Below are 144,179 nucleotides of genomic sequence, written 5' to 3'. Positions count from 1 at the left end.
CCATACGGTTTATGTGTGGACAGCAGAGACAACCTCTTTGTGGCTGAAAATCAAACAGGTAAAGTGAAGAAAATCCAATACAGCATGTCACTGTGAACATTTCATTACATGTCAACAAAGTAAACATCACTTATAATTCAATGTAAATAAATATTATCATTTGTAAATATAATGCTATGTTCTTTTACATCAACGATTGTTTATATATACCTATATAAAATGTAACAATACTTTATACACGTACATGTGTATAAATTGTGCTATGTTTATAAAATTTTAGCGACACTAATAACTGAAAGATTGTATTTTATTCATGTAACTCTTTATAAATACTTATTATTTATATATTTTACGTGTAAAGAAAATTGATATGTGTTGAGAAATGAAAAAAAATTGTAATGTATTTATAAAACAAATTCAATGCAAACATTAAAACCTTTGTACTTATTACATTTGTTGACTATAACTAACATAAGGACTTTGACGTTGCAAACATCTCTTATTCTTTAACAGATATTTCTTGAACTATGATAAAACTGATAATTTAATAAATATTGTTGTTTAATAGTAAGGAAATTTCCCTACTTTTGGAAAGAAATGTTTGCATTGTATTGAGTACCAAATTATCAATTTTTAGAATTTATAAATATCAAAAATCACATATAATTTCTTGACACTTACTGAACAGTTGTCACTGAAACTGGATTTTATAAACCACATAATAAAAGATCAGCTTAGTTTTTCTGTTATTTATTGCTAATTTTCTCAAAGATCTTTTTTTTTTAAATTTCAACTTTTGTCAATTTCTTTTAAGGGATATATCTCGAGTACACATAGTTTAAATGTCAGCATTGAAGTTGATATCAAGATACCTTATAGTGTAGTTTGACCCTTGAACTTTGTCCTTGATATCTTAATAACAGTAGGGGTTGCCAACTCATAAGTGTTGCACAGTGATTTAAGCTTAATGTTCTGCAATATGAAAGGATCCCTCTAAAGATATCTAAAAAAAAATCACCGTGCAACGATTAGACAATCTGAAAATATCTAGAGAGGGTTAAGTTTGAACCTGGTTTTTGACCCTGTGACCTCCACTCGGTACTGGTAGTGTACAGTGTACTATAGTTTGATGCATGTAAAGTATATCATTTTCGATTTTTATTGGACAACAGTTCGTATATCAATATACAAACAAAGAAACCAAGATTCTTATTTTATATTTGCATATATTTAAGAGTTATTTCCCTCGATCTGATTGAATTCTTTCATTGATAATTTGTCAAACCTACTTTAATTAAGATCAAACATGGTTGGTCTGCACAGCACAAATTTACTCCTGTGCTTATAAAGTGTCCCATAAACGTGTTGTAAGAAATGCCAACTGATATGCATGGACCATATTGATATCAGGAAAAGGAGTAAAAGCTGATTAATAAAGTTTATAAACGTTTACATTAATCTGTTCTGTAATGAAAAGGTTAAAGGTTTTATCGAAGAAATAATTACATGTACAGAGAAAATTGCATGTATACATATAGGAAGTACATTCTTTAAATTAAATATGTTTCTTAAATATCTAATATATTCTAATGTGTCAAATACTCATGGAAGAAAAATCACGAATGTTCCGAAATAAGCAATGCCAATACACATATAATATATATAGTGCATGTATATGATTAAAACGTATTCAACTGCTACATCTCTCTCTCTCTCTCTCTCTCTCTCTCTCTCTCTCTCTCTCTCTCTCTCTCTCTCTCAATCTCTTTCTCATCTCGGTCAAAGGGAAGAAATCCAAAAATATTTATAGGTTATACGTTATTTGTTTAATGCAGTAAGTAGGCCTATAAAAATAGCTGCAGGTATTTTGCTGTAGAAAAATAAGCATTGAACAAGGTTGTCCGTTCATCTTTAGTTTAATGCTACTTATTTGATTGAGTTTAAAATTCTCATTATATTCCATCTCTAATAATTCTCATCTTTAATAAAAATTAATTTCGTATTGTTGACGTGATATACACCAATTAAATTAACTTAGCTAAGAAGAATTGATGGCTGTAGAAAATATTTAAGGCTTTGATTGAATCAAAATCACGCTATACCATTACCAGTTCAAAAATTAATTTGCTATATACCGGTATTGTATGCTACAACATTAAATGGCCTACTAAAAATTGTTTTCTTTGAATTTGGAAATCTTCTAATTTCAAAATTACAGATGGAAATAAGGCACAACAAAATTACACACATTCTATTCAATGTTGAATCAATTCTTTTTTATGCTTATCAAGTAAATACCATCTTTTCACGTTCATAATTAAGACTTGCAACCGAGTACAAAAAACAGGGCATTTTTACATACTTGTTTCCCCCGGTAAAAGGAGGAGGCGTATCCCAGGTAAAAACGATGAAATTGTGGGTAAGAGTAAAATGAGAGTTCTCATCTTCGCAAATATAAAAACAAACTGATCGAATTCATGACCCATTAATTAAAGCTATATATCAACACAAATAGCACACATAAAGTACATGTCAGGATATCCCTTTAATACAGTAAGATTGTGTTCTGAGTGAGAGAAACTCGTAATTAGTGTAGATGTTACATTATAATTTTTCGTGAACAAGTTTTGAATTACAGAATAAGAGTTCTTTTTTCTCTCTTTTCAGTCGTTCATGTATACCGTGTAGGTTTGTGTTTACCCCCACCCTCTCTCTCTCTCTCTCTCTCTCTCTCTCTCTCTCTTTCTCTCTCTCTCTCAAGAAGAACTTTAAATTTAAAGATTGTATTTTAAACCCATTTGAAGACATTTACCTCTATGCCTCTATATCACGAACAAGTTATCTATCAAAAAAAGGTCATCACATTTGCATTCTTTCTTTCATAAAAACTGTTTACAATATGTGACCCGAAAATGTACGTGTATGCATTGTTGAAAATGTACATGTACATATACTGAACGATACTGTTAATCAATTTATTTAATCAGATTAAATTTTTAATTATAAGATTATAAAACTTTTTTTTTATTAGAGAGAACGTTTCGCATTCCAACTTTAAATATCTAGCATATCAAAATAATATATCTTTTTCGAAAATGCTTTTAATACATTAATAGACTGACTAGCCAGATACATGTGAACTAAGAGAAGTAACTCTTAAAACTTTTAAAGTTTTGAATCGTTCGTTCACTACATGATGACTGCGTCATGCAAATAAATGCACAAAATAATATAGCTAGATTACCTTAGACAAACCGTCAAAATGCGGAAGAAATAATTCATCTTATTCAAAAAGCAGAAGAAAGCGAGCTGAGACTGACCACGAGTGTTGGCCCCGGGGTCCCAAGATAACTCAATCCTCGCTAGCAGATCAAGGCGCCGCTGCACCAAGTGCACGTGTCTTTATATGTATGCATCTATAGTAACCCAGAGCAAGGTAGTAAGATTCGTTTTAAACCTGGGTCCCAGAGACAGTATCTCTGGTAGCATCTTAGATTACTTAAATAAGTTAACAGTTGAAGATAGAGTTGTCCAATTAAGGCGCAACCAATAATATATACCATGTCAATGCACCAGCATATCTTAATGATAATTTTGTATTGAATAACAATATTACAAGAAGTGCAACCAATCAGAATTTTATTTTACCTAAGATAAAGGGTAAAGAGTTTCCATGTTTTTTCTACAATGCTATCAAAGACTGGAATGCATTGCCTTTGGAGGTCAAGGAAATTACATGTAATTCTAAACAAAAAATTAAAGCCGTGAAATCTTCCTTGTCTGCTAACGCAAGAGATACTATATGACTGCTTGTCCAAATTCATTTTTAACTTGGTATTGTTTCTTTTAAGTTATAAAAATAATTTTAAAAAAAACATGTCATTTTTCAAAGCATTATGCTATACAAATGTATTCCTTTTCAGTACCTGTCTAAAGTCCAATTATGTAAATTTGTAGGGCACTTTTGTTGTTATCAACATAACTGTTAAATAAGGACCCCATTGATAATAAGCTTTTGAACATGGCTTTTATGGGCTATCCTTAGGTAATAATTATCACTTGCATGTCATGCACTCTATATAATAACAATATAAAACAAACTGATTCTTATGTACATTGTACTTGCATAGAGCTCTGATGATTATGGGGTTTTTTTTAATTTGATGAATTTTATGTGTGTACATGTAATCATGGCATTGTGATATACATTTGTACTTACCTGAATATAAAGAAAAAAATGAATAGTTTGCACACCCTCTAATGTCTCTATAGGAAGGTGTATGCAAACTCCTATGGTAAATAATGGGCTACTGGTTGAATCTGTTAAACTCCTGTTGGTAAGAAATCATAAAAGACAAATTTTTCCTAATTGCTTACAAGTGAACATTCCTTAGGACTGTCCTGAATCACTTTCCGTCAAAGTATGTCACTGAATTAGATATAACCAAATGAAACTGACATAGAAATGTTTACAACATTAGGGTACGTAAGTCGCACCTACATGTATCTGTAGACGGTGTAAAATAATTATAGTCCCAGTGACGAGATGGGAGAAGCAAACTTTTAGCCAGCAATACAGACTGATTTCTTTATTGCTCCAACTGTGGCCCATTGACATCTGATCATTCAGTTAACGTTTCAGCTAAGATCGTAGACCTGTTCATGAGGGTACTGTTGACTGTCACAACAGTCTTATGGTGTGGGAGGCGACCTTTCAAATGCAAAACAGCGTGAGTAACAAATTAACACATGCTAGGTATGGTAGGAAGGGGCAACCGTCTAGAGGGAAGGAAGGGAGCACAACTCTGTTGAAAAAGTAGTGTAGCATGTTATTAACACTTGTCCATTGTTCGATAGCATAATTTTCTATAAATAAACAAATGGAGTTTATACGGATGTCTCACAGTACAATGTGTATTTGATTGAAAAAAAATATGAGTGATAAGTTTTTTATGCTTCTGATAGATGTCCCACTGAGATGAAGTAGGTTAATTTATGCAATTGTCAAAAAACCCATTGTCATTCTCGCATACATTTTCGGACCAAATACAGACTCATCTTTTGTATCACAATAACTCATTTCTTCAATCCCCATTAGGAAAGGGAAGAAAATTAACAAAGCTATTAGGACTTCACAGGATTTCATCACATAACAAACCAAGTTCATATCCTGGTGAAGTTTTCATTAGCATTTCCGTTTATTTCTTGAAATCTTAAGAATGGAAAATTATGCCTACTATCGAGTTGCAGCAAACTCAGAAATATCTGGAAGCAGGGTACCGATAAATCAATTTTTCATCGTTTAATATTGTTAAGTCCCGACTTACCACCATCCTTAAAAGTTACTACTAAATAGATCCTTGACCATATAAAGCCATTGTTCAGCTATTTATCTTTTAATTAATAACTTTCACATTTTTGAAATAGGAACAGCAATCCAGCTTATTGTGTTGTCGATCAAGTATTTTTTTTAAATTTCAAATTCAAACACTTGCATTAGATGTTACAATTCTAGGTCGAACATTTTACATTGGTAATTAAAATTAATGTTTTTACACCGCTTTAGAAAGACCTTTCAATATTAAAGTATTTTCTTCCCTCCACCCCACACACACAAGATTAGTGAGTTGATTCGCAACTTATCGAAAAGTTTTGACATGCCATGCATTGCATTGCGTATTTGCAGTAACAAGGTCATTCAGCTATCTGAATTCTTAAATTATACCTTATAAAACTTTTAAGGGGCTGGGGGGTGGCTGCCATTTTAGACAATATTGATCTCCTTTAAAAGAAGAGCTCCATTTAAAGGATGGAAAATGATCAAATTTTATATTAAAATATATGAAATTTTTCTTTTCCAAATAGTAGCTGATAGCTTCAGAAATTGCATATAAAATTTTGAAATAAATTTGATGGTTTTATATAATATTATATTTTGACCCCCAGCCTCCTTAAGTAGAGAAAAATTTATTTAAACTCCATATCAATTTGATAACCCTGTGTATAGCGATCGATGTGGACTGGTAAAGGGGTCTTATTGGTATTGTTATTTCTGATTTGGTGTTGAGTTTTTTCTTCTAAATTTGACTCACTGTGCTTACATAACACTCTTTCATTTTATTTTTCATTTTATTTTATTTTATTTTATTTTGGGGGGGGGGGGTTAGTGGATAAAGATTTAACTAAACAAAAAATCGATTCAATGTTTGCTAGAAGGTATAAATCAATTCATTAATGCATTTTGGTTTAAGGAATAAGGAATCATTCTTTTGGTATTATGACGTGATAATGTTGGTCGGGGCGTGATCAAATCCAATAAAGCCCGATAAATTTTATCACGTGCCAACCATAATTATAACCTTTAATATTCAAAGTATAATTTCTTTTTTACTTATTATAATGTTTAGCTATGGTAAGATTAAATATTAAATTATGGATTTGAATTTATATGTTATCATTATACTGTATAATCACACAAACCCCGCTTTTCTCCCCTTACTACATTTTACATCATGTGCGTCATTAGTTAAATGTATTGGTTTATACGTGACAATCCGTATTGTTATCATAAAGGCACTGAAATTCTTACAACATAAATTTAGTAGAATTAATTTTCACTGAACAGCATACCTCCATACGTGAAAGATCTCAGATATTCATCCATATTTTTATTAATTTTTTTGAATCCAAACATCTGTGTTTTAATTAACCAAAACAAAATTCACCCATGTCTTGGTTTTCTCTTTGACACATTAGCCATCTGTGGAGTCTTTTATCTAATTAATTTAACTAATCATATATACCCTCTATGAATTATTTTTTATCCAAAAGCCATTATTTCGTCAGCAGATGTTCTACTTTCAGTGTGTATAACGTGTACATTCTGTGGTCGATACTTCACGACACCAGCTGCTCCCCTAGATCCTATGTACAACGTATTAATTGGTCTTTCCTTAATAATGGGTTTGTTCGTAGAAATTTATATTCTTTCGCCTCAAGAATTGTTTTACTTATTTAAAGCTGCTTGGTCCGATTTTTTTTTATATTACAGTATCAAAATGTTTTCCATACAAACCATTTATCTTATAAAGTTATGGACTTTCTCCTATTTACACCAGCAGAATCAGTCTCCTTTCAAAGTTAGAAATATTCAAAATGCATAAAAATAATTTCTTTTGGGAAAAAAATGCATTACGGGAATGTTTAGAAAAGGAAACCGCTTGGTTTCGTCCCCCGAATGATTGGGGTTATTCGACCCGCATGCTATGCATCGATTGTAAAGAAAGCAGACTTTAAAGCTGACATGAATTCATAAATACGCATTATTTCCCTTTTATCTCCGACTACCGTCATATTAGTTGTCGATTTCTATTGTTCTCCTGATCGCTACACACACCCTATATAAGGCAGAGGGCACTATTCATGCTTCACCGCATTCAGGAATTTCATTCACCCGAACACGTTACCTTGGACGAAAAGACTTGTAAAAACGCGTTTTGAACAAAAATTTTAAATATGACAACCACTGCACTGGCAAGATATATCCAATAAACGACGAAACAAGACAAGATAATTGTAGACCGTTTTCCTGTGTATGTTATAACATCGCACATGCGCAAACGACACACTGTGGCAGATCGAGCAATGTCAATTATCGCATGGATTTTAGAAACGGTGCGATTTTGTAGGAACGCATGGAAACGTTGTTACTTTCTTGGATTAACTATCATTCAGCTACTGTGTTGGATGTAGTGTCGCCGGGGTTTTCAAGAAGATGCAGACGTTATGCACTCTGTATGAACTACACACGTGTTCGATGTGCATGCGAAGTAAGGCAGCACTGTCTGTGCAAAATAATACGGATACTCTGGACATCCTTTCAAGGAATAAATATATTTTGTATTTCATTGATTGTTTTCTTTATTACTACATTTTACTACAATGTGTAGTTTATGCATTTAGAAGTCCGTGCAACGTGAATGCCTCGCTCGGAAAGCAACCGACCGTAACTTTCACAACCGGTATATATACCCCAGTGGCAGTAAAGGAGCGATCAAAACTAATATGGGGAGCAAATGCTTTTATGAATTCATGTCAGCTTTAATTTGTCTGACCATTTCGACCTTTATTTAAAGCGATGTCAAGGTCGTAATACAACCATACCCGTCTCGTCGTCAGGGGTGAAATTTAACATGAGGCGAAATAACGCGGTACCTTTTATGTCGTTTGTTTTGTTAGCAAATGTTGTACGTATTTTTTCTCATCGAAATTTGGCATAATTGACTGGAAAATCTACTGCAATGTCTATTATTATACATAAACTAAGCATAGCCATCGTTTAAAAGCGTGCATTAAATTTGATATATTAAAATTGGACCAAGCAGCTTTAAAATCATTTTATTTTTATATGCATTTTAGTTGTTATTTATACAAAAAGAAATTTTACAAATGTATAAAGAATTGTTATTAAATTGAAAGCTGAAATATGTTTAAAGTATTCAAATGGTGCATGAATTTCCCGAACCCATATTCCTCAAACATAATATTGAAAAACTTGCCAGTGGCTTAAACCTCAATTATATACAAAATTGCAAAAGTTAAGGTATATAAATGAGCAATGCTATAATTGCGAACAAACAGGTAAATGTATTTATAGAACGACATTATAAAAACAATTATTGTAGTTTTATTAGTATTCTTACTATAGTCTGTCCAAAGTTATTGCTCATATCACCGTTTTACGTTTTATTTAACACATACCTGTGAAAGAAATATTATTGAAATCGAAAAAAGGAAAACATCCAAAATATTCTCGGACAAGTTAAATCTGGATATTTTTCATATTTGTGGATGAACATAGTTTGAACACATAAGTATATATGATTATTGCAATAGCAAAATTTCAGGACAGATTATAGGTAACAGTTTTCGAAAATTTACTTACACCGAGTTTCTAGATTACTTAAGTTTCCGGACCAACGGTTATAGTGATGCAGTATGCTAATAGATATCGCATAACAATGAACCAAAATTTTTGTGGATTACTTCAACAAGAAAATTCACAAAGATTGTATTCGACAAATATGAATGAAAGAGTTCAAATACATGTACCTCTAAAGTCAATATTGAACTAGCAATCTGAATGCAGATATATCTTGTTTCCTGCTTCATGTAACTATGTTGTAAGATAATTATTGGTTAGAAGAAGTCACGTGGAGAACATATTCATTCCATACACTGTCAGGATATGTTGATATTTCCGCTTTATTGTTATAAATATTAGGACGTCAGTTTTTGAACTCGTTTAAGACTTATAATATTGCCATCAAAACGTTAGATATTCTTTCAATCTTTATGTGCTACATTAAAACAAAGGCAGTCGATATATATTGCGTAGTATATTTGTTACAAAGTTTGTTCTTCATCTAATATGGTATATATGCATGGCTAGTTAACCCAATTAGGGCGAGAAATCAGCGGAGGTCAACTAAACTACGTAACTTATAAAACCACTTGCATTAATGACAGGAGCTCCTTTTTGGATTAATGTTCCTTTCACTGAAAAAAAACAAAACAAAAAAAACCCTAAGGACTTTATTATACTCTACATATTTAACAATGTCTTTTGGTATTTTTTAAAACATAACTGATTTAAAACAAATTTAGGTTGAATTTTCACAAGACTTATTATTTTCATAACATTCGTATAATGATCAATGGGTTTTTTTCTTAGGGAATTGATTTTTTTTACAGAGTGAACACTACTTATTAGCTTATTTGACAGAAATTTTAGAATAGTATCGGAGCTAATTATTAAGCTAACTAGCATTATTTTTTATATTCTTGGGTATCGATTATTTAGTTAATTCTTATTCAATTTTAAAACAATCTTGTTATTAGATTTTTTTTCTAATTGGACGTTTGATTAAGTGCATGGAACCATAAAATCGAAATGCATTAAAACTGATGTTGAGTGATGGTACCCCAAAACACAAAATTTGGAGATGTATATATGTGAAATGGCTCGTGTTTTATGTATTAGGAGCATGGTCACTATTTCATCTTGAACTCTTTTTAATTTTTTTCTAAATGTCTGGAGAGGTTAATTTGATTTTTCTAATGTTTTACTAACATTAATGTCAGCTTTTTGAGATTTAAGGATTAGGGTTTTCGTCTTGTAAACAGAAAACGAGCCATATTTTTGTAAACGTTATTGATATATTGGTACTTTTAATGTCATTTTATCTTTCTCTTCTTTAAGGATTATTCAGTGTGAATACAATTTAACAGTTTATCATGTTCATTACCGATCATTTTATCTCAGGAAAGGAATACAGTTTACAGTAAAGTATTTGTAAATATACGTGTCGTTATGTTTGTTTACCAATCAAAGAATTCACAGTCGTGTTTACAGCTTATAAATAATTCATCTTCTGCTTTTGGCCAAGTCTCTGAAAGCACTTTGTTAACCATCTTAGACATTGGACAAGGAAAAAAATTTCAAAGTTTACCCCTGTTCACATTTTAATTGATTGAAGTATCAAAATATGCGCAATGTACTACCGTCTTTGTTGCTATGGTTCCTTAAGAATATTGTGGTTGAAATGATAACTTGAAAAGTTTATACATGTAATGTATCGTACAATGTAGTTTAAGGTGCTTTTTTGTAATGGTCTCTACTAATATTATACTTGTACATGTTTGTATGTCATTGGCGCATCCATTGTCTGCATGGGGTTGAGAGCATTTTCATCATTTCTCACAGATATTTGTCCATACTTTTATATTTTATAGAAGGGAGTTAACTATGAGCAGTGTTTATATAAAGCGCTTTGATTTGTATGATTTATTGCTTTATTTGCAAAAGTAATGTACCGGTATGTTTCTTTTTATGCTGTATGTAAGGGATTCCATAAAAGTATGTTGCAAGTTACAATAAAAAGGTAGTTTTGTAAAATCACACAAAGTTGCAGAAAATTTACCAATTCAACAATCTCCCTTCAGCAATCGTTGGATTATATGATGGTTTCTAATTTGTATTTTAATTTATTGCCTTTTTTTAAAATAAATTTTATGGAATAGGTCTCCTGATAAAAAAAAAAACATTGAATTTTAGACATTTTTTTACACAACAATTCGTGGTCATTACTTTTATACTCTGGCAATGTGTCTTGCAAACACGACAAGAAAAATAAAATACTTAAATTTTAGATATTGAATTTCCTCAACGTTTAGAAAACAAAGTTATTTTTTTTATATCTCGTGACTATAAAGCGTATTTTTAACTAATATATAAATATTTTTTTTTTAAAATAAAGAAAATAGATGATTGTTGGTCATGTACAGAGACCGATAGACAAAGATATTAATGACAACTCGGGAGCCAGTCACCATTGTGTAATAATGACACATAAGCTCATCTGGTATTGAAACCTAACCAACAATTTTACTATTACTTGCATGACATTTTTTAGCCATGTCATTCCTTTATGATATCCTTTTATTTTTCCATTGCACGTAGAGCTACATGTATCGTAATAAGATCGTGAACTTTCAGCAAAGCGTAACACCCTAGATCATGCATGACACGTTAAGATTAAAGTTGGCCTAAATTTATAGAAAGAGAGTCAGACAAAAGTTGTTGAGTTCTATGTAGCTAACAATTGAATAATCGATAATGAAATACAACTAGCTTTCGTAAAAAAAAAAATAAACAACTTTCTTGCAATACCCACATTACGGCCTTTCTAAGAACTTACCAAACTGATTGAGCTCTACTTTCTCATACAACAAATTCACGATGCGCGTATTGGCATCAGGTGCGAAATTTACTCAGTTATATGAGGAGAGGTTTTCGTTACCAGATAATGTAATTCCCGCTTTGTAGATTCAGATGCTCCCTCTTTGATAGCGAGAGAAAAAACCTTGAAGATAGGAATTAATGAAATATTGTGGTTAGAATCGTAAGAGCTTAAAAATCAATACGGGAGCATTAATGTAAGTTGAATTTGTCCATTAATTTTCATTAGCAATAACTCAATATGATACTGTAAAATATTTCATATATTTTAGTTAGTATTGTCCTTTTTTGGGAGTTGACTTTAATCAACTCAATTATGCAGTTACTCTGGCAAACCGGAAGTGAAACATTGTTACCTCAGCACAAATCATCACCGCTGACAAGACTTAGATCTTGAAAATAATAGATAAATTCGGTGCCGAACCATTATTTTTCAAGGAAACGAATTTATAAATACCTTGAAAATATATTTTTAATAGTGGAAACAATTTAGATATTTATTCTTACGCCAGAGTTCTAAATAGTCCCGTTCGACCAGACGCTCGTCTATCGCCGTAAATCTCTGACAGGCAGATAGTCTCTCTTGGTAGTCGGAGATTTACGAAGATAGCCGAGCGTCTGGTTGAACGAGACTAGAGTTCAACATTGCTTTGATCCAGACATGTGTACAATTTTTAGAAATCTTTCGATTACTGATACATAGTTTGATGGAATTGATTCTGTCTTTAAATATTACAAAACATCATTCATATGGGGTTTTCTCGAAATTAATCTTGTAGGGAAAGTTCAAAAATTCATATTATAAGAATGTGCGTAATTCAAATACATATTAGAAACTACCTGCCATGTAAAATAACATATCATTGATTTTAAAATTAATATTAATCGATAAAATCAACTTTTGTCAGTACTTCAGAACTTTGATTTTTTTTTCATACTACTGCAGGTATTAGGTTAATTGTGTTTAAGACAAGAAGGTGTTGAAAAATAAAACACATTTTACCTTTTTTACGTATTTTGTTCACTAATTGTCTAGATTTTTTTTAAAATCTTGCTAGCTCTTTAGGCTTTTATTTTTATTTTTATTTTAATCATAAGATGAGTTTTGGAGGCCAGGAGTTCTGATATCTAGGTTTCGTAGGAGTTGTAAACGTCAATATTTTGCTAGTATTTGACTCCCTTGATGAAATTTCAATTTCTAAAACCTTATTGCACATTCATAGGACAACTCGTATCATATCCCAAGATATGATGTGTCTATTCATTAAATCAAAAGAGGAGTTCTGGGATTTTTAGGAGTGAAAAACTTAAATTTTCTGCTACCATTTGACTCCCTGGATGAAATATAAATTTCTTAAACTTTATTACACATTTCTAGAACAGCCCCTATAGTGTATCCCAAGAGATGATGTAGCTACTGCATAAACTATACATTACAAATGAGTTCTTGGAACCATTTTGGGTGTTCTCAATTAAAGTGTACATGGGTGTTCCTAAATATTGTATTTTCCATTACAATATTTCATGTCGAGAGGGGATGCTCCGCTTAGTGGGACCCTTGTTTTGAATATGATATTGATTGCATGTCTTTATATATGAAAAATTAATGGTTCTATATATACATGTACATGTAAAGGTTTTGAATTTGTCAATTGTTTTATCAACATAAAACATAAAACGTCCTGATCATCAGGAAGAAGAGCTCGCGAATTTCTGTCTCTTTCCACTGTGCTTTTTCATTTATATTTACCCTCATAAAGTATAATTAGCGACTTATATCTTTAATATTTTTATTTTTCTTTGTTTTTCATTTCCTATTATTGTTTTCGAAATCAAAAAAAAAAACTGAACGAAGAAAAGTAAGGAACACGAACATTTTTGGAAAAAATAATCAGTGTGTTATTGCTGTTCAATCTAATTTAATTTAAAAATCTTAACACTTAAAAAGTTCCTATGTGAACATAAATCTCATTCTATATCTAAAAAGAAATAATTAATTTCAAAATCCTATTAATTCCGATTTATTTGGTAAAATCCGAAAAATTCACGATTCAGTAAACAATAGCGGTACCAAGTCCGTTCATAACCAAATCATGTGAGGGAACGAACACTTGGAAATGAGTTTCACACCGAAAACACCCTAGAGAATTGCTAATACTATATAATTACACGGAAGGTTAAAAAAGGTATCTAGTACACACAATTCGAAGGCAGTAAAACATCGCATCAAAATAGCTGGTTCATTTCCTCTTACCATCAGGTAAACCTCTTCAGTCTGCCCGAGTTCACTTTCCTTCCTAGGAAAATCAAATTAGCAAGCATGAACAAATCCTACCCTAGACATAAATAAAATTTATTGATATCCCTTGTGGGAGACGAACTCGTCGACTTCGCAGATTCTAAAAGGTTTACATAAGAAATGGCATTAAAATGTTCAAAGTCAATGTGTAAAGTCCTATCCTTAACATTTCTACATTACTTGGGTTCAAAGAAAGTTCAGATCAACATTTAATTAGATGATTTATAGGGACTTAGACACGATTTGACTTAAAACTTTTTTTTTAATGTTTATAATGATAAATATAAAAGTCTATTATGCTATGTCAAAATTTGAATGTCAAATATCAAGTTATAAGCAAGATACAGAGTTCATAATTCTTTGTTTTGTAAACAAAGCTCGAATATTGACATTTTTTACATACGTATAGTATTTGTGTCAGTTTCAATAAAATGTAATCTCTTTTTTTTTTTGATAATAGTATTCATGAAGATATTGAATTAGTTTAAATTGTTTTTTACTTTCCATTTTGTCTATGAAATGGTAGTTCTCTACATTACATTTTTGTAAACAACTATAAAACTCGAGCTTTGTTTACATAACAATCTATTTTTACCTCTGTATCTCGCTTGTAACTTGACTTTAACATGCAATATGTTGGTCAATCATTTTAAATGCAGTAGTAAACTACATTATACATAAAAAAGATTGTTTTTATAACAAATCGTGTCCAAGTCCTTTCAAATCAAAGTACTACATAATCGAGGATGATTTTTTTTAATTATTCACAAATTCCCCTTTCCGTGTATATATGGATTAACGTCTTATTGTTTTAAAAGATCTCGTCTCGAAAACAATGGACTCTCTATCTTTATAAGACCACGTGACGAACACTTAGACTCTATTAATTTATAAAATAAAATGTTGGTTTAGGTTTATCTGTGTGCATACGTATACTTTTTCCTTTTCATTATGCCAAATTTAGAAAACGAAAAAAAAAATGATAAGAATATGTTTATCGTATATTAAAGCAACTATCATGTCATTTATAATAAATACCTATTTTATTTGCGGGGTAAATAAAATTAAGCTGTTTTACATAAAATCAATCGGCAGAGATCATCATTAAATTGGTAATCTAGAATTTATTTTATATTTTATTATTTTTCTTTTCAACATTATCCTTAATTCCGAACAAGTGACATACAATCATCCTTAAGGATATTTGTTCTCCAAAGAAGCATGCAATTTCACTCATTAGTATAGAGAGTTTTATCTCTTGTTAAACCGCGTATATCCCTGATTCCAGAAGGTCCTTGAGACTTCGTTAAAAGGGATAAAACCTTTTAATACAAGATTCTAGTCTCCCTAACGAGCTCCTTTTCATTACATACTCAATGGTAAGAAAGATTCTATCATCTTAAGGGTTATTGTATTTTCCTGGGATGTTACTTTATTCCCACTTACAACTGTTGGAGGAGAGAGAGACACACACACGGAGGGATAAAGAGAGAGCGAGACAAACTACTGTAAATTCCTTATTAAACGCGAGGAATTAATATCCGCGTAAAATCGCGAAAAGCCCGTCTCGCGAATTTTTAAATCTCGCTTTTAATTTTCAGACATATGTAAACTACATAAAACTATGATAAAATTTCGGCATTCGCGATTTTATGTTCTCGCGATTTGATGGAAAACCGTTGAATCGCGGAATTAAGTACTCGCGTAAAATAAGGAATCTACAGTATATTCTTCACTTTTAGAATTTTTGACTCAAAATTCTTTTACCATTTACCATCTTGACATCATTAATATAGACCGTTCATTTTCAAATTCATTAGAAAATTATAAATATAACACAAATAATGTATTTAGTTCGTATGGTTATAGGTTTTGCAGTTTTATACCTGAAAACGGTTTGTGCGTTTGAAAATTCAAGCAAACATTAAATTGAGCAATAATCATTTTCATGTAGATGGTGGAGTGGTTTTAGGAATTGTGTTTGATTTAAGATTGCCAGTGTTGAAGGTTTATATGATAAATATTTGCTTTTAAGAGAGAATTTTGGTGAAACGGTAAATTGTCACGAACGATAGTTTGGAAGTTCTCCCATAAAAATTTGTAATTAATACATCAAGAAAAGGAAACGAATTATGACAACCTTATATCTTGAGATGATTATGCACGCTATTGTGAGAACTCGTCGGAAAGTATCAACAGACACAAAAAATTTAAGTAGTATTGACGAATATATTTCTCTAATATATTTTTTTACGATACTTACTGTGAAAAATAAGGCCAGAAAGAAATTGGATAATAAAACAGGATCTTTGATACACTTCCGTATGCAAAATAGATGGTGATCTTTATAAACCAATCTTATTCGGGGACCTTCAAATACATGTATAAAGAACGAAGATAATTTCCTGGTATACTATAGCACAAAGAGTGTAAGGCAAAAAAAGAAGAAGATGTAATCTTTCTAAAACAAAAAATGGTTTGAGAATAAATACTGCCAAAAAAAAAAATCCCAATTATTTTCGACTAATTAGCATGATTGTAAATGTTCATTTGGCAATTTTGTGTTCATCTGAGAAGTTAAATGTGTATAAACTGTACCGGTGAGATTCGAACACAATGTAGCTAATCAGATAAGGAGTCTCGAGAAAAATTAATCAAATTTCATCATCTTTATAAAACAGAATATGTGCAAAAAAAGAATTTAAATAATAGTAGTTAGTGTCATAATTTTTTTTTTTACTTTTTAATTTCTATATAGTGTACAGCAGTTTGATATCTTCTTTTAATAAATCGATAGCTGATTGTCTGTTACTACAAGATGAAATTCGTGATTTTATGAGTAGTTTGCTGCAATTCAGTTGCATAAGGAAAAAACGATTCATCACGTGAGAAAATAGTCAGTTCGTGATGTAAGTGGGATTTCAGAAAAATCGAAATGTATTGTTGTATCATTGTTACCTTCTTCGTTTTACAGAAAATAATGAAAAAGATAAATGTATCGAGAAAAAGCAAATGCTGTCTTAGCTTCGATATGACGAGAAACATCCCACTAGATTATATTTTATGTATTTTTTAATAAAAAAAATTCTTATCTATAAGAAAACATGATTATTTTAATAATCTCTAAATGCATAGATTACATTTAAATTAATGCTAGACATTAGTAAATAGCTGTAATGAAAATTAAGTTACAATAAATCTACATATTTAAAGATTCCATTTATTAAATTAATTGTTTGAAATTATGGAATGTATAAATTTTGGAGTCTGAAAAAAAAACAACCTTTGATCTCTTTACTCTAATTCATGAAACATAAAGCCACAGTTTCTCGAACTATTGTTCTTTATTATTTTGGGGGATTATGTCAAAAGAAATATCCAGCAACAAATTGTTGGCATAGCAGTGAGGTACATAAAAGCGACGTCTATAGTTTGCAATTGCATGGCCTTTTAAAAAGATTTTGATTTCATTTAAAATACCTTCTACGTTTAGATTTCCGGGGACATTTTCGGGGGAAAGCGATGTTTTTTCTATAAATTGGTGTGCTTACTCCAGTATTTCTAGTCATTCTGCTTACAAAAGAAAAACAGACAGTACAATTGTTAAAATATTCTAGAATCTAAATGTCAGAGGTCCCTCGCCTTTTGGAGTGACGTTCAACTTTTTAAACAAGTTTTCTTTAAAGTTGGGGTTTCTTTCTTTATTTTTGTCGTATGTATTGTCAAACTGTCTTATTTTTGGGAGTTGATTTAAATCAACTTTCCTATGCAGTTACTCTGGCAAACCGAAAGTGAAACAATGTTTGGACCTAAGCACAAATCATCACCGCTGACAAGACTTAGTTCTCGAAAATAATCGATAAATTCGCTGTAATGAATTCTGAAGCACTGTTTTTCAAGGAAACTTATTTATAAATACCGTGAAAATTATCAGATTTTAAATGGTAGGAACAATTTAGATATTTTTTGTAGTGGTATATATTCCTACTATAGAGATAACTATAGTCCCATTCAACCAGACGGCCGGTGGTTTCCATAAATTTTTGAAAAGCAGAGAATCTCTCTTGCTTGTCGGAGATTGACGGAGAGTTCGGTTGAACGAAACTAGAGTCCAGTATTTTTTCAGAAATATTTCGATTACTGATACAAACATGTACCTTAATGGAATTAATAGTATCTTTAAATATTACACGACATGATTCATATGGGTTTTATCGAAATTCTTTTCGGAAAAGTTCGAGTATTCATAATATTTAAAATGTACGAAATTCAAATACATAAATGTATAAGCAGAGACATAAATATTTATGTCTCTGGTATAAGAAACTACTTGCCATGCAAAATAACGTATCGTTGATTCTAAAATAAATAATAATCAATAAAATCAAAAAATCAACTCCCGTCAGTACTTCAGTACTTTGATTCTTTTAATTCACTATCTTTGTAAGAATAAATTCATATATATAAATGTTGTTATCGCTTCTTTGTGATTTTTTTTTCCATTTCTCGTATTAAAAGTGATATAAGTAACCAAATACAACAAAACAAGAAATACTTAGGTACTGTCTATTTCAGACCAAATACTTAGTATTTACCAACCTATAATAAACTTTTTGTCATTTATCTCCACCCCATTTCCATTTATTGGAAGGGTCAAAAATATTATCATGATTTCCATTCCCTTTGACTTTATAACATGTTGTAAACAGTTAACTTGCCGGTTACATAATGAATTACGCTTATTCACGGTAATGAAGTAATGGCATCCTTGGTGATAATGTAAAATTCTATAAATCTACACAATCTACAAAATTATGTACAGTATCTTCAAATAACACATCATTAAAATTGTTCGTTATTAATACTATCTTGTGAATGCGTTTTGTTGATTATTACTAAAGATGTGCCATGGACTTTAGTTTGTTTCAATGTCGTATTAAAGTTATATCGTATTATGGTTAAAATAATCATTCTATTTCGGCTATCTGTTTCTATTTCTAAGTTTTTGCGCTGTGTTCGGTTCCTACAAAAATAAAATGCACAAAATTTACGGAATATGCTACTGCCAAATAAGTAATATTATGGGTTAAAACAGTATAGTTTCTTTTTGTTTACGAGCCATACGGTATCTTTGTTTTAAGATATTCAAAAATAATTTACTTTCACAACAATTTGTAAAAGTATTAATTATTTAACGCAGAATTGATTATATAACGAATTTCATCTATCAACTAACGTAATATAATTTGCTGACAAAAGAATTCATTATCAATAAGCATTCACCAACTTACTGTGTCTCTGGATTATGCATTTAATGTTTCTGAGAAATATTCGGTTTTAGGTAGTCCGAAATTGGTTTAAAATCAATTAGTCATTTTTAAATTGATATGCGCCGGATCCCTAACTAGTTTAGGTAGCAGTTGCCATTAACAACTGCACCAATTTACCTTTATTATTTCTCAAAGAATTCATCAACATTATTTTATTTTTTAAGCACAAATTAGAAAAGAAACTTCTTTTGAAAGCTGGAAACAGAACAGAGGATATATGTACTTTATGTTTTCTTGGATCCTTATATAGAAGCACTGGGGTAGCTTGAGATCAGCAGATAAGCAATGTACATGCATTTTACATATTTGGTAGAAAATTATATCATCTTTTTAGAACTTCTTAAAATGATCAAAAATAATATTTTGGCAAGGTCAAATTATTTAAAATTGATAATCAATACCGGATTCACAATCATCATAAACCGCAATATTATTAATATTTTCTTGATTTTGAAGTATTACACAGTCAAACATCGTTATCATAACTCGATGGGACTGGTTAAAAACTTATACGATATACGAGTATTTGAGATATCAAGAGTAAATTACTTAGTATAAAGTATAAGTTTTTGGGACTTACAAATCACTTTGAAACATAGATTGTACTCAATATATTGGTATTCGAGATACCAAAGTTCAACATGTATTTGACTAAATGAGACTGCGTTTGTGTTACCGATACGTTTTTTAGTAAATATGATGAAAATGATGGCTTTGAAAGACGCAAAATCACAAAATGTACAGGATGAATGTCGACATATATAAAACACAACACATAAAACACGTTTTATAAAAAAATATTAAACATATATACTTAACAAAACGTCTTAGTGTTCATCCTAATGAATAGAATAATTTGAATATAACGAAATATAATATTGTGAAATGTTCCCCATATTTTAACTAATGTGTCATCTCATCAAAACCACAAATGTAATAAGATAAAACTGATTGAAATTAATCATGACGAATCATGACGAATTGCAAAACATTTATTTGGTATTGTTCTGCACATGTTTGATATAACTCTTTGTGGTTAATACTAGTCTTTAGTGATAGAGGCTACAGAAAAAAACTTAACATGGCCAAAATAATCATTGAGAAAATATCCAGAGCAATTTGAATATTGGTTCTTTCGACAGATTGTACCTACTTTAAATTTGCTGTTTCTTTTGTTCTTGACATTGTGTATTATATTGTGTTATCCGAAGGAAACATTATTCTAATGTAATATTTTCCCCTGCTGTAAGTTTACGTTATTGCAGAGAGAGAGAGAGAGAGAGAGAGAGAGAGAGAGAGAGAGAGAGAGAGAGAGAGAGAGAGAGAGAGAGAGAGAGAGAACGACCATCAAAGAAACAAACATTTCAGTCAGATTTTCAATATAATAGAATTGCATTTCAAAGACATTGTAAATGTAAATTACACATAAATTTTGACCCATACTTCAACTCTATTTTGGTTTATTTACCACGATTTATCACTTTCTAACCCGCCACATTGCATTAGTATCCATGAACTCAGAAAAATGTCTGCATCTTGAAAAATTAAATACAGTATGTCGTCGGACTAGCTTACTAACCAAATATTGGAGGCATTTCTTCTCAAGCAATTTGGTACCAAAAATTACACACAACAGATGGATATGTTACGGGATGGGAGAAATAATGACGGACCAGACCGGGATTCGAACCCGGGCCCCCTGAATCTCTATTTAGGGGCTCTACCAACTGAGCTATCTGGTACCGGTATTCGAACCGGTCTGACCGTCACATTCCTCCTCCCTTAAATGATCTTTGCCCTTGAAGATCATTCCAGGTTCTTTCCCTAGCAGGATTTAACCTGTTTATTCCAGAGGTTGTTCACGGCACCAAATGTAACGGGATGAGAGAAAAAATGACGGACCAGACCGGGATTCGAACCCGAGCACCCTGAATCTCTAGTCAGGTGCTCTACCATCTGACACGGGTATTCGAACCAGTCTGATCGTCACAGATTTATGCAATGAGTTGCATATTATAGTACTTTGCAGGTAGAGTATTACATGTAATATAACACAACAACCATTGAAACATTACGTATTTTTAAAAAAAATTTAAGTCTTGTCAATTGTTAAATTAATTTCAAGCAACAGATTTAAATAAAAAAAATCAATTCAATCTGTTCAGTATTGATGAATTACTTTTGAAAAAAGAAGAAAAGATTGCTCCCAGAATACCAACAATGACCTGTGGTTCGTTATGGTTTACAAATTAAAAAAACCTACAATATACGATGAAAAGATGCCTTATAATTTGTGTAATATGACAATCCGTTAATCATATAAGTTATTGCTCTTGAATAAACAATTGCATTTTCCATATACATATGCAACAACATAAAACCGTACAATTAAGTTTGAAATATATTTAACGGGTACATCCATTAATAACAATAATTTTCATAAACATGTTGACGTGAAAAAACATTGTATTACTTGATTGCTGAGAAGGGCCCACTTCAGATTATTATGATGAATGTGATATGCATACAATTTAAATTAAAGTCAGGGACCTGTTCAATATTGATATATATGTATAGAATATTAATCCAATAAATACCAACAAAAAACAACCTCATTATGATTATTTGCTTCCATGCTTTGCTTTCTTACTGAATTTGGTTTATGTAAAAACTATAGAAGAAAATATTACATTGTTTCATTGGAGTTTAAGTGTATGTAAATGTGAAACTAATAGAGTAGTGTATTTCAGAAGTCGTATTTAAAAATGTAGAACTTAGAGTATTTTATTTCAGAAGTAGTGTCAGATTAGTTGCTGCTTGGTATTTAATAGACATAAATATTTGATTCATGTCCATGCTGTCCTGAACTTGTAAATAGGCAAAAATTAGCCCCACAAGAAATAACCACTCAACACGCACAGTGGGAAAAAATTCCAAGCCAATGAGCATCCATAATTAATTAAAGAACTGAACATGTGTTATTTTTACCTTTAAAAGGAGAATGCATACAGTTTAACAAAACTCTTTAATAAAATTGTTTTATCATTTAATGATAAACGAAACTTCTATCATTGAAATAAAAAAAAAAGCATCAACTGATTATTCATACAAACCACATCACTATCATATATGCTCCTTTCACGAGAAATGACGTTTTAGTCATAATGCAGGGGCGTATTTAACTTTGACATAAACATGAATAACAAATTTTTAAAAAAAGAGCTATGATATCTCAAATACAGCGCTCATCATGGCCCTGCAAACCATATTCACAACGAACTCACCTATATTCATTCATTTTGGTTGTTTTCGTTGACTTGCTGGTCTGTGAAGTCTATCGTTACCATTGTCATTTGGTGCTCTGATGCAATGTGCAGTATCTGTTTCTTCTTTAATAATATCATCGACAGGTTGGTTGATTTTCTCGACCCCGGGGGTCAGCATCGTAATCATCATCGTGATCATTACCCTTGACATCATCTTCATCCTGAGCTCCTCTCTATTCATGCTCGTCACCAGCATCATTATTGTACTTCTTTTACGGTATCAGATGCCCGGGGTTATGGATATAATTTCATCATAATAAGTCATCGTCAGATGAATAATGATTTCCTTCACTCCTAGATTCTAGAGCTATTACTGCCTTTGTTCTCTAATCTTTTCTTTACCTTTTTTATTCTTGGATCTGGTGTAGTTTTTTTTTTACTAGTGAGAGTTTGGTCTAAATCATCGCTTTGATCAAGTGTATCTGTAATATGAAGCAGAAGATTCCTGTTCAAAGTACACTTGCACCGTTCACCATTCTCTTTTTGAACAACATATACTGGCATGTGTTGTTTCAGACGATCTTAATTAACAAGATTTTTCCTCTCAACGAGTCACCTGCTTGTTACGTCATCACGCATTTCCTAAGCTCGGTCGCCAACCTCTATGTTATTTTCTCTTACTTTCAAGTCTTATTAATTATTTTGTTTTCCTTTGAGCCTCTTTTGTTGTTTTTGAAGCTAAAGCACAGGCTTTTTGAAGCCTATTTTTCTTTTTTTGAAATATAAGCTATCATAGGTTGATTTGAAATTGTTTGATCAAGCTCAAACGCTATGTCAACGGGTAATCTCAGCTGTCGTCTAAATATAAGGAAACATGATATTTGAATAGTGATTTCCTAAAGTTTCCTGATGCTGACAAAAGTTTGTTAGATAATTACTACTTGATTTACATGAATAATTATAGATGGAAGTCATAAAATAAAACATTATTTACACCTTAATATAATAAGCGTGTGTTGCTTGAAACATGTATCAACACATGTAAAATGTATATATAACACATGCGTATAATATGTGTTCAACACTTAAATTTTAAAACATGTTCTTATGCATGTAATTATGTTTTATAAAAATGTATGTGTTAAATTATTCATATATTTTAAACATATGAATAATTTTCCTAGGTACTGACATTACAAAATTATTTTTAAAATTATTATTCAAAAAAGCGAAGTCAAATTCAAGACAAAAGGCTTTAGAGGTAAAATTATTGCATTTTGTTTTTAGAAAATCAGTTTCAAAACATGTTTACGTTTTTTGCTGAATGTCTATTAAACTCTCTTCAATTGATTTCTACATGTACACATACATGTTATTATTATTACTTTTATTTGCATTTTAAACACGGTTTTCGAAAAAAACTATATGTTCAGAAAACCTAAAAAGCAATGTCATGTACAGACAATCTTACACCATCAATAAAATACTAGAACAGGTAATATAATTATAACATTTGAAACCTCTGAATTTTAAAGGAATGGTTGCTAGTGATACCTTTATAAACAAAAAGGTCAGAACACACATTTCCTTATGTGACTGGAAGGATCTACTTTTTAAACGCATACAGTTAAACACTTAAACACTAAAAAACTTTATGGATATAAAGAATAACGTTTACAAAAAAGCAAAAATTGCCTGACCCTGACACTTCCTTACAAGCGTGTCTTACTGTACACACTGTGCTCGTATACAAAGACACTGCGCCCGACATTCCTTTCCCGATAGGTCAGGCTAATCGTCTGAATGTAACAATTTTCTAACGCAATCTCCAACGCTCATCACCAGACTTTTGTCGAACACACGCAAATGTTGAATATGTCTCGTTAATAACATTTTTTTTTTGGGGGGGGGGGGTTATAGAGTCCATATTACTTAAACTTGATTTAAAAAACCCGAAGAATTAACGTTATAAAGTGTTGTTATTCGAAACACCCAAAAACCATTAAATCTAAACAGTAAAGAGATGATTAGTAGAATTATATTGGCAATACATGCACATACGTACGAGAGTTGTTAGAAAAGTTCGCGGAAAAGTTCGATTGTAAGCGGACTTTTCTCTTGATACATGTACCAGAGAAACTTTCAGATCTAATTTTGACGTATTTTCTAAGGAATCTGTAATATATATATTTCATATGACATCATAATCATAAAAGCTTATGATGGTCATTTTGTGAAAGTTTCATTTAATTGAAGAATTGCTGACCGTTTTAAATATCGCCGAATATGGACAACCAACGCTAGAAAAATGATTCAAAAACGTTCACTTCAATGGACTTTATGCAGCACCGGGCCGTCATTTAATTTTTTGTGTACGCAGAAAACTCTCTGATGAAGATTAAAAGGTTTTAGGATGCTGCTGGTTTTATAAGACGAAGGTTTACAATTGAAATCACAAAGGTTTAAAGATGGAAAAACTGACACCTTGAGCTCTTGCAGCACCCCCAGTCGGATACACCTATGGATTTCGCTTTATTTAAAAGTCGAAAGTGTGTGATCAGAGAATATCGGATCAAATTGACCTACCATTTGTCAAAAAAAGACACAATACAACAACTTGACACATAATGGTATGAACATGGATTTTATAAATGAGTTAATGACATGAAAAGTGTGTGGAATTAAAAGGTGTTTACTTCGAAAGAAAGTAACAGGTTTGACTTTCAGTAGGTTTGACGTCACTTAACCACGTGGAAATATTAATGGTGCATCGTAAATCTAATTCGTGCAAAGTAAAAATTGCTGTATCTTTCGAAAACAACTTCAAAATCATATTATTTTTGGAACTCATTTTTAACTGCTGGTCATATAATTAAACATACGTCATTCTACAATGTACACAAGTAATTTTGCTGTAAGTCACTTTGTCCACGAATTTTTCTAAAAACCCTGGTACGTGATTGAATTTGTAATCAAATATTTCATGAAAAAATTAAATGTACTACGCATGCAATCATTACTGTTAAGCTAATGAAAATGAAAACGCAATAACTTTGATAATATAACTGCCAAAAACTTAAGGATTGGTCAAAACTAATACTTTGACACTAGAAAATTTGATTAGAGTACTAATTTTCTACTTTCAAGAGATAACATTAATATACAGTAGAACTCGTTTAGTACGAACAAGGATTTAGGAAAATCTTGGATATAGCGAAGTTTTTTTAGTCCAAGGTAAAATTCTTATCAAATCTTTGCAAAATGTTACGGTTAACACGAATTCGGATTGAACGAATTTACGGATATAGCGAACTGATTTTTAGTCCAGTAGAGGTGAATGATAACGAAATTTAACACTTTTATAACGATTTCATTTACAGTTTGAAAATTCAGCACAATTATTTAACATGCATTATGCAATAGCTTGGATGAATTTATTTTCACATAAATTCTTCAATTCACAATCCGATAATTGAAGGTATCACAAGAATGGATTTTAAGCCTTAATCAGCAAAGATTGTAGTCTGGTGAAAGAAAACATGTATGTAATGAATTCGCATAGATATCATTACGAATTCAATATAAGGATATAACGAATTACGGATATAACGAAGTAAATTCTTTGGTCCCTAGGACTCTGTTATAACCGGTTTTTACTGTATTATTTTAATCAGTAAAACTCGGTTATAGCGAAGTCCTTTGGACCAATGGAATTAATCCGTAATATCCGTATAACGAATTCCTAATAATACCTATAGCGAATTCGCTAAATACATTTTTTCCTTAACTAGATGATGATAATTGTTATTTGAGGCTTAAAATGAAAATACATTAATGTGATTCTTTTAATACTCGGATTGGGAATTGAAAAATTAATTCAAAAATAAATTCTTTCAAACTAATACGTTTAACAGTAGTGCAAACTTTTTAAACTGTAAAGAAATTTGTTATAGTAGTGTTAAATTTTGTTATTATTCACCTCCGCGGGACTCAAAATCGGTTCGCTATATCCGTAAATTCGTTATATCCGAATTCGTTGTAACCGTAAAATGTTTCAAAAATTTGTTACGAATTTTACTGTTTTACTGGGGACTCAAAATAACTTCGCTTTATCCGAGAATTCGCTATATCCGTCTTCGCACTAGACGAGTTTTACTGTTGCTAGGTTGGTTATTTTATCGAAAGGATAATATGCACTCATCAAATACATTATCTAATTTTCGTTTTGTTTTTTTTTTTGCGAAAATGAGGGCTCTTTAGCAGCGTTAAGGACTACTTATCGAGGAAAATTAAGGGAACAAATTAAACAATCTTTGTATGTCTCTGGCGATCGGATGCCCAATAGGTTCGATATAATTTGTGAAATTTTTAAGACACCCTTAAACAATCATATTCGACGACGACCTCAAGGAACTCCCTCCTAACCCTCTATGCATACTTTTGAATTATATAATTTGTAAAGAGAAGATTTATTTTTTCAGGTGGTTTTTTTTACTTTCTAAAATTCACTAACCAGCCACTCAATATCCTTAAGGAACTGTCAAGTAGGGAAATATCTGCCAAGTTGGGAAATATCGATGTTTTCTGTGAGAAACGCTGTATAGGAATCCTGCAACGTGTAGCAATCGTCACTAGACGCCAATCGCGTGCCAACACAAGGTTGAAATTGTTACGTTAAGGTTAATATTGCTACATGAAAGGGAAGTAATAATCAGAAGACATATAATCGACATTTTTATCTGTCATGGAGGCAAATTTGACGTGGAATGGGACTTTTACGTCGACTCGAACTTTTGCATCCCCATTTGAATGTTACTATGTGCGAGTTATCTTTATTGTCTTATATGGAAGCGTTTTTACTATCTGTATCCTGGGTAAGTGGTTAATACACATTTTTACTTTTTTATGGTATTTGCTTTTTCTCTATGGTTTTTTTAAATTATAAATTGAAGATGCAATAGAAGGGATGTTCATATGATATGAAATTTACCTGACTTTGCTTTGTATTGATATTATACAACCAATTCTAAGTCTTGTTGAGTCTTCTACGATGACTCAATATAGCTCTACAGAAGAATGAAAAGAGAGAAAACCTTTTAAAAGATTGCAGTTACAATCAAACCCGTATTTGTCACACTTCTATTTAATGCATCTATTTTGGTAATTTTTATTTAAGGTACTTCACTACACCAAGGCTTATACTTTTTAAGACACTACGTCACAATATGGCGATTTCAATGTTTTGTTAAACTGTTTTTATCAAACAATCGTCATAGCTCAGTGGTTAAAGTATCAGGCTTGTGAACCGCAGATCATTAGTTCGAATCCGCTTGTGGCTTTTGTTCATGTTTACTGAATGAAGTTTTTTAAAAATATCATTTTTATCCAAAATTACCCATTTTTTCGCCTATTTTACGTATACACTTCTTATCCATCATGCTCTCTATCATAATCAAGTAATTTTCTTCTGATTTGAGAAACTATTTAAAGATGTGGTGAAGTACCTTAAAGGAAACCTTTAGTGACGAGTAACTGTAGTTTATAATATCAAAGTAAACACTAAACATCTCTATCCTTCGATTGGAAGATGCATCTTCTTTTTATTATTATGAAGAATTTGCGTTTTCATCTTTTTTTAGCATACTTTTATAACATTTTACAACTCCAGAATACTTTTTCCAGAAAGTATTTATTTTTTATTATTTGCTTGTAGCCGTGCTGGATTTTGTTATTGTGTTATTGCGGTTTTAGCTTAACCTGATTAATGGAAATAACTGATGTGAGCTTTTCCAATTATATTTGGCCGTGGTCCAATTTCAATTTCTTGCCGATTATTGTTTTCATACTTCCAACATTTTTTTTTTATCTTTAACCTCCAACCTCAAATGGATGGTCATGTCCTATTCAATTGAAAAAGAAAGGACAACAATAAACCTAGTGCCAAATTCATAAAAAAAAGCTAACTTGTCTAAACAAAATATGCTGATTTCAAATTTGAAGTTCATAATGTGGTATAATTGTTTTATTGTTCATACTATGGCCTATGTACTAATAAATGTTTGAACAGAAAAGAACTCTTCTCTTAAAATTTATATTTCAGAACTAAGTTGTTTCATTTTGTAGATTTGCAAGAATTCGCTTTTTTATTTTTTTCTCGATTCACTCTTTCATCTGTTCTTTCATTTTTTAAAAAAAAAATAACAACGAAATTCAGTGGATTAGGGACGATTGTTTTAAAAAATCGCGTTTATTATATCAAACTTCATTACAAAGAAATATAATACAATAACCTTTGATAAAATATAAACGTGCATTTAAATAATACTGTGTTTTGGGCGGGTAGTGAAGGGGTACTATTGGTACCTAATAACCTTGTAACGAAAGTCACAATGACAAAAAAGACACTTCAAAGCTCTTTATACTATAAGCCAAATCATGTGTGCATGACGAAACTGATAAAAAGGGATTAAGGATTTCCGTATTGTCGTGAAATAAAAAATATTATAGATTTTATTTTATCTTTATAAAGATGACCCGGAGTGCCAAAACAAGTGTAAATCCTAAAGGTCAACATGAATTAATGAATTTTAATATATTGTATGTTCAGAATTTCCAAGCCAAGAGTCCAAACATAATGGTATGACAGAGAACCAGTTTTACATAAAAATATATAGGAAATATTTTGTTTAAATAATTCGGCCTACTTTGTAACATAATTATGCGAAATATGAAATAATATTTGAAATTAAAAATTGGCCCCTGGGTCACAAATGATGTTAAAAATATTAGAAAATGTTTGGAACATTCCTTGCAAAGCGTTTGTACTACTGAAGTTGTAATATTTTCAAAACAATCAGTATGATAATGTTCAATATCATCTTTGTTCAAATTGGTCATTTTCAGCGCATTACGGGATCACAAATTATTATTTTTATGTAAAAAGTTTGATATACATGATTTATTAGAAAACCGCCACATGCACTCCATGAAAGGTATTCAATTATTTCCTTCTTTTATTCTTATCAACGCCAGGCTAGATTGCCACCTGGAATTCTGGAATTCTATTTCAAGTTCATTGAAAAACGCAATGGATAATATTTATCACGATTGTATTAATAAGCATTGCATTGCATTTTCAAGACAAATTCAATATATTCCAGCTCCAAATATGGTAAGTGCTTTGAAATTTTGGACATTTCCAGATTAAAAAATTGCAAATAATTAAGGGGAAATCTTTTATGAAAAATATCTTTTAAAAAACAAGGAACATTTCGTTTCCTAAATGATAAGGTCCAAAACCTTAGATAATTCACGCACAATCCGAAATTGTATTTACCTAAGAAGGATGGATGGTCAAAAATTAACCATCGGGTTTTCCTTAAGCTTTAAGGCAGCAATAGTTCAGCTCTAAACTATACTTTAATAATGAAAAATTCTATAAAATTTTGACTTATATTAAGACTTTTTCTTTTGCATGTATTTTGATATAGAGCTCTTCTATTAAAGCAGATCAATACAGACTGAGTCTAAAAATAGCCACGACCATTGAGCTATCTTTAAATCAAATACAGTCTGGGGTGATCAAATCCAATGAAGTCCGAATGGCTTTATAATAGATTTGATCACACCGGACAGTATTTATCACCTCATAATATTCAAAGACTGACACCTTATTACTTATATTCACAAAACTTACAACAAATTCTGGGATCAAATATTTAAATAGTCATCGGTGGTTATAATTGAACTATACATTACAAATTCGATTTGTAGTGTACTCACAAAGACAATAGAACTTATAAATCTAGAACTATAAATCTATATTTTTCATTGCATTTAAAGCTTACAGTACCTTGATTAATAGTACGGAAGTAACAATGAATACCTTTTCATCTACTTAATATTTTAACGCACCTTTTGCGATTTTGTGTGATTTGTTATTGATTTTTTTTTCTTTTTTTACATTTCTTCGACATGATATTTGTTTGAAGTTTTTCATGTCTTGAATTCTTTTCTTATTTCTCCTTCAACCTCGTTCTTCTACTGGCTCCTAATTTCAACCAGATTTAAAATAGATTAGATTAGATTATATCGATAGCATGTTTGGAACTGGTCCAATAAAGAAACATTATTCTGCTCGCACGATAGAGGATCCAAACTGAGATGGAAATGTTTACAGTTAAGCATTAACTTTTCTCATTAGTTGCAAATTCGAATTTTTTCTGTGTAGTAAATGAGAGCTTCCGCATACTTCTTATCAATTAAACTCAACTCAAACATCAACATACCTGCAGAGATCCATCAACTTTCTTCTTCCTTTTTATGATTTGAACATTTTTATTGTGTAATTACACAAGAGGATTTGAAACAAGTTCTTACAGCTTACGTGTTCCCCCTTAAAAAGATAATGCATACAATATACACTTTTTATCAGTTGGAAAACGAAATAAATGACAGTGCAACAAACCATGTTTCGGAGAGTTCTTTAAGGAGGGAAATGCGCAAAACAGAATCAATTGCCAGTCTACAGAATATTACAAACAAGGCATCTTTTGCACATATATCAAGATTTATAGAATATAAAATCCAAAATAAGTAAAATCCACAAGTTTAATTAAGTTGAGTTTATTCCACTCAAAGAATAAATATTAAAAATAACAGTAAGTCGATTCAAAACTTTATATAATATATATGTCAAATATATCAATGTTTTTTTGTTTGTTTGTTTGTTTATTTTGTTTTTTGTTGTTTTTTTGTTTGTTGTTTTGGTCTTTTTTTTTTTTTTCTTTTTTTTTTTTTTTGGTAAAAGGTATGTGTCCGATATCATAAAAATATTATTTCCTGCAACATATATCAATGGACTTCTATTATAAATGATCATATCTACGTGTACATATGGTATGGAAGAAAGTACAGTATAACTGTATTCAAATAGATCCTATAATGCACAAGGCTACAAACACGTGTGTGATAGCAAGAACCAATGGCCTCTCTCATTTTATGGACTTTGGTTTCCTTGAAAGAAAATCGATGTTGATATCTTAATCTAATGAAAAAAAAATTGTTTTATTCTCCATGAAAGCACCTGCTCTCAGGAATTTTTTGGAGAAAGGCTTAGCAGAATTACTTCGTTTAGATAATGGGATGAATTTTGACATCAAAGTGTTTGCATAACAACTTACAAAACTAAATCACGTTCAAACCAATATAGATCAAATGTCCACGTAATCATAATATATTTATTCATTAAACTTTTTAAAATTTCCTTTAATAGCAATATCCAACATAAATCCTCATTAAATTAAAACATTTAATCAACAGAGTTCTAGTCTATCTTTTCAGTGACATGGTAGCATTTTATACCGGTTTACGTTTTAATTTGCCCGGCAATCAAGTATGCAGTGCTAGACCATTGCCGGTAAAGTAAATTTAAAAAAAGAACTTTGCTTTTTCACCTGCTTTGTAGTTATAAGCTTTTCCTTAAAAAAGTGAAAATTCCCTTAGAGAAATTATCTATTTCCTGTTGGATTTCATATTTCAAGAAAGATATTTCACACATTAAGTGACATAGTGCTTGGTTTTTTTTCTTTAGGTAACGGTACATGTTAATCATACAATGTGTGGTATTCATGATTTTGTTGGAAACTGCCTCTTGATCGGGTGCAAATATCCCACCCTAAAACTGGCATAATAAATAAAAAAACAATATAATACATAGTAATAATACATGTATATCATATAAAATCACGTGATAAAAATTCCTGTTTTAAGATTTTTATCAAAGTTTGATTTAACGCAGCGATTTGAATAGTCCTTTACGAACATTTTGATTCTATGCGTACAGAATTTGCATTGTATACAATATATTAGATTGTCCCAATTAATTTAATACTTCATCTTGTATCTTTTTCAGTACAGTGCAGTTTACATTGATGTTGTATTTGTTGGTATAAAAGCACCCGCGTCATAAAATATTTCATTTGCAAATGAAATTAAGAGGAATCAACAAGTATTGTATAATGTTTTATTTTTGCACAACTTGGTATTTATATAATTCAAATAACAAGAGCAAGAATTGAAATATTTATAGACAAAAATTAACGCAATGACTGTCTAAATTAAGTCTATTCTGAACTTGACATTTAAGTATTAAATTCTTATTTTTTTAAGATACAGTCTCATACATGAAACTGCAGCGGTGTATGCATACAAATTGATTAACGCGCGTTAGCGCGTTAAAAAAATTTGTAAGCACACACCGCTCCAGATATGAGACTATATCTTTCAAAAAATAAAGATTTAATGCTTATATTTACATATCTTTAACTTCTTGCCTTGTCTGTAAATATGTGATTTATACCTGAAAAATCTTTTTTTATCCTAAGGGTAAGATCATATGAATGGAAGAGCCACTGTAACAGCCACAAGCGTGAACATTGATTTTCACAAGTGACGTTGGGTTTTACAGTCTTCAACGTTTGTAACGTCATAATAAAACTCGACACTTTAACTTTTACAGTACCCTATGTGTGTTACAGTGTTATAACTGCAGTAGCTTTCCACTCAATCATATGCAAAAAATATGTGGACGGTATATATATTGTGATTAAACAAATGGAATAAGTGTATGTTTAGAAATATCATTAATCAGATAAGCTTGAGTAAGATTTGTCATGATTTTTTTCTATCAAGTATTCTCAGCTGATCTTCATATAGAATCATTAGACTGCAAAAAGAGACAAGAATCGGTTTTTTTTAAATGCGCAGCTTAGAGAAAATTAAGTTCGGGGGGTCTTCCCATGAGAGTTTTACTAATGACACAAAAATTGGTTGACCTGATTGCAAAGTAGATTAACTTAAGTAAGTTTGATAAAAGAGCAGAAGAAATTTCCATATTCTGTTGAGATGAACAAACGAGTACTTTATTTCAAAAAGATTAATTGTGAATAAATCAATACATCATATTCCCGTTAGGAGGGCCAAGACTATTAAGCTCTTGATGGTCTTGGCCATTTTTTGACTGTTTTGATCTCCTTTAGTAGAAGAGCTCTATATAAAAATATAAAAAAAACACATTCAATTTAATACGTTAACAATTTGTATTTTTTCTATATATAATAAAAGTTTATATCAAAATATATCACATTTACAATTTTAAGTAGATGTGATGGTTATTTTGTCGACCGTCTAGCCTCCCTAAGTATGAATAAGTAATTGGTAATTATTGCCTTTTCGCTATCTTGCATAAATATATTTCTTCAAATCCACAACTCATCACAATTATTCTATTTAAAGACTGTTTGAAAATTATGCTCACATCACATCACAATTTGATGAGTATATATACAAATCGTGTTTGAATGGTCTTTATGCTATAGTTCATTCTCCCTCCCTATTTCCGCATGAAAAATAATAATAACGTAGGTTTTACCAATCTGTGAAACCGATACCATTCTTATTTATGTTATTTTATGTTAGCCCTTTATAAATTCATGATGTATTAGTTTTTGTGGTGGGTTTTTTTTTCAATCATGTTTTTTCTTTGATACTTGGAACCAGAGTATCGTTCTTTGTTATACCAAAAGAAAGAGCATTTACCGGTAGACTAGAGATGATTAAAGTCCTTCAAAATCATTTTACGAATATTAAACCCTGTGCTTTAAGACGAAAACATTAAAATTTTGTTTAATGAAGAGGGCTGGATGAACGTCGACCGTTCCCATTTACAGTCTGATAAATGTCTGAAGGTACTTCACTATACTGAGACTTATACTTTTTTAGACACTACTTCACGAGATGACGATTTAAATGTTTTGTTATACTGATTCAGATGTATATCGTAATAGCTCAGTAGTTTAAGTATCAGGCTTATAAAAGATATTTTAAAAAAGTATCAGGCTTGTGAACCGCAGTTCATGAGTTCGAATTCACCTGGGGCTTTAGTTCATGTTTGCTGAATGAAAATTTTGAAAATATCATTTTTTTATCTAAAATTGCACATCAATTTTTCGCCTATTTGACACATATACTTCTTATCCATCATGCTATCTACCATAATCAAGTAATTAACCGGGTTTTCCATCGGAAAAATCCGGTTATTAAAATGGTAAAAATGGAGGGCGGGCGGGCTGGCGGGCGGCTGCCAAAAGGGTATATATATATAGGGTACCCTCATTGTACGATAACTCCACTTACAGTTTTCAACATAGGAAGTTTTTCTTTTGTAGATCAATTGTACATATATCAGAGGTGTGTATATTGCTAAGATTTTGATTTCCGATAATTTATGGAAAAAAATACCAGCTTTTGAACTTAGTCATTTTTTGGGCAAAATATTGCATATAGGGTACTCCATTTCACTGGATACGGGTTGACATGGATTTTGGATACAGTTCACATAAATGAAAACCCGGTTTGCTGTCACATTGACAGCTTTTCACTTGTTTTCTGCTGATTTGAGAAACTATTTCAAGGTGTAGCGAAGTACTTCAACTTGAATACTAGTGAGACACCTTAAGGAAAAGAGCTCTGTATGAAAATATTGAGAAAAAATTGCAAATTTTTAAAAGGAAAATATTATAAATTAATCAAATGATAGTTTAAAGCAATGTTGAAGTTTTAACGTTCATTTTGATATATCTAATGTCGATCTTATTGTTAATTTGTCAACCACCAATGGCTTCGCGTCGGGCAATATTTCGTCCCTCGGGGGCTAATATAATCAATTTTGCCCTCAACACCAGTCAATATTTGTATAGTGTTACGTGTGTAATTAGAAAGAATATACATTTCTAATTGTGTTTGTGCGAAATCAATACGGGGCAAAAATAACTCTGTCTACAGTAGAAGCATTCATGTTAGTACAGAGAGCAAGAAGATGATTGTGTTATTTCTTATAAAAGGGGCATGGTCACGATTTTGGTCAAAACTTATTTGTCCGATTTTAATGTTTACAATGCTTCAGTAAAGCATTTTGAATTCAATTTGAATACAAAATTTAAGTATCATCCGTTGAGTTATAAGCGAGTTACAGAGCTTACAATTCTTTGCTATGTAGACATAGCTTTTGTTTACATTTTGAATGTTGAAGTGAAAATTCCAGTTTTAGACCTAAAATGAATGTGATAATCGTTATGAACTGTTTATTTGTGCTTAAAATAAATAAGAAGATAGACAAAAAAGCTTTAAAAAGATTAGAAATACATTCCTAAAGCATTGTAAATAATAAAAACAGTAAAATTGAATTTGACCAAAATCGTGACAATTTTTGCCCCTTTAAACCCATGTTTGATGAATTGCCTTATATTTTTTTGTTACCCTGCTGTTAAATTGTTATAGAAATCCAGGTATTTCTTAACAAAGTACATTTCTTGCATTCTCATTTATGTTAAAACTTCTGTGCTTTCCTAGTGAGCTTTTAATGAAAGGGGGATAAAAGATCGAGCCATCAGATGAGAGTTATTGAAATTAAGACGCTTATGGCTGATATTTGTTTTAATTGAACTCGTGCAGTCGTCAGGCATCAAAAGGATGAAAGTATCAATAATAGGATTTATTAAGGCGACGAATCTGCATTCCTGTGATCTTTCCTAATGATAATGGAAATTTCGATCTTTGATTAAAAACAGCGGGAGGAAAAAAATTGTTGCTATCCGAGATTAATTCAAATGTAATAAAAAATGGTGAGAGTCTCACAAAAGAATTAGTATAAAGGTTAAATATCTCACGTATACAATTCGCTTATTTGACATTTATACAGTTTATTTATCATAGTATCTTTCATTATAGAATAATTTCCTGTTAATTTGAGTGACGTTTTCCAGGTGTGTTATTCCACCTTGAATTCGATCAAACAAAGGTTTGTTTAAAAAGAGATAATTTAAGCCAATGCAATTCGATCAGTCTTAAATTTGCCCCAATACAAGGAGGCTGAAAGGGGCGAAAATAAAATGGGGCGAATATTTCCCTGTATTCAGTGATACACTGTACAGAATGCATATTTGACTTTCAATGTCAAAGTTCACGATAATAGCAGGGAACGAATTCCAGAATATTTCATTATTTTCATCTCTTTTGACATGAACTTGTCTAAGAAAGTGGACTAACTTAAAACCAGACGGAATGTTTTTTATAAAACAATGAAATCTTTTGCTCCGTTGTCCCTTTATTTGAATATTGGTTATCAATATACTTTAGAAGTCAAATTTGCGGGGGGGGGGGGGGGGGGCGGGGGTAATTAAGCTTAAACTGTTTATTTAAGAGGACTGGGTGGTTTTGGTCATTTTTATGCTATATTTAGAGTAGAGCTCTGTATAAAATGAAGCAATTTTTCAAATTTTGTCTGAAATATAAATTTTTTTACTTAAAGATTATTTATAAGCAAATATTTACATTCCACGTATATTTTGCATGTAAAGCTACTGCAGATATAGCACCATAACACAGAAAGGGTACTAAAAGGTTAATTGACGAGTTTTAATTGTGACGTCACAAACGTCGAACGCTGATAAATACAACGTCACAAGCGAAAATCAAAGATCACGCTTGCGGCTGTTACAGTGGCTCTTCCATTAATTTAAACTTTCCCATAGGATAGAACAGTAATTTTGAGGTATAATTCGCATTTGCATACAAGGCAAGAATGTAAAAAAATGTAAATATAAGCATTAAATCCTTATTTTTTGAAAGATATAGTCTCATAACTGCAACGGTGTGTGCAAACAAATTTTCCTAACGCGCTAACGCGCGTTATTCAATTTGTATGCACACACCGTTGCAGTTATGAGACTATATCTTTCAAAAAATAAGGATTCAATACTTAAGTAAATCATATTGGAAAATTTAAGGAAGATCTGATGGAAAAAGTGCTGATATTCAAACCTTTTTTAGTGGTTGCAGAGACTAAGAAAAAAGGTGCGGGTCTCTTTTCGTCATTAGAGTCAATTACACAAGCCTTATCTTTGGGCATGTAGGTATAATCAATGTCTACGTACTGAGACAGACATCTATTTAATTTTCAAATTAGATTGTTCAAATTAGTGAATCCCTATTGTGACAGAAAAGCATGAACCGGACAAAATAATTATTTCCGGTTTTTTTCGAGTTGCTTCAAGGTCTTCCTCATCATCTCATCTATGATCAACTACAACCCCCCCCCCCCCCCCAACTTCTCTGTCAGTTAAATATAGTTATGATATATCGAATACTATTTTTTAAGTTGTTATTGATTCTGTAATGCTTTTCACACTTGTTATCAAATGAAAAGTCCCTTTGATGTTTCCGATTATCGAGTAACTCTTATTTCTTCTTTCCTTTAATTTCGTTATTTTTTGTAAGAAGCACGGTTGTTTAGAATTAATGAATAAATTATCTCTTGTTAACAATCTTTGCTAGGGTTTGAAAATGACATTAAATATGGAATATTGATTCCGCTTTGATGAATATCTTGTCAAGTCAGATTAAAACTTTGTTATTCCGTTTTTCGCTTTCCGTTTCATGCTGTTTTCCGTTTCGTGCCGTTTTCCGTTTGTGTCGTTTTCCGTCGCTTTTTTTTAAGGTGGCTGTATGATCGTCGCCACTTTTATATATAAAATATATAATATAAGATCTTTATAAAAAAAGTAAACACACTGAATTTGAAAACTAAGATTGATATATTTTTTACCTAATACTAGTTTATTACAACAGCTTAAATGGGGCGTAGACACGATTGAAGATCAAAATTGTAATTCTTATCTTTTATATATGAAATAGTTTACAGGTGGAGATTGAATGATTCACCAAAATGGAATGTTAGAAGTCAAATTATAAGAGAGACACAAGATACAGAGATAAGAATATATTGTTATGTAAACAAAGCTCGTGTCTTATTTTTTGTTTATAAATACATGCAATGTAAACATAGGAACTTCAATTTCTTTGACAAAATGACTCAGAGTAAACAAGATAAACTGATTCAATTTGTTCATTGATGATATATTATTACCAGAAGTACAAATTGCACATTTTTTAACCATTGTTGGTAAAAGTCAATATTATCAATAAAAATTATCCCTCGTCTAGTAAACAAGAAAATTCCAAAAATATATCACTCTGTAAACAACTAGTAATACCTTGAGTATTATATTCTATAAATTATTTCATAAGACCACTAATTGACTTTGATTCGGGAAGGGTTTACATAGGCTTTACCTGTTAAACAATCCATTTGAATTCTGAATAAGATGTGTTTAAACTTATTAAGAAGTAAGAATTGATTTAAACTTTTACTAATCAAACATAATTATGTAAAAAATAACAAGACTCGAGCTTTGTTTACAAAACAAATAATTTCAAATTCTGTATTTTGCTTTGTAACTCAATTTCGACTTTCACTAAACTTTGTCGGCGCAATAAACATGCCCATATTAATCATTCTAAATAATTAGATTTCTGAGTTCGAATCTTGTTAAAGTACCTTTAGCGTACCATATTTTAAAAATTTAGGGTAGATATTATCAGTAATTTATTGACCATCTAGCCTCCAGAACAACTCTTGTTTGCAGTTAGACATCTTATATATTATTAACTTAGTATTAAATCATCTCTCAACGTGATCGATACTATTTCTGTTGGTCTGCAAGGTATCATACTGAAATTGTGAGCATTTTAATAACAAAACCGTTCTTGTGTTACATAATTATCACACACAGATATGAGTCTTTTCTGACGTCACAGACAGGACGAACCGGTCAAACACATGTAAGCCAGTATTCACTTAATAAAAGCATGAATAATAGCTGACTAATAAAAGGTTCCTATGATGAGCAGCAGCGAGGTATCTTACGTATACATATCAATACTGTATATCTACATTTTTCAGTGTCTTCGTCTGTGATAACACTATGAATCAAAACTTACACCATGACAGTTGAGAAGACTTGTCAAAAATGACCTTTTGACCTCGTAGATGCCGTTATTTTTCGCTTTTGCGCATCCTAAATTACTCTGAATATGTTTTTTTTTTCTTCAAACAGTGTTTTACTATACTTAAATAAAAAGAGATTTAAGATTGGTTTTCATACGTACGTTCACAAAGCTGTAAGATTATCTTGTAAAGTTTTCGTGGACTTTTCATTGACTTTCATTACACCTATAACTTTATCAAATTGGCTTCAAACCTAATATTACCACTGATTCAAAGTAAAAAAAAAAAGTGATTAATAGTCATAAATTGGTTAGCAATATACACACATGCATTAAGGTTGAATTACGAATTTTCGAACATAAAACCCCAATATTTGTGTGAACAAATACCTACTGCCTATTAAGAAATTTTCAAACATTGTCTATTTAGGATTGATTCTATCGTTACCGTCCGTGATTCAATTTAAACATAAATGTATTTTATTCAATATTTTAAAGGATTGGGCAACAAGGTAAGCATATGCAAACCATCTCCAAAATACAAAGCCAAGCAATGAACACTTTGCCGGATAATTATGCCAGTGCCAAGGTGGCATTTTCACCCGGTCAAGATGCAGTTTCGGAAAAAACCATATATACCAAATGATAGACCATTGTCTAGAGAGTATATAACCATTTTTGTTTTTAGTGTGTTTCACCAGGTGAGATATTTACCTTTAAAAATTAATACCCCATTGGAAAATGATAATTCCCATAGGAGAATTGATTCTCTTACAGGAAATGACAATCCTATGGGATTTTTTTAAAGTCCTATAGGAATTATATTTCCTATAGGAGAATTGTATTTCCTGTAGGAATTTGGTTCAGACATGTAGTTTTCCTATAGGATATTAAGTTTTCCTATCGTATTTTCATAAATCCTATCGGAGTTGAAATTCTTGTATTCCGATAGGAAATTTAAAATTACCTATAGGAAAATTGTTTTTCCTATATTTTTTAAAGGTAAATATCTCACCTGACAGGTGAGATACAGTGATAACAAAGGTTGTTGTTAACTCTTTAAGCAATGGTCTATCATATGGCATATTTGAATTTTTCGATATATGCAGCTTAAAAGGGTGCAAAAATGCTACCGTGGCATTGACATAATTATCTAAAGATTATAGTAATAGTATTATATGTACAAGGGATACTTGAATTTTATATAATAATCTTGACTTTTTCAATAGATGAATTGTAAGATAATTTGTTAGTTATCATATATGCTTCATACATTCACACCTTCATACAAGTTTCAATCTACCAAAGTTCACCAAAATCAAAGAAGAATTGTGTAATTATTAGGTCACATACCACTATTTTTACCCTGTGCTCATTGACCACGCAAGTAGTCACATTCTAAAAATGTATACATATACTATTTCAAAAATTCCCAGGGGTGCTAAATGGACGAATTTGGTTACAAATCAACCACCCCATTCATACCTGCAGACATATAAACATTATGATGGAGTTTCCCTGGTTAACCTCTACCATTCTATTTGAGGATGTGTATTGGCCTGCCGCTTTTGTATAGTTATGTAATGACCCTAGTGGTTTCAAGTATCTAAGATGCACAACATTCTCTGAATACATGTAATTCAATCATTGATGATGTTATTTAGAAAAAAATCAAAATCAATTTTTTACTTTTTCTGCGTAGATAGGTTCTTCATTAATTTTATCTTCACAATGTATCTTTCATCAAATCTTCTTCATTTTCGTTTTATTAAGAAAATGTTATATAATACGAGACGATTAGTATAGTCTTGCATTAATCCAATGTCATATTACACTCAGGGAAATCTTCTTTCTATTTTTAATTCGTATTTTTGCACGCAATGACAGAAGACGGATTCAAGAATGCTATAATATCAACCGGTAATTTATATACTTCTTTTTTCGTTTAAGAATATTAAGGTTTTATTATAGATTTGCAATCCTCACATCTTTTCTTAAATTTAGTGTTCCAGCTAGGTTAGCACTTTTATATAAAAATTTAATTCTGAAATAACACAGACAAGCTGTCAAATGTCAAACTTCAAAGTCATATTTTTACATGACGCTTGATGGATGGTTTGAAATAATACAATGATTCATCCGGTTGAAAACTACTATTTTTTTTTATTTTAATTTAAAACAAAAATTTTTGAGAGAACATGTGCGTGGATTTCTTTAGACTTTGAAATACGACAACACATACACTATCAATAAACTTCATGGCTCTAGTAGGCCTTTCATCTACCAGGTCAGGAGCCATAAAACTTAAACAAGCTCACTTTTTGATCTCAGTCTCACTGTCATATATATTCCTTTTGTTATAGTGATACCCAGATCAAAGGTCCTGGGAACAGATTTGTACAGTACAGTAAACACGTTTTTATGAGTTGACGCTGATATCGAAGTAATTTTCAGTCCTCGTGACTTTATTGCATGTTGTAAACATGACGGATATAACGAATTACTCTTATACCGAAGCAAATCGCCCGTCCCTTGGACCTCGTTATACAAGCGTCTTTTGTTGTATTTTTCAAAACTGTTTCCAGCTTTGTTACCAATTACCGAAATACATCTAGAAAAGCTTGAACATTTTTTACGAATTTTCTTATTCTAATATTTTTAAAAAGACCATGACGATCTTAATACATTTGTGGTTTATGTGTGTTTTGTTTGTTTGTTTGTTTGTTCGTTCGTTTTGGTATTTCGGTGGTTTCGATGGTTGCCTTCAAACACTAATGATTATTGTTCATTTCACATTTTAAGCTTATGCTTTGATATTGTAGTATCTATTATAGTAACATATTGCAAAAAGGTCGAATACAGAAGAAACCACTACTTTAAATTTTTGGGACTTGTGTGTTTGATTTAACTTTTTTAAGTGTATGATAAAGTATGGAGCTAGAATCAGATGTGTATATATATACTCAGGCTCCGCCGTCACCAAAAGTTTTACACCACTTAACTTATTCTCAACCGAAATCGTTGTAAGAATAGGCACATGACTTTGAGGACAAAGCTCAAACTTGAGGTTGAGTATTGACTTGAGGACAATTGGTGACGGCGGAGCTGATTTCGGTTATTCGAATGCTTAGGCAAGTACAATAATTTTGATCAGTTCAAAGCAGGATGGTGTCTTGTATCTAGCTTTGTCATCCCTAAAATTTTTAAATCCCTCAACACATTCCTGAACTCAAATTCTCTAAAAAGAGTGCACAAATTAGAGGTCACATCTCATAACTGAGGCCGAGTATTGCCTTGAGGATTAAAGTTAATAACGATGGGACCAGGCTATATAAGAGTTATTAAACATTGCTGGGGAGGGAACATTATTTTCACTTTATTTTCAAAAAATTAAGGATCGTCCACACCTTTGGAAAAGGTTTTGCATACAAGCCCAAACTTATAAACTACTTAGCTTATATGACATGGATTTCTAGGATGAAAAATTTAATTTGGAGAAAAAAAACAACTTTAAGACTTACTCCGCTATTCATGACAACAAAAGCCCCTGCAGTATTCGACCAAGCTACACACTTCGCGTTACAGAGATAGACACCGAATTTTGGCGATATAAACTGTTTCATAATGGGTTAAAATCGCCATGTTGTGATCTACTGTCATAAAAAGTAGAAGTCACGGGCTTTCGAGGATCCTGAAATGAGTTTCAATTCACAGTGTCTGCAAGTCTTTGCATGATAAACAAAATGTAAACTTAAACTATATACAATTTATAAAGGATCTATATGTAGCAAACTGTATTCTATAAGTCGAAATAAATCTACATCTATGTGTTTATCAATGATGTCACTACTGATTTTAAAACAAAATGTCTCAATCGTATTAAGATAATTTATGATGTTTTTTTATGAAAATTAGAAATTATTCATTAATTAAGCCAAAATGGCCATATGATTCAATTTGTCTGAAAGTTTATTATTTTTTTTCTTTGTTCTTTAGAATGAGACCTGTTACTGGGATATTCAAAATAGAAAGAAATTTGATCTCACAATTTTGCCCACACGGCCTCAAACGCTTCTACGTATGTTCATTTCAGCGTGATGTAAAATTAGTCATTATTAGCTTGGCTTTGCTATAAGCAAAGTCCTGGCTGTAGGCATGCGAAGTGCTATAGTTTCTTTAAAAATTACGCCTGCAAAAGAATGCAACATACCGAATACTGCGTAGTCCAAGTAGAAGCTTCCTCTATACTGTAGTTTTACAGAGAGCCACGTTTTGTAAAATATCTTGGGTTTTTTTTAATTTTAGGAAGACATCAAGCGAGGATGGGTTTTTTTCTAAATTAATTGCTTGTTTTAAAAACAAGATATGCATTTTGGGCACATATAATACAATGTGCAATGTATGAAATTACGTTCACTATTTTACAAAGCCTCAAAGGGACACGATTTGACTCAAACTTTTCAAATTTTATTTTTCCATTTTCAATGTTTATACTGATAAATTTAGAAGTTTATAATGCTTTGTCAAAATTTGAAAGTCAAATACTAAGTCATAAGCAAGATACAGAGTACATAATTCTTTGTTTTGTAAACAAAGCCCCAATGTTGTCATTTTTACATATGTGTTGTATCGGTGCAAGTTTCAGTCAAATGTATCTTTCTCTTGTTGATAATAGTATTTATGCAGATACTGAATTAGTTTAAATTGATTTTTACAAGTCATTTTGTAAAAGAAATGGTAATTCTCTACATTACATTTTTTGTAAACACTTATAATACTCGAGCTTTGTTTACATAACAACCAATTCTTACCTCTGTATCTCGCTTGTAACTTGACTTAAACATTTAATATTTTGGTCCATCATTTAAAATCCACTAGTAAATCATTTTATACATAAAAAATAAAAATGAAATTTTTGATCTCAAATCGTGTCCAAGTCCCTTTAACAACACAATATGAGCAATGTAACTTTAGTACTTTGATTATACCTGTTATTTGTTTAGCTAACAAGTTGTTTTTTTTTTAAATGTTTATGCAGCTATTTTAACAGAATGCATTTTCATTACTTAAACTTTAGACACAGATATATTTTCATCTCGTAACTTACGTAAACTCTTAAGTAATACTTCAGAGAGAAAAGCTATTGTGAATTATGTTTTAAGACGACATTATGCAACACTTTTAAAGAGTTTTCCCAAATTGAATTAAAATAAAATGTATCGGTATATATAGGCAGCGGAAAGGGCAAAAAAAAAATACATTTTTACAAAATCAATGGTAATTTAAAATCAACAATGCGAAATAATATCATCAATGACCATAAATGCAAAACCAACAGTCTTCTTTGCAATATGAATATACATAGAATCAACCAAAGGTGTCTTCATACAAATCAAACAAACAAAAAGTAAATAGGTAAGTAGGTGCCCATAGGTATTCTTGCCATGAACCCGTTATTACAAATATATCAATGGAGGTTCATTTTTGTCATACACGTACTAACTTAGCGGCATATCACGATATGTTGTTCCAACAAGTACTAGAAAGCTAATTTCGTTTACATGTACATTAAAAATCACAACGATGATTTATTTAGCTCTGGGGATGGTTTCGAACATATTCTTGTTATGCCTGCATTAGATTTTTGTTTCCTTGAATGTCTTATTTCTAATCAGCTTTACAAGACATATGGTTTGGATTTCTACTATAACTAAGGATTAGTTTATTTTTAAAGTAAAAAAGCGGCATTTTGGTGATAATTCAGATTTTAATTTAGAGCTCAATGTATGCGTTGATGGTATTGTTAATGGAGGTGGGGGAATGGTTCAGTGGTGACTTTTATACTGTTCATATGTTTATTATTTTCATCATCATCACCAAAACGTTTATTCCTGGCATCACATTATAGTGTTCCCTGAATTTCACAATATTCTTTTTAGTTTTTACTTAACTTTATGATATACTTACCTTAAGTACATGTACTTAATGCCTGTTTTTGATTCAAGTACATTATCAATTAAGCTGCCTATTTGAAAATTCGGACTGACAGACCGTCAGGACTAACGTTATAATTACTTATGTACAAAACACTTTCTTGTTATAGACAGATCTCCAAAACGTATCATGCAGCCATTATTTTTAAGAAACTATAGATTTGCGCTTCTTGAAGTAAAGTATTTTTTTTTAGTCAATGAACAATTTTATTCTTAAAATCCTGAATAAAGCGGTTATTATAAGAGATACATTCATGGGTTTTGGGTTTTTTTAAAAATTTGCTTTAAATTTTATTTTTGTTTTTGTTTTTTAACGTAGGCCGTAATAAGTTTGTTTTGTTTCTCCATAGGTCTGTCTGTCTGTCTGTCTGTCTGTCTGTCTGTCCGTCTCTCTTTTTTCTTTCTCTCTATCTTTTGATCTTTTTGGTGCAAGATCGATCTATTACATTTGGCTGAGACTTTTAGATATTAGAAGACAAAAAGATAAAGATCTTTATGAATGCACTTTAAGATAGACAATACATTGAATATCGATACTGTGACGTGAGGTTTGACGTCAGGAACGATAAATTTGTACTGGAAATCCTCGAAAGAAGGTTTGGTACAATTATGTAATTAACTAACATCCACTCTAGTTTTCAATCGTCTTCAATAAAACCCCAGGAACTATGAATAAATCAAGAAATATCGATTGCTTTAATTTAAATTTCCCGCCTTTATGAGATATGAACATTGAACTATAATCTTTGGCGTCACACCCTCTATTCCTGTTTGTTTTATCAACATAGTATTACATGTAACAATAGCTAATTATGATATTCGCTTTAAACTAACTAGTTGGGTTTTTTCCCCTTTTTACTAAAAGCACTTTTGATAATCATTACCACAGACATTTGGGACAAGGACCCCTCTTTTATTATTTTAAAGATAAACATGAAAAAAGGTCAACATCCACTTAATATCCTAGCTTGCATATCATTTCAAAGAACCTGTGACGTAATTGACTATGGGGGTTGTTTTTTTTTTTATCATAATATAGGAAAACACGGTTAAAGCGAACACACCTATAATGAATTGACTCTTACAATGAAGTGATTTTCATTCCCCGGGATTTTATTTCTTGTAAACTTGACTTGATACAACGAATTACGCCTATATCGAAGCAAATGGTCCGTTCCTGGCACTTCGTTAGAAGTGTTTTACTGTTATACCAAAAAAAGGGGAAAAGGGGGTGGATATCAATGTTCCAAGTTTTTGTAAGCTTCAAAATTGCTATAGATGTATCGTTAAAGGATTCCAACAACTCCTTTAAGGGAGGTATTTTTCAAATTTTATTTCAATTACACAGCTTGCATCACTTTTTTTTTCTTATTTTCATGATGAAAAAAATATATACTTCTCGATATTTTCTAGCATATGTTCAATATAAATGGAGAGACATAGTTTTTTCATTAAACAATAAAATACCGGTTTTTGAGTTTTCCACACTGATGTGAAAAGATTGTACATTGTACACTGTAATGATGAATTAATATGATGTCAAGAACCTCAAAGTACCATTGTTTACCCTTAACGAGCTATTATTATAAGTATAAACTCTTCGGGCGAATGACTGCCGAGGAATTCTGAGCAATGCCTACATCTACCCCTATGCTATAACAATACGTTTGTAAAAGGTTTATTAACAAGCTTTATTAAAATAATGCCATACAATAATTTCTGATATTTTTCATAAAAAGTCTTTTTTTCCCCTGAAGAAAACTGTCATAATGTTTGTTTAACACCATCAGAAGTCAACGAACTAGCTTCCTTGTCATTAATGCCAAGGGGACCTTGAGGCAACCGAACATAGCCTATCGTATACTTCTCTTAACAGAGCATTCAAAAGATCCAGTTTGTCTACACTAATCTCGATAACAGGAAATCAAATACAGGGATTAGAAGACCTTTCGTGCATCGACTGCTGGTTTTAGAAAAAAAATAATGATGACCTTACCACGTACCGTACAAACCCGATGATGTTTTGTTAATCAGTACATTCTAATAAGATGATTTCGTATAATATCTTCTCTGGTTTTTTTTATACTTCATCATAGTTATACATGTTTCCATAAAAACCTTTTAAGTCAATTCCCCTTTAATTGGACCACAGATTATTAGACACTGCAGGAGATGAAGTCGTATAAATGCATGCCTGTCAGAGTTGTTGATTACATATAATTGCAACAACATATATTGGGGTTTATTTTAATGACACGATTTTCTATAAAATGAAAAAAAACTGAGACGAGTGGTAAAGAGAAAACGAATTGCTTCCGGTGTTAGAAGGACAAGCACTGTGATATATTGAGGGGTTTTTTTATGACCAACTTATTGTGGTTTTGAAAACTAGTAATTTACCTAAGAAATAAAGCTGCTTAATTAGAAGTTCACCTGGATATGACCTTGATTTGTGATTAAATCCTGTGAAGCCTAAAGGAATTCTTCAGAAGATTTGGTCATGTACAAGCCAATTTCATATCGTGGTAAAGTTATATCTACATTTGAGAAAGACAAACCCTTCAGAATCATTAACCTAAACGGGTAATACAATAATGAAACCTTCAAACAATACTTGCGTGCGGTATTCAATGTAACACCTTTTCAAAGTTCATACAAAAATGAATGACTTTGCTGTTCATCATATAAGGAAACATATTTGCAAATTTAAATAAACCATATTAAAAAAAAAAATTATCGTGATGTGGTTTTAATTGAATATTGACGCTTTTAATTTAGATATGTTTTCAATTAAAAGCTACATATTTTAAGCGAATATAAAATGGATTGGGGCAGTTAACTCTTTATAAAGCGTAAACTGTTCCAACCCATTCTATGTAAGTATATATTGTGTAGCTATTGAATCCATTCCTTATAAAAAAAAAATCAATTAATTGTAGATTTAAACGGTCCTTTGACCTTAAAATTTAATTGTACAAAATTCAAACGTAACGCCAGGCGGATTGAATCAATACATTTTTTATGTTAGTCATGCTGTGTCGTGGGCAACATTCTTTATACGGTATACAAAAATGTATTTTCAGTCAATCCAGAAAGCGCATTACAACTAAAATTAAAGTATTCCAAATGCAATCAATAAAGTTGTGATGGGGACGCACTGAGTACGCCTGTTGATTCTATACAAAATATTACAAACAGTTCATCTTAAATCTAATTACAACCAGATATTTATTACTTTGGTGTAAGCAATAACGTTTGATTAACTTGAGCTATTACTTCACAAAATCTGGCTTTTTAAAGGCTGTGTAAACAATTTGAAATCGTTTGTCACGAGGAAAAGTGACAAGTTTGTATAATACTCGAGTATTTATTGTAACGAAATAAGTACTATTAAAACAGTAAAAGGATTTATTTCGTGCTTCATCCAAGGTAGCTACATTGCAAAAGAAAAAAAAATAACTCGCGTTATTATGTTAACTTAAGGATGCACGAGACGTTCCTCAATTTTATATAATTATCCTTGATATTTTATTCTTTATTTATTACTATTTAAACCTGTTAATTCCTAAAAATTCAGGGTACGTTACCAGGCTATTTTTTGAGCTCGAACACTTAGAATTTTCCTTAAAATAGCATGCAATATGCATTTGAATGCTTATAAATAAAGTCATACTATACATTTTCAATTGAACACTTTATATCTACATGTAAGTAAAAAAAGAATCATATAGCATGAAAATATAATTATGAAATTACTAATTGGAAATCTTCACATTGTGGAGAAAGGAAAAAATAGAAAAAAAAATGGAAGATAGGTCTCCTCTTACCTTTATGTACAAAAAGTTCATACAAATAGCTAGGGGAAAAGTCTCCTAAATGTACAATTTATGAATATTTTTAAAAAAAAATTTAAACTACAATAATATTTGACAAAGCCAATGTTGAAAATGGATAAAATGGTGAAATTATAAACACGGAAAAAAATTCATATACACTTCAGCTTACATCTACAGTATGATAATGGTTGGACGTATATAGAACCCAAGTATCAATGAAAAGGCATGAGAAAGGTTGAATGCATTAAGATTACTCAGTCATACCTTTGGTAGAAAAACATTTGTTAAATATATTTGGTTTTTATCAGAATATTGGCATTTAGAAAGTTGTTTTGGGCAACTGTACCAAGGAAAACTCTGAATTGCTTGAAATGGTACAAAAAGAAGCAGCCAGTTTAGTAACATGGCTGAGAGTTAATTCTTCCTTTATAGCTAATGGATTTGATTGGGGAACCATACAACCTTGAAGGATAAACATGAACTTGTTCTGTTTTACAAAATAATTAATGGTTTAGCACCACAATATATGTTAGATTTAATTTATTCATGTTTTTCAACTGATGATCATACATATACATGTCTGTATGCAATTTTTAATGTCTTCCACTTTTTTGCACTACTCCTTATTGCAGTAGCTTTATTCCATCTACAATTAAATTATGGAATAATCTTGATGCAGAAATTAACAATTCATAAATTTTATTCATTTTGAAGCCAAAACTTAAAAACACTTTTAAAAAATATACCCCAAGTTTACAAACACTTCAATTTCGGCAATAGGAAAGAAACTATTTTTGATGTTAATTTTGGAATAAAGCTAGTAATTTAAATGCTCTCTTATTTAATAAGTTTTAATTGATGAGATTCAAAGTTCATAGTATGGTCTAAAACTGGAAGGAAATAAAAGATGTTATTCTCGAATATCTAAGATACACTAAACAAAATGAACATGAATGACATTAGTATTCCTTTTCATATTAACTATATTCTGTATGGTAGTTCTGATTTTTCGTACAATTTTAACTGTAATTTTTGTTTCCTATGTTAACAGTCATTTTAAAGCTTGTAAACGTTTTTTATTACTCTAAAGTTGCACTGTTCAAATAATATAATTCATTATCATATATTTATTTTGTTAGTACTCTTAAGATACTGTTCTTTTTAAATAGGTGGGATCATAAAAACGTCAATTCTTTGAATGTGAATGAAAATATCGGGTTTGTAAATATTGGTGCGAATGCATATGTTAACCAACAAATTGTCTTACAATTAATATATGGTAAAGGTTAACATGATTATTCCATATTTAATTATCCGTTGTCTAATATTCTTCTTTTTTCTTTTTTTATAATTTTCTTATATTCATTAGATATCAATAATGACACTCTGTAAACCAGTAATACTATAGTTTAAAGATAAAATTTATTACACCACCAGCTAATTGACTTTTTATTTTGGGAAGGGTTTAAATTGGTTATGCCGGTTACCAAATCCATTTGAAATTCAATAAATTATGTAAAAACTACTGGTAAAGAAGGTACAGTTTTAATGTAAATTTCTTGTATCATTTCATCAGTTTAAGATTGAACGTTGAAGAATTAAAGGGGCATCGTCACGATTTTGTTAAAAAAACTATTTTTCCGATTTTCATGTTTGCAATGATTTAGTAAAACATTTTTAAAAGGCAATCAAAATTGAAGTATCATCCGTTGAGTTATAAGCTATTTACAGAGCTGACAATTTTTTACTATGCGAACAAAGATTTTGTTTACATTGAATGCTGAAGTAACAATTCCAGTTTTTTAGACCTAAAATGGATGTGTAAAACGTTAGGAACTGTTTGTTTACGCTTAGAAAAAACAAAAAAAATGGACAAGTCAGCTTGAAAAAGATTTTTAATGGCCTATTGAACCTGTGTAAACAAAAAACAGGGCACGAGCCTTGTTTACAGAATGTTGCAAAGAATTGTGAGTCTTGAGTCTTGCTTATAACTCTACGACTGACTCTCAAATTTTATTTGATCATTACAAATGCATTTCCTAAAGCTTTGCAAATAATAAAAACAGAAAAAGAAAATTTGACTAAAATTGTGACCATGCCCGTTTAATAAAAATTCGCAGCATTCAAATAATCTTCAACGTTCAAAGATAGATTTTGAAAAATATTTTCAATATCAAAAATTGAGAGCAGGTTTCAATTTATTTAATCTGTCAATACGAGGATGGACTTTGTTTAATTAATATACAATTCTCCCGCGCTGCGTTCGAACTAGTTCTATTATTTTCAACAGAAAATGTCAATGAGTCATGTAATTTGGGCAAATGTTTTCACAAACGTTTGAAATTAAAGGTGAAAAAAGTACAATAGGCTTTAGAAGATAAACCTTACCATCATTATATTGACTGTTACAGTTAGTGTAAGTTATTGTACCATTACAATCTAGCAGTCTTATTTATATGTTAAGTATGCATTTTCCATTAGGATCCAGCAGTCTTATTTAAATGTATAGTATGTATTTTGCATTTATTATATATATATATATATATATATATATATATATATATATATATATATATATATATATATATATATATATATATATATATATATATATACACACACACACACTACACACGTTAAACCTATGAACGGTATAGTTCGTGATAATAAACAATACAATACCATGGTCTAATGAAATGTTTTGATTACAAATTGTGTTACACAATGTAGATTGCACTTCTTTGATAATAAGCAATAGATTTCTCTTACTAATAAATAACTACAGATGAAAAAAAAACTTTTCAATTTGATGTGAAAAAGGGTCCCCCTGTAGAATCACAATTTATTCAAACAAATTGAATTAAACTACAAAATAACATCACAGGTATACCTCTTAAAAAATAACAATATAATATGCTTATTAATTTTTCATTTCTATTATGATTTATAGGAAATTTAATGGTGTTGACCGCCATTGTTCGGAGCGTCCGATTACGTAGCCTGACTAACTTTTTTCTGGCTAACCTGGCGATTGCCGACTTCAGCGTTGGCGTCTTCTGTGTTCTTCCTACGCTGTCAACATTTCTGTCACAGGCATGGCTTCTAGGAAGAGTAAGTATACTAGAAATGCAATAGCCTTGAAATTCTATCCCACTGTTCTCTCGATTCGCAAACCACTGTACTAATTAGCTTCCATCGAACGTGGGCTTCTTCTGGTTGGGGAATAATGGATATTTGCAAATAAAAAATAACAGACGTGTTATATCGGAAATTACAAACTTGAACACAAAAAAGGAGAAATGAAGAAAGAACGGTTCACATTTCTCTCTGTCAAAACTGTGCCTTCCTTTTGGATGTTGTGAAATTAATGCGATTGAAGTTTTGTTTTTATAATTTGTTAAAGATCAAACTGAAGTAGTCTTCTTCCGTATCAAGTCATACTTGTTTTTCAAAACGTTGCCTTCGTTAAGGTAGCTCAACAAATCTATATTCTTCTTAATGGGTCTATTTTTTAATCAGATTCTCTTTTGTAATTCTATTTCACTGATAGGTCGACTTAAAAAAAAACACTGAGCCAGATAATTATGCCAGTGCCATGGTGGCATTTTTGCACCCGTCTAAGCTGCATACACTGTATATCGAAAAAAATTGAATATCCATATGATGGATCATCGCTAAAAGAGTTAACAATTACCATTGTTATCATTGTATCTCACCTGTCAGGTGAGATATTTACCTTTTAAAAATAAATTCCTACAGGAAAAAAAATTTCCATGGGAAAAACTATTCCTATAGGAAATTTGAAATTTCCTTTCGGAAAACAAAAATTTCTTATAGGAATTTCAATTCCGATAGAAATTGATAAAATCTTATAGGAAATCTTAATTTTCAATATGAAAACTACCTGCCTAAATCAAATTACCATTCCCCTATTAGAAATATAATTCCTGTAGGATTTTAAGGAAATTCTATTGAATTGTCAATATTTCCTGTAGGAGAATTCTTTCTCCTATGGGAATTACCATTCTCCTATTGGTTTAACACCTTGGCACTAGTATAATTATTCGGCACAGTGTTAAAAGCTCTTCATTTTTTACAACTACAGAAATCTTTCTTTGTAGGGGAGGGGCATTTTTATATTTGCAAAAAATAAAATCAATTTTAATCAAAATAAATACTTTCCATATAAGATACAGTTTACAATTATGATCTTGTAGAATGTTTTTGCCTTAAACATTTTCAATGATGATTGGTAATGGGGAACAGTAAAAGCTGAGCTAAACAATTTTTAAATTTTCTTTTTCCATTTTTGAAAAATAATGTTTAGAATGTCTTATTGGGAGTTCTCATATGTTTAACCAATATTCGAGCTAAAAGCTGTCATCTTGCATCGTTATCGCATTCCAAAGCCGTTATCTGCTGGAAGCTGGCATGATTTGTTTTGTTGAAGGCTACTATGTGTAACAAGATTAATAACATTGTTGAGGATCAGAGATATCGGTTTTCCTGAAGAACGACATTATTTATCATTTTTTTCTGTTGCAGGCTATGTGCAAGATTTATTACTTTATGTGGAATCTGAGCTACACCGTATCAATCCTGATTCTGACGGCCATTGCGGTTGAGCGCTATATCGCAATAAGGTTCCCTCTGAAAGCGCGAGGATGTTTCACGTCAAAGCGACTTATCTTGACACAGGTGAGCATCTGGCTGATTGCGGCTGTGTACAGTACACCTTATATTCTCATATTTGACACCATATCCACTGTGAACATGGACGGACAAATTGTAGACTACTGTTTCTATAGAAATAGATGGATTAACATGAAAATATACACGACAGCTAATTTCATAGCGTGGTACAGTATTCCTTTGTTAATAATGACGGCCATTTATTACTGTATTAGTAAGGTGCTATGGAAAACGAGCTCGGCCAACCGGTTTACGTCAACGAAAGGGATGGGCAAGCAGTCGGAGAAGTACGCTTTCACCAGTAGTTCTCAGAGCTCGGGCCTCGGGTCACAACTAATTAAACTCAGAGGGATCAACGAGACGGACTGCGACATCGTGCAGGAAGAGCCACTTTCCCTCAAGAGCAGCCGAGCGTACCCTATGAAAAGAGCAGACGATTGCAGGCCTGCTTATAGCGCGAAGAACCATTTCTTGCGCGTGACGTCATTCATCTCGAGACATGAAAGCACGAATACGTCAAAGTCCGCCCCTGTAGAGCTGTGTCGTCTGGGAAACACGATGAAGGCGGTCAGGAGCCGCCGCAAAGTTATCCGCTTACTTCTTGCGGTGGTGGTGCTATTCGCGCTCTGCGTTCTTCCCCACCACATCCGTTTATTGCTAAAATGGTGGGAAATTAAGTCGGCCCTAGACGCAGGGATTTTTTCGCCCATTTCTTTTTTGATTCTCTATTCGAACAGTGCTTTTAATCCCGTTTTGTATGCGCTTTTTTCAGCCAATTTCAGAAAAAGCTTTAAGGAATTCAGTCCTCTGAGATTTTTGCGTCGGAGGCATCGGCCTATGCTTTTCCAAGAAATGCATTATTCTGTTTAAAACCTGAACAGCATATAGCATTTCTTAAAAAAGTATTAAACCAAGGCCAAGTCATATTTTGAGCTTGTTTATTTGACTTTTAAGAGTGTTTGTTCTTTTAGTAATACCGTGGACTTAAAAGGGAAACACTTTATTATTTTTTTTTATCTATGTCAAAGTGAGAAACAAGATGTCAGTTGATTTTTCTAGGATATTTCTGGACCTCTTTCAATTTCAACAGGATTTTTACGATACCAGGTTTTAAAAAAAACATTCAGAAATACCTTAATTTAATGAGGCTGAATAATTAACAAAGAAGATGGGGGAATAAGATGGCGCAAATGCCCATTCGGTTCAGTAGTGAAATACAATTTTGAATTTATTTTTTCCCAATTAAATCTATTGAAATATATTATATGACGAGTTTGCAAAAGCACAACTTCTAACTATATTCAGTTTTTAATATATTTAACAAAAGATAAGAAAAAAAAATGTTTCCAGAAATTTTTGCGGTATCGAACCCTAGATCTATAAGGTTAGATTATGTCAGGTACTCTAACCACTGAGCCATTTCAGACACAACAAATTAGGCTATTTAAATATTATGTGTGACTTTGCCCACGAATTTACGGACTTGAATTATTTTTTCAAAACGTTCAGTTGTTAGGATACAAAATGATATTTTTAATGTATAGTGGGTCATCTCTCCACGTTTTTGTTAATTGAAATTGGTTTGTTTTGTTTTCCAATAGACCTTATTTAGACTATGAGAAAAATATGGAGCACAGACCCAACTCTATAAAAGAAAATGCCTTGAAGTTCTAAAAATGACAGTATTTGCAGGTTTTGATACGTATACGCCTGTTTGAGTCAACATATTCCAAGTATTGAATATGTTTTTAGGTTAAAAATAAATGATATGTAAAATGTATATTGTTTTAAAAGATTTTTTAAAAAAAATATCAGATTTATTGATATTTTAATTTTTCAGTAGCTTGTCCCACCGTGTATGGGCATTTTACACGCCTTTAGTTATCCACCCATCTTCTTTCAAATTTGAATAATTTTGGACTTGGGATAGCATGAGTTTGATTGTAATGATTGCATTTCTGCAAATAAAGAGTTGTCGAACGTCCTTGGAAGACTAACCACTTTAATTAAAATAAATGAGTTTTTATAAAATTCTGAATGCTCATAAAATATGTTTACAGTTTGTATATATATACATTATATATTTTACATAAGTTATCTTCACGTTACAAAACAAATATGTATATATAAATCTATATTTTGTACATCAATTTTTTTTTAATCTGTAAAGCATATTTTGAATGTTATATATTGTACATCTATGTATGAATTATCTGTGTATTATAAAATTAAAGGAAGATTTTGATTTAAATTTGAGGTGCAATGGATCGATTTCAATGCCAAGAACAAATCGGCTCATATAAAGAAAGAGTTTGCAGCGAGTGGGTAAATCATTTGAAGATTTGGGTGATTAATCTTTTTGAAAATGGTTCTAAAATGGCATTTAACGTTGCGGATGTTTATTGTAATAAAAATTAGTACCCGATATCTTGGGAAAATAACGAAGAAAAGCTTAACATTCTATTTTTGGGAGTTGATTTTAATCAACTCTCCTATGCAGTTACTCAGACAAACCGAAAGTGAAACAGTAATTGGACCTCAGCACAAATCATTGCTGCTTACAAGACTTAGTTCTTGAAAATAATTGATAAATTCGATGTAATGTATGCTAAAGCATTGTTTTTCAAGGAAACTTATTTATGAATACCCTGAAAATAGTCAGATTTTAAATGGTACCAGCAATTTGAATATTTTTTGTAGTCGTATGTATTCCTACGCCGAGTTCAATATAGTCTCGTTCAACTCGACGCTCGGCTGTCTCCGTAAATCCTTGTCGGAGATTAACGGTGTCAGCCGAGCGTTTGGTTGAACGAGACTAGAGTTCAATATTGCTTGGATCCATACAGTTTTCGAGAAATATTTCTATTACTGATACATATTTTGATTGAATTGATTTTATCTTTAAATATTATTTAACATGATTCATATGGGGGTTTCTCGACATTCTTGTCGAAAAAGTCCAAAAATTCATATCATAAAAATGTGCGTAATTCAAATTAGAAACTACATGTACTTGTCATGCAAAATAACATATCATTGATTTTAAAATAAATAAACATCGACAAAATCAACTCCCGTCAGTTCTTCAGTACTTTGATTTTAAAAGTTATTAACTGATTTTAAAATCGTTGAGAGAGAGAGAGAGAGAGAGAGAGAGAGAGAGGTGTAGTACAATGTCTTCTCACAAGCCTTTATTTGAAAATATTTATCTTATGGTAGTATCTAAGACTGTGATAACACTATGAATCGATTTTGTATTGTAGAGTCCAATGAATTCAAATGAAGTATTGTTCGGCGCAAGTGGGGTTTTCACAATTAATTGCTGTAAATGATATGCATATAGTTAAAGAGGAATCATTCTTTGAATATTATGAAATGATTATTTCGGTCGGAGTGAGGTCAAATCTTCCAGAAAGTCCTTCGGGCTTTATTGGATTTGACCACGCCTGACAAAAATTTCAATTCGGCACGTACAACCTCTGCGAAGAAAATTAACGGAAAATTGGTGGACCGACCGACCGACCGACAGACAGATAGACGGACAGCAGCAATGCAATATATGTCCTTCCTTCCATTAAGGGGGACCCATTAACACAACAAATCAAATTTGTAACTTACATTTCATCATTGACGCAAGAAATTGAAGTAACGTCAATAATTCAATATTTCTTCAACTGACACATACAGTGAAAAGCTGTTATATTCCCAGTGGTGTAAATAATAACCGTTTAGATTAAAGTCCAAAGTGAAACTACAAATGCTGAAAATTAAATAGAAATGTTACCATTTTTTGAATATCAACTAGGTTAATAATTACTGTCGGGGGTGTTCAAATCCAATAAAGCCCGAAAGGCTTTGTGGGAGATTTGATTACGCTCCAACCGTAAGGATCACCCCATAATACTCAAAGAAGGCACGAAACAGCAATCGTTTTTCTTAAATTAATTTATATCATCAAGAACCCCCCCCCCAAAAAAAAAAAAACTTAAGGAAATTATTAGTGAAATTGGTAACTGGAAGTTAAAGTCAAGTATAAGTATAAATCCCCCCGGGATTAAGATTTTTACAACGATTTTCTTTTTTCTGGCTTGCAAGAGTTTTTAAGACGAGTCTCTCACCCCCTCCCCCCCCCCCCCCCCACACACACACACTTTTAAAAACGATGCTACTTGCAAACAGAGAAGGATTACTTATTTCTAAAATAGAGCAGTTAATTAAAAATAACGTCAACTCTATATATGGTTTATTTAGGACCAATTCATATAGTTTAATTTAGGATGAAATTAATGTAATTAATCTACCCGTTATCAGAGGGAAAAAAACAATCTTGCATTTACTGTTTTAAACTTGTGGTTTTTTAAGCTAAATACAATATCACAAGATTGTTGTAATCATTTTCAATTAAAAGAGATTATATATTTCGAAGGGAGTATCACAATTAGTTAATTTCATATGAAGGAAAAAAAACCATTCACTGTAATTTGCTATATAGTATATACGTACCTGTTCTAAAAACATGCGTAAACTGAAACAAAGATCATATAACAAAATTTGCCATATTTTCAATTTAATTTTCAACAAATTTTTGACACGTATACTGCACACTCATGACTATAATACAATGTGAAGTGAAATGAACTCTGTCTAGTCAATGTTAAAATGCTATGTACAATTCATTCTAAATCACAACTGGCACTTACATGTACACATGAAAGTCAATGGCATCATCGTGGTGAAAATAGCTGCAGTAATGAAGCCCCCTCCCCGCCATTTTTTTTTGGGGGGGGGGGGGGGGGGTCAAAGAGTACTACATTATAGCAGCTATGGTGAAAATGACACAACTATACATTTACGAATGCGGAGACACACTTGGATAGGGAATGCATTCCTGAGGGGGGAAGTGGGGAGTGGGGGTGTTGCTAAACTATAGAAACTTTCTGAATTCTTGGAGTCTGTGGTTTGTGATTAGCTGTATCAACAGTCTTTATGGCTTGTTCCCCTTCACTGGGCTGCTTTTTGAGACTGAACGGGGGAGGGGATTCACAGGGTGTGGTCACCGCAGAGTCTGGTAAACACTTTTTGTTTTGATTGGGCGTTAGAGGTGACGTCACGGCCGCCTTGCCGTTTTCGTTTAGCCCCACGTGATCTAACTGTAGCAGACGATCAGTGGTGTTGCACGAGGAATCTGCCGCAACGTATCTCACTTCCACCGTGTCTTGTTCCGGGGGAAATGGGCGTCGACGCGTCCGGATCTGTTCCGGACTAAGTCGCCGCCTGTGATATAGGCCGCAGATCACCAGAACGATGCAGAAGAAAGAGGAAATGGACGCTCCAATGGCAATATGGAGAATGTCAAACTTGGAAACAGCCGGACCTGAAACGGACAAGGGGGTTAAAATAATGAAAGAATCTTTGCAAGGTTACTGTATATTTACAAATCTTTAGAAAAGTATCTCAAGTTGCAAGGTGTTTCATAATGTAGGTCTGCTTTCAGAAATATAAAGCACAGTTACATGTAAGTTTGCATCATTCATTTTAAAGTTTTCACAAATAACTTTATTTTTTTCATTGGTCAATTGGGAAAAAAAGGAATGAAAGTAATATGTTTGGCATATACAGGTATATATGTTGTATATTCAAGTATATATTACACATAATGATATAGATTCATTTATGATTTTGAAAAATACTGCAGTGCAATTTGGAAATTAATTTTCACACAAGGGAACAGAGATTAGGATAAATAAGAATTCGAATCAATACGAAAATGGAAACATAGGTAATCACAGATTACAAAGCTCACCGAGACGAGGCATCAACTTTATGAGGCATCACCTTTAAAACCACCTTTATCATATGATATGAAAATCATAGTTATTGATCTTGGATATTCATGGATACTGTTTTGACACAATATCGTATATCATATGTAAAAAAATTGTATGATAATCCTATGTTCATTTCATACATTATTATAAGATACAATGTTTATCAATACAATAATATAAAATATGATATTGCATCCAATGATACTTACAATATATATCATTTAATACAATATAATACTGTAATAAATATTGATGCAATATGATTTTGTAACATATAATATGACATTGTATCGTGTTATACATTATTGTATTTAATCACATAATACAATATCATAATATCTAATATAAATACAATATAGCATTATTTGATACTATATCATATCACATAATACATCACAATATTGTAACATATGATATTATATTGTATAATATAGTATAATTTTGTATTGTATGATATTGTATCATATTTGATACACAATATTGTATCATATGATACAATATAATTTGATAAAACATTGTTTCATATCATATGATACAATATCATCTGATACAGTACGATATTATATAATACAATATCATTTTATACAATATCATATCATATGATACAATATCATATTATACAATATCATATTATATGATATCTTATAACATCATATAATACAATTTCATGTATTATATAACAATATATTATATAAACCAATATCATATTATACAATATTGTATCATACGATATGCTATAATTATAATATACAATATCGTATCATATGATACAATATCATATATTGCAATATAATATGAAACAATATCATTCGATAAAATAATATATTATACAATATCATATTCTACAATATTGTATAATAATATACAATACTATACATAACAATATCATAATACAATATCATATAATAATGTACAAAAAAATTGATACAATATCATATCATATCATATAACTTTTTACAATATAATGTATGATATTACATTGTATCATATAAAACAATAGTGTATCATATCATAGAATACTATATCATAGGAATCATGTTAAATCATTTAACAACAAACACATCTATCAAGCAGGTTTGAGTGAGGTAGGAGAATTTTTAGCATCCTTGATAATGGAGATCAGGCTCTGCATCTGAAGCTACCTCTGCAATTCATTTATATTATAGTTAAATCAATTATGCAAGCTATTATCTATAAAACATGTAACCTGTTCCAAAAAACTAAACCTCATCCAGCATCCGAAACCTATGGCTCAGATTCAGCATTCAAGCCTGTCAGATGCATCAGTATCATGAGATGCATCATCCTTGCAAGTTTGGTGATGTAAGGACCAGTAATAACTAAGATATAATCATCAGAGGGCACCTGCTCTAAAAACTTTAACCAGCTCTTAAAACCTTAACCTCATCCAGCATCCGAAACCTATGGCTCAGATTCAGCATTCATGCCTGTCAGGTGCATCAGTATCGTAAGACGCACCATCCTTGCAAGTTTGGTGAAGTTAGGACCAGAAATAACTAAGATATATTTTTTAGCATCCTTGATAATGGAGATCAGGCTCTGCATCTGAAGCTACCTCTGCCATTCATTTATATTATAGTTAGATCATATATGCAAGTTTGAAATAGTGCTATTACCTACATATATTAAACATGTGACCTGTTCCAAAAAAACTAAACCTCATCCAGCATCCGAAACCTATGGCTCAGATTCAGCATTCAAGCCTGTCAGGTGCATCAGTATCATAAGACACACCATCCATGTAAGTTTGGTAAAGTTAGGACCAGTAATAACTAAGATATGATCATCAGAGGGCACCTGCTCTAAAAACTTTAACCAGCTCTTAAAACCTTAACCTCATCCAGCATCCGAAACCTATGGCTCAGATTCAGCATTCAAGCCTGTCAGGTGCATCAGTATCATAAGACGCACCATCTATGTAAGTTTGGTGAAGTTGGGACCAGTAGTAACTTAGAAATGGCTATCAAAGGGCACCTGCAACAAAAACTTTAACCTGCTCGAAAAACCTAACTTCATCTAGCATCCGAAACCTTCGGCTCAGATTCAGCATTCAAGCCTGTCAGGTGCATCAGTATCATAAGACACACCATCCATGCAAGTTTGGTGAAGTAAGGACCAGTAGTAAGTAAGATATAATCATCAGAGGGCACCTGCTCCAAAAACTTTAACCAGCTCTAAAAACCTTAACCTCATCCAGCATCCGAAACCTATGGCTCAGATTCAGCATTCAAGCCTGTCAGGTGCATCAGTATCATAAGACACACCATCTATGCAAGTTTGGTGAAGTTTGGACCAGTAGTAACTTAGAAATGGCTATCAAAGGGCACCTGCAACAAAAACTTTAACCTGCTCCAAACACCTTAACCTCCTCCAGCATCTGAAATTCATGGCCCAGATTCAGCATCCAAGTCTCTCAAGTCCATTAGTAGGTCCAGATGCATCATTCATGCAAGTTTGGTGAAGATAGGACAAGTAATAAGTTAGATACAGGACCTGCAACAAAAACTTTAACCAGGTCCGGACGCCGACGCCGACGCCGACGCCGAGGGTATAGCATAAGCTCCCCCCGACTTCGTCTCGGTGAGCTAAAAAGGAAAAACAAAATTATGTGTTAGAATTTCATTTTTCAAACTACTAACGATAAAAGATGGTAAACAAAAGTATGATTTCATGATCTGAACAACCATAATTCAAAACGTCTAAGTTTATAATGCTTACAGACATTCAAGACATATATTATGAAACAACCTAAGCATTATTATACATATATCAACAAAAAATATCAACTTATACATGTATGAATCCTCTTCAGCTCTAGAAAAATTTTGAAAAATGGTATTGCCTGTAGCATTTACAGAGTGTTTCCGTGTCAATATCATTGGCATGTAGTGTATATACAGGTACACGTTTCTCCATCTGTTCACATATAGTAAATTGACTAATCAACTTAATTGTTCAAAAAAGCTTCGGAAAGTTTGAGCGTGTTTAATAATATTGTGAGGGTTTTTATTTTGATTAAGTCATTAATATGTCTAAAATTAATCATGCGTAGAGAAAAAGGTTCCCGATAGAAATAAAAAAATATAAACTTTGGTTTTGTGAATCTTATATTAATATAACAATAACTTTGATATGGCAATATTATAAAGTTGTCCGTAAAAAAAATCACACAAAAAGGTTTGAGGTTTACTATATATTCAAATGAATTAAAGCACTCCAAACAAAACTAACTCCATATCAAACATATGGCCCCGGGGCCATAAAAGTTAGACTAGCTCACCTTCATCTCAACCTCACTCGAATTCCACAAAAGGAATAGATAGTGGAAAAGTGAGACTGAGACAATAAAGTGAGTTTGTAGAACTTTTATGGCCCCGGGTCCTGATTTTTAACTATAAACGTGTATATATAACTACATATACTATACGGGGGATCTTTATGATATATAAATATCGTGTAAGAAAACCATGATTAGTATACTAATTTCACTAACGCTTACTCCTAACGAGAAAGGTTACTGATTTTATCGCATATTTTAAAGCAATATGAGCTGAATTTTTCATGTTGATTTTTTTTTCTACTAAAATGTTCTTTTCTACTAAAATGACAAAATATAATGGTTTTTAAATTTCTGTTAGCCATATTTTTGTGAAAAAGGCCGTTAAGAAGCCTCAGTTGGAGCTAAATTGAATTATCGTCTTCCTGTACAAAAATTGATTTGCTATATGTTCCTAAGAAGAGAAATATTTCTTTGAAAATAATTAATGATTTTTTCAAATCTTATTTATCATAAAAGTTTAAGTTATATGCAGACTTATCATACTAGCAGGGTTTTGTAGCAAAATAAAAGTCTAAAAAATACAGCTCATATTGCTTTAAAAACCTACTTGTATATACATACTGTTTTTATCATCTAGGCCAAATCATTGTAAAGATTAACATGAAAAAAAAAATATATTCTTCCATATCAAATGTTGATTAAATTGCTACTTGTATTATATATGAATTAAATTACTAATACAGAAGCTATACGTAATTTACTACAGATGATATGTATTTTTAGATGTTAAGGTTGTCAATCAATATATTGATACATGTATATTGAACACAAGTGTTAAAGAAATGTATATTTTTTCAGTGGATGTAGATAATTCAACAGAAAAGAAGGTAAAATATATGCTTCAATGCACGCAAGCAATAAAGCGATAGTTTTCGTCCCATTTCATTTGAAGTCCAAAAATGAAGTATCAGTGCTTTTATTTTCATAATTTGAAATTAGATAGTACATGGGTGTTGATGGAGGTACTAGTAAAACAGCAGGATCGGTTTCTGATTACTCTTATAATTATCCAATTGTAAGTTATGATAATTGTAAGTTAAAGATTCAAACTAAAGTCTTGTTTAGGTGTCCAGATATTGGTAAAATTCAGCAGCAGTGTGTGTGGGTTTTTTTTTTCTTTCGGTATCGCTTTTGAATGGAAGATGGCAACCATAATGTCAAAAAACGAACTACTAGTACTAGTAACTATTAATGTTGATTGCTATAGAATATTAAGAAGTGTCCATGTGTTTAATTAAGTCTACAGTTAAGATTAATAATTACAAAATATACTATTTTACTTACTTGTTTTCAATGCAACATTATTGGCAATCGATTTCATCACAAAGTGTTTCAAATTCATATTTTTAACTGTTTCATAAGTTTACGTTTTAATCAACTCTCGTAATAGACCAACCAATAAATAAAGCTTTGTTGGCAGCATCTCAAGAAGAAAAAAAAACAGGTCAAATTGTACAAAGTCAGTATAAAGATGTCAGTGTTAGTACGAAAAGAAATAACTAGGAAAGCAATTCAAGGTTAAATATTGGTTTGTAGCAAACAAAAGATCACACTGGGAGATACACGCTCTGCACTAAGACTATACTGGTACCTGCAGCAGATTCCCCGCGCTTAGGGAATGGCGTCGGACCTACAGTAATTAGAAATAGTTACACAATCGCTCAGCCCTCTCTTTAGAGGTTAATTAATATCTTCGCTACTATATTCAAACACCACCTTGTTTTTTTATAATAAGGGGAAAATGGGGGTAAAGCTGTATGTTAATGACCAATTGCATAGATTGCGTTTTAAGAATGAATGTGGCTTATTTTTAAAAAATGTTCAATTTTTTGTAAATGAATTGATTATACTGAAATTGAGAAATCAAATTTTGTCATCCAGTTTAGCATACTTAATAATTTTTTTATTAGTATATTGTGTCTACAAAAATCCTGAGGTATCACTGCTTTAATATAGTTTAAACAAAAATTTGTTATTCGGTTTATTAATACATACTACAAAAGACAAAGTGGTGTGTATATTATAAGAATACCAGAATTTTATTGGTCACATTGCTGAGTCCCATCCTTAACCTATACAATAGTTGCCTTAAATTCCTTACATGCATATGAACCTCATATGATTTGCCTATAATTTTCCTTCATGAACCCTATAATGTGCCTACAATTCTCCTAATTCATGAACCCAAAAATGTACCTATTTTCCTTCATGAACTGCATTATGTGCCTTTAATTTTTTCTTCCTGAACCCCATTATGTGCATATAAATTCTCTTTATTTGAATGAACACCATGATAGGCATTTATTCCTTTCTTGAACTCCTAGAATGCCCAGATCGCCTTCCTTTATTGACATAGTACTTCTTTTATTTTAACATATAATGTGTCTAGTTCTGACTCTGAACGCTGTATTAATATTGTGCCTAGTTTTATTGTCATGAATCCCTTAATAAGCATAAAGCTACTGTCATAAAGGGCTCAGTTCACCATTCTTTACTCCAGTACTTAATGTCGTTAAAGTAATCCGACCTTTGCAAAATTATTTGTCTTTTATTGAATGCTTTTTTACTATTTACGTTATTGCTTTTATTTTAAAACAATACAAATGTGGTTCATTGTCTGAATAAACGACCTTTAATGCATGCAATCCTTTGTTCAATTTTCTTTGCAAATAAACTTGGACTCATTGGAATATAATTGCAGGAATTTAGTAAAATCACATTGAGCAAAAGCTCAAAACGAGGCATATTATTGGAGTTGTGTATGGTAGATTTTCTTAATTGGAAAAATTGGGTTGGCAAACAATAATTTATTCACCCAAAAAAATCAATGTAAAACTACAAATCTGACTTACATAATAATAGCAACTGACCAAAAGTAATAATACATTTGCATCATCCCACATGTAGACTTTGGAAATTTTACTAGGCGTATTATAAAGGAAATATCTGCAGGGTGATATGATTCTATACACACATATAAAGCCATGCAACCATAAGAAATAAACATACAGCAAGGAGAGTAATGTTTCTTTGTGCTATGATACAAAACTGTTATAGCAGGGAATTTATAAAGTAAATCTACAGGGTGTCTCAAAACACTATGCCTTTAAATGTTAAAAAATATAAATATTACTTAATAAATCTGAATTTAGCATAACTTCATAATTGCACATAAATAACATAGAAAGCTGATATCAATGTACTAGAATGATTTAGTCTGGAATATTACTTCTTTAAATTATTTTTGGTGTATATCTAACACATTACATATTAAGTACATGTACTAGTTTTTAAGTATTTTTACAGAAATTTGCTATTTAGATATGTTGTATATAAAATGCATGATGTAAGCAAACATTTAATTTATAAATGACTGTTTTTGATAGTATTTATTTAATTGTAATTTAATGGCTGCATGGATATATATATATGTAGATGAAATTTTTTTTAAAAAACCTAATAATTGCATTAATACATGTACCCTGTCCATTTTCGCATTTCAAACATCAAATTTCCTATTAATTACTTCAGAAAAAAGCCTACTGTATTTCTTACATTTATCAAAGTATATAATATCATACACGAGGCTGAAATTAACACAATGGATATAATTTTGACTATACCTATACACAATGCCTTGGCATACACATATACAAAACATTTACAAAAACATCAAATGAATGTAAACTAATTTCACAAGAGATTTTTTTTTTGGAAGGGGGTGGAAAAATTTGGGGGTGATGCACTGGACACAGATATGTAGATAGGGGGTACTTACATCCCTCCTCTTCGTCAGAGTTATCCCCCCTTCCACAGTTTGGGACCTGGTTACAGGCCAACTCGCTGTGGATGCAGTATTCACTTTTTGAGCAACGGAAGAAATCACAGCTCACTGCAAAAACAGAAAAAAAATTGTTATTACCTGCCTTAATGCTGTATTTTTTTTTTCAGCAATGAAAGCAAAAACTAAAGATTTTCATTGAAATTTAAATGACTCATTTAAGGTTTACTGATCCTCTGGAAAGAGAGGTAACTCAAGTTTGGAATTTTAAAAATAAATAACTAATACATCAATCATCTTTAAAACCTTCATGTCTAAAGGTGCTTTCAAAACATTTTTTTTGCAAGATAAAAGCTAAAAATTCAATTAGAACCATTTTAACAAGAGCTTGGACTTTGGAAAGTAATGTGTCAAACAGCAATGTGACATATATGCCTGTCTGTTTCATTGTAGGCCAATCAACCAAGGTTCTTTGAAATCAACAAGATTTGTCTGGCTTTTGAGCAAAAGCTATGCAACCTATGCATATTTCTCCAGATATCAGCCTCATTTTCAATTTGTTTTCTTGCAAAAAATAGATAGTTATGTCCTTCCCAAAGTCCAAAGTCTTGTTAAAATGGTTCTTATAATAATGATGAACAGACAAAACTCTCTAGAAAAAATCATTATTCACCATTAGAAGTGAAATGAAAGGTTTAAATTTTTGGAATTATTCACCTTGGTTATGGGTGCATTAGTATGATTTTACTGATTAGAAGAAGATTAGTGCAAAAAAGATACCTTAATGCATATTAATTAAATAATGAAAAAAATTGATAAAACTGATACCTCCTTCTTTATGCACCTCAGTCCATGTGATTTTGAATCCTTTGGCCCCAAGAGCTCTGCTTGAAGTTAAAAATCTATCAAAAGATGTAACATTTACATGATCAAAAGATGTAACATTTACATTATCAAAGGATGTAACTTTTACATTAACAAAAAATGTAACATTTACATTATCAAAAGATGTAACATTTACATTATCAAAGGATGTAACATTTACATTATCAAAGGATGTAACATTTACATTATCAAAAGATGTAACATTTACATTTTTTGCAATTTGGTACATTCTACATGTGTCATCTGGTTATTTGCATGTATTGGGCTAGCATTGTGTGTGTATTGGGTGTTCTCCTCATTTAAAAATCAATACACAAATAAATACAGGTTTTAAAAAAAATTGATTTTAATGCAATTGATAAATATAAGCAGCAATGCTATACATATGCATCCAAAATAAGACCTCAATTGGACAATATATACTTTCAGAGTTTGAATTTTTCTCTTTTGGGGGGGGGGGGGGGGGGGGAAGGGTAGTGAAGATATCAAAAACAATGAAGAAATGAAATCTCTTAGTAAAAGAAATTGTATTTAAACCTTAAAACCTAAACATCTTTTAAACCAAAGTTAATATAAGCTCAATATATGCCATCTCAACACCTGTAAAAATAGAAGCCATAAAATAGTTGTAGTTTGATGGATGTTGCTGTTTGTCGATTTCTAGTTAATGACTTTTTGGGGGGAAATAATAGTTGTTTTAAAAACACAATAACACCCATTTCATGGGGCAGATTACAAAGCAATATATCGTACGGAAAATTAATGCAATTTGATAGGAAACATGCAGACTTCACTGTAAAAAAAATTATGGTAAAAATTTAAGAATTCCCAAACATCAAATATTTATAATTCATAGGCATATATTTTAAAAGTTAGAATTCTTTTAGAAAAAAAAAAAAGGGTGATTTATTTTCACATTGCTTCATGCTGCAAAATCTTTCCACCCTGGGATCCCCTGACCTATCCTGGAGGTTCCACCCCTCCCCCCACACACACACAACCACACCCCACCCCATATTACCCCTAATTAATCCCATTTCTTGACCTTTTCATTGTTATAATTAACATTTTATTGATCGAGCACTCACTCTAATTCAAACGTGTCATTGTTTGAGAGGAAGGGTTCCCCATCGAGTTTGCCACATTTCTCCTCAGGGGCCTCCACATACATAGTCGGGTACCGTGCGTTCCCCCGATATAACCGTAATACTGCATTTTGACAACCATAGTTAGACGTGGTCTCTTCTCTTGAAACTGAAAACCACACAAAAAATGTCTTCTTTATTTCTCAAGATTCAATACTGTACATCAGGGTCTCAGATGTCTGTTGATTGATCAATACTATACTGTAGATTCCTTATTTTATGTGCTATTAGTACTAATATCCATGTTCAAATGTTTTGCATCAAATGGCAAGAACATAAAAAATAGTGAATGGTGAATCTTTTAGCATAGTTTCATTTAGCTTACATCTCTCTGAAAAAAAAGCAAGGTTTTAATCTGTTTCATTTAGCTTACATCTCTCTGAAAAAAAGCGAATTTTAGCATAGTTTCATTTAGCTTACATCTCTCTGAAAAAAGCAAGGTTTTAAAATCTGTTTCATTTAGCTTACATCTCTCTGAAAAAAAAGCAATTTTTAGCATAGTTTCATTTAGCTTACATCTCTCTGAAAAAAAAGCAAGGTTTTAAAATCTGTTTCATTTAGCTTACATATCTCTGAAAAAAAAAGCAATTTTTAGCATAGTTTCATTTAGCTTACATATCTCTGAAAAAAAAGCAAGGTTTTAAAATCTGCTAGGCGTGATTCTTGCAAATAAGCACACATATTAATTTTGATATTATCAAACCCCAGCAAAAGCTGTCTTTTCCAGCTACGTTTAAATCTGAAACAATTTTTATTTAACTTTGCAAAAGAATATTGTTTTTAATTAAAGGTCAGTATTTTTTATTTAACCTTTTTGGAATATAGGCTCATATGCAATAAAGATAGACAACTCTCCCTTCTCATCTATTACAGTATTTACTTTCATAAACCCCCTTCATAAACCCATCCTTCAATCTAGTCACTGTAGATTTCTAATTAAACATGATTAATAAATATCTGCATAAAATTGCGATAAGGACATCTTGCAGATTTTATTAAATTCTCGCTTTTATTCTTTTGGATGGATGTAAAGTAAATATTACGTTGATAAAAATTTGGCGATCACGATTTATTTATATATTCTCGTGATTTGATGCAAAGCGGTTGAATCGCTGATTAAGTAATAATCATATAAAATAAGGAATCTACAGTTACTCTATTGAGCCAACACATTGGCGAATCAAAATGTAATATATCAACTCATTACCTGTGCCTTCTGTCTGGAAGGCAAAGAAATAGATGAGGATATCATTGAATGGAGAGCTGGCCTTGATGGTCCAGCGGCAGTAGGTCCTGCTGCTGTACTTCTCCGGGAAGCCAGGGCTGACGATGATTCCCCCGGTACCATAACTGTGCACCCTACCCCCGCAATCTGTCAGTGAAACAAAGTCTTCATCAAATTCATTTTGTAGGACCAGGTATGTGTTATACATTAAGGAGGCTAAATGGTTATGGTGGTTTTTGTAGCATTTTTCTACCTCCAGACAAAGAGGAGCCTGATTAATTTTAGCTATTACATATGATGTGGAATGCAATGTTATGCATAATTCAACAGAAAAAAAAGTGGTGTGTTCTTTTTGGCAAGATGTCATTATGATTATGATGTTGTGAATTATGTAGAACTGTATACAACTCGGCTTCCTTAACTGTGGATATACCATGGCCAAAACAAGACTAACACTTGGCATGTTGCCAAAAAGTAACAGCGAAAAATAATTTCTGATAACAGGCTAAAATTTCAAAATTTTAAAAGTAAAGTAAACTTTATAATTTTTTTTATTGACATTTGTTTTGATTATCCAATAAAAGTCATTTGCAAAAAACTCAATTATCTAGTCTTATTTTATTCAGTTGTCCATGCTGTGACATGTCAGACTGAATTGTAATTCATCTCTCTACGTATAAAGCACTAACTGTAACACTTACCTGTATTAAGTGAATCAGGATGAACAAATTCAAATCGGGCTTCAAACCCTGTGCTATTTTTGGAGTTCCGCCGGGAAATGAATTGAATTTCTAGCTGTTTGTGCGCCAGAATGGGACCCGGAAAACGTCTGCCACAGTGTTTCACTGAGTAGCTGTCCCCGGCTGTTCTACCGGAATGAAAAATTTCTAGAAAATCGTTGTTATCACATCTACAATGGAAAGGATGAAATCACGCATTTGACTCTTTCACAATGACTGAGACTAAAAATAATCCCTTTAACTGTCACAGCAATTACATAAAATTTTCAAAAGATGATCTTAAAGTCTAATTCAATATAAATCAATCTACCGGTATTATTATAATATCAAAATGCTTTCAATTTAAAATGGCAAAAAAATTAATTTCAATTTCTTTGAAACACTGGAGGTTTTTAATTAGTTTATTACCTTTTAAGAAAGGCATGAGGTATGAATGAAGAAAAGAAATATTGCCTTTTTCAAATTTTTCTTTTCTACAAGAATATTTGAGAAAAATAATATTGATGTATATAGATATTTATCACAAAATATAAAATGCACTAAAAACTTTTGAAACCTTTCAAAAGAAATGCGCATTTATGCGCAGCAGTAACATCTCAACGTACCCTAAATCATGATGGATTAACCTAATGTCAGGAATCGAAGCATGTACTTACGCTGTATCTTTCTCCCCAAGGAAGAAGGTATAAAATGAGATGAGAATTCGCTCCCCTGGCTCTGGACGGAATATATATCTACAATGCGTGTTGTCTGGATAGCGGAGTGGGTGATGTGGGGAATTAAAGGTGCCAGACTTGCTAGATTTGCTTGCGTATAAATATGTACACTTCCCTTCCTCTACATTTTCTCCTGGAATTCCGTAGTCTGCAATCCACAAACAAATTCATAAGTTGTAATTTGTTTTACTTTTAATTAGATAAATTTGTGCAGAGAGAGAGAGAGAGAGAGAGAGAGAGAGAGAGAGATGGAAAGGAGAGACAGAAAGAGGGAGAAGAGATGGAGAGAGATTTGTTGATTTACAAATTATCATATTCACTAACTGCTTGACCACTGAGAGCCAATCTATATTTGCTAATCTTAAACGTCTCCATAACTGAAGTCTGCATGCAAATTCAGAGTTCAATTTAGTCTGCATAATAGCTGTATAGGAATAGATGGCTATCAATATGTCATGGAATTGATTTTCTGACTCCAGGGAGGGTCTTTAATTAACCGTGCAAGACAGGAAAAAATGTTTCCATACTGAGATTTGCAGATTCCGGAATTTCTCCATTAGATAGATCTACATTTAAAACAATAAATAACGGCATACATCACTCCCATTCTCAAACAGTCACTTTAAATGGGTTGCCTAATCTGTTTGAGTAAATCGGTCAAACCACGTAGACCTAAAGCCTGTAAGGCTGGGCTGCTTTAAAGATCGAAGCAACAACCCTAGCTGCAAAATTAGGTTGGATACCCAAGCCGTATTGAATGCTGTGTACAATTTAACACTTGTTCAAGCTGTCAGCTACCATATTGTTCAATATTGTAGCTCTATAGTGTTAAGAATGGTAGCTAGCTGCTACAATTTTTAACACAATCAATATACATGAAGTTCAGAGATTATACTCTTACACAACTAAGATTTCACTGAAGATTGACTTGACTCAATCTCGTCACTGCATATTTCTTGGCATTTCATTAATTACAAAATAATGTATTTGTTTGTAGCATTAAAAAGACTTCTCTCAGTTTAAATCCTTGGATTAATAATCTCAAAAACGATTTTTGGTTCCATCGATCAAGTTTGAGCAATAAGCTGCTGAACTCCTAAACAGTAGATTGCTATTTAAACTTGCAGAACTTTAGTTGCAGATGTAAATATCTGCTATTACAATGTATTACTCATGGAAAGTAGCAACGAACCTTAGATCTACAGCAATATATAGATACATTGTCATGAGGAGAATAGGTTCATTAAGGACACATGAGACGTTCCTCAATTTTATATAATTTTCCTTGATATTTATAATTCTTAATTCCCAAATTTCGGAGCTAGAATATCTAGAATTTTCCTAAAAATAGCATGCAAAATGCATTTGAATGCTTTATATAAATAAAAGTCATACTATACATTTTCAATTTAACACTTTATATATAAATTAAAAAAAGAATCATACAGCATAAAAATATAACTATGAAATTACTAAGTGGAAATCTTCACATTGTGGAGATAGGAAAAAATAGAAAAATGGCAGATAGGTCGCGTGTGACCTTAAAATAAAATCAGATCTTTCTTAAATTTTTAGATATAATGGTGCTTAGCTACAAACTACCATATAGTAAAGAAAAAATCCATATATTTTAACTTTGAATATTTTTCTATTATAATGATATCTTTTTACAGAGCTCTTCTTCTTAATAATGATAAGGAGATTAAAATGGTCTACAAATAGCCCTGACCATCCAGCCCCCTTAAAATATACATGTATAAGCAAAACTGGACTTTTACGACAATATCTGATATTTGAATACCTGGTATAAACTCGTAGAAAGCACTGAATCCCCGACTCTCTCTAGCGTTGTCCGTGTTGAAGATGAGGACCAGTCTAGAGTTTTTGCTGCTGGTGTCCGGGGGGAGGTACGGCCCACAGTATCGCTCCTTGAATACCCGTGCGTCCGGCCGTCCTTCCTCGTCAATGGCCACATAGCCAGAGTTACAGCTGTATAGACACAAAAAAAATCACAATTATAGAAAACATCAATTGATCAACATGTAATGTTATGTAACTTAATATATTTTAAGAACTCAAAAAAAAAATTAAGGCTCAATTTTAGAATTCCAACAAGTAGCCAAAGTTATAGTTGTACATTGAAAATAATAAACAAAGCAAAGAACATCTTTTAGCATGTTTTTGTCCTTAGCACTGCAAATGGGTTGCAGTGGTTCAATTTTAGTAATACAAAAGGGTATACTGTAGATTCCTAATTAAACACGAGGAATTAATACCCGCGTAAAGTCGAGAAGAGCACCCTTCACAAATTTCAAAATCTCGCCATTATTTTTTGAGAGTTGAAAACTATGAGAAATTAGGATAAAAGTTCCACATTCCCGATTTTATATTCTCGCAATTTGATACAAAACAGCGGGATTGCAAAATTAAGTACTTGCGTAATATAAGGAATTTGTAGTACAATGTATAGTGCTAAAGGTTCAATTCTAGCAGTGCAAAAGGGTAGCATATAATTTCCACTTAATTCGATTACAGATGCAAAAATGTGGGAGCTAGGATAGCTATTTTCATAGTACGCAATTAATATTAAATAAAAATCATATTAATCATAATTTTGATAATGGAAGCTTGATCAAACAAATAATAATCACATTTTTTATTTAGCAAAAAATGTTTTAATAGCACTCACTTCCTCTCTGAAATGATATCTGGGGGCACATATGCATTCAGTGAGCTAAACTATAGAAATGTTGTAGGTATATATGCATGTACATAAACTGAAAACATACTGTGCGCCACATGAATTAAACAAGATATCTGTGAGCCAATGCTCACTAGTGATACCCCCGCTCTTATGTGAATATGCAAAATAAGCAAAGTCGACATTTAAAAGAAAGCTGGCATCCGATTGGTACAGAAGTATATCCCACAATATGGCATGCCTAAACAAATAGTGTGTTAAAATTTCAAGCATCTGCGATAAAAAGCTGCTGAGAAATCTTTGAGGAAAATTTGTTTGAAAATTTTGGCTAAAATAAACAAAGTACTCATTTAACAGGAAGTTGACATCCGATTGGTACAAAAATATATCCCACAATATGGTATGCCTTAACAAACACTGTGTAAAAATTTCAAGCATCTGCGATAAATAGCTGCTGAGAAATCTTTGACGGAAAGAACAAGGGACGGTATCGGCCGAAATCGGCCGAGAAATTCAACGATTTTTTAACTTAGGTATTTTATAAAAATATTTGATCATGTGCAAGAACTAGGATCAAAGCTAATATCGACTTGGCTGAAAATGACGTAATAAGTAATCGTGACGTCACAAAACAACGCGAAACACCGGCTTCTAAGCGAAATGTCGTTTATTTTAACGTAATATCGATATATTTTGATTAAATCTACCATTTTCACATGCATTAACCGCTTTTATATTTTTAATGTAATTTCATCAGATTAAAATATCACTCCACGCTTAATTTCGTGGCGGTTAATGTGTGTGAAAATACTCAATTTTTTAAAAACAATTAATCCGGAATTAGATACGCAACGTTATTATTCGTGATTTTACACAATATTTACGTTGGAAACGTTTGCTCAACAGCCGTGGATGTGAAAGCTCACAACGCTTATAGATGCTGATATCCATTATGTGATTAAGGTAAGATAATAAGATGGAATTTGTAGAATACTAGTATTTCATTTCTGAGCATTGTATAGTTTATACAATTTTCAATTAAATAAATACACCTACCAGTGATCGGTCTAACGCTACACAGTGCGCTCTCAACTCTTCTCTTCACGAACACGTACTCCGTGTTTATATAAACGGTTTAAAACGTTAGCATCACACAGGCAATTCCTTAAAATGTAGATATTATCATCTATTGTGTCTGAGTGTATGTTTACTGTTAACAATAAAGCAAATATTTTAGAGCTATTTAATAAATAGACAAATTACATGCATCATTCAGCCATCAATGCTGTAAGTGCAAAAAACTGAATATATAGATAAGGTTCAGGCGCGGAACTAGAAGTGGGTCGAGGGACTGGACCCTCCCCACCCCCTGAAAAATTCAAACTAAATAAATTTACAAATTACCAATAAAGGTCCCCCAACACACACCCCATCAAACTCTATTATCACTCTAAACCTTAGGAAAAAATTGGATTTACGCATGAAACTGTAAATCCTTATTAGCTTTATCAGGGATTAAAAGGTTTAATAAAATATAGCGACATGTGCACATGCATTTGTTCTTCAATAACAGGATAGAGGGACTTAATGGACTTAGAAGACAGAGCAAACTACGAAAAGCAAAACATTCAGCACTAGATAGTTCGTGCTAATCTTGTTAAATCATTTTTCTCAAATGCAAAGTGAAGAAGTTTATTCTGAATAAAAGGAATTCTATGTTATACCAGGAATACCGATGGATTACACGAAGCCTTTAATAGGGTGTACAAAATCATCGATAATGCGTCTATCATTTCAATAACAAACGATCCAAGCTATAAATCAGAATGTGTCATTTTTATTCACTTTTGTTTTAAAATCATCAAAATCACGACAGATTTCCTATGATTCATTGTATGAAAAAGGGCTGCTGAAATATGTTAGGGATATTGTACTTTACATTCAATTTAGTACATAGATTAAGTGAGAGAGAGAGAGAGAGAGAGAGAGAGAGAGGGAGAGAGAGAGAGAGAGAGAGAGAGTATAGAAATGATTAATTCCGACATAAACATATAACGTAAAATTCGCGAATACTTTTGTCATACCGCTGTATACATATATATTTACTGGTTTTATTTGTGTTTTCATATATAGTATGTGTAATTCAGCTGAAATTTATAACGGTAATTTTTTGTATATACAGTTTGTATACATTATAATATTTAAACATATTCATTTCAATCTAAGCGCCTCTTTTTCATGCGTGTCTATCATCCATCTACATTCATAGGCGTCGGAACCGTGGGGGCTAGGGGGGGGGCTTATTCCCCCCCCCCCCCACTTTTTTTGCAAAGTTAGACCTAACCATTAGGCACATAGCATCAGAGAGGGTTCAGCCCCCCCCCCCCCCCACACACACTTTTTGTCGCAGTAAACAGAATTGTTCCTAAATTTACATTGAAACGATTAAAATATTGAGAAGTTGGAGTCATAGGTATACTCCCCCCCCCCCCCCCCCCCCCCCACCCACCCACGGAGTATGAATTTCATGATTTGGAAAATTTTTGGTAGGTTACAATTTTTGTGGAACTATAGAAAACTCCCCCTCCCCCCTCCACGGATTAGGATTTTCATGACTTTGCGCTTGTTAAGATTTCTGAGGATTAGTCTAATTAGTCTAGCCCCCCCCCCCACTTTCAATTTGCTTCCGACGCCAGTGACCTTTGAACCATTGTTAGGTAGAGCATTAATAGTCTAAATATTTCTCTTTAAAATGTGCATTTTTATTCAAGGTTCTGAACCATGTCATCCAAACTTAGACCATACTCCTGTGTAACCTGTAGTAAGCGCGTAAAGACTAGTGAACGAAGACCGCTTTCTGGAAATAAAGCTCTTCGAAAATTTCTGTCCAAACGATTTGTGACTGACTTGAATGAAAGTGACGTAGTTTGTAATAAATGCAGGCAACTGTTTTACTATTCTCTGAAACAAGAATCCCAATACCCGGGACTCAATCCTAATTCTGACAAAGAAATACGTACGACACTTCCTATTCCGTCTACTGGATATCGACATGATGCTTGTGCAGTTTGTGAAAAGAAACCACGCAAACTTGTTGTCATTCCTGAACAGTCACGACTTGAGATGTTTGTACAACTTGGTGTGTTCATGAAAGAAGGTTCAAGATGTTGTCCTACTCATATTCATGGCGGGCATATGACCTCAGAGGCGTTAAATCAAGGCGTGTCGGATAGAATTAGAAAATCAACGTCTTTCAGTGTTGAAGGCATGAACCATCTCCTCGACAGTCTCAGAAATTATGCAAAAAGAAATGCTTCTATTCGTCTAGATTTTGACAGCGAGGCCTCACTAACGTCAGAGGATTATCATAATCTTACAGGATTGACCCGAACCCAGTTTGATGATCTAATGGCTAATGTTTTGGAAATAAAGTCTTCAAAATCTAGAAGCATCCGCACTTGTGTTGCGATTTTGCTGATGAAATTGAGATGTGCCTTGGACAACAAGATGCTGGCTACCCTTTTTAATATGAAAAAATGGCAGGTGCGTTAATACATGTAATAATGTTCTTATTGATCATAAGTGGATTTGAGGAAGGGGGGGGGGGTATTTTGGACTTGATAATCCCCCCTATAAACTTAATATATATATATATATATATATATATATATATATATATATATATATATATATATATATATATATAGTCTCCAAATGAAAAAGACAACTTTTGATATGTATATTTTGTTGTTTTTATAGGTACGCAGAGCCGTTTCTTCAGCCAGACGTTCCCTTATGAGTGACTTTGTACCACATAATTTAGGTTTCGGACATATTTCCCGCGAGGACGTCATAGCCAAGCATACAAGGCCACTAGCACAGGAACTGTTTTCATCTGGTCTGGCGAACTCTATACCAGCGTTGCTTGTTTTAGATGGGACGTACATATACATCCAGAAGTCCACCAATTTCAGCTTCTCCAGACGTTCCTTTAGCTTACATAAGCACAGGCCGCTTGTGAAACCCATGATGGTTGTCACAACATCTGGCTATATTGTGTCCGTCCAGGGTCCATATCTGTCTGACTCCAAAAACAACGACGCCGGTATCCTCAACCATATGATTAAGAAAAATGCGGAAGAAATGAGGAGCTGGTTAAATGATGGTGACACGTTTATTGTTGATCGTGGCTTCAGGGACAGTGCTGATGTTTTATCTGATATTGGTATCCGGATGGAGATGCCATGTTTCCTTAGAGGTACAAAGCAACACACAACCGAGGAATCGAACAGTTCCAGGTTGATAACCAAGGTAGAATTTTTAATTGATTCAAAACATAAATATGTAAAATTAATTTGGTTCAAATTCATTATTAAATCATATGCGTTGTATATTATGTGTATGTAAATGATGCATGATAATTTTTTTCATAATCTTTAAAAGGTGCGCTGGGTGGTGGAGTCAGCAAACGGCAGAATTAAGCGGTGGAAGTACCTTGACAGGACTGTGTCTAATACACAAATACCGTTCATAGGGGATTATGTCCGCATTGCCGCCGCTCTCTCTAACAAATACTGTCCTCCGTTAAGTTCTGGAGTAGCTGAAGATGATCAAGCAATTGCATCCAAAATGCTTTATCTGTCACAAAAAGGAAACGAGCTTCGAGAATTAGTGGAAAATGAGGGCTGGGACAGAAGATCTTCTCTGTGGAAAGCGATGGATGCCGATGATGTAGCCACCGACTTCCCCATTCTAACTGAAGAGGAAATCCGCAACATCACATTAGGAACTTACCAAGTTAAGATGGCTAAGGCCTACTCACACGAACATTTACAGGAAGATGGCGCATATGACATTCTCATAGCAGAAGATGTACAAAATATCATCGGCGCAAAGATTCAAAGTCGCCACGTTTCGGCCAAGAAATATCAGTGTTGGATACACCACCGTGAAGGAGCGATTCTTTCCTGGTACTGCAAATGCAAGGCAGGGTCCCGTGTAGTCGGATGCTGCGCGCATATTTCAAGTGTTCTGTGGTACCTTGCATATGCACGACACCAGTCCACACCGGTGAAAGGAGTTCGTAACTGGGCGGACCACCTGGATGATGCAGCCCGTGTTGTTGATGAGTCAGACAGTGGATCAGAGAGTCCGACGGAGGAATAAATGTTGAATGCACTTTAAAATTGTTCTAATTAATATCAGTGTTAATCCTATTATCTTGATAAACGTGAATTGGTTTAAAGTTTTCCACTGCTATATCATTAAATGTTCTCCCTTTTTCCTTATCTCTCATGTTTTGTTATGTATATGAAATGAAAATGAACACATGAATATAGTTGACAAACAATATCAAACTGAATAATTATAATGATACAGTAGTTTTACCGGTAACGTTTATTTGCCAGTATCAAATAATTTGTAGAAAAATTACTGGAGAAAAATTAGGAGTTTTGTTTTAATGCCTACTAGGTAATTATAAAACGTAAATGAATAGTCTATCCTTGTGTGGAAATATTTAACATTGCACGATTATTTACCACATTTTTTTAAAGTTAAAAATGTAACCAAGATTTGAGATGCAGAGAAAACGAAAGTGTGAAAACAAGACTTAGTAAGCTTAATTAAAAAAAAAAACCAAGTGCGTCATATGCATGGAGCCACAGCAAGTAGATAATTAGTAATTGGAACCTATAATCGTATCAAATGATAATTGAGCTTTGAATGAAATTACGACTTCCAAAAGAACCACGTGTTGTTTGCCTTGTTTGGTTCAGTTCGATAGAAGTACGTGTATTATATTGAGCGGATATTGGCGGGGTATTGACGTTTCTGAAGTTTGATCAATCGCAACTTCTCGGGCCTTCCCGGCAGGCTCGGAAAAACACCTCGAATGTATTAACATTACCGGATGTTAGAATTTTATACAAAATGGAGTCGCTTCTCATTAAAATAAGTATCGGCTAGAAAGCCTTATAAGTCGCTTCTGTGTTATATTTTAGGGTAAATCATTTACTTTAATGAAGTCTAGCTTACATCTCAACAGATCGTAAAATGTGTTGTATTTATATCAAGTTTTATAAAAAGGGGGTTGTCATGGACGCCTAGGTAATACATTCGAGGTGTTTTTCCAAGCCTGCCGGAAAGGCCCGAGAAGTTGCGATTGAAGTTTGATACCACAATTTTGAAGAACAAAGAAACATGATTTTAACAACAAATTAAAACATTCGGATTTCCGACTATAATAGTCGTATGTAGACGAAACCGCCTACTGATTTGTTACAGGTTAAAAAGACTGTAGTGGGTTTTTTTCTAATGAAAAAAATTAAAGTATCTGATGTAAATACATTCAATATGTCTCGGTAGTAAAAAATAAACATACATTTTTGCAATAGATGAAGTATTCTAACTGGAATATACGAAAAAATTAAGTATACAATAAGTAAATGAGAGAATTCGAAAGAGAGAGAGATGGGGGGGGGGCGTAAATAATCTAACTTTTGTTACTTGAATACGAGCGTTTTATGGTGCAGCATAAACTTTCATGTGTAAACAAGTCGACCTTTTCATTCTCCCTGGACATCAAGAATAATTATTCTAAATAGCGATAGAATTAACTTAAAAAAATTGTACGCACTATCATTTATTTTTGGATGATTGACGGTTATATAACGGAAATGAGATGCGTAATTGACGTCGTGTCATATAGAACGAATGTCAAAACTAACGTAATGAATTCTTAACACCGCCTTTTAGCACTAAATCCGTGTTGTTAAACATGATCAGATATAAACAAGTTATATATCATTAGAAAAAGAAAATTCTCAACTATGACTCGTATAAACCTCATTGTCTTTCAAGATTCGGCCAAATTCCGTCAATAACAGCCCTTGTTCTTTGTTTGAAAATTTTGGCTAAAAATAAATAAAGTCGTCATTTAACAGGAAGTTGACGTCCGATTGATACAAAAATATATAGCACAATATGGCATGCCTAAACAAAAAGTGTGTTAAAATTTCAAGCATCTGCGATAAATAGTTGCTGAGAAATCTTTGACGGAAATTTGTTTAAAAATTTTGGCTAAAAATAAACAAACTACTCATCAAACAGGAAGTTGATGTCTGATTGGTACAAAAATATATCCCACAATATAGCATGCCTATATAAATACTGTGTAAAAATTTTAAGCATCTGCGATAAACAGTTGCTGAGAATTCTTTGACAAAAATTTGTTTGAAAATTTTTGCTAAAAATAAACAAAGTCGTCATTTAACAGGAAGTTGACGTCTGATTGATACAAAAATATATCCTACAATATGGCATGCCTATAAAAATACTGTGTAAAAATTTCAAGCATCTGCAATAATCAGTTGCTGAGAATTCTTTGATAAAAATTTGTTTGAAAATTTTTGCTAAAAATAAACAAAGTCGTCAATTAACAGGAAGTTGACGTCTGATTGGTACAAAAATATATCCCACAATATGGCATGCCTATAAAAATACTGTGTAAAAACTTCAAGCATCTGCAATAAACAGTTGCTGAGAATTCTTTGACGAAAATTTGTTTGAAAATTTTTGCTAAAAATAATAAAGTAATCATTTAACAGGAAGTTGACGTCTGATTGGTACAAAAATATATCCCACCATATGGTATGCCTTAACAAACACTGTGTAACAATTTCAAGCATCTGCGATAAATAGTTGCTGAGAAATCTTTGACGAAAATTTGTTTGAAAATTTTGGTTAAAAAATAAGTAAAGTCGTCATTTAACAGGAAGTTGACGTCCGATTGGTACAAAAATATATCCCACGATATGGCATGCCTTAACAAACACTATGTAAAAATTTCAAGCATCTCCGATAAACAGTTGCTGAGATAAATGCGACAGAAATTTTTGTTACGGACGGACAGACAGACGGACGGACAGACAGACACACAAGGGTAAAACAGTATACCCCCTCTCCTTCGGAGCGGGGGTATAATAACTTTGCCTTGTTTATTTGCTGCATGAATGTATTGCTGTAAGGTGATCAGAAACAGTAAATCAGAGTATGTAGTGATAAAATATAAAAATGATAAGCAGGGCTTGGATTTTAACAAATGGATCTTTCATTGCTTTTATGTAGTACTGGTAAATTTATATATAGCTTAAAAGTGGCATAAAACAAAACGGAGACTTTAAAACGCTGTATGTTACAATTGAGTTAATCTGACATATGTATGATGCAGTATGTCACTCACTCTGCATGGTGTTCATGCATTTTAGCAACAATGTTTCATTAATGATGCATACAAAATGCACACATTATATATTATATACATATACACAATGTCATGTATCCAATATTAATAACGCATTTCTCCAATTTTCTTCCTGACATTGGGTATACTCCGGTTTTCATGCAGTGTCAGCAGCTAGATTGTGTGATTCCTGATTGACAGCTATACTTTTTATAATTCAAAAACTTCCGTCCATAACATACATTTTTCATTCGTAATATATCAAAGTTTTTTTTTATACTTCCAGTGTTTCTCACCTATATATACTTAAAGGCTGAAAAAATTAATACAGAAAGACATACTTACTCGGGCATGCTGCCAGGAATGGAGAAATCGGTGAATTTGATCTTGACTTTTTCCAGCCGGTCTTGGCTGTAGTGTCCGTCGATGTAATAAATACAGGTGATATTGACAGGGAAGTTTTTGGGGTACCTTGGGGAATTAATGGTCCCGTTCCTTGAACTATTGCTGATTACTCTCATATCACAGGCTGTGAAAGACAATTAAGATTCAATAATTGTAAATCAAGAAAAATATTGTTTTTTAAAAAACACTTTTCATGGGCCCCCTATATTGTATTATTTGTGTATCCTTTTAATTGTTCATTCTGACCATTTACAAAGAATTTGACCTTGAACTATACTTGTAGCCAAATTATCTCTGACCTTGAACTTTCAAGGTCACCAAAAAATAGAATTTGCATCTTGTTAACGTTATAAACAAATAGCTAGGCACGGACTGGAAAACATTAAATTTGAAAGGAAGGAAACCTGTCCCCCAAGAAGCTCCTGGCTTCTTATAATGACCGAAATGTTGCATACTTATAAAACATTTACAAGAAATTAATTTAATATACAAAATTTTAATTGTACAACCAAAATGATATTACTGCTTTGTGTAAAAATTTGAACTGAAGGTCAAATGATACTTTTTATGTAAATTTTAAAGCACTGTTGATTTTTTTCACTTTTTAATTCGCTAGAATAAATTGATAAAGGAAAGGTGAAGCTGCGTGATTTTAATTGATATATTACCTGTTCCTCTGATGTGGTACATATTTTGAGACTCAGCTGGCTTATCTGAAAAAATTGTAAAACTTGTGTAAATTAATTGTCTATAAACTTGTCCAAATTCATTATATAACCTTATCTGAACAAAATTTCATCTTCATTCTTATATTAGAATAGCATAATGATACTTTTTTTTCTTTATTTCTAGAAATAAGACAAAGAATATCAAATTTCTAGGCATCTTTTGTAGAAAAAGATAATGATCGAAAGATAGAATATCACGTTACATATCCTATCCCCTCAAATGTTACATTTATTAAATGTTTTCAGGAAAATACTAGTATATTGATGATATTTTAAAATTAATCACTATCTTTATATAAGAAGAATGAAAATGGTATAAAAACAATCAATAACAAAAATATTGCTGACCCATATTGATGAGGTCTTGTCGGAAAGAGAAAGACACATTAAATCCTCTTCTGTTGAATTTATAATCAACGCTGGAATCGTAAGGGTCGTTGGCTAGTCCCATTCGCCCAGTCCTAGTTATAAACTCTAAATATAGGTGCTCTCCAGAGGAGAAGAAAGTCACTGGGCCGTGCTCACCACAGAATTTGCCAAGAACTGGAGCGTGTCGGGTAGGTCCATCGTACACAGTCAGTGAATCGTAGGGACAGCTGTTAAATTTAAAGTAGATGCTTGAATTAAAACTTACAATTTATATTATTATCACTGTATGGTATATAACATGTACATTTACTGTACAAGAACATGTTCTTGTTGGGTTAAAATTTCGTTGATTTTTAACCAAAAAAATTTTTCGTTGGCATTTAATTTCATCATATCATAATTTCTAAAATGTATAACATATCAACTCGATCTGTATTTATCAATACTTGGAATTAAAAATTCATCATTGATTTAATTTTGTTCATTTATACTGTCAACAAAAAAAACAAAATTAAAACCTCAACGAATATTTTTGCTTCTACATTAATTCACAGGACTTAACTGTACACATACATAATTGTATTCCAATTGTTTGTCTATTCTTTTTAGCGCTCTCTTTGATGGAGAGTGTTTTTCCCTAAAATCATGTATATATATAGCTCAGGTGCCATTTCTTCTGGTAATTAAGTGCATATTTATATACATGCATGTACGAATAAAAATCAACTTTACGTTCAATATCATACATATGTAAAAACTTAATGTGATCTGCTTACAGTATATTTCAAATACTCAAAAGGGAATTGGAAATAGGAGGGGGCTCAGTATATTGCAGCCATAATATTTTGAACCCCCTTTCCAATAGCAATTGAAAAGCAGAAGGGGGTTCAATATTAATCGTGGCCATATATATTTAACCTGGGGTTATAAGGGGCCGGTCAATAAAATGCAGCAATATTTTGAACCTTTAATCATTCCATAATTTAAGCATTCAAATATATATAATTATACAATAAGTGACATATCTGATTTTAATTTCAAATGACACTCAACAGATTTGAGATTTCCAAGATTTAATTAATTAAAAAAATACTTGATGTATTAAAAATTACATTATATATTTTTTAAACTATAAGAAAATTCACTTTAGGGTTAATAACATGTACATTATAATACATCAAATTTGCATGATAATTAATACACTGCAGGAATATTTCTAATCAAGCAATTACATATACATTGTACCTTACAGTCAGTACTGCATGGCCATAATATACTTTTAAATTATATAAAATATATTTAAATCAAAAGAGCTTTCTGAGATTATCAAACAAGTTAATATTTTACTGACATTATAAGAGTCTGACCTAACCTTTTATACTGTAAATTCCTTATTTTACGCGAGTACTTAATTCGGCGATTCCCCTGTTTTGCATCAAATCCCGATAATATAAAATCATGAGAATATAAAATCTCGAGCACCAATTTTTTGTAATGGTATTATATAGTTCAAAACTGCCTGAAAAATAAGAGGTAGATTTTAAAATCAGTGAGGACTACTTCTTGCGATTTTACGCGGAAATTAATTCCTTGTGTTTAATTAGGAATTTACGGTATTGAGATCTGTGCGATTTCTGATGAAGCTTTTTTTTTGGTGTGAAGGAAAGTTCTATTATAACTGTTTCGCATAAAACAACCCATTACAACATGATAATCAAATAATCTAAATCTGAGCAATTCCCTCGGCACGTTAAGCGAGTGAGAAGTCCGATGTTATACGACTCTTACAACCATTCCTAGAACTAACGTATGTGACAGTGTCATAAATTTAATTAACAAAGTTGAAGGCAGTAAATGTCTATTGATTTTTTTTTCCATTTTCAGTGCAAAACTGGCCATGGAAACATAGTTTTTTATTAGCAGTGTTTATAAAAAAAAAAAAAGGTTTGTTAGAATTCAAAAACACGCATTCTGACACAAATTTCTATTTGATATGATATAATAGTCTAATCAGGCATTACATTGCTCACAATGCTTTATTTTTGTCTGTGTAATTCATTGCTATCTAAATTTTCTCATAACCACCAACAGTGTTAACACTGCAATTCATTATATAATGAAGTTTAAACTAACACATTAAATGGATCAACTGCACAACTTTTGTGTCAGAAGTGCAAATTAATGTGATATTTCATCCTTTCAGCTAGCTATTATACAGTAAAACATAGATACAACCCCCCTCCCCCCCCCCCCTCCCACTCCCTTTGTAAATTGTAATTTCATAAATAAATTCACACATATATATATATACATGTAGTAAAATTACCTAAAAAGGTCTTAGACTTTTAAAAATATATATGTTATACACATGTACACATATATATAATTAAGTGCATTGAATTTGAAATCCTCTTTTTAATAATTGTTTCCATGCATGATGATGATAAAATTTTACTAAACTTTATAGCAATCATAAAAAGAAAACGAAACAAAACAAAAAAACAAAAAATGCAAACATTTCTACACCACTTACTAGTCCCCTCCATGAAATAGGGAGAAGTCATTAAAGCTGATCTGGATTCTCTCCCCTGCCACTCCGTGTAATCCATATGAACAATTAAGGTTGTCTGGATAAACTCCGGGGTACGTAGGGGATAGGATTTGGCCTTTTTTCTCGTAAATGCTTTCTATTGTGAACTGGCAATATTGATTTGGGGATTTGGTTCCAATTTCATAAATTGCTGGAAGTCAAAATTAAATTTTAACATTATAATTAAGACACCTGAGCTAGTAATTGAAATTCAAAAGTGTAATGGAATGGGAGAAATAATGAGAGTCCAGATGGGGATTCGAACCAAGGTCAGGTCCATAATTATTTCAATCCTCTTATTACATCTGATGTCGTGCCAATTTAACCCCTGGAAATAACTCCTGCCAGGGGAACACAACCTAGAATAACCTTTGAGGGCTCAGCGGGTAGAGCACCTGACTAGAGATTCATGGGGCACAGGTTTGAATCCTGGTCTGATTTGTCATATTTTTTCTTCCATCCAGTTATGGTTAAAATGTACATACACTGTATGTATATGAATATATGCTAGTACATGAAGATGCTTTTAAAATAAAATATATACTTTTACATGTAATAAAACTATTTTAAAAGTTTTGAATACAAAATGCATAGCTATAGATTCCATATTCTACATATTGAGTACTTAATTCTGTAATGTAGCCATATTACACGTCAAACCCCAAATTTAGAACATAGATCTAATTGCTTGCACTGGACTACCTCTGACATTGTTATCAACTTGTCTTTTATACTCCTGAGGCCTTATGATCATCCTTTGCTGACATCATTTCTATTTTTTGTATACCAATTACAATGAAAGCAAGGGGTTTTTTATGTTAGCATTCCACGCTTTTACTAATTAAACACATTTAATCAGAAATCAACAGTATAATAGCAGCCAATTTATCATAAAAATTGATTATCTAATAATTACAACTAACCTTTGCAGACAATCTACAGTTCAATGGTGTCCAAGTATTCTTGCTTATTAGATATATTCTTAGACTATTACCTTTCATATGTTTCATGCACAGCTACTATACTTTTCTTCTAACTTATTAATAAGTACATTGTAATAATGTAATGTAATGTCATTTCATGTCATGTCATACCATGTTATGTCATAAAAAACAAGTAAATTTTAATAAATGCTAGATTCTTAAAAATTGATGATAATATTTTAAACTATAGACATCATTGAGTTGGTGTCTTAATATATCTCTAAGGGTTCGCTTGAATAATGAACAAAATAGGATAAAAGACGTTTTAGAACATTTTCCTTTGACCTTTAAACCTATGACTTAGAAAATTTCTCAGATGACATAGATTAGAACTTAATTCAAGCTCACTGCATATACCCCTTGCCTCAGAGCATTTTTTTAATTATGAGCAGGATCAAGCCAATATAAAATAATTTTTGGTTGAAAACTTGATTCATAAGCAATCAGCTAATATTGACCTTAACATTTAACCTTGAACCAATTTTCAAGATCACTGTACACACTTCCCCCATTAGCTTTATTTGTGTGAAGAATGATCCAGATAGGGAAAGGGGAAAGTATATATAATCTGAACAAAGATTCTTTGCATGATCAGTGGTATGACCTTTGACCTAGAAATTTCATCCACGGATAGACAGATGAACAGACCTAGAAATTTCATCCATGGATAGACAGATGGACAGACTGATTACTATAAGTCACCTGCAGAGCGGGGCCCCAATAAGGAAGATGAAGATAATTATCTAAGTGCTCTGCATTTTGAACATGACTTCAGTTTGCAGATTTTGACTTACATCCATCAAGGAATCTGAAGGAGCCATAGAAACCACGAGCAGATCTGTGGCTGTCCGAGTGAAACTCCACAAGGATAATGTTGGCGGTGGAAATGATGTGTGTGGGTAGGATATCGATACGGTCGCCACAAAAACGTCCCAAAAGGCGGGAGGATATCTGTGCCTCGGGCTCCAGTGTAAGTAGGTCGGCGTAGATATCCAGGTAATCAAACTGACACCTGTAATCAGGATCAAGGTGTTATTTCATGTAACTGTATGTTGTAAAAATATACATACTGTATAAGCTACTGTTTAAGCATGCACAGAAATTTTGATATAAAAATTTGGTTTCTTCAACATATTTTATAGGGGGGGGGGGGGGAGGCTTCAAAAATATACAACTTTAAAGAGCCAAAGATATTCATTATTACAATGTACATGGTAGAAATTTTAAAATTTCTTAGAAAAATATTTGTGATTAGCAAAATCTAGCTTTCACAAAGTTTTAACATTTCTGCTTCTAATTATCATAACTGTGTGCATGTTATCGTAATGAAAAACTGCAGATCATCATACATTCATATTAATTAATTAACATTATGATACTGGTAACATTAATATTACAACTTAGTGACCTTCTTTGTTAACCAGGTCACTTTGATTTTACATTGTAGAAAATTTATTATTTACACTGATTTCTGTAAACACCTTGAATAGTACAATTAGAAACATTGGCAGATTGCAATGATAGACTGACCTGAGTGAAATCAGAATTCAAAAATAACATTAAAAACAAAAAAAATTAGAAAACTCACAATGCGGATATTAACCTGGGCTTATGATATTGATGGAAGCTCTGAAACACCTGAGCCAATCCTTAAAGGCTCTGCATTAATCCCCTATAATAATGTACTCGCTGACATCATCTATTAAAGCGTTAACGTTACCACCTTAAAGCCTCCATTTGTTTAAGGAAGTGCTGTGACGTTCCTTCTAGAAACTTGATATCCATTTTACTTGTTGAATTTGGTGGGGTTGTTGTTTTTTTGCCACCACACTAATTTGAAAGTTTGAAATTATTGACAAATTTAATGTGTAGTGGCTGGTAATTATCAGTCATTAGATATCTAAATAGCCATGCATTGTTGAGAAGTGTAGGAGGTTGTTAAATGAACATTAAGCTGTGTTTTTTTTCCGTTCGGATTCATAATGCCTGCATCAAACCATTAGTGATTTATTGCAAAAAATCATGACCGACTAATCACTAGGGAAAAACTAGGAGAATTTCTAAATCTCTAATGGTTTAATCATAGGAACTGTATTTTCTTCCATTGAAAAATATAAGCCTCTAAACATGGTGAAAAAACAATTGCAAAGGATTAAATTTCATTGATGATATCAAAAAAGTAAACCAAAATTTAATCTCCATTAAATTTTTGTTTTTGACAATATTTCATACACATTATTGCAGTATTTCACAAAGACTTTTACAGCATTTTCAAATGTCACACTTTTACAGCATTTTCACACATTTACAATTTCTTTTAAAATATATTTGACCCTCAGTATCTTTAAATCAAGTTAGGAAGATATCTCGGTGGGATTTTTTTTTGGAAGGGGGGGGGGCTATTAAGTTCAAAATACAAAATGTAACAAGGTTATTGTTGAAATTCTCGAAAAAAAAAAATTTAACAATTATAAGCCTCCATTAATAAAAATTTGATCAGACCACAATGCAATTTATGATGTTCTGCCAAGAATTCTGCCTTTAGCATTCATATGTATATAAATTATCTCTAAATGAGGAGCTTGACTTTCTTTAGTTCCCAAGTAATTCAGACTTTATGCACATGCAATAGGGACCATCCACAACCTTTTAACCAGAGTACTCAAAGGACCGATCAGCGGTGAATAATTTCTGGCCATTGCACATTTGGAAACAAACTACTAGTAAGATATTTTCACCTCTTATAATGCATCCCAATGAGGCCCCAGCTCTTAATTAGTAAGTTGATTATCATGGGAAATTAAAGAAACAAATCAAAAATCGACATACTGTAAATTCCTTGTTTTTTTTCACAAGAACTTAATAAATATGTCATACTTTTTGAGTATACCACACACACTTACTGGGGGTAGACACCTTGTAGTTGGAAGTCTGTGATGTTCAGCTCGACTCGCTCGTTCTGGAGCCCCACAAAGTAGTACATACAGTGCGAGTTCAGGGGGTACAGGCCCGGCCAGGAACTCGAGTTGAAGGTCCCACTCTTGTTGGCTGTTGTGCTGTTAAAGAAGTGTTTGCAATCTGAAAATAAAAAATTAAATTTAATAGTATTAAGAGCCAATGTAAATGCATATAGGACTGGATAAGCAAGCTTAAATAAATAAACATACTCTTCATTTACAGGACTGAAAACTAAGATTTTACAGTGTGGGGGGGGGGGGTTATACCAAAGTATCCTGTAACCTCCCCTTAAAAAATTTTACCTATGATCATACCACAGCCCAACTGATTATGTTTGGACAAGAATTTAGCCATAAGCATGTATGTATTTTATCTTTTAAGAAGGAGCTCGAGTCTCTCTTATATAGTTCCCAGGTAATTTAGATTATATATAATATGCACAATATGGGGCCATCCGCAACCCTTAATTAGATTGCTCAAAGGACGTGTTTGAGGTGAATTACTTTGTACCTATCATGCAATTTCTGGCCATAATGTGTCTTTGAAATACTGAAAAAAACTACTAGTACCGGTAAGACATTTTCACCTTTATTATGTATAACTTTGAGGCCCTCTTACGTTGGTTACCATGGAAAATTACAGAAACAAATTAGCAAACAGTATATTAAGTGTAGGTGTAGATAAACACAATTACTGGTACAATAATAAACAAGAGATGTTTGTGAAACACTTATGCCCCCCTCCCTTGGAAACATCCACAAAGAAAATGAGTGGAAACTGCAAATATTTGGAATTTTTCTAGGTTCAAGGGGCATAACTCTTTCAAAAATTGCTCTATCATACCAAAAATCAAACTTGACCTAGATATTAATAAGATAAAACAGTATAATAAATTTCATATCAACATGTGCACCCTCTGCTAAGAAAATGAGCGGAAACTGCAAATAACTGGAATTTTTCTATGTCCAAGGGCCGTAACTCTGTCGAAAATTGCTCAATCGTACCCAATCTCAAACTTGCGTAGATATTATCATGATAAACCTGTATACCAAATTTCATTTCAATATGTTCATCCTCTGTGAAGAAAATGAGCGGAAACTGCAAAGAACAGGAATTTTTCTACGTCCAAGGGCCATAACTCTGTCGAAAATGGCTAGATTGTACCCAATATGAAATTGACCTAGATATTATCATGATAAACTTGTATACCAAATTTCATTTCAATCTGTTTATCCTCTGCGAAGAAAATGAACGGAAACTGTTGGTGGACCGACCGACTGATCGTCAGACTGCAGCAAAGCAATATGCCCTCCCTTCTTCGAAGGGGAGCATAAAAAAAAGATCGATTTCATATAAAGCTTAAAAAGATGTACATGTAATTAAGAAAATTATCACTTACAAACAGCTTTGAGAACCTAAGTTAACTTGAACTGTATGTGCAGACCATGCAGTGTCTTTTTAATAATTGCCAAGTTAATGACGACATGACCTTGACTTTGGTCAAATGACATTGGATCAGGTTCAATATGCACACTTATTTCATATGCAATGTATGGAAGGGGGGGGGGGTCTCTGTTATTGTTTCTTTTAAAAGTATCATATATACATGTAAGTAGACCTGATTGAGGTATAGTACCGATCAGACCCAACATAACACCAGAGTAAACCCCAACTACACCCCGTCTTTACTTTCTGGGTTTACTTTGGGTTTACTCTGGGTTTACTTTTGGAAAATTTGGGTCCACTCGGGGTTTAATTTGGGTTTACTCGGTCTACTTTGGGTTTACATAAGAATTGCATTTGGGGTCAACTGTATGCACTTAAGTGTGAAGCAGACCTGTATCTTATCTTACCATCTTACTGCCTGTAATTCCTCACTCAGCCCTTGTATATTCCGAATACACATGTAGTCTGCTTTCTGGGGTATCCTTCTGGCCGGGTTTACTCTCTGTGTCTACTCTGGGTTCACTTTGGGTTTACTCTGGGTCCACTCTTAGACTAGTAAACATAGAGTAAACCCAGAAAGTAAACCCAGGGTTTAGTTGGGGTTTACTTTCTGTTAGGTTGGGTCTGATTGCTACTGTATATGAATGCATGAATGATGTTTAAAAATCAAATATCTGGTAGTTTGTACATTAACAGTTTAATCAGAGATTCATGAGGATGGATCAAAAGAACGAAAGACAATAAACAAATACAGTATGTCACACACTGTAATGTTCCCCTCCTGTCTGAAATTAGTCTTTGGGCCATATCACAGAAGAAAACAAAAGGTATGGCTTTATTGTTTTGACTTCAAAAAGAAAAAATGTTGTATAAGGCACAGAATAGACTATAGCAAGGCTATACAAATTTACTGCTCTGATGTAAAAGAGAAATTCTTGTTACGGCATCGAATTCGAAACAAATGTTCCTGATCAATTTTAATTGCAGCAGTGGGAAGGGTGAAACGGGGCAATTGTTTATCAACATCACAGAGCCAGGGAAGTGCATTATTTTTAGGATTTACCATACATAGTCATTTCCCGATGGATTTCCTCCTCAAAGATTGCAATACGGATACCACTATAGGGCTCTATCATTGATCAAGTGTATACCGCTGACTCAAAACCGCCTCAGATCCGGGGATAAAAATTCTCGGCTTGATCTAAATATTCTATAAATGGATTTTTTCCCCTTTTACATACTAAGAGAAAGGTTACTTAGACGTTCAGTTTAAACACTCTTGGTCCAAATTTTAGTTTTACAAATTTTCGGATAGATAAAACAAGATTTGTTTGAGGAACACTTTTTCCCCATTAAACCAATGTTACAATTGCCCAAGGAATGTGTATTTGACCTTTGATCCACTTCACTGACCTTAAATAATATTAATTTTTACCTGGGCATTGAGTTGAGCAAACATTATGATGAAGTCTCTACACTAGTACATTATTATAATAAAGTTCGAACGATAATGGTCAATTTACAGTTACCATATTAATATGTATGTCAGAAATTGATTTTCCAACATTCGTTGGTCAGGATTTGTCTTTTTAAATGTACATGTACCTATAGCTTTAAATATATGCATGTCAGTTAGCATTATAGGCCTTTAGACAATAATGACCAACATCTAGCAACCTCACAGACCAAAAAAACAATCGCATCCCCGAGGTGTCAGGCTAAAACTACTGTCAATATCGCTCACGTTAAGCGGCAATATATGTAATCATATTTGTAGACCTTTTGCATAATTGCCTCTAATATCCGCATTTAGTACAATGTTATCATTATGCATAAACAAAATAGGAAACTTGGCTTCAGTTGTGCCATTTAATGGCTTTTGCCAGAAACCTATCATTTGAAGAAGAAGATGGTGCTAAATTTTGAATGTGAAAAAATGACAATAACAAATCGTTAACCATCTCAACAATCCATAAAATGAAATACAAATTCAAAGCAGAGCAATACGGACCTTCAAATAGATAGAGGTTGGATCAGGTGCCTAGGAGGATCGAGTGAGCATCCTAATGTGCTAATTCTTGTACATTTACAGCTAAGACACCATGCACATAGCCATTGTCAGGCTGCCTGCCAGGAATTGAACAAGCCTAATATCAACTAGCAATATCAGTGGTGCTCCTCCAAAACCCTAACTTTTATTTTCATCCCTATGCCTCTAATTGCTAAATCCTTTGAAGTACTGGTAAATGTGAGCCAAATCGCATAAAACCACCAGTTCAAAGAATCGAGATGATGACGTAATCAGACGCTATAACACAGTTTACAGTTTTAAGACCTTTTTTTCTTCCCTATCTTGAATTGGCAGCCTCCATGATTGAGTCGGCTCGGGTTTTTACTTTCTTAAGTTACTTGTTGTTTTTACTGTCTCTGTTCCCCCGGAATCTTTTTATGATAATGACAAGATGCAATAGACCTATTTTTAAGTTTACTGACATTTTATTGCGTATATAGTCTGACCATTATCCCAAAAGAGAGCCTGGGATTTTGAGCTTTTTAATACTGTAGGTAGGAAAAAATCTACATTAATCAAGATTTCCTTTACTAGGATATACTGCACAATACCCAAAATATTTCAATCAAAATGTCAAGGATTTATATACATTGATTATGGTGTAGACCAAGATAATAATTTACCTTCATTTATGCCAAATATTATTTTAAATCTTATTTCTTGGAAATTATGACTATAATCATACATTTCATATCAAAAAAATTATCATGCAATTCCACCAATTTTTTTTCCTCTTTCTTCATCGAGTTAGCGAATTGCTCTCGATACAAGCCTTGAAACCAATAACTGCCTCTAGACTGATGCAATTAATGCAGGTTTTTAAATAATTTAGAAACCAACAAAATCAAGAGAAAAGCATGCCTGTGAAAATGGAACAACCAACGATCTTGATTCGTCTTGAAGTTCCCTAAAACATCATTACTGCACAATTAATGGACCAACTTCCAACACATTATCATGCCATAAAAGTGGCATTACTAGTTGAATTACATGGAGAAAAAAAAAACGTTCCTCTTTTATTGCCATGAAGCCTAATAGAAATCATGATTAAGAAAAATTGCACAGAAAGAGGCTATGATACACATTGTCAAGCTTTTTTATCTGATCAATAATCAAAAGAAGCCCAGCAAACCCATATCATGGTCTATATATATCAATGGTCTTGAAGCAGTGTGTGTGAAAAGCAGGGTCGACAAGAACAGGTACCCATTATTTTTTTAAAAATAAAACCAGGTTAAAAACCAACGCTCTACCAACTGAGCTAAAGGGTTTATCCACTAGCCAGTGGAAGGATGGCAGTACTAACTAAAGCCAGTCATATAAATCCCTAATACACACTATCACATTTGGAAGTACATGTACATGTACATAAGAAGATAGACAAACTGAGTTTGAAAAAAGATTTTTTACTGGTATATTGAACATATGTAAACAAAGACAGGGCACGAGCCTTGTTTACATGACAAAGAATTGTAAGCTCTGTATCTTGCTTATAACTTAACGACAGACTCTCAAATTTCATTTGATCATTAGAAAGAAAAATTGCACAGAAAGAGGCTATATACACATTGTCAAGCTTTTTTATCTGATCAATAATCAAAAGAAGCCCAGCAAACCCATATCATGGTCTATATATATCAATGGTCTTGAAGTAGTGTGTGTGAAAAGCAGGGTCGACAAGAACAGGTACCCATTATTTTTTAAAAATAAAACCAGGTTAAAAACCAACCCTCTACCAACTGAGCTGAAGGGTTTACCCAATAGCCAGTGGAAGGATGGTAGTACTAACTAAAGCCAGTTATATAAATCCCTAATACACACTATCACATTTGGAAGTACATGTACATGTACATAAGAAGATAGACAAACAGTTTGAAAAAAGATTTTTTACTGGTATATTGAACATATGTAAACAAAGACAGGGCACGAGCCTTGTTTACATGACAAAGAATTGTAAGCTCTGTATCTTGCTTATAACTTAACGACTGACTCTCAAATTTCATTTGATCATTAGAAATGCATTCCTAAATCATTGTTAATAATAAAAACAGAAAAATATAATTTGACCAAAATCGTGACCATGTCACTTAAAATTCTGCAATGGTACTGTTTTATGCAACAGGGAGGCCACTTTGGGGGGTTTTTTTTGCATATAAACTACAATAGCAAATCTCTTTTTTTTTAACCATATGTAGTTTACAATACATGAATTTTTTCATGGTAGAAATGGAAGTTACACTTATATTCATCCCTTAGTGAGCACTAGAAATATTTTGAGAAATCTGGTTGAGGATTTTTCATGATTATCTGAAAAATACCTCCGAAAATACCGGTTATACGATATGAAGTATGCGATACTGTTGATTCCTTATTTTGTGTGAGAACTTTACGCGGAAAATAATTCCTCACAATTACTTAAGAATCTACGGTACCTCTGTTGTAGTCTGCCCTGGATGTGATCAGTAGGAAGAGAAGGTACCCTCCAGCCACAAGTAGTCCCCGCCGCTCCAACATCCTCTGCAACAGAGTGACAACATATTAAAACAGATGCAAATAATACAAGAGCTCAGACGGAAAGGCAGAAATCTCGTTCGTTACTAAAGGACAAAAAAAATGCTGTAACAGAGAAACAACCGATGGTATGCACCGAAATGTTCACAATTCGGATTGACTATTGGCTGCACGCAGTGTCCTGCCGATCGAGTGTTCATGTTACTCTGTGTTCACAATATAATGAACGCATGCACAAAAGACATTCTTATAAATATACCTACTATGTAGAACATAATGCCATCCTTAAAAAACACTGAGAGGTATGTCTCTTTGCAAGTGCAGCAGTTGTAACCACTGCATCTATATGCATGTGCAGATCATGTGCATCACTTGAGCTGGCCATCTTTGATTAACGATTTACTGGGGGGGGGGGGGGGGGGGAAGGATGATGGTTATGGTTTTTTGTAGAAAGAGGGGGCTTAGACCCCCTTCTAGCCCCAACCCCCACCCACAGTTTGGAAGCCTATGAAAAGCATTGTCACACACTGTATACTATAAGCAATTTGTGATTGGTGAAATGATTTCTTTCACCTTTTACAATAGTATGAAGGAGCCAATTCAAATAGAGCATGGATTATTCATGATGTTCATGAGATTGTGGCCCATGGTCAGTAATAGCTGTGCGCGAGACTAGTCATTGGTTTCCAATGGTGTCCTTTTAAATATATATCCAGTTAGTTGAAATATTTTCTATCAAAATATATCTTATAATCTTGACTAGCTAAATTTGTAAAGAATGAAAATGGTTATTTGATGAATTAAATTCATATCCCATTGAAAATATTATATTTCACCTAATTATCTCTGACATCATCCCTACTTATTAACATGTCCTAGGGAAGAGTTTTAAATTTAAACCTCTTTCAGTGCCAATAAATCATGCATTAAACTGATAAGAAATCTTTGTGTCAGTATAATAACACTGGAAGATAAACATATTAAGATCTTTGTCCAGTTTTTGAACAGCTATACGACCTATTTGAAGAGACCAATAAAATGTAATCTTAATTCATATTTTGTATTGAAAACTTTCTATCATGAAAGGAGTGGGTAATAATTTTTACACGATTGGTACTTATAAGACATCTACATGCTGTAACTCTCAGCATTGACTTTTAACCATGCAGGCTGTACGTAACTCTCCACTTTGCCTCACTGTCTACGAATTGGATCAACCCGATATATTTCCGTAGTCCGTCAGTAACAAACCTAATAAGTAGTATTATAAATTACATGGATTTGCACCAGCTACTACATTCTGTCCTATATAGGGGCCTTATATGGCTATATATATAGCCTGCTTTCACTTTACCCTGTATAAAAGACATATACTACGATCAACAAAAAAAGACTGTATAAAGAATATTCACCTGTAACTTGTAACTGGAGCTATTACACTACCAGAAAACTCAGAAACCATTTCCCAAGGCCGCCATTATTTCCATAAAGTTGATGGTGGATGGCTCATCTTTTTAACATTTACTATTGCTGATCGGTTTTTAAATTCCTCTGACCAAACAATGGCGTTAAATCACATCCATTCAATGCGCTATCTGACAATGGAAGGAAACAGAAAAGAAAAAGCCAGGGTACATAGAATTTCATCCCGTGATATAAATTCAATAGACTTTTATTTATCTATACCCCCTATTATTGATCTATATTATTTTTCACCTGATCTCATTTGATATTGCTTTGGTTTAGGAGCCATTCATTGTACTATTAGATATTTTGTGTAATTTTTCTCCGTGTTTTTAAATTCTCCATTTAAATCACAATGTGTGTGACTCTCTATATATCAAATGTTGACGAGGTTTTCAAAAGCATCATTTTTTTTTTTTTCCCTCGCACTCTCTCTATTCAATCTTTGTGTGTACAAGTACACTTCATAGTGAATTTTAAATTTACATACCATATTTACAGTTGATTTCAATGGATGTTGAAAGTACAAAGGACAAATATATTACTTTGGACTGCCAACAGGGTTCTAACAGTTCCCGCCTGTTTATTTAATTCCATTGCAACCTGAAAATAATAATAAATAAATCAAACAATGTTAATTTAAAGCATTATATTTTTCTGTCAACATTAAACACTATATTCCATCACATATAAGTAAAAGGAACTGAAAAGTGTAAAATTTCAGCCGTGACGGTCTGTAAATTGATTAAATTGCAGACTATAGAAATTAGACAAGTGCTTAGATCCTTTGTCGACTCCAATAAATGTTTTGAATGTCTCTTAAATTTCAATTTAATTCATTTTACCTACATATTTTCTACCCTGTCATTACATTAATAAAATCACATTGATGTAATTAAAAGAGGCCATAGACTATTTACCTAAATGCAGTTAAGACCAATTCACCAATATCATCTAGCTCATAATACATCAAATACCTGTACAAAGATTCCACTGGTTTTTTTTTTTTTTCAAATTCACAAGTTAATTTCCACTTAACTCATATTATGTCACCATTTTTTCTTAAAAAAAAAATGAAATCCAAAAATCACATCATAATTGTATAATGCATGCATGCATCAGAGATCAGAAACCATTTATAGAGATTGAAAAGGGCAATAACTCTGCTCAGTCTAATTCCATCCTGAGCCAAAAAAACCCAACTTGCAATGTGAGAAGTCAATAAGTTATCAGAACAAATATCAGTTTTCCTGCATGCATAGACATGAAAATAGTCTGTAGAATATTGCTCTGCTAAATGACAGAATAATTTACAATGTCAGTGGCAAAAATTCAGAATGCATGGATAAAAATAAAGCGCAGCTGAACAAAGAAAGCATTTCTCTGAAGCAAAGCTGGAGAGAATTGTCCTTATTATTTTATTTTCAGCTGATTTAATTTTTGAAAGTCAAATTATTATATCATGACTTAATTTCTATGGTGCACAGTTGGTACATGGTGTACATACTTGACTGAATTCCTAACGATAAAAAAAAAACAAGTAGAAAATATTCAATATAATTTGATAATTGGTAAAAATTTACACGCCATGATTTTTACAATCCAAAAAAATAAAAACCATACCCAGCCAATTTTTGAGATATTTAGGGTAATTGACATGCATGCTTCGGGTTGCCTTGGAAATTTAACTCTAGAATAAATTTTAAACTAAAACTTAATTGCGATACAACTGTAACAGTTTTCTTTTCATTGAAATGCTGCAGATAACATTAATTAATGAAAGTGGCTCAAATTTTTTCAGACAAATGTATTGATAGAAACAAAAAATCTGCTGCAGATAGATGGCTGTAATAATGTTCATTAAGTTAAACATGGCATGCATTACAAAACACAAACTCTAAGAGAAACAGATGTTAATGGAAATCCTGGTATGTAATGTAATTGGTTGAGAGAGAGAGAGAGAGAGAGAGAGAGAGAGAGAGAGAGAGAGAGAGAGAGAGAGAGAGAGAGAGAGAGAGAGAGAGAGAGAGAGAGAGAGAGAGAGAGAGAGAGAGAGAGAGAGAGAGAGAGAGAGAGAGAGAGAGAGAAACAGACAGACAGAAAGAAAGAAAGACAGACAGACAGACAGAAAGAAAGACAGACAGACAAAGGAGAAAGAAAAGATGAGGGCTGGGAGAGATAGCTGAGGGGTAGGGATAGAAAGAAAGAACTGAAGGTGGCAGGATAAAGATGAATGGATAGAAGTAGTAAGAAGGAGAGAGAAGGGAAAGAGAGAAGAAACCAGGTCGATCATGAAATGTAGCAGAGCTAGTCCAAAGGTAGCAACTCTGTGTTTTAATCAAAGTTGGCCAACACACTTGAAACTTGCATGAGTTTGATCTGTAAGTCATTGCTATAAGAGCCAGCAACTCAATATGTGTCTGCAAAGTCTAGAAAACTGTTATAATAAATGGATGGAAATTAAGTCTAGGAACCACAGTCTGCAAAAACAATCATTAATGAGGGATAGAATTTAAGACATGGGGCAAAGTTATCCGACATCAGATGACGGCTGTGTTCAAGTTAAGACCGTGATATTGAGATGAATATGTCCCATTTGCAGACTGGCTTTTAAGCATGTATGTACTATTTTTGCTGTGCATTTGGTTTCATTATCAGCTAACTTATCTGCTATATGTAGCGGGAGTCAATAAGTGACCTGGCTGTCAATATCGCCCTCCCCGGAGTCCATAAATCCTGAAATATCACATCTTCCCCCTTCAGCATTTTCAGCATCCATCACATTGTGATGTTTGACTACTCTCTTATTTGACATTATTGTATATCCACACTCTTGCCATGTAATCTAGAATGCAAGCAGCTATGCCTAATAATGCAGTACATAATTCACAAATCGTTCTTCTTCTCCAAACATTAAAGGGAGGAAACTCATGTCCTAAATTACTTCCACTCCTCCTTATGTTGAAGACTTTGGCAAGGGATCGAATTATTAATAGCTAAATACAGATTATGGATATGAACTTTACTTAATTTCATTGAAATTTAAGCTTAAAATTATTTTCGTTCCATGTACCGGGTACAGGTTTGAAATGCAATTTTTTAAAGTAGATTTATTGGTGGTATAGTCCGTCCATAATGATTAGAAAAGAATTCTGGTTGCAAATTTTTCACAATGCCTTAACAAAACAAAAATGATTATCAATAGATAATGATTAACTTAAATTTTCTTTCAATAATAATGACATACGCAATGACAATAATTTCATGGTAATAAAGACTTGTATAATGTACAAAATTATGCATGAAGATTTATATTTTCAAAAGACCACTGTCCGACCCAATGGTACTTAAAATTTACACTGAAATATTTGCCCCATTCTATTTTTGCCTTCTATGCCCTAGCTAACTGTCAGAGGGTAAATTTAAGACGGGACAAATTCCAATGTCTCAAATTATCTCCCTTTTCACACGACTTTGTTTAGGCAAACTCAAGACAAGACAGAGTGAAACCGTTTGCAAGTGTTAGAGGGGCAAAGGAGAACATGGGAGAAAAATTAACCTGTATTACAGCATTCAGGCAAAACGTTATCATCAGTGAAAATAGAAACTTGTCAATGACTATGCACCTATATTCACAAATCGTAGCTCCTTACAAAATGGTGATACTTGTCAATTTCAGGTTGTATGAGACAGACTGTCGATATTAATGTGAATTAAGGTACATTACCATTAAAATACTTTCACCGGTTTAATATTTTCAAATTTTACAATACTTAACCCAAAAAATTTTTGGAGAGGTAAAAATTTATCAAAATTCCTGACGGGATTTGAAACTCATGACTTACAGATTCGTATTCAATGCTCTAACCCATTGCGCTAAGCTATTAGGTGACAACTTTGGGAAAGAAACTATTTTATTTTTCAACTACACATCATTTTATTGGGGTTTTTTTCGATAAATATAAATTTCGATATGTCACAACATGGAAGTGCCCCTACCACCTTCAGCCCACAGCGAAATTTTCCTCGGGGCAACACTGACTCTCAATCTTTGTAACTAATAAATTTATACAATTAACTACGGTACAATACTTATGCTGCTAATCTAATAGAATTGTTGAGCAATTTTAGTGCCCCAACAATACAATAATAATGCATAAGCACTATACAAAGTAGACATCTAAGGTTACCATATATAAGATATATATATAGATTGACTTTTTTTCATCTAGCTATAGAGCTTAAACAGTGATAAATATAAATTTTGCACATATGCAGCAAATTGCTTAATTAGGAAGAACAGAATATCAATCATAAAAGTAAAACCATACTTACTCATAAAAGATATTTTTAAAAAAATCTTGATGGAAAAAAAACACAACATTTTTTCACTGTTAATTTTCACTATACCAGAAATACTATAGCTGGTACATGCCCTGGCTATAGCTCAATCTCTCTCGGGTCTTAACATTAAACAAAAAAAAAAGAAGAAAGAGATGGATCACTTACACAGAAAGCTAGCAGTCTCCGAGAGGCATATTAAAACAGACGATTTCATTGTTCCCACTGTACATATACCGCTGGAGACTCGAAGGCAAAGTTTGAATGAATAGGAAGCCAAATTGATGTTAACAGTATCCTTGCTAATCTAAATATGATTCAATGTAATTAAGCCCATGCCTCCCCATTACAAATCACATTATTGGCTATCATTGCAAGATCAATACTGTGAAAAACTGCGTGGAGCTGCAGCCAAGCTTCCCTATAGAGTCCCGCGGAATAATGTCACACACACTGGAAAACAAGGCAATCACTACATCTCTTTGAAGTTTGCACCAATGGAAGAAGCTTATGATAGTTGCTTGAGTAGAAAAAATAAAAATGGTAGGGTGGGCTAAATAAAAGATACTATCCAAAATGCAAGAGACTAAATAATTTTTTTAAAAAAAAACAACAATAGGGAGAGATGATCATAAAATCCAGGAAAAGTACTTAAAATGTATATTTGCGTCACTAATATACAAATATATTATGATTTATTATATAAATATCTAAATATTAGTAGCTGAATGGTACATATTTATGGACATAGCAAAAGGAGAGAGAGAGAGAGAGAGAGAGAGAGAGAGAGAGAGAGAGAGAGAGATTTTACAAACTTGGTATTCTTCCAAAGAAATGAGATAGTTTTGAAACTTAACCACGCTTAATTCAGGGTATAGATGTGCGACTATGAGCTAGTTTGTCTAGGGTATAATGTTCAAGGTTAAATACATCTTCATTTATGTTTTGTTTGAAATAAGAAGATCACCCAAAGCTATCTGTTTTGATCATCAAATATAGGTAGCATTGGATAATCCCAAACATTTATCAATTCACCGAATTACGTTTTAATCAAAGGATCGACTGTACGATAGTTGAAAACCAATCATTTCAAAACCATTTATTACCTTCTTACCTTTATTATCTGCGCTGAACTTCTTATTACAGATTTTAAAAAGTTTGAATTTTCAAAATAATTTTTTTTAGCCCCCTCCCCCTTCCACTAGCATTACATAGGACTACTTGCACTGTGTATGCATATAATCATAGTATTTTTTATTATTGCTCGTTAGAATCAAAGAGATTAGATTTATCACTCAGATATTTCATCATAAAATTTGATAAGCAATATATTTTTACCCCAGCTCCTCAGAATCTCATGTTGAATCTCATGACCCAGTGAGCTTCAAGTGTTTCTCATAGATTAAGTATAATTATTATATTGATATTACTTATCATGTAAACCAGGGACAATGCCAATATAACTCTTAAGGTCAGACGACACGTTCCTCAATTTTAGATAACTTTTTCCAGGAATTTGTTAATGGTTTACTACTACTTTGACAAGCTTTCTTGCAAAAAATTAAGGTACCTTACCAGGAATTTCTGCAAAATACTAGAGTATGCAATTTCCTATATAATCTTCTTGAAAATACACTTGAATTGCTGATATAAAAATAAATACATATACAGCACAGCAAATTTCATTATATAAGAATTATATATCCGCCGGGGCGAGGTTTTGAACTCACGACCTCTAGAACCTATACACTTCTGGTAGTGTGCGGCCAAGGTTCTAACCACTCGACCATCTAGACACGTAACCAAATTCAAGTAAATTTTTAACATTTTTAAAGTAATTATAAAATTAATATTTTTTATTGGAAATCTTTATTACGAGGAGATAGAAAAAAGATTCTCGAGGAACGTGTCGTCTGACCTTAATATACCAACATGAAAAAAAAGAAATGGGGGAAGGGGGGAGGCCAGATAGTATAACAGTATTCAATCAGGTCAAATTGCCCGACTGCTGATAAAGTACCTTTACAACTTCAGATATTTTTATTCATGCACCATCAGAGCCTTTAATATTTTTTTCATGAAATAAAATTATTAGCAGATCTTTTTCAAATATATAATTTTTGTGCCATTTTTGGAAGCATTCAAAAATTTTCTTAACTATAACCTACCAACCCAAAGTTTAAAAAATTACGGAGGCTGTCAGTGGTCAACAACAAATAAATTAAACATCAGATCTTCGGAAAGTTTTTAGATATTAATCTTTCTTAGTTAATATACACTTTATCATTAATTTTAGTTCTAAATAGTATTAATTAAGAAAAAATACATTAGCAATTATTTTAGATTTAAAATTTGAGCATTTGAGCATAACTTTAAACAGAGCTCTTTTCTTTAGGAGATTAAAATAGTCTAAAAATGGCTTTATCATCCAGCCCTCTTAAAGGAGAAGGCTGTATAAAGGGAGGAGGCAAAGAAAAATCTAAGGTCAGGCCTTACTAATACAAAAAGAAAATGACTAAGGTCCCATATTTCAATCAATCAGTGATATTTGAACCATTTTAACACGACCCTGGACTTTCGGTAGGATGTAACCATCCATTTCTTGCATCACAACAAGTTAAAATGACGCTGGTTTCAAGCGAACTACACACCGATTGGTAGTCTTAGCTCAAATCTTGTTGATTTCAAAGAGCCATAGCTGTAATGCCAGCAATGAAATAGACAGGCCTACGTCACAATGCAGTTTGACACATCTACCCAAAGTCCAAGCTCTTGTTAAAATGGTTCTATTACATGTAGCGATGAAATTCTCTATTCAGATTGAAAACGAATGAAAATAGAGTTAAAAAAGCAGGTACAGGGTAATTGATAATTCAATTGGTCTGACCATCATTACTAAAAATATAACTACACCTGGTAGTCATTATAAGAGAATACTGTATACAGGGCTATATTTTCGCCCCGTGTTATTTTCGCCCTTCATCTGGCTGACTTGCATATCATTTCGCGCCGTCTTGAATTCGCCCAGACAAAGTTGTGTTTACAGATGGAGAATAGGAATATTGTAATTCGTCCAGTCTTAAATTCACCCGCTGTCAATGATGGCGAAAGGGAGCGAAAATAAAATGGGGGCGAATATTTCCCCGTATACAGTAGTGGTAATTATTCCTCTGAGTTTATACCCATGTTGACTATTCAACATCACAATTAGACCCCTCATTCTCCCGCCTTTAAACTCCATCCCTCTCCCCTACTCAAAATGTCACAACCTTGGCATCATTTAAGATTTCACAACCTTTGACCTTTTGACCTGAATTAAATCATCAAAATTAAGTTACTTACTTGTTAAAGGTTGATCTGGATGAAACACCACCTTTTTTATGGCCATTAGATCTAGAAGGAAAAAAAAAAAAACATTTGAGAGAAAATTTTACTTAATGAGTTGGCAACTATCAAATAGGTAAATTGAAATTCAACATCTGCTGAACTCCCACAGCGTTATTATCCATAAATTTTGTGATCAAATGGATATAAGCACATATCAATTTTCAACACTCAGGAAAACTCAAGATAAAACATTCATGTTCGTGCGGAGACCATTATGCAACTGACCAATAATTAGAAAGCAATATTTAAGCTAGCTCCCACAGTATACACTGTGTCTTTTTTGCAGAAGGCCCGGTCTGTTCCCCGAGTAAAGTACAATTTACGACGGTCTGCAATCAATAATTCTTTTCTACGATACACAACTGCTAAGTCTGAGATGTACAAACTCCTTGGTTAAAATTCTTACATAGACCCCAATTTGTTCCCGGGCGTTGAAGCTTTGACAACTTGAGATAACCCTTGACTCGTAATGAATTAAGTCGTATCAATTAACGCACCCTGTATAAAACAGAATAATTCGGTATGCGACAGCTTTACAAGCATCTGATTGTCTTGGAAGAAAAAAAATTTGGCAATCATCATGATGGCAATAGCAGTAAATGTGTTAGAAATTCATTTTTCATGCTGTTAGATTTCCCCTGGCTAAAATGAATAAAACATTAGCAAGCTACCACATTAAGACAAGGGGCTGCTAACCGCAAGCAAGCCACAGGTGAAAACCAAAACTTGATCAGCAAGAGTGTTAAATAAAGGCCAGCTTCCTATATGCCAAATGTTTAAGTCATTAATTTGTATCAAACAACCACCAATATATCAAGTATTGAGAAGGGTTTTTTCATATTACTATAGCTTTTCTTGATTACTTTAAAATATTCAGTTCAATGTTACCAACATTTTTTTTTTTATTAATCTAATTCATTTTTTCAGGGTTTTTTTTTACCAAAATGCAATATGTTCTGGATGGAATTTATTCTACGCAAAACATTAAGTGCGCGTTCCATGCTGTTGAGCTAAAAGAATTTAATGGATGCGTAAACCCTCTTTAGTTATGCTGTATTAATCCCTTCTTCATTCTATCAAAATTGTCTCTTCTAATTTCATACACGCAATCTCGACATCATTTCATATGTACGTTACATAATCAGCTAAATATAAATATCTTAGGTATAGAATATATAAACAATGCTTTAAATCAAGTTGTAACTTGATATGTTGTTGTTCATATCAATTCAATGAAATTCTTGCACTGATTTTTCTATATTTTGAAAAGAGGGCCTAATATGGCTTTTGAATTGGTAATATTGACTTTTTCGTTAAATCGGTCGATCGATTGAGTACTACAAATACCTCGCATTGTTAATTTCAGTACCTATAGTAAATAGGCTACACATGTATGTATATACACTCTCAGAAATTATAGTAACAATATAATTTTTTTTTTTAAATTGTTATTTGACAGGTAGCTTTTAAAATTCTATTCTTTGACTTTTTTCTAAATAAGAAATTAAATCAAAAATATGTTTGTGATTAAAAATATAGGTTCAAGATTTAAAACAAAAAAATATGACTGCATATATTGGCCAAAATTTGTACCTTAATTGACTCAAATATGCCCTCAGTAAATAAATTAATAGATTAAAAAAACGGCGAACGAAATTGTTTTGTTTGGAATTCAACAAAAAATTGCGAGTTTAAGAATTATGTTTGTAAAAAACTAAAACATGAAAAAACGCATAAAAATGCATATCAGTATGTCATAGTCCCGATTTCAGAAATCTTTAAAAAGTTAATTATTTTGATGGAGAGGATTCGAACTTAATGAAACTGCATGGATTGATTTCAGAAAAAATGTTCATTTAACCATAAATTGGGCACATTAATCCACAGAAAAAGCTATTTGGCTATCATATGACGCATATATAGCCTCACAACAAAAGCTTTTTTTTCCTTTTCTTTAATGATTTTGTGCAGTGACAATATCAGATCAATGGAAATTCACTTTTTATCTGTTCAACACACATGAACTGAACTGAACTGCAACAGTCAGTTAATTACTAGTAACTTTCCAGATCATGTGCAATACACAAAGAATTGATATCCCTATTTTAATTAAAAGCGAGGAGCGCATCCTTTGCAAATTTTAAAATACTGCTTTTATTATTTTTCTTGAGAGTTGTAAACTATCTATGAAATTAAAACAAACGTTCGGTAGTTCCGATTTTATATCTTTGCGATTTGATATGCAACGGCAGAGTCGCAGATATATGTACATGTGCACTCACATATAAGGAATCAAGACGACTCTAAAGTGACATTATAAGCAGATCGAGAGAATTCCTAAAGGATGACACGAGGCAACTTTTTCAGAATTTCGACGATAATCTACCAGGAAAGTAATATTAAGCCATGCAATTAAAGTAAATCAAAATGTCTTTGTTATCCCTACTGCATTAATTGCCAACTAGATTGAATCCAGTAGATTAAAAATCATTTTCTTTTATTAATATACCATATGTGTATTGCAACATTTGGTTCTGACAGCAGCTTTTTAAGAAATTTATCCTCGGTCATCATATCAATCTACCCATGCAGTAATTGAATGAGATTTTTTGTATAGAACAAAAAGGGAAATTGATGTGATGTGATTAGTGAAATTTAGTTAAATTAAAGTAAAACCTGTTACCTTTTTTTTTTTTTAAATTCAAATCATTTAACCTTTTTTTTTTTTTAAATTCAAATCATTTAACAAGTGCATGTTTCTATTTAATATAAAGATTATTAAAAGATTGCTAAAAATTTTAAAGTTTATAGTTCCTGATTAGTTACTGTAATAATATACTTTAATTTAAAGAATGAAATTTAACATATTAAATTACACATCTCTATTGCATGAACATACACATATCACATATTAATTAAACACATGTAGTAACATATATATGGAATAAATAAAATTTGATGCACAGATAGTACACTGTTATTGTATATATAAATTTAACCTCAAATATTGAAAAAAAAATATCTAGATTATAAATTAAGGCAAGCTCAAATAAATATCAATAATGTACAACAAAAGTATTTCATTCATGTAACAGAAGAGAGCAATTGTTGTGACACTCAAATTCATACAGAGCAACCAAGCAGCAAATAGCGAATAAATCGAATGTATAGCTTTAATACAGTGACGGTGCAAGGTGCCCCCCAGAAACAAGAGACTGCCTGCAACATATGGCCCGTATATTGAGCAAGTCCTTACCCACAAAATAAACACAGGTCCCGGCGGGATGATAAATCAGCAATAAAGTTATTGCTGAGGCTTTAGATATACCATAACCATTAAAGCCCTCAAATATACATTTATTATTATACTGTCTTAATGACTAATTTCATTATTGCTAAGGCTTTAGATACCATTAAATCCCTCAAATATACATTTATTATCATACTGTGACTTATTTCATTATTGCTGAGGCTTTAGAATTTACCATTAAATCCCTCAAATATTCACTAATTATATATCATACTGTCTTAACGACTAATTTTAAATTCACTTATTTTTATATATTGGTGAGAACCTCCATCAAGTTACGTACTTGTGCATTTCCCGAATGACTACGAAAATTTGGCATTTTGACTGCGCTTATAGTTACTATTAAGCTTATACAAAACAGACTCATTGGTTTTCCTTCACAGATGATTGAAAGGCTTAATCTTTTCTTCTTCTTTTTTTTGCAAATCAATGCAGCTCAACGTACATGCTTTATTCCTAAAAAAAAAACCTGTCTAAATCTCATTGTTTATACATACAAATATACTCTTAGGTATTAAGCATGGAAATACAAAAAACCTCCAAAACTTGCGCAATATGCATTTCAGGAAGTCAATATGTTTGCATGGGCTTAGAAAGAAAACCATGGGCTAAGACAATTGGATAATTTAAAGACAGGGGAACATCTGAGCTTGATTAGGTCTGTTAAATTCATGTGATCAATTGCAAAAAGCTTTACTTCGTTTTTGTGAGTGTCAACTAGTGAAATTTAAGTCTTCAACGTCTGGTATTCTAAGATTGAAGATTAAGGAAGAATATTACATTGTACTTTAATAAATATAACTTTTCTCTAGCTGCGTTAAATGGAAAACACAAGATTCTTAAAAATTAAAATTTCTTGACTCAGATTAAATTGTTCTAGCTAAGACAAAAAACAATCCTTGTTTTTCATATCTTAAAAATTTATATCACTGGGATAAATATGATTGCCTATCTTATTGCACTGACAAGCCATTCTTTAAGCCATTATTACTCTCAAGTTCATTTGATTATTAAATGCTTTCTAGCTGTGTTGGTTTATATGAGATGTTTGAAACAGAAGGTATGCATGTACATGTATTTTGTTTTTGTATATTGCCTGTGTGATGGTCAGACCAGTTTGAATATTGGCACCAGATAGCTCTGTCAGTTGGTAGAGCCCCTGACTAGAGATTTAGGGGGCCGGGTTCGAATCCTGGTCTGGTCCGTCATTTAATTTCTCCCATCCCTTTACACCTGTGACCCAAGTATTCCCACATAAACCAACAAAGAAAACATTTCATTGTTTAAATATTATGAAACAAAGCTATATAATTTACCAGCTTACATGATCAATACAACCTTGAATTTGATAGATGACCTTTATAACTTTGCCCGGTCATTTAGATCTCCGACCTTGACAATTAAAGCTGAGCACCACTTGTCAAGCAGCCACCGTCACACAGGTCTATATAAATCCTTTCATTTCTTTACAGTCCCAATTGCAAACCTGCAACTTGTGGCTGACATATTACCGGTAAGTATTCCTTTCATGGTCTTAATATTTTATGCATTTATTCCTAATTTTATGGGTATAATCTGTATGTAAATAATGCATTGACCCGTTTCTTCCCCTGGGGAAGGGGGGGGGGGGTAGCCTAAGTACATGTGGTAAGTATTCTGCTATTTAATATAAAACTCCACTAATACCTTTGTTACTGGCCTGGAATTATAATACTATCAACTATAGTTATAATACTTAGTCAAGCTCCACTTTAGATCTCAGTCTCACTTTCGACTACCTAATATGCAAAAGCAAGAATTAGGTCAAAAGGGAGCTTTATAAAACTTATTAGAGTTTTCAGGGCCCCCGGACCTGGAGTTACAGTACTCTACATCCAATCCTAACAACTCTAGATGATCAAGGGCTTCATTCAAGCTATAGTTCATCAAATTTCTTTTAAAGTGAATTTCCATCTCCTCTTTGTGAGGGATATTAATGAAATGAGGCATGTAAATTGTATTACTGAGAATCTTGATGTCTCCCCATCAAGACTGCACTCAGGATTTCTGTTCTGTCTGATGGTCCATGTCATTTTCTTCCTTTGCTAATTATATATGGAGATACTAGAAGATGGGAGTCACGTTGGGAAGGGGGGGGGGTGACATGAGAGGAAAAAGGTAGGATGAGGCGAGAGGGAAAAGGAGGATGAGGGTGAAAGGGAGAATAAGGGGTGTGTGAAAAGGGGAGGGGTGAGGTGAAAGGGAAAAAGAGAGGGGTGAGTTATTTGAATATAAAGGGAGGAAAAGGGAGGGGGTTATGTGAAAGGGGAATTCAAAAAATGGAAAGGGGGGTGTTAAAATAAAAATGAATGGGAAAAAAGGGGGATTATTAGAACAGCCCTAGATGACAGAAAAAAGTTTGTTGTTCTTCATCAGATAGGTCCTAGTAAACTAGCCCTCCTCCTTTTGATCAATATCTTTATGGAAAGTACTTGAAATAATCATTTCTGATACAAACCACATGTTGCTTAAGTTACCAGCCTAAGTCAATCAATGTCATTGGCCATGGTTTTACACTCAGATCAATTGCTTGACTCTCGATCACCAGCAAAACATTTTACGCCATGTACATTTATACTATAATGTACATTGTGTTTACAATTTAATCAATTCTTACATTATTAAAATCTGTCCATCCAACTGACATTAATTCTGTTTACAAACTGCTTCAGAGAATTCAGCAGCAGCAGCTGACTGTTCTAAAATTTGATGAATAAATTCAAAATAATATGTATAATACGTATATGCGTGTACATGTAAATTAACATTTTGAACAAACAGAATATATTCTGAAAATAAAAAATCAATAGGAGTTTTGCAGTATTTAGAATCAATTTATATTAATTGGTATCTAAGGGGGCGGAAAATGCATGCATGATTGATTACCATTCATACAATTGCCAAAATATGTAACATATGCAACATGATCATGCTCACTCCTCCATGGCACTTGATCCTACCTCTATCTTTTTAGAGGTCCGTGTTGCTCTGCTTTGAATTTGTTTTCATTTTATGGATTTTTGAGATGATTCAGACAGTTTGTTATTGTCATTTTTCATTTGGAAATTACAGATAGAATTGATTGATGACATATGCCTGCTTGAATTTTCATATCTTAAAATTGCACCAAATTTTTGCAATCCTTTGATATTGGGTTTCTTTTCTTCTGCATATTACACTTTGTATTATAAAATATTTGACACTTTAAAACTTATCTAAAATCAATGTATCTAGAAGAATTATTTACATGTATATAGCTTTATATGACATCTTTTTGTGAATAACATATACTTGAATTAATAAGATTTTGAGTGCACAAATTGGATCCGGAAAACTAACAAATTGTGATATCAAATTGTGATAATAATTGAGAGCTGTGATAGATATATTATACTACTGTCTTCAAACCTTCTGAATCCAAAATCAATGGTGTATTAGGATGCATACAGTACATGCACTGTGTTAGTATATACTCTCATATCTATAAATGATATCATCAAAATATTCATATTGATAAGAATATGAATATATACATCATGGACAACTCAAAAGTGTCTTGTCTGTTCGAAAAATGTACGGAACATTATGAAAGGGACAAAAATTTTTATACATGGTCTTTTCAAACTGTTCAACTGAACATTGTAACGTAATACCAATATGCATGCATGCATGGTCTTTTCATTTAATTACTATTCAGCTGAACATTATACTGTAATACCAATATGGTTGACCATTGATGTATATAGAATGACAAAGGTCAATTCAACGATGACCTCCAGGGAATACATGATCAGCCAGCCACCAATCAATCAATGCTCCTCTCTGGGAGGGACATGAATATGTATGAGCAAAATGTGTCATGAATATGCAATAGCATACTGTCCCTTGGGTACAGAGATTTATTGGTTAAAAAAAAGAAAGATCATTTGAGGTATTTTAAAGTTGCCATTAATATGTTGAGTCAAGAAAGTCAAGAAAAAAATGGAAACAGGTTACATGTACTAGATATAAATTACAAAGATGATACTGTCGATTCTATTTTATTTTCTCGCGATTTGAAACAAAAATGCAGAACCGCGGATATAAGTACTCGCATAAAATTGGGAAGGAATTTACAGTACATATATTAATATTTTTTTCAATGTTTGCTCAATATATACTTCTCGATCATCTCATGCAAACAACCACCACTATACAATTTGTACAATGAATACTCAGTTATACCTATAAGAACAAGAGACAAATGATCTGATTGGTTTATTAAATATTATCATTATTAATTTCATTCGATAAGATTTATTTTTATAATTTTAAGATAATATATATATGAGACCAAGATTGACCTCATTATGTAGGTGTGAATTTGCCAGATTATTTAAAAGAATGTTCACTGTAAGCATGAATGTTTTACTCAGTTACATATAAATGATTTTAGGGATTTATAGGGGGAACGCAGCAGAGATTTTTGCTCAAAAATTGCTAATTTTTGCGACTTTTTTGGCACTCAATTTTAGATGTCATTTTTTTTCTTTTTGGTAATATTCCTCCACCCCTTCCCTTTATAAAATTCTACTATGCTGTCTTAATTGGTATTAAACTATAGATATGTTCATTCTAATTTAATTTATATGCCTTATAAGGTCTTTGAGCCCAATCATGATCCGGCTTCCACATGCAGGTATATGCAGTTGAATGAATTTATTCTTTAATCTTATCATCGATGTTCCATCTGCCTGTTACCAACAATTTTTTTTATACCAGAAAGTTCAGCTGTATTCATGCAAGGAGGCTGGGAGGGAAAGGGTCAAATAACACATAGAACCATTTTAACAAGACCTTGGACTTTCGGTTGGACGTAGCTATCTATTGGTTGCATCAAAACAATTTAAAAATGACGTGGTTTAAAGCGAAATATACACCGATTGCGTAGTCTTAGCTCAAAAGCCAGAAAAATCTTGTTGATTTCACAGAGCTATGACTGAGTAGCCAGCAATGAAATAGACAGGCCTACGTCACATTGCTGTTTGACACAACTACCCAAAGTCCAAGCCCTTAATTTGTTAAATTGGTTCTACATCCATCAGATTTCTACCTTTAATATTAAAAAATAATTTGTTAACTAAGCTCTTAAAATTAAGAAAGCATTAAGAAAAACTCCATATATGCTTTTCTATAATTGTTTATACACAGATTTTCATTTTAAGAATTTTAATATAGTCTAACATTGATGCACCATATATAATAATGCATCTCTTTTATTCCATGTATAGCTTAAATGGCCAAGCTATTTTTTTCAAAACATCAGACAGACAGTGCTAAAAATGGTGTTTTTTAGATATTCATAGCGCCCTAAAACAGAAAATTATGTCATCTACAAACTTTGTATGATTATCAATTGGTTATAATCTTCAAAGTCCAAGCAATTATTATATCATATATGATAATTCAATAGCATATAACAAGCCTTTTTCAAACTGTTTCTAAGAATAAACCCCATGGAGTGAAAAGGATGGGGATGCACAAAACGAAGAGGAAATGAGAAGAAAATGAGCCACAATTGGACTCTGAAAGGATCATTTGGGAGACCTAATGGGAAATTTGTCTAATGCATATGTACTTCTGTTGTATATAAATAGAAAATCTCATCAGAATCTCAAAAGGAACTAAATATTCACTTACATCATGGTATATCTCTGGGCAGTATTTCTTGAATACTAGTTGGTACTGTGGAAATTTATACTGCAAATTCAGGGTAAGTGGGGGGGGGGGGGGGGGGGGGGGGTGCTGACATATATTTTCTTGGATTGTTAATTCTTTAAAGTTCATTGGATAGCAGTAATTTAATTAGTGGGCTTGCTTGATGTAAATATAAATGTAAAACTGTGTATAACAGTATAACAGTACTGTCAATCGCTCCCACCTAAGCGCCCAAGCTAGTGAGATCAAATTAACCTTTAGCTCAGGGGATAAGGCACTGCATCAGGTTTTCTAAAGCAAAGGGTCCAGAGTTTGAGCCTACTAATATGGTCATCCTCTGTTACATAAGAAATAAAGAGTCTGGTTTAAAATTCCTTTGAGATCAGGTTAATTTGTGGATAATGGGGGTACCAGAAAAAATCAATGAAAATAATGATCCCCCATGAAAATTAAAGACAATACACAGACCATAACATTTGGTCAAGTTAACTATAACTCCGAGTATGCTTATTAATCTATTAATTTTATCTGAATTCTCAAGACTGACTCTCTCTCTCTCTCTCTCTCTCTCTCTCTCTCTCTCTCTCTCTCTGTTCTTTTTTTTTATTACCAATTAAGATATACTTTGAAACACAATTATCTGGTATTGGATGAAAATTGGGTGCTAAGCAGAGATATGAATTGCTGCCAGATTTTGCTGTAACTTGACAGATTTCCTATAAATCTGAGTCCCATGATTCTTGGGTTCCTTGTAACGATTCTCTTTGACCTTTAAGTCACAATGATGGACATGAACTTATCAACTATAACCCCCCCCCTCCCTCCTCCGTCGGCCCTTCCAATCCTCATGTTAAATAATGCATCATACATGACATGAAGGAGCTCAGGTATTTATAAGGAGTGAACATATTACTCAATCCCCCTTACCCTACTGACTCCCCCACCCCTGCCCCCCCCCCCCCCCCCATCTCTACCTCTACAAACATTGCAAGGAGTAATGGTATTAAAAGTCATTAAAGATATACATATTAGCCAAGGTAAAAGTTGACACATATTTTAAAACATATATTGTCCTTTTAGATAAATTATACGAGGACAGAGTAAAATTTGACAAATATTTAAAAACATATATTGTCCTTTTAGATAAATTATACGAGGACAGAGTAAAAGTTGACAAATATTTAAAAACATATATTGTCCTTTTAGATAAATTGAATACATGGACAGACCGATGCAGTTCTAGCAATAGTAATTTTTCTTGCACATGAATTAAAAGCACTTATAATATATCCAATTCATATATTTCTTAACTTGTGTAACTTTCGTTGCGGCATAAGTTCAATGAAACATTTGCAAGAATCTCTGTTAATCAAACCTAAAACAAAATTTCACAATTTCTTTTTGTTTGTTTATTGACAAAGCACTTATCCAAATTCAATTGAGAAACAAAATTAAGCTGGATAGTGGCCTAGCTTGCATCAGATTGCTCAGAAAAAAATTCTTTCAATGCGGTAATTCTGACGCCATGATTACGGTCTGGATCTTTTCTAAAGATAAGATTCTCAACCTTGTTCTTAATGAAAGCAGCAATCACTGGGCATTACTGAGAAGTTTCAATGGAGGAATTATACTAGATCTTTATCACCTCAAAACCAAGTTAGCAACATTTATTCTTATTAGCTGTCAGGGATTATAGCTAAAACTACTCACTGATGTATTTTTAGAAATATGATTAATCATTATCAAAAAAATCAAAGCCATGGAAAAACTGCATATTAAGAATGAACTAGTTAATAATATTATTATCGGCAATGAATGTACAATTAAAACTTTTATGGCGTGATAAAATATTGAATAGGTGATACCTTTTTAAAATTGCTGTATGCCAATTGAATTCGATGAAGTTTAGTAGGCAGTTGGATATGATAAATTCAGTTTGTCCAATTTAAATACACATGGTAAAACTGCCCTTACCATTCAGATATGAAATACACGTAAATAAAATATACTGTATAGCACAATATTTTGGCAGATGCAAAATTTGGCACAGGATTTATGAGATATAAATTAAGATATGAAATTTTATAAATTTATTTAAAGATACTTATATTTTTGGCAATTTTAAAAAATTGAAAAAAAACCTAAATAACAAGATTATTTAGTGTACTAAGATTGAGCTAAGATTCCTGTTACTTCAAGTTTGGTGATTTGGTGATAGTAATATTTGTCTAAATTAGCCAAAGGACTAAGTGCGGTTTTATGCATTTTTTGCCCCCAAAATCAAAGTTTAAGAAAGAGCTTTAAAAATAAGGTACAAGATAGTTAAAATCATGTTGAAATAAATGTGTAAAAGGTTATCACCACAGTGACGTCATAATGTAGAAATGACGTCATGAAGATTGCATTATTTTGATAAATTGATGATTTGTGGCAAAATATGGGTGTTTTCCGATGGTTTTTCGACTAGGAAACATCGAGCGCAGGCTTGCTCAAGTACCATTTTTTAGTATAATGTGTATAACTATCTGAAGAAAAACATATGTTAAAATCGCACTTGAGCAGACCTGCGCTCTATACTTCCGAATGCAAAATATAGAGCAAAAATGAGAATATTTTCATTTATTTGCAAATTTGCGGGAATTGGGTCATTTAGGTGACGTCATAGATAAACAGCGAATGAGCAATGATGACTAAAATCAACATCAAAGTTATAGGAATCCTCTCTACAATGATTTGTAAAGATTTTATTTTTATACCATACAATTTAAAAATTGGTTGAAATCGGGGGCAGATATTTGACCATACCGCACATAGTCCTTTTAAATGAGTTAATTTCCTGCTAATACTAGTTTTGTACTATTATCACCCTAATTAATCATAAAAATCCAAACTAATCACTAAATAATTAAATACTTTCACTTACTTTCATCTCTCCTATGGTTGTGTTTATAATAAACTGTCACTGTTTGTGATAACCCTCCAATATCTAGTCAATTCTCCTGCAATATATTAAAATTCATAATTACATATACTTCCCCTAAAAAACTGCCAGTTTAAGTTTTCTAATGCTTCTTTGCAATATATTGTCCTCTGATGGCTTCCCACCTCCTATAAAAAGTAATGTGCATGCAAGTGATCTAGGGCCCCCTTGCTCTTTAATTAACGCATTTCTGTGAAAATCATTATACAAATGAACTGACTCCAGTTAGAATCAATATAGCATCCCTGTTCTCTTAATTTTGTCTCTCTCGAATCTCGTCTCTTTCTCTGTCTCTCCCTTTTCCATTTACCCTTGAAGTCAACTGACCTTAAAAGAAAAACAACGTACTACGTCTGCTGCCGCTAGGAAATTAAGTCTTGTTTTCTAATTGCTTTTCACAACTGAAATATTGAAATCTTCTGTTGATCCTCATTAGTTCAGCGTCAGATATGGATTCTTAGCAGGAAATATGCAGAACATTTTTTTCTTCTTTTCTCTTCAATTTCGATTTCATTTACCTTTTTATCGGCAGTCTAGTTAGGTCCGTTCACAAGTCAAAACAAAACACATAACAAACGTACGTCTGCTGATCTAGTTGCTCGCAGTTTCCTTCTAGCGTAGTGTGTGCATGTTTACAGAACTTACTTCCTTACATCTGCTACAGTCAACTTCAATCACTAACACAGGCTTAGAGAGGCCTATATACGCTAGCTACGGTGGAAGAAGAAAGAAGGGAGAAAAAAAAAAAACGTCTTCTGCATCAATGAAAATTATTGGGAAAAAATCCTCTCGCTCTATAGCCAGCTCGCAACAGCACTATGTCTGCATGTTAATAATTATATCAACTCTCACAAAATTTCCAATTTTCTCTCCTAACACATTCGCAGAGCAAATGCCTGACCTGAATTGCAGCCCTCAAATGTATATGTATTTGTGAATATGATAATTGATTCTCTTTTCAAGGGATCAATAAAAAAAGAATTCAGCAACCAGACCAGCCGGCATACACGTGTTGCATCCATGTGTGTTGTAGATATCATCTATCCTCCAATTTATTAAAAAATATCCGAATATGAAGAAACATAAAAATATATGAGAGAGAGAGAGAGAGAGAGAGAGAGAGGGGGAGAGAGAGGGATCCTAATGCATGATTCACCATCAATAAAAAAGGATTCAAAGTCATGAAAAAGAGAATTAAGAACAAATAGTTGTCAGATGCATCTCTACCAAAAATAATATTCTTGTAGGTTTGAAAAAAAAATTGAAAGAGAGAGAGAGAGAGAGAGAGAAATGAATTATGTCGTCTTCACACAAACCTTCAGTGTCACTAGAGAGATAACGAGAGAAGAAGAGAGATATTTGTAATGTACGTGAACTTAGTAGAAGAATTTGAGAGAGAGAGAGAGAGAGAGAGAGAGAGAGAGAGAGAGAGAGAGAGAGAGAGAGAGGTGTCAATGCACTCCAGATTGAAGCTTCTGGGTTTAAATACTGGACTATATACAATTCAATGTATGTCAATTATTCTGACTACTTAATTTAAGGCTGGTTTGTCAATTTTTTGTTTTGATTATTTTTATTTATTTTATATTGAATTTTGTTTCAATTGATGATAAAGAATTGTCTAACAAAATAGCTATCAGTATATCAATGGTGCTACTTTTATATCAAAATTTTTACTGATAGTCACTATCTAATAAAACAAAATATTTTTAAACAAACTACATGAATTAAAGAAATTGCCATTACTGCATTTCGAAAACAGTTGTACGTAAAAGGCACATTTAGGCCATATCTAATTAACTAACCTGTATTTGAAATCCATGTTAAATTGATCTCCTCTTGTTCATGGAGTTGAAGATTGTTTTAAAATCTTGAACATCAAAACAAACCTACAAGTTCATAGCATCAAACAAATTAGTGTTTGTCAAAGATTCAAATTTCATTTTTTTTTCTATAAATACAACAGAGATTTTTTTATCCGATTTGCCTTAATGGATCTTATGATATTGCCGGTATACTGTTTATTGTCCTAATTATCCTCCATGTATGAATGAATTGTGATATCCCGCCTTTATCAAAATGTTCATCAAATCTTACCTCTCCCCTCTCCCTTTAATAAAACAAACAACAAAACTACCGATTGTAATCGGATATATGCCTGATATCTCGATGTCCTCTTAATTGGCTGCCTTAATTAATTATGTTTTAATCATTACTCAATCAAAGCACCAAACGTACGTTATCATGCACAGTTTTTAACCTTCAAAGGAAATTATTTTCAATTCCAATGGGCTGGTTTTGGCGATATCTTTTATCAAAGATTCTCTCTATGTTTTATATATGTGTATTTGAAGTGTAATCAACTTAGTAATACCACATTATATAAATAGTGCCTGTTTGGGAGGACACCCCGAAAAAAACATTGTCAACCGACGCGAAGCGGAGGTTGACAATAGTTTTCGAAGGGTGTCAGATTCAACTGTTACCCTCCTAAACAGGCACTAATTATTTTATTATACTGAATGTCTTAATTTTAGAATTTTTTTTTACTGCTTTTATATATAGAAATGACGTAAATTCTATACGGAGAACGGTCCGCGCATTATTTACGCGCATGTAACAATTCGTTTTATTATACTTTCATGTTAAATACTGAAATCTGATTGGTTTAGACGCAGTTGATAATCCGTTCTATTACCCTCAGCGTTAACAACACACCTAGCAACGGGTAACATATCAAATTGTTATACTTTCATGTTAAATACTGAAATCTGATTGGTTAAGACGCAGTTAATAATATTTACTATTACCCCCAGCGTTAGCAACGCACTTGGCAACGGGTAACATTAAAAAATGTTAAATGCGCGAAAATTATGCGCGTACGGTTCGCTGTAGAATTCACGTTATTCCTATATAAAAGCAGTAAAATTTTCTTAAAATTTTTAAAAAAGACATTCAGTATAACAAAATAAATAGTGCCTGTTTGGGAGGATAACAGATAACAGATAACAGATAACACTGTTACCCTCCCAAACAGGCACTATTTATATACTGTTACTCTCCCAAACAGGCACTATTTATATAGTGTTACCCGTTGCCAAGTGTGTTGCTAACGCTGAGGGTAGAACGGATTAAAATCGTCTAAACCAATCGGATTTCAGTATTTAATTAACATGAAGGAATAATAATGTATGATAAGCTAGCACCATCTCTATATTAAAACACAAGACAATGCTTTCAAGTTTTTGCATAATTCAAAAAACACAATTATCAGATTCTTTTTCAACATATCTTTGTAAAAGATTTTTTTATTTCAAATCAAAATTCAGAATAAGTCGGAAAGGTTCTTTCTATACTATATAGAGATACATTCAGTACCTACATGAATGCATGTGCACACAATTGTATATGATTTTGAACTCGGTAAATTATACATCATATATATCTCGATCAGCAGCGATAATTTAGCAATGATTAACTTCAAGCATTTATAAATAATATTATTATCATATGATTCTTAGTTATGCTTTAAATCATATTTGTCCTGTTTATTCAGGTGGTGTGGAATACTTCCACAATGACATTGTGAGGTACTTCCTTTTAAAATAATAACAAAATGAAGTATGTACGTGGCTTTTATCATTTTTAACTTTCCCAAAAATTTTAAAACATATTTTTTGGGTCAAATATTATAAAATCTGAAAATTCGTAACCATTGAAAGTATTTTGATAGTGATGTACTTTTATCCACATTAAAACCGACAGGTGTCCCATACCACCTTTATTTCAACATCTACTGTATACAGAGCAGGGATCTAAGAGTTACTGCCCTTTATTCAACGTCTGAAGAACCAGCTAAAGTTTTACCTTTTTTATTTTTTCATATTTGTAACCGCCCGTCCGGACACTGTGGGGGGGGGGGGGGCTATAGGGGGAGGGGCTTAGCTCACCCCTATTTTGCAAAGATAGACATCGTAATGAATCAATCAATCAATCAATTAATTTTTAATTTTTTTTTTGCTTGTCAAGATTTCGGATAAGTCTACCTCCGCCACCCCCTCCCACGTTCATTATTCCGACACCAATGTCAATGTGCCATAATTACTACCTCACTTAGGTTATTGACGGGTGCTATATATATAACTAACATATCTTTTTGACGTGTGCACCCCCCCCCCCCCTCCGGTTTTATTTGCCCGTGCGCTCATTATTTATAAACGTCCCCCCTTGTATCGGCCACTAATTTAATTCACATTTAAACTTGGAAGCTTTTATTCAATAAATTGGGTAGTCGCATATTTGATTTCCTCGAACACGTGTTTTTAATGTTATGCACAAGCAATATTTGCAGACAAAAAACATTTCAAACACCCTCTCCCCCATCCCCCCCCCACCCCAAAAAATAACCCACGTAAAAAAAGAACCAGTGTCGTCAGTCATCTATAACATTATTGTTGGTTTTTTTTGTTAACATAGATAGCAGCTAAGGTCCATATGTTGAGTTTGTTACTTTAAAAATGTGTTTTCGATCATCTATCGCTGAAAAAGTCTTAAAAAGGGCAGTCAAATTCACGCGGGTTTTCCGTATATGCACTCTTCATATTAGAGGCAAGAAAAGGTGGTTAAACTGGTTCTCCTATTTTGAAAGTAAACAAAATGGAATTGACGGACGACGTCGTGTACTCGCTGATTTTGTTATTGTCGGTGCCCGTAGGATCAGCAGTGAAACTTATACCATCGCCCGAACTTAAAAAAGCTGTGTGTACCATTATTGGAATCGTAGCCGCCTTTCTCACTATAGGCGGCCACATTTTACACCCCCTTTTCACGAGTGTCGCAAGCATTCTAGCTATCAAAATTGTGGGACCAAGGTAAACATTGTACTAGTCTGTGTGCAATTTTCTAATTTCTTTTATTTCAGTTTTATATGAAGATTGTTATTGTTAATTTTAATTTTAATTACGTGTTTGCATCAAGTGAGGCGCAAAGAAGATTCGTCTGATCGGGTAGCTTACATTGTACATTTCCGCATTTTAGGATATTTACCTAATTTAAATTACTTTGAATAAGTATGGAGAATTTTTATCCATCACATTTACTTATATTGCTGTAATTTGATTTTGTGATTCTGGAACACGCAGATAGGATCCGGGGGTGGGGGTGGGGGTAAGTGAGTCATCATTTTATTTTAAATTGTCACTACACTATATGTATTTTTTAACTTGAACATTTCTAACTTACAAGAACAATATTTGTGGCTTATTTTTTGCAAATAAACCACCATAAATTGATAGATCTTTTGCATGTTCTTCCACATAATTTCCCCCCCAAAAATTGTACAGAATAATCAATATTCCTACCTCGATCAGAATAATAATCTTATGATAAGATTTTTGAAGAAAATATAGATATCTTTTTCAGCTTATGTACATGTATATTAGCAAAAGACTCATCAAGTCGAGATAGGGTAAGGATTGACTTTAATTCATGAGTAGAGCTACTGCTCCCATAGGCTTTGCATGTTTTGTAAGCTTTAAACAGTTGGGAGAGATTATAATAATGGAACAGACTGGGATTTGATCCTGGGCCCCCAGAATCTCTAATCAGGTTCTCTATCAACCGACACTGATATTTAAGCACTTCTTCAAATATATTGGGGTTTTTTTATTGTCAGTATATAAGCATATGACTATGGAACTAGGCTAACTCAAAGGAATGCTGAAAGCTTTCTAAAATTAAGTTTTTACCACTTAAAAAATTGTTTCCTGTAAAGCGACAACTCAACTTCACTTGACGCCCACTCAATGCAATCTGAAACTGCATGGTCTTTTTTTTAATATCTACCAAAATGCTCAAACCAGAAAAAGAAATTGTTATATGTTAATTGTTAAAAGCAGTCTTTATAGGAACTATCAGTGTAATTATGATACATTTAAGCCTTTTATCTAATTAAAAGTAATTGGAAATTTATGACAGAAAAGATAAAGAGAGAGAGCGACAGGTTATATACAAATACACAGAATGTCAGTATAAACATGTATCGTAAAAAAAATAATGGAGAAACTATCTGTCAAAATACTTCGCCATACATGCGTGCTAACTTCAGAGGATGTTCATAGTACAGTGTAGGTTATTTATGCTGTATATAAGGGAAAAACATGGGTTTTATGATCAACATTTGCTAATCGGTAATTGAATTAATATTACTCGGTACATTGTAAGTCGGAAAATGTTCAAGAATCCTTGTGTAAAACGAAGATGAAGAACTTTAAACCAATTTTTATTCGGGGCAACCTTATTTCGCGATTAACTGCCCATATACTGGTTTGTGACGACTAATGTTCGCGACCAAGCCTTATCCACACCTATATTGTTATAAAACCTATAGACAAAGAATTAGTTCGCGGCGAGAAGTATTCGCGATGACAAGGCTCTCGCTAACCTCACAAAGATTTCTCGCACGCGAACAAAAGTTGGTTTACAGTACTTCCACGTGGAAGTTATGCTATTTCTACATTTTCCCACTCTCTCTCTAAAAGCATGATTTAATTATGAAGATATTTAATATGCTGTTTCACAAATTTTACATGATAATATAGTACTGTACATCATGACAATTGTTAGTAGATGTAGGTAGAACAAGTGACTTTCATTTCAGTCATTTAATTGTTGTAAATCTTGTTAATCTTTTTGGCAAGAGATGTTAAACTCTTCCTTGACAAACCGGTGTTCATTTCCTTCTTGTAAGTGTGTGGTTTCAACGAATTGTTGTACACTACATGCTCAGCTTGCTTGAGTACGGAACTGTAGATTCCTTATTTTACACATTAAGCACTTTTATTACATGTATTTAGGGATACCACGTATATATATTCCTATCTAAAAATTCAACCCCACAATGTGGCGCTACCGTACCCCCGGGGACCATGATTTGAACAAACTTATTATAAGTACCATTTTGTATGACTTGCAAGAATATATGCAATTTGCTAACGCCAATTTGAAGTTACAGAATACTATTTAAATTATATGGAACTTTCATACACGTGAACGATGATATACATGGGAATCATTGAATTTCGTGGGGGCCAATTTTTGTGTGGATTGCTTATAAATTTTACAGGTTCATGGAGACATAATTTCATGTATTCTTCTATACCCACCTAAGGAAATGTGACTTATGGAGGATGTTTATTCATTAATGAGAGTTACCGATGAATTCCTTGAAAATTTAACCACCAAGAAATCTAATGATTCCACAGTTGTTTAGAACTGTCCAAAAAAAAAAAGGCAAAATTCTAAATTGGATTTAAAATCAGCAAGGCATGCATCTTGTGATTCTACGCAGATATTAAGTCCTCGAGTTAAATTTAGCAATTTATAATATACAGTTGGAACCCCGAAGTTCTTTACGAAAAGAAATAATCCTTTTTAACAGTTGTTTAATGATGCGTAATAGAATCTTTATCAATATCCATAATTTTAATTTTCTTCTTTATCAATTTCTTTCTTTCTTTCTTACAGGAAATGCCACATTTTTTTGTTTTTCGGGTGCTTCGGATATCTTGCCTTCTTTAGAACGTGTCATTATTTTGGAATACCCAAAGTCTCACCTATATCAAATGCAGTCCAACTCTTCATTACACTTAGGGTAAGTATATGAGTACCAGAGTAAGTACCACAATAAAATGCGCATACTACTGTTAATTTCTTATTTTATGTGAGAACTTATAACCGCGATTCCACTGTTTTGTATCAAATCGTGAGAGTATAAAATCACGAGCACCAATTTCTTGTTATAATTTCCTATAGTTCAAAACTGCCTGAAAAATATAAGCGAGATTTTGAAATCCGCAAGGATTGCATCACGTGATTTTACGCTGATATTAATATTCTCGTGATTAATAAGGAATCTACAGTAGTTACTTTAAGGTGGCTCTATACACCCACAGTTTATTCCAATTTTCAATAGAAGACCACAAAACATATACTTATCAAATATTAAAATTACGATAGGGATACTATAGGTATTTTTAAAGAATTTGTTAATGTTTTTTCGTGTTTTCATAAAATATTTTTTAAAAAGACAGCTATCAACAAATTGAGAGAAATTATCTTGTCATATGATGGATATTTCCTTCGGACACATAAAAAAATATATAACACTTCTTAACATTCAAAAATGTTATTATTGCAATTTTTTTTAGCATTTCCCCAAAACATATTTTTTCATATTTTCTTACTCTGTTGACAAATCATCTGAAAGAGTTGCTTGATGTTATAAGAAAATGTATTTTAATAAATGTGAAATAAAAAATTGAATGAAACAATTGCAAATAAACACAAAAAATATTTTAAATTTTATTTGGTATGAAAGTTCCTCATGTAAGGGTTATCGTTCCTAAGTCCCAAGGCCCAAACACCTTGGGGACTTTTCATTTCTGAGTTGAAGAAAATTTCCTAAATATAATGTTGGAATGATAAATACATGCATATTTCATTATAGACTTTGCCCTGTATAAGTGAATATATTCGCTTTAGTGCAAAACTAAAGTCAACTAAATAAAGGGGAACATTGACTAGGCTAATAGGATTTATGTATCCCAACCTGAGAGAAATTCAAAGCAACCCTCTCACCCCCGTTAGGTGTCGATATTAATGTGCATTAAAGTATATAATAATTGAAATATTTTCACCTGTTTAGAATTTTCTTTCACGGTATTCAACCAAAAAATCCGTTTTAGAAATTTTTGGAAAGTTAAAAAATTTATTGTTCTCAATGGGAATCGAACTCATGACCTACTGGTTTGTAGTGAACCCACTAACCCACTGCGCTACGGTGTAACATATCGATGATGCTAAAGAAACTCTTTAAAAATTTATACTTGATTTTATTGTTTATTTCGATAAATAATACCACACAACGTGAAGGTGTCACACACCACATTACTTGTAAGTAATGAATTTTCCAATTATCAAATTAAATCTATCCATTTAACAATTTTTTCAAAATAGCGGTTCCCATACAATTCACCTCAGTCAGCCAGTACCGGAAATGCATGTTTCCAGATTTACTTTTTTGCGTACTGCGTCATCAAAAAGTGGTGTATAGAGCCACCTTAAACACTTTTCAGTCTTTCATTCTTAGTGATAGTTATAGGTCTGGATAAAATGAATTTGAAAACAGGAAAGGAAGAAATAGTTTATGAACTCTTTATAAAATAAGTTCCTTATTTTAATCATGTTAATTGTTAAGTTTTTTAATGTTAACTCCAGATGGTCAAATGGATTCTAGCAATTTTTTTTTTTTACAATGATATAGTATGCATACATGATTTCATGAAATTGAATCCATATCTTTCATTTTAGATTATTGTATTTCATTTCAGACCATAGTGTATTCTGATTTTAAACTACTCTGGTAATTAATAACTTAATAGGTCTGGATTTATGAAATTCAAAATTTCTTAAGGGAGTTTAAATTTATCCATCAGTAAAGAGGTTTCTGTAATACGTGTATTAATGGTATTTTCATTTTTTTTTTTTTTTATAATCATTTTATTCTTATTTCTGACAGTTAATAGGTCTTGGATTTGAAATCCATGATTCCTACCGGGAGTTATCCAGTCAAGAGGGCTCCTCGGAAGAACGTCACCTCAGGAAGCAATATGTTTGCATCGACCCATCCAGTGTCGACATGTTCCAGTATGCGTTCTGCTTCATAGGACAGTTTGCAGGCAAGGAAACCAAATAAATCTTCTAAGATTTCAAATAGATAATTTTACAGCAATTTATAGATAAAGTATTTTAAAAATGCATCAGATGGGAAAGAAAGCGTCTCCATTGGCAATTCATGAATGCTGTGAAATCATTACTGGTAATTTTCTTGGTGGCCCATTTTCGTAAAATTTGTGGGTGTTATCTTTATTTACAGTGTAGAACCCACTTAAAAACACACACGAAATACCATCTGAACGAACCTTTAAAAAATTGACAATCAAGGAATATTGACCCCTACATATTTAAATGATTCAAGAGTAATTACCCGTAATATTAGTCATTTTGTGTTATTTGCCTTTAGGTCCCTATTACAAATACAGGACCTACCAAGACATGATTTACTCTCCCAGGACCTCGGAGATTCCCTCTATGGGGCCCCTGATACCTCGCCTCAAGCAACTTCCCTTGATTGGAGTGACTTATCTCTTCTTCTCATATTTCTTCAATATCCAGGTAAGCTCGACAACAAACAGAGCTTAGTTTTCTGCAATTTAATTATTACCGGTAACTGTCGTCCTGTACGAAAATTGGTTTGCTATATATACCCGAGTAGAGAAAGCTTTCTTTTTATAAAATTTAATGATTCATTTTATAATAATTTGACTTTGAAGGTTCAAAATAAAATTCTTGAAAATACAGCTCATATATATTGCTTTCAGTACTGGCTCTGTGGTTTCTTCAATATTTATTGAATACCAATTTTTGCGAATTTCATTGTTTAGTTGATCCATGAAAATGAATATTCATTGAAATTCAATAACCATAATGATATTGTATTGACAGAATCAGTGGCCATGAATTTACGTACCGGTATATTCTTGAAACTATGATTTTCACTAAATCCCCGAAAATTTATGCCCTCGAATATTCATGAAACGCTCACCACAGCATAACAATGATTCTTTTACATGTTGATCCAGTACACACAGACAGAAGAATTTTACGAACACCCGTTCTGGTTCCGACTCTTCTACATGGTCCCCATGTTTACCATTTTCCGGACCCGGCTGTACATGGCCTGGATTTTATCCGAATCCATGTGTATGACCAGCGGACTGGGAGCCTATCCTGAAGCCAGTCAACCAAAGTGTGGCCAAGGGCCCACCGACTTGAAGAAGCTCCACGAAAGGTTTGTGTTCGTTGTCGCCCAGTGCTTTGGAATGGGTGAACTTTGTAAATTGACTCAGTTTTCGTTGATTTTTATTAGTGCCCCCTTTTCCGTGGACATGGAAAATGAATTCAATGCAAATAATGTGGTGGAATTAAATTGATATATAAAGCTCCGTTCTATGATTGTAGCTATGAATCCAAGGACTCTGTGGATTATAACTATGAGACGATACATTCCCTGTCCATCTACGGGTGCGAGCTGGGACGGACCACAAAGGAAGGCCTCAGGAGCTGGAATATGACCGTTCAGTACTGGCTGGCCACCTACTGTCATCGCAGAGTACCTAACTCACTTAAAGCCTATCGGTTAGTACAGCACCTGAAACAAGTCAATCAGTATTATACTGTTTACTAGGAAATTTTTGCCTTCTTGTGTTATGCCAACATTGTCAGATCAGGGCCAGATTAAGATATCGACGATTTTAAAAATAAAGTGATGTTTCTTAAGTTAAAACACAACTTTTTTTGCAAATTTAAAACAAGGGAAGATATTTTTAAAAGTGTGTACGCATGGGGGAAAATGAAATGCCGTTGATGTCAAAATAGGCCAGTGCATGTATTGATATTTTCTCCAAATCTGCAAATTGTAACAATAGTGAAAATAGTTTTACAATTCATTATAAAGTGAGTAATTTTGGCTGAGATGATTTGGATCCTTTAGCCTCTTTGTGGATAGGAATTTTTATTCGTATATCAATTAAAATTAAGTCCATTCAAACTAATGGATTGAAAGATACATAGTACCGGTATCACTTGTATATAGTATACATGTGTTTTCTAGCCTTTTTTTTTTCTCCCAAAAACTAAAGAGTTCTTCAACTTAACGTCTTGTACACCAAGTAATTTATGTTGATTCTGACAAAGGACATTATAAAGCTTTAATTTTGATAAGAATCTATTCCAAACATACTGGCATTGGATCAATTCCCACTATGTACCACTTCACTCCATCGCAATGAAACATTATATAAATAGTGCCTGTTTGGGAGGGTAACAGTTGAAATTGACACCCTGAGAAAACCATTGTCAACCTCTGCTTCGCGTTGGTTGACAATGGTTTTCGAGGGGTGTCAATTTCAACTGTTACCCTCCCAAACAGGCACTATTTATTTTATTATACTGAATGTCTTAATTTTAGAGAAATTTTTACTGCTTTTGTATAGAAATGACGTACATAAAATCTACGATGAACTGTACGGGCATAATTTACGCGCATGTAACAATTCGTTGTGTTACCCCTTGCCAAATGCATTGCTAACACTGAGGGTAGTAGAACGGATTATCAACTGCGTCTAAACCAATCAGATTTCAGTATTCAACATGAAAGTATAATAACACAATTTAACATGCAAAACTACATGTATGTGATAATGAAAATATGTTCATGTACGGTACTTTGCAAGACAACAGAGCAACATTTACTTTTGCTTTAATTATGAACCTGTTAACCTTTCTTTGGGAGAATCTCCTCTTTATCAACTTGGCCGAGGGGAAGATGTCGCTTATTAAAAAAAGACGTTTTCCCACGCAAAATACACATACATAAAAAAAAAATTGTTAACTACCTTATTTTATGATTGTAATGCATTTGTAAACAGGTATGTTTTTGTATTTATATTTCAGAGTTGCAATAACCATGACTGTGAGTGCGTTCTGGCACGGGATATACCCCGGCTACTACCTCAGCTTCCTGCTCGTGCCCGTCGTACTAATGGCGGAGGACAATATGAGAGCAGCGTTCAGACACGGCTCGCAGCGATGGATCGAGAGCTTCGATTGGGCCTGCTGGTTCTTCAAGATGCGCGCCTTTGACTACATGTGTATGGGATTTCTACTTCTGAGGCTGGACTATACGCTGCGTTACTGGAAGTCCATATACTTCCTTGGACATGTCGTCACCGTTTTGTTTCTCTTAATCGGAATGTTGTTCAAGAAAAAGTCACCCACAAATGTGGATACCAGTAGTAAAATGAAAGAGAAAGTGAAATCAAATTAATAATGACTTTGTTAAATTTTAATAAAATTGTTTATATTTTTTTAATTTGCTTGTTGATTATATATATTTTATACAATTGGCTTATTACTTTTATCCAGCTTTTACTTCAGAATCTTTTGATCTTCATCTATTGCTGCATACTGTAAAATATTCGTTCCCGTTTTATTTTCACCCCTTCACCCTCGATGTCAGCAAGCAAATTGAAAGGAAAAATATCCAAGAAATCTTCATTGACACATTAATATTTTTCACTCGTAAAAATTCACAATTCACAGAGACGAAAACAGATATCTTGCCGAGATATATACCGGTACATGTAATGGGAAATGTTGACATCTTTTTAACATTCAGAATTATTGCACATTTTCTCAAAATTCTCATCAGAGTACTTTCATGTCTATTACAATGCAAAATCACGTATACTTTTTATTTTTGCAGTACATATATTGAAACCTGACAAGCTAGAGGGGGCGTTTCAAAGGAGAAATCTTTGGGTTTTTAACCGGGTTTTCCAACGGAAAAATCCGGTTATTAAAATGGTGAAAATGGCAGGCGGGCGGCTGCCAAAGGGTACCCTCATTGTACGGACAACTCCTCCTACAGTTTTCAAGATAGGAAGTTGTTGGTTTGCAGATCAATTGTACATATATCAGAGGTGTGCATATTGCTAGGATTTATAATGATAAATAATGAAAAAAATACAAACGTTTGAACTTAGTCGATTTTTGGCAAAATATTGCATATAGGGCATATATCAGAGGTATGCATATTGCTAGGATTTTGATTTCTGATATATAATGAAAATAATACCAGCGTTTGAACTTACTCGTTTTTTGGCAATTATTGCATATAGGGAACTCCATTTCACTTGATATGGAGGTAGTGATTATCAATTCAGGGTTGACATGGATTATGGATACAATTCACATAAAAGAAAACCCGGTTTGCTGTCACATTGACAGCTTTTCACGTTTCATACTAGCTCTGGAAGGAACATCATTTGAATCCTGAAGTATTCATAAATATCAAGTAATTTAAGAAAATGTGCTGCATAAATATCTTGGACAGATTATAGTAATAAGTTCATTTCTCCCTTTCTTAGAACAGTACTACACAAAAAGGATCTCCTATTGCTTCTACATATTGACTCAAAAATGTCCTGATTGTATTATTTTAATAAATCAATACTGAGTCTACATGTATTTTGATTACTTTACAAGGGAATTCCAGGTTTTATGTATTTCCAATATCTTTAGTTTCACAGTTCCACCATGTTCTCATGTGGTCAATTTGAACAATATTGGCATTTCAAATGGTTTTTTTTTTAATGTGAATCAATACCCTTTATGATTTTTTTTATAACATCTTACCTTTGCAATAGATGGGTGAGATATACAGCACCTATAAGAAGATACCCTTTAAAAAAAAAAAAGGTTTTGTGCCAAGTTTGGTAAAAATTTGCCCTTTGGCTCTTTAAGTACAAGCATATAACCCAGCTGTTGCACTATATTTTTAGGTCTTTCCACCTTTCAGGTGAAAGACCTCTTGTTTTCTTTATGTTTTTTTTTCTTCTTCTTTAGGTCTTTCCACCTTTCAGGTGAAAGACCTTTTGTTTTCTTTATGTTTTTTATTAGGTCTTTCCACCTTTCAGGTGAAAGACCTTTTGTTTTCTTTATGTTTTTTATTATTAGGTCTTTCCACCTTTCAGGTGAAAGACCTATTGTATTTCTTATGTTTTTTATTATTAGGTCTTTCCACCTTTCAGGTGAAAGACCTTTTGTTTTCTTTATGTTTTTTATTATTCTTATAATTTTTCTTTTCTATTTTCCTTGGGACAACTTTTTTATTTCAAGAGATATTGAAACAATTTTTTCTTTATGTTATTGGCCATTAAAAGTTATGGTACCAAATGACCCTTTGCTTGATCACTCCTAGAACTTACAAAGTTTTTGCCCTTTGTGTACGAAGTGATTGTTATCGCTACTCCTCTGAAACCATAAGAGATAGAGACTTGAAACTTTTATTAACGTCTGTAGTTCACTTAGACGCTCTTTCAATCTATTCATACCGAAAGGTTCCGAGACCCCCTTCTATCAGTTATTGCCCCTGAAAGTATTTCAATTTCCATAAAATCACTTCCAACTTTTTTACTATTTGTCATAGAGACTTCGGACCACTTGCGATGGAAGCGTCTTCCTTGGCCGATCAAAATGACGTAAAGGTCAAAGGTCAAGGTCATCTGTAAATATGTGTATTCATGAGTTTTCGCATCTCTTTTGTTTAGGGTGATATAGAGAAATTTTATCAAGGATGTAGTAGGACGTCTTAAGACATTTCAAAATGTAGCCCTTCAGCTCCCATCTTGTAATAGTTAGCGAGTTATTGCCCCTTTTGTACGAAACGCTTGTTATCGCTACTCCTCTGAAACCATAACAGGTAGAGACTTGAAACTTTGACCAATGTCTTCAGCACACTTAGAAGTTTCTTCAATCTATTGATCCCAAAAGGGTCCAACGTGCCCTTCTGGCAGTAATTCCCCTTTGAATTTCATTGATTTCACAAACACATTAGAAATAACCACCCCCCCCCCCTTTTTCTGTTAAATGTGTGACCTTGACCTTTGACCTTTGACCTTAACCCTTGACATCTTAGGACTGGTGTGTTATAAGTATCCGCAACATCTATAATATCAGATTCATTTATATGTACAAAAAGCTCTTTTAAACACGAATTCACACTCCCACCCCTTATATTTTTAGGTTTGACCTTGACCTTCGACCTTGACCTTTGACCTGACCATGACCTTTGACCTTGACCTTAAAGGACTGATGCGTTACACGTATATTTTACATATACATTTCAGATTCATTTATATGTGCAATAAGCTCTTTAAAACCAACCAACCCCCCCCCCCCCCCATATTTATTTTTAGGTTTGACCTTGACCCTTGACCTTTGACCTGACCTTGACCTTTTAGAACTAATGAGTAATAAGTGTATGCAACATATATATCAGGTTCAGTTATATGAACAATTTGCCCCCCGCCCCGCCCCCCCCCCCTTTCTTTTATACAAGGATTGATTTCTTATATGAACATGACCCTCGATATTTGAACTTGAAATTTGATATTCCTTTTTAAAATAAAACCTTAAAAAAGTGTTACAACTGTTTGTCAGAATTTTTTAAAAAGGTGAAACACTGCCTGCCATTTGACTCCAGACCGCGTTTTAGACTACGCCTCCAAATAAAAATTCCAGCTCCAGTAAAACTCTGTAGAACTTGGCGAAAATTCATGGGACTGTTCCTCACACCTGAATCTAATTGCCTGCCAAATTTCAAACGAAATGAACCCTATTGAAGAAAGTTATCCACCTCAGCGGCATCGAACCATGGTCCCGAGAAACGAAATTTCAACGCTTCGATATTTGTATCTAATAAATTCATGCTCAAATTTCACTGAAAATCTTTGTTTACATTTCTATCGGCAACCTGTGACGACTTGTGTTGAAGTGCAACGAAAGATAACTCTTCCTTCCCAGACCCCGATTTTAGATGAATTAAATTTACATTTTCTTTCAGTTTGTTTATTTCCCGACTTGGCTGAAATACATGACTGGCCTTAATTCAGTTCCGATTTTCCGTACTTGTAATCCACGAATGCATGACAGTTAGTAGATTTATAAGCACGTGCATTTCAAATCACAGGGAGAATTCGCATCAGCTGAGCAAAAGTGACGTTCCCACACCTTCAAATACCCGCCGGCGACCAGAGTTTGACCTGACCTGTTGATTTCTTAGTCAACGCTATCCGGCCACATTGTTTACAAGCAGCACTGATTTTTATGAATAAACTGGTGAACAAATACTGCCCTCCCAACCAATCGCTAAGCCCCTATCTATTCTAAAGGTTCCTCAGCGTTGGGTATCAATTTTAGATGGACAGAAGAACGCTTCGTCTCTTCTTTCTATCATCATCCAAATTCACTACACAACTCAACAAGTTTTACCTTCTATCAGATAACAAGCGAAATAGCGTAGTGGCAACACTCTCGCCTACGAATCTAAGGGTACTCGGATCGATACCACTGTGCGGAACCCATTTTTTTTTTTTACTTTTTTTTTCTTCGTAAATTGATTTTTCTCTAATTACTCAATAATTATCAACATTTTCGGGAATTTTTTTGAATCATTATGGAAGGTGGAAAGGCCTCTAATTGTTCCGTGAACAATTAGTCTACTAGTTAGGTCTTTCCACCTTTCAGGTGAAAGACCTTTTGTTTTCTTTATGTTTTTTATTATTCTTATAATTTTTCTTTTCTATTTTCCTTGGGACAACTTTTTTATTTCAAGAGATATTGAAACAATTTTTTCTTTATGTAATTGGCCATTAAAAGTTATGGTACCAAATGACCCTTTGCTTGATCACTCCCAAAACTTACAAAGTTATTGCCCTTGTGTACGAAAAGCTTGTTATCGCTACTCCTCTGAAGCCGCGACACTTGCAAGTTGCAAACCTTCGCGGATGATGTCGGTCAGAAGTGTAGTTGCATCTCGCCGAAATACAGAAGGTTTCGCAGTCTCCTCTTAGAACGACTGCCTCTCAAATTTTTTAATTCTCATGAAAAAAAAAAAAAAAAAATAACGACTAAAGGTAGAGCCGCGAAACCACTTGCAATGGCTTCCAGGAACTTTTTGGCTGCACCAAAGGTCAAGGTCAAAGGTCAAGGTCATCTGAAAATCTGTGTATTCATGAGTTTTCGTATCTCTTTTGTTTAGGGTGATATAGAGAAATTTGATCAAGGATGTAGTAGGACGTCTTAAAACATTTCAAAATGTAGCCCTTCAGCTCCCACCTTGTAATAGTTAGCGAGTTATTGCCCCTTTTGTACGAAACGCTTGTTATCGCTACTCCTCTGAAACCATAACAGGTAGAGACTTGTAACTTTTACCAATGTCTTCAGCACACTTAGAAGTTTCTTCATTCTATTGATCCCAAAAGGGTCCAACGTCCCCTTCTGGCAGTAATTTCCCTTTGAATTTCATTGATTTCACTATCAAATACAAAATAACCCCCCCCCCCCCTTTTTATTTTTAGGTTTGACCTTGACCTTTGACCTGACCTTGACCTTTGACCTGACCTTGACCTTTGTCCTTAAGGACTGATGCGATACAAGTATATCAAACATATACATTTCAGATTCATTTATATGTGTAATTAGCTCTTTAAAACACCCCCCAACACCCCTTTTTATATTTAGGTTTGACCTTGACCCTTGACCTTTGACCTGACCTTGACCTTTGACCTTGACCTCTTAGAACTAATGAGTAAAAAGTGTATGCAACATATATATCGGATTTAGTTATATGTACAATTTGCCCCCCCCCCTACTTGTATACAAGGATTGAATTCTTATATGAACTTGACCCTCGATATTTGAACTTGAAATCTAATTACTCAATAATTATCAACATTTTCGGGAATTTTTTTGAATCATTATGGAAGGTGGAAAGGCCTCTAATTGTTCCGTGAACAATTAGTCTACTAGTTCTTATTTTTTTTCTTCTCTTTTTTTCCAGGGACAGCTTTTTTATTTCAAGAGATATTGAAACAATTTTTTCTTTATGTTATTGGCCATTAAAAGTTATAGTACCAAATGACCCTTTGCTTGATAACTCCCAGAACTTACAAAGTTATTGCCCATGTGTACGAAAAGCTTGTTATCGCTACTCCTCTGAAACCATAAGAGATAGAGACTTGGAACTTTTACCAATGTCTTCAGTTCACTAAGAGAGTTCTTCAATCTACTAATACCGAAAGGATCTGAGACCCCCTTCTATCAGTTATTGCCCCTGAAAGTATTTGAATTTCAATAAAATCACTTCCAACTTTTTTATTATTTGTCATAGAGACTTCGGACCACTTGGGATGGAAGCGTCTACGTTGGCCGAACAAAATGACATAAAGGTCAAAGGTCAAGGTCATCTGGAAATCTCTTAATTAATGAGTTTTTAGATCTCTTTTGTTTAGGGTGGTAGAGAAAAACTTTTTCATGGATATAGTAAGACATCTTAAAACATTTTAAAATTTAGCCCCTTGGTTTTTACCTTTCAAGAATTACAGAGTTATTGCCCCTATTGTACGAAATGCTTGTTATCGCTACTCCTCTGAAAACATAAGAGATAGAAACTTGGAACTTTTACCAATGCCTTCAGTACACTTAGAGGGTTCTTCAATCTATTCATACCGAAAGGATTTGAGGCCCCCTTCTAGTAGTTATTGCCCCTGAAAGTATTTTCATTTCTATAAAATCACTTCCAACTTTTTTATTACTTATCATAGAGACTTCGGACCACTTGGGATGGAAGCGTCTACCTTGGCCGAACAAAATGATATAAAGGTCAAAGGTTAAGGTCATTCGGAAATCTCTTAATTAATGAGCTTTTAGATCTCTTTTGTTTAGGATGGTAGAGAAAAACTTTTTCATGGATGTAGTAGGACATCTTAAGACATTTCAATATATGACCTTTTGACCCTTACCATGTAACAATTATAGAGTTATTGCCCCTATTGTACAAAATGCTTGTTATCGCTACTCCTAATTAACTGTTAGAGATAGAGACTTGAAACGTTTACTAATGTATTCAGTATACTAAGACGCTTCTTCAATCTATTCATACCGACAGGGTCCAAAGTCCCTTTCTAGCAGTTATTGCCCCTGAAAGTTTCGAACATTCAATAAAAAACACAAAACACATTTGAATCAATAATCATAGATACATCGGACCACTTGGTATTGAAGCGTCTACCTTGTCGGATGAAAATGACATAAAGGTCAAAGGTCAAGGTTAAGCAATAAACAATTGCAAACTTAATCGTTTGACACTTTTTTTTATGAAGTAACGCAGAAAAAATAATTTATTCTATTGAAGCAATCTTATTTCAAACATAAAAAACAATGAGGTGGAAAGACCTCTAATTGTTCGAGAACAATTAGTCTACTAGTTCTTATAATTTTTCTTTTCTATTTTCCTTGGGACAGCTTTTTTATTTCAAGAGATATTGAAACAATTTATTCTTAATGTAATTGGTCATGAAAAGTTATGGTATCAAATGACCCTTTGCTTGAAAACTCCCAGAACTTACAAAGTTATTGCCCTTGTGTACGAAATGCTTGTTATCGCTACTCCTCTGAAACCATAAGAGATAGAAACTTGGAACTTTTACCAATGTCTTCAGTACACTTAGAGGGTTCTTCAGTCTATTCATTTCGAAAGGATCTGAGGCCCCATTCTAGTAGTTATTGCCCCTGAAAGTATTTATATTTCTATAAAATCACTTCCAACTTTTTTATTAATTGTCATAGAGACTTTGGACCACTTGGGATAGAAGCGTGCATCTTGGCCAAACAAAATGACATAAAGGTCAAAGGTCAAGGTCATCTGAAAATCTGTTAATGAATGAGTTTTTAGATCTCTTTTGTTTAGTGAAGTAAAGAAAAACTTTTTCATGGATGTAATAGGTCATCTTAAGACATTTTAAAATATATACCCTTGGCTCCCTCTTTTAAATAGTTACAGAGTTATTGCCCCTTTTGTACGAAAAGCTTGTTATCGCTACTCCTCTGAAACCATAAGAGATAGAAACTTGGAACTTTTACCAATGTGTTCAGTACACTTAGAGGGTTCTTCAGTCTATTCATACCGAAAGGATCCGAGCCCCCCTTCTTGTATGTATTGCCCCTGAAAGTATTTACATTTCTATAAAATCACTTTCAACTTTTTTATTACTTATCATGGAGACTTCGGACCACTTGGGATGGAAGCGTTTACCTTGGCCGAACAAAATGATATAAAGGTCAAAGGTCAAGGTCATCTGAAAATCTGTTAATTAATGAGTTTTTAGATCTCTTTTGTTTAGTGAAGTAAAGAAAAACTTTTTCATGGATGTAGTAGGACATCTTAAGACATTTCAAAACATAACCCTTTGACCCTTACCATGTAACAATTATAGAGTTATTGCCACTATTGTACAAATTGCTTGTTATCGCTACTGCTCATTAACCGTTAGAGATAGAGACTTAAAACTTTTACTAATGTATTCAGTATACTTAGACGCTTCTTCAATCTATTCATACCGACAGGGTCCAAAGTCCCTTTCTAGCAGTTATTGTCCCTGAAAGTTTCGAACATTCAATAAAAAACACAAATAACTTTTGAATCAATAGTCATAGATACCTCGGACCATTTGGTATTGAAGCGTCTACCTTGTCAGATCAAAATGACATAAAGGTCAAAGGTCAAGGTCAAGCAATAAAAAATTGCAAACATAATCGTTTGACACTTTTTTTTTTGAAGTAACGCAGAAAAAATTCTTCATTTTATTGAAGCAATCTTATTTCAAACATAAAAAACAATGAGGTGGAAAGACCTCTAATTGTTCGAGAACAATTAGTCTACTAGTTCTTATTATTTTTCTTTTCTATTTTCCAAGGGACGCCTTTTTTATTATAAGACATATTGAAACAATTTTTTCTTCATGTAATTGACCATTTAAAGTTATAATACCAAATGACCCTGATCCTGATAACCCCCAGAACTTACAAAGTAATAGCCCTTGTTTCCGAAATGCTTGTTATCGCTACTGCTCTGAAACCATAAGAGATAGATACTTAAAACTTTTACCAATGTCTTCAGTACACTTAGAGGGTTCTTCAATCTACTAATACCGAATGGATCCGAGACCCCCTTCTATCAGTTATTGCCCCTGAAAGTATTTGAATTTCCATAAAACCACTCCCAACTTTTTTATTACTTATCATATAGACTTCGGACCACTTGGGATGGAAGCGTCTACCTTGGCCGAACAAAATAACATAAAAGTCAAAGGTCAAGGTCATTTAGAAATCTGTTAATTAATGATTTTTAGATCTCTTTTGTTAAGGGTGGTAGAGAAAAACTTTTTCATGGATGTATTAGGACATCTTAAGACATTTTAAAATATAGCCCCTCGGCTCATACCTTTGAATAAACACAAAGTTATTGCCCCTATTGTACGAAATGTTTGTTATCAATACTCCTCTGAAACCATAAGAGATAGAGACTTGAAACTTTTACCAATGTCTTCAGTACACATAGACGGTTCTTCAATCTATTCATACCGAAAGGATCTGAGGTCCACATCTAGAAGTTATTGCCCCTGAAAGTATTTACATTTCCATAAAATCACTTCAAACTTTTTTATTACTTATCATAGAGACTTCGGACCACTTGGGATGGAAGCGTCTACCTTGGCCAAACAAAATAACATAAAGGTCAAAGGTCAAGGTCATTTGAAAATCTCTTAATTAATGAGTTTTTGTATCTCTTTTGTTTAGGATGGTAGAAAAAAACTTTTTCATGGATGTAGTAGGACATCTTAAGACATTTCAAAATATAACCCTTTGACCCTTACCATGTAATAATTATAGAGTTATTGCCCCTATTGTACAAAATGCTTGTTATCGTTAATTCCTCATTAACCATTAGAGATAGAGACTTGAAACTTTTACTAATGTATTCAGTATACTTAGACGCTTCTCCAATCTATTCATACCGACAGGGTCCAAAGTCCCTTTCTAGCAGTTATTGCCCCTGAAGGTTTCGAACATTCAATAAAGAAACACAAATAACTTTTGAATCAATAATCATAGATACATCGGACCATTTGGTTTCGAAGCGTCTACCTTGTCAGATGAAAATGACATGAAGGTCAAAGGTCAAGGTCAAGCATTAAAAAATTGCAAACTTAATCGTTTGACACTTTTTTTATGAAGTAACGCAGAAAAAATAATTTATTCTATTGAAGCAATCTTATTTCAAACATAGAAAACAATGAGGTGGAAAGACCTATAATTGTTCGAGAACAATTAGTCTACTAGTCTTCTTCTTCTTCTTCTTTTTTTCTATTTAGCTCGGGGTGACTTTTTTATTATTAGAGTTATCCAAACAATTTAAACTTTATGTAATTGCTCATTAAAAGTTATGGTACCAATTGACCCTGTGTCAAAGAACTCCCAGAACTTACAGAGTTATTGCCCTTTGAGAAGAAAATGCTTGTTATCGCTACTCCTCTGAAACCATAAGAGATACGGATTTGGAACTTTTACCAATGTCTTCATTACACTTAGATGGTTCTTCAATCTATTCATACCAAAAGGATTTGAGGCCCCCTTGTAGTAGTTATTGCCCCTGAAAGTATTTAAATTTCCATAAAATCACTTCTAACTTTATTATTTATCATAGAGACTTCGGACCACTTGGGATGGAAGAGTCTACCTTGGCCAAACAAAATGACATAAAGGTCAAAGGTCAAGGTCATTTGAGAAGCTCTTAATTAACGAGGTTTTATATCTCTTTTGTTTAGGGTGGTAGAGAAAAACATTTTTATGGATGCAGTAGGACATCTTAAGACATTTTAAAATATAGCCCCTTGGCTCACACCTTTGAATAATTACAGAGTTATAGCCCCTATTGTACGAAATGCTTGTTATCGCTACTCCTCTGAAACCATAAGAGATGAAGACTTGGAATTTTTACCAATGTATTCAGTATACTTAGAGGGTTCTTCAATCTATTCATACCGAAAGGATCTGAGGCCCTCTTCTAGTAGTTATTCCCCCTGAAAGTTTTTAATTTTCTATAAAATCATTTCCAACTTTTTTATTATTTGTCGTACAGACTTCGGACCACTTGGAATAGAAGCGTCTACCTTGGCCAAACAAAATGACATAAAGGTCAAAGGTCAACGTCATTTAGAAGTCTTTTAATTAATGAATTTTCATATCATTTGAAATACAGAATTATAGTAAAGGTTTCAATAGCTTGCTGGATTGCGCAATAAGGTATTCAATTGGGTCAGCCAGGTATCACATCAAGTCCTGTGGTTACTCAGGTGGAACTTGTTATTCATTTTGTACAAAGACAGCTAGCCTGTAGAACACTCTCTTCTATTGTTAGCTTTACTGTTTATACGATTGTGTAAAGAATATTCACTTGGCTCAGTTTTGTTCATAGTAAGTGGAAAAAAATTCAGAAAAGTAATTAGATAAATCTTTACCGTTATATACAACATGGAATTTAAAAAAAAATGGCTTGATAATAATAAAAATAAAAAATCTCTTTTAAAACCATTTATCAATTAATGGCCTTGTGGTTTTCCCATTTTATAGTACAACATATATCATAGGTATAGTAATGTTTTGTAAATCTTATAGAGCAATCTAGCAATTCATTAAAATATTAGGTGGAAAGACCTCTAATTGTTCTCGAACAATTAGCCTACTAGTTTTTTTGGTCAATTTTACATCAAATATATTCAACTACATACCCAATCTTTTCCTGAAATTAGTGTGCAGAAAGTGCCGTAAATCTTTATACAAGGGTTTATATTTTTTTTAAGAAGAAAAAAAACCCAGTTTCAGTATATTACAAAACAACCTTTTAATTTAAAACAACAATGTTAAGATTTAATGTCTGGCAAAAAACATGAATTGAATTCATTCAAGATTGCCTCACAGAGAACAAATGCTATATATCTGTAAAAACGTCAACAAAATGCCATCAGTCGCAGCAGTACTCTTCACTAAGAAGTCTCGCCATCTTGTTCCTCAACCTAAAAAGTTATATGAAAGATCTGCATTAATTTTACGTTTACATTTTATTTATATAATTATATAACTATGAGAGATATATTCAGGATTACGATACTGTAAAACACACTTATAACGACGTGCCTGGGTACAATGATTTTCCTTCGCTATAAGCAAATTTGTTATATATCCTTCAAGTTTACAACATGTTATTAAGTCGTGGGGAATAAAAATCACTTCCCTGTAAGCGTCAATTCATTGTACGTGTGTTCGTTATAACCATGTTTTACTGTAATTCAAGTCAACGCTAACTTTCTGAAAAATCTTTTTCCACCAAATATTGTACAAACTATTTACGTGCGAGAAAAATCATCGGCAGGTTTTCGAGAGCATTAACGTTGCAAAAATTTCTCGCCGAAACTAGTCCTTGTTTCTTGTCGTATGTTTGTTATAACAAAACAGGTCTTAATAACGCTTGGGTGCGAACATTAGTTGTTGCGAACCAGTTTATCGGAAGTACATCGCGAAATAAAGCCGTCACGAATAAAGTTGTTTGACAGTAACTGACCTTGACAAAAGGATGATCGAGTAGTTCTGCTGCTGTGTATCTGTCTGCGGGGTCACTCATAAAACAGTGACCCAGGAAATCCTTGCCCTCGGCACTCAGGGTGTCCGGAATCTGGGGCTTCCCCCCCATGCCCACCTTGAACATGATCTGGGCACTGTTTTCTAGGTCATACCAGGGCCTCTGTACAAAGGAAAATGTTTATGTTGTATAATAAATTTATCATGATTTTCGTTTGCATATCAAAAGTTTTAATTACCTGTACTGAAATATTTATTGGTACATGTATGGTAAAGTTTATGATCTACCAAATTAATTTTTTTTAAAGATTTAAAATATGATTTCGCATTAATACTGCATACAGGGTTATTTTAACCCCTTGTTATTTTCGCCCTCTGCCTTTTCGCTCACGGGTTTATGTAGAGCGGAGCACATCAAGAACCCTTGACTTGGGAAGATGATTTACACCCTACGTGTACATTACAAAAAAAATGATCCTCTTTATGTTTACAATGTATTAAAACACCCGGGTATTGATTTGTTCATTTTCCTAAACTGAGTAAATAAGTATGGCAGCTGAGCTTTGTCTTTCCTGTGGACATTTCCATAGATAATTATACATTGTAATGATAGGGAACACAAATTCAAAGCATTTCCCTACATTAATATACATTAATATTCTGAAGATATCTCTATTCAGTAATATCACTATTCTGACTGTAGATATCTCTATACAGTAATATCACTTTCTATTCTAAAGATATCTCTATACAGCAATATCACTACCTACTCTGAAGATATCTCTATACAGCAATATCACTAACTATTCTGTAAATATCTCTATACAGTAATATCACTACCTACTCTGAAGATATCTCTATACCACACTATCACTAAATTTCCCACTAAACTCTATACAGTAATATCCCTACCTTTCCTGTGGACATCTCTATCACCACACATCCCAGACTCCAGATATCTGCAGCTCGACCGTGTCCCTGGGAGGCGTTTCTAGTA

The 144,179-nt window shown here is 32.8% G+C and overlaps 6 protein-coding genes across 14 annotated transcripts in view; 4 read left to right on the top strand and 2 right to left on the bottom strand.

Annotated features, from left to right (window-relative positions):
* The window catches only part of LOC105328376 (E3 ubiquitin ligase TRIM40), a 2,748-nt gene extending 2,010 nt beyond the window's left edge, over positions 1–738 (top strand). Inside the window, exon 2 of the mRNA XM_034477837.2 lies at positions 1–738. This exon is cut by the window's left edge and continues 1,614 nt beyond it. The gene's annotated coding sequence lies outside the window, so the exon portion shown is untranslated.
* A 26,543-nt stretch (positions 739–27,281) lies between these two features.
* LOC105339537 (trissin receptor) lies at positions 27,282–56,514 on the top strand. Its single transcript, XM_066072140.1, has 3 exons — positions 27,282–27,569; positions 52,380–52,540; positions 53,975–56,514. The coding sequence occupies exons 1-3, from the start codon at positions 27,440–27,442 to the stop codon at positions 54,989–54,991; spliced, it is 1,308 nt and encodes a 435-aa protein (XP_065928212.1). The 5' UTR covers positions 27,282–27,439; the 3' UTR covers positions 54,992–56,514.
* A 2,390-nt stretch (positions 56,515–58,904) lies between these two features.
* On the bottom strand, positions 58,905–119,909 carry LOC105339407 (dorsal-ventral patterning tolloid-like protein 1). 9 transcript variants are annotated; one of them, XM_034477835.2, is made up of 21 exons: positions 119,830–119,909; positions 117,968–118,043; positions 105,954–106,004; positions 98,761–98,873; positions 98,219–98,401; positions 96,728–96,812; positions 90,724–90,898; positions 88,615–88,832; positions 86,781–86,988; positions 84,227–84,474; positions 83,819–83,863; positions 83,091–83,274; positions 73,604–73,791; positions 71,743–71,950; positions 71,048–71,256; positions 70,329–70,493; positions 69,065–69,230; positions 67,920–67,993; positions 67,089–67,202; positions 64,902–64,940; positions 58,905–59,495 (listed from the first exon to the last, which is right to left on the bottom strand). In XM_034477835.2, exons 6-21 carry the CDS (start codon positions 96,807–96,809, stop codon positions 59,041–59,043), a joined length of 2,778 nt encoding a protein of 925 aa, XP_034333726.2. In that variant the 5' UTR covers positions 96,810–96,812; positions 98,219–98,401; positions 98,761–98,873; positions 105,954–106,004; positions 117,968–118,043; positions 119,830–119,909; the 3' UTR covers positions 58,905–59,040. The 9 variants fall into 9 exon arrangements, with proteins under 9 accessions (XP_034333726.2, XP_011443236.3, XP_011443245.3 ...); XM_011444934.4 differs by lacking the exon at positions 119,830–119,909 and adding an exon at positions 118,352–118,915; XM_011444943.4 differs by lacking the exon at positions 119,830–119,909 and adding an exon at positions 118,373–118,915.
* On the top strand, positions 77,285–80,234 carry LOC105321361 (uncharacterized). Its single transcript, XM_066071319.1, has 3 exons — positions 77,285–78,046; positions 78,263–78,814; positions 78,947–80,234. Exons 1-3 carry the CDS (start codon positions 77,285–77,287, stop codon positions 79,667–79,669), a joined length of 2,037 nt encoding a protein of 678 aa, XP_065927391.1. The 3' UTR covers positions 79,670–80,234.
* Positions 119,910–122,645: 2,736 nt separating the features above from the next.
* Positions 122,646–131,015, top strand: LOC117691553 (lysophospholipid acyltransferase 7). Its single transcript, XM_034477823.2, has 7 exons — positions 122,646–122,895; positions 125,549–125,675; positions 127,602–127,761; positions 128,106–128,257; positions 128,725–128,933; positions 129,104–129,280; positions 130,598–131,015. The coding sequence occupies exons 1-7, from the start codon at positions 122,681–122,683 to the stop codon at positions 130,968–130,970; spliced, it is 1,413 nt and encodes a 470-aa protein (XP_034333714.2). The 5' UTR covers positions 122,646–122,680; the 3' UTR covers positions 130,971–131,015.
* An 11,414-nt stretch (positions 131,016–142,429) lies between these two features.
* Positions 142,430–144,179, bottom strand: part of LOC105339386 (mitogen-activated protein kinase kinase kinase 4) — a 19,357-nt gene continuing 17,607 nt past the window's right edge. The window contains exons 22-24 of the mRNA XM_066070932.1: positions 144,095–144,179; positions 143,166–143,345; positions 142,430–142,620 (exon numbers count right to left, since the gene is read on the bottom strand). The exon at positions 144,095–144,179 is cut by the window's right edge and continues 22 nt beyond it. Of these exons, the coding sequence (XP_065927004.1) occupies positions 142,591–142,620; positions 143,166–143,345; positions 144,095–144,179 (295 nt within the window). The 3' untranslated portion in view covers positions 142,430–142,590. The remainder of the gene's footprint in view (positions 142,621–143,165; positions 143,346–144,094) is intronic.

The sequence above is a fragment of the Magallana gigas genome, chromosome 9, assembly GCF_963853765.1.
Source record: "Magallana gigas chromosome 9, xbMagGiga1.1, whole genome shotgun sequence".
In the NCBI taxonomy this organism is placed as follows: domain Eukaryota; kingdom Metazoa; phylum Mollusca; class Bivalvia; order Ostreida; family Ostreidae; genus Magallana; species Magallana gigas.
This window is presented reverse-complemented; position numbering and strand designations above follow the sequence as displayed.

Bases quoted from the DNA above. Each gene is read 5' to 3' on its own strand.
- LOC105339537 (XM_066072140.1), top strand. From the start codon at position 27,440: ATGGAGGCAAATTTGACGTGGAATGGGACTTTTACGTCGACTCGAACT. The intron at 27,570-52,379 runs GTAAGTGGTTAA...TATGATTTATAG, and splicing joins TTTTACTATCTGTATCCTGG to GAAATTTAATGGTGTTGACC. The intron at 52,541-53,974 runs GTAAGTATACTA...TTTCTGTTGCAG, and splicing joins AGGCATGGCTTCTAGGAAGA to GCTATGTGCAAGATTTATTA.
- LOC105321361 (XM_066071319.1), top strand. From the start codon at position 77,285: ATGTCATCCAAACTTAGACCATACTCCTGTGTAACCTGTAGTAAGCGC. The intron at 78,047-78,262 runs GTGCGTTAATAC...TTGTTTTTATAG, and splicing joins TTAATATGAAAAAATGGCAG to GTACGCAGAGCCGTTTCTTC. The intron at 78,815-78,946 runs GTAGAATTTTTA...AATCTTTAAAAG, and splicing joins GTTCCAGGTTGATAACCAAG to GTGCGCTGGGTGGTGGAGTC.
- LOC105339407 (XM_034477835.2), bottom strand. From the start codon at position 96,809: ATGTTGGAGCGGCGGGGACTACTTGTGGCTGGAGGGTACCTTCTCTTC. The intron at 64,941-67,088 runs GTAAGTACCCCC...TAATTACTGTAG, and splicing joins CTCTGACGAAGAGGAGGGAT to GTCCGACGCCATTCCCTAAG. The intron at 59,496-64,901 runs GTACCAGTATAG...TGTCCGTTTCAG, and splicing joins GCGCGGGGAATCTGCTGCAG to GTCCGGCTGTTTCCAAGTTT.
- LOC117691553 (XM_034477823.2), top strand. From the start codon at position 122,681: ATGGAATTGACGGACGACGTCGTGTACTCGCTGATTTTGTTATTGTCG. The intron at 125,676-127,601 runs GTAAGTATATGA...TATTTCTGACAG, and splicing joins AACTCTTCATTACACTTAGG to TTAATAGGTCTTGGATTTGA. The intron at 127,762-128,105 runs GCAAGGAAACCA...ATTTGCCTTTAG, and splicing joins CTTCATAGGACAGTTTGCAG to GTCCCTATTACAAATACAGG.